The sequence below is a fragment of the Glycine soja genome, chromosome 20 (assembly GCF_004193775.1).
Source record: "Glycine soja cultivar W05 chromosome 20, ASM419377v2, whole genome shotgun sequence".
NCBI lineage: Eukaryota > Viridiplantae > Streptophyta > Magnoliopsida > Fabales > Fabaceae > Glycine > Glycine soja.
The window spans coordinates 1,856,087-1,977,982 of NC_041021.1; the positions used below are offsets into that span (position 1 = coordinate 1,856,087).

The 121,896-nt window shown below is 31.7% G+C and overlaps 9 protein-coding genes across 21 annotated transcripts in view; 7 read left to right on the top strand and 2 right to left on the bottom strand.

Moving 5' to 3' along the window:
• The window catches only part of LOC114402525 (protein C2-DOMAIN ABA-RELATED 7-like), a 1,542-nt gene extending 634 nt beyond the window's left edge, over positions 1–908 (bottom strand). The window contains exons 1-2 of one of the 2 annotated variants that reach the window (XM_028365132.1): positions 677–908; positions 116–181 (exon numbers count right to left, since the gene is read on the bottom strand). In XM_028365132.1, the coding sequence (XP_028220933.1) occupies positions 116–181; positions 677–787 (177 nt within the window). In that variant the 5' untranslated portion in view covers positions 788–908. Of the gene's footprint in view, positions 1–85; positions 182–676 lie in introns of both variants that reach the window. The other variant, XM_028365131.1, reaches the window with a different exon arrangement.
• Positions 909–33,784: 32,876 nt separating this feature from the next.
• Positions 33,785–36,564, top strand: LOC114402714 (glucan endo-1,3-beta-glucosidase 14-like). Of its 3 annotated transcripts, none has more exons than XM_028365371.1 (3): positions 33,785–34,029; positions 34,258–35,312; positions 35,847–36,564. In XM_028365371.1, the coding sequence occupies exons 1-3, from the start codon at positions 33,966–33,968 to the stop codon at positions 35,931–35,933; spliced, it is 1,206 nt and encodes a 401-aa protein (XP_028221172.1). In that variant the 5' UTR covers positions 33,785–33,965; the 3' UTR covers positions 35,934–36,564. The 3 variants fall into 3 exon arrangements, with proteins under 3 accessions (XP_028221172.1, XP_028221173.1, XP_028221174.1); XM_028365372.1 differs by having other exon boundaries at positions 35,850–36,564; XM_028365373.1 differs by having other exon boundaries at positions 36,072–36,564.
• A 3,931-nt stretch (positions 36,565–40,495) lies between these two features.
• LOC114403250 (succinate dehydrogenase subunit 6, mitochondrial) lies at positions 40,496–44,649 on the bottom strand. 4 transcript variants are annotated; one of them, XM_028366079.1, is made up of 4 exons: positions 44,484–44,649; positions 43,793–43,992; positions 41,189–41,291; positions 40,496–40,941 (listed from the first exon to the last, which is right to left on the bottom strand). In XM_028366079.1, the coding sequence occupies exons 2-4, from the start codon at positions 43,961–43,963 to the stop codon at positions 40,790–40,792; spliced, it is 426 nt and encodes a 141-aa protein (XP_028221880.1). In that variant the 5' UTR covers positions 43,964–43,992; positions 44,484–44,649; the 3' UTR covers positions 40,496–40,789. The 4 variants fall into 4 exon arrangements, with proteins under 4 accessions (XP_028221880.1, XP_028221881.1, XP_028221882.1 ...); XM_028366080.1 differs by having other exon boundaries at positions 44,489–44,642; XM_028366081.1 differs by having other exon boundaries at positions 43,793–44,035; positions 44,484–44,636.
• A 2,718-nt stretch (positions 44,650–47,367) lies between these two features.
• Positions 47,368–49,010, top strand: LOC114402772. Its single transcript, XM_028365435.1, has 5 exons — positions 47,368–47,490; positions 47,623–47,810; positions 47,903–48,065; positions 48,157–48,413; positions 48,555–49,010. The coding sequence occupies exons 1-4, from the start codon at positions 47,413–47,415 to the stop codon at positions 48,229–48,231; spliced, it is 504 nt and encodes a 167-aa protein (XP_028221236.1). The 5' UTR covers positions 47,368–47,412; the 3' UTR covers positions 48,232–48,413; positions 48,555–49,010.
• Positions 49,011–51,711: 2,701 nt separating this feature from the next.
• Positions 51,712–53,972, top strand: LOC114401309 (calcyclin-binding protein-like). The gene is made up of 5 exons (XM_028363800.1): positions 51,712–51,874; positions 51,982–52,113; positions 53,157–53,396; positions 53,498–53,557; positions 53,674–53,972. The coding sequence occupies exons 1-5, from the start codon at positions 51,764–51,766 to the stop codon at positions 53,776–53,778; spliced, it is 648 nt and encodes a 215-aa protein (XP_028219601.1). The 5' UTR covers positions 51,712–51,763; the 3' UTR covers positions 53,779–53,972.
• Positions 53,973–69,614: 15,642 nt separating this feature from the next.
• LOC114401335 (cytochrome P450 89A2-like) lies at positions 69,615–71,526 on the top strand. The gene has a single exon (XM_028363839.1). It carries the CDS (start codon positions 69,683–69,685, stop codon positions 71,183–71,185), a length of 1,503 nt encoding a protein of 500 aa, XP_028219640.1. The 5' UTR covers positions 69,615–69,682; the 3' UTR covers positions 71,186–71,526.
• Positions 71,527–79,421: 7,895 nt separating this feature from the next.
• LOC114403216 (V-type proton ATPase 16 kDa proteolipid subunit-like) lies at positions 79,422–93,321 on the top strand. 7 transcript variants are annotated; one of them, XM_028366031.1, is made up of 4 exons: positions 79,422–79,722; positions 80,715–80,822; positions 80,919–81,004; positions 92,962–93,321. In XM_028366031.1, the coding sequence occupies exons 1-4, from the start codon at positions 79,489–79,491 to the stop codon at positions 93,020–93,022; spliced, it is 489 nt and encodes a 162-aa protein (XP_028221832.1). In that variant the 5' UTR covers positions 79,422–79,488; the 3' UTR covers positions 93,023–93,321. The 7 variants fall into 7 exon arrangements, 3 of the variants coding, with proteins under 3 accessions (XP_028221832.1, XP_028221831.1, XP_028221833.1); XM_028366030.1 differs by having other exon boundaries at positions 79,430–79,722; positions 92,966–93,321; XR_003664623.1 differs by having other exon boundaries at positions 79,438–79,722; positions 80,715–80,835; positions 92,960–93,321.
• Positions 93,322–93,774: 453 nt separating this feature from the next.
• LOC114403215 (cytochrome P450 89A2-like) lies at positions 93,775–95,783 on the top strand. The gene has a single exon (XM_028366029.1). The coding sequence runs from the start codon at positions 93,811–93,813 to the stop codon at positions 95,347–95,349; it is 1,539 nt and encodes a 512-aa protein (XP_028221830.1). The 5' UTR covers positions 93,775–93,810; the 3' UTR covers positions 95,350–95,783.
• Positions 95,784–109,536: 13,753 nt separating this feature from the next.
• LOC114402860 (cytochrome P450 89A2-like) lies at positions 109,537–111,258 on the top strand. Its single transcript, XM_028365545.1, has one exon. It carries the CDS (start codon positions 109,607–109,609, stop codon positions 111,125–111,127), a length of 1,521 nt encoding a protein of 506 aa, XP_028221346.1. The 5' UTR covers positions 109,537–109,606; the 3' UTR covers positions 111,128–111,258.
• Positions 111,259–121,896: the final 10,638 nt, after the last annotated feature.

Sequence of the window (121,896 nt, forward strand, 5' to 3'; positions counted from 1 at the left end):
ATTAGGCTATTCTGGTAATGATATATAGCCTAGCAGGTAGCAACATTACTGATGCATGATATAGACTATTTCATTCAGTACTCACCAGATGTACGGGAATATTAACATTGCTTACATAAAGTGTCAATTCTTCATTCCACTCTGGATTAATGCTATCTTTCACAACACCAGTTTTCAGTTTCTGCATCAATATGAGATCAAGTCTTCAGACCAAGCAATTGAGATTTGAGAGCAACAAATAGCCGTGGCAAAAAGTGAATTTAATCATTGATTACCAATGAAAAATAAGGTTTTAGATTCAACTTGGCATCGTTAACATTTAATCTCTAATTGAATCGCTCCTTAAATTTAAAAAATGCAATAGTGATTTACTTAAAAATAAGAGATCAAAATAGATCATACAAAAATGGTATCCACTCCACTCCTTGAAATACATTAAAATGCACCGGTGCACACATTTTTTTTTTTATCAACAAATCTTAATGGTTAATTTGTTAGTTTTTGTTAGAGGAATTCGCACACAGATCTTGAAGACCTGGATGCGAAGAACTTAGGACCTTTGAAGCTCTTTTTCACTGCCTCTAGTCTCAATACAAATCCTATAATTAATCAAGGTGCAGAATAGAAAAATATAATTCATACCCAATAAGAAAGAGTATAATCTCAAGCTTCTAACCTGTTCGGCCATGGTGACAAAGACATATGGGTCACAGGTACGAGTATCACAAACTTTGAGATTAGTGCCTCTTTTGATACGAAGTTTGATGAGACCCAGAATGTTCTCCATGCCTTGTGATTGCGGAGTGGAAAAGAAATCACGCGAAGAAGAGAGTGGAAAAATAAAAGAGAAGCAACTAATGTCATTCGCAAAAAAAATACAAGCTTTGACGTGTTTGAACTAAAATCTAAGTTGGACAGTTAGCAACGTTTTTTAAGATGCAAACAAACCTAGTACCACAGAATTTTGGTCCACTAAAGGAATTTTACTCATTCAAAACCATAATGGACAAAAAATAAAATAAAAATAGAAGGTGAAAAATATAATTACAGGATCAATAATATCGTTGTTGGCAAGCCCTAGAATTTGTGAGTTTCATATGTCATGCTCTTTTCTCTACGACAAATTATTAGATTGTTTAGCACTATCCATCATTCACAGTTTGGATCAATAATCATATTATTCTTACATGTCTGTCTAATAAGGATTAACTAGATTATTTCTTAATTTAAAGAATTTCAATTAATTTAATATTTTAAATTATTTATGTGTCAAATAATTATTAGTCAAAATTATAAATAACATGATGATTTTAGATCACCTAATAATTTGTGATAGACAATACACCTCTATTGTCCTTATATAGTCATCTACAAAATTAAATTTCTATACCATCAATTAGGGGTGGATATATATATATATATATATATATATATAAGAATTTATTTAAAGAGAAAAAAATTATGTATTGATAATGAAATTTTTTTTACATAATCATCCAATCACAACTTTATCTTAAAATAATTCAAATGATAATTTGTGATTAAATAACGATAGAAGTACATAGACATTAAACTTTTATTTAAATGTGTTACTAATTTGATAAATTAAGTATAAATTATTTTTATTAAGTTTCTCAATGTTTATTCTCATGATGAGAAACAAGTATGTTGTTTTCCAATAACATGAGAATAATAGTTATATTCAAAAAATGCTTTTAAAAATATCAAATACATATTAAAAGTATTTTTATTTTACTAAAAAGTATTCCCGAAAAAGGTATTTTTATCTATCAGGAAATAATTATTGATTTGTATCCGTTATTGTCCTCAATTATTTTACTGTCAAAGTGAATCAACTCTAGTTAGCTTGGAAAAAAAAAAAAAAACTGTTTCACATTTTTTGCCCAATTAAATATTACCTACATTGGTCTGGACTCAAAATTAACGAACGTGACATGGACTGGCCCACAATGAGTCAGACCAATGTGTTCAACATATAATTATTATTCATACCTCCCTCTTTTGATAATATACCTCCCTTTTTTCTTTTTATTCCAAAAAACACCACTTTGTAATTTATACCTCTTGTAAGGGTGTTCATAAACCATCCTCAGCTTTCATCTATATATATTTTTAGACCTAGCTAATGCTTAATGTACCGTAAGGGACACACCAAGTACTCAATTAGGGCAAATCGACCACCCACGACGCATACACGTCCATAATGGACGATACTTGGTAGTTACCAATGGTCATTATAAAGAAGACGTCATAGGAGAAATGTAAGTTCTATTCAATACAGAAGATATTCATCTAAACACCTATTGACTTAAGCATCAGAGTCAATTTGCAGACATTCACATCTCACTTACAATAGGAAGATGATGCAGAGGACATATATCATATCATCCATCAGAAGCCACCACTAACAAGATCGGTCGAGGTAGAACTCGGTAAGAACACCTAATATATGATCATCAAGGCCCTTGTTTATTTTACATTCTCAAGGTCTATTTTCATTATGTGTACCCTCCAAGAGCACCGACTTAAACTACTCCTACAATGGGTTTTAAAGGTTACACCAATTTTCAAACCTAATAATCATATAAAATTTAAGATACTTGAAAAGAAGAATCTCTTTGTTCGAGCATATACATGTGCTGTCGAACTTCCTTTTTTCCGCGAGACATGCACACTCATATATACTCTTCACTGATGCTTCCTTTAACAAAAGCAAGTTTTTCACAAAAACCCCTTTATGAAATTTATCTCCCAGATTCATATCCCATTGGATACATAAAGGGGAAAAAAATATGGCATTGACTATCTAACAAAAGACTTCTAGAGTGGTCCTAATGATATATATATATATATATATATATATATATATATATATATATATATATATATATATATAATTTATTCATATTCATTTATAGTTTTTTAAATAATAAAGATTACGCAATAAAGAGTACTCATATTTTTCTTACATATTATATATAATTTATTTATATTGAATATAATTTAAATTTAAATATCTAAAACTTGTCAATGAAGTATCTAACACCAAACTATTTCGATTCAAAGAGCCTTTTGAAACGTAATCTTTTCTTCTTTTTTGTTTTAATATCTTTTTCAGTGAGATCACGTGCAAGGCTGGGGGAGATGCCATTTGGTAATTAGAGTTAAAGTGAAAAACTCTATTGCAACTTAAATATATTTGCTCCAGATCAAAGATTAAAAAGTGAACCCCATATTAAAGTACATGTGGCTGATTATACAAGTTGGGAGAAACGTACCACACATGTATATGGTGTCCAGTGCATTGACAAGACAAAAACAGCTTGATTCGATTAGATTTGCAACTTACAAAAAGTGATGTATTGATTCTAATTTATCTGTTTTGTCACAATGAGTTTAAAAGAAATTACATTTATAGCTAGTCACAATTTGAAGTTTAAATTTCCATCAAAGTCCTTCCTACTACGCGAACAAACATAATACTAGCAAAGTAGCGTTTGAACTTATAAAATAAAAGTACGAAGTATTTTAGACGATTCTTTTTTTTGAACTGCCAAAAATTTATGAAACAGAAGCAAGATCATGGTCACAAGTAGTGCCACCAATCAAGTCAAGCCAAATTACAAAATCCAAGTTTAACTTTAAAAGAAAGGAACATTATATCCCCATCCCATATAGCTACAAGCGCGACAACTAGAAAAATGCAATTTAGCAACCGAAATTAGTGATCGAAAATTTTCGGTCTCTGTTAGCGACCGAATTAGCAACTATACAGTTAACGTGGTAATTCGCGACTGAATTTGCAACAGAAATTGGTCATGATGTATAACTTGGGTCAGCGACTGAATTAGCGACCGAAATGAAAGGTCATTGAAAACTTTAATGGCTATTTCGATTGTTGAATATGTTAAAAAACAAAATTACTTTAGCCACCGAAGTAGCGACCGATATGTAGTTGAAGACAGCAATCGAAGATATTTCGATCGCTATATGAAGATTATAGCGACCGAAACGAATTCGGTCTCTATACATATTTCTGTTTTGAGATTAACGACCGAATTTGCGACTGAAATTTCTTTATTCTATATAAGTGAAGTATAAAAATATTGTATTTATTATAAATTGTAATAAATATATAATATACTTAAATATATTTTATAATAGAAAAATATTGAAATTAGTATATTAGTAATATTTTTCAATTAAGAAAGTAATATTTACATTATTTGATTAAGATAAATAAGGCATGCTTATCATTAGTCTTTTAATTTGTGTTTTATACAAAATAAATATTTAAAAATGATAATAAATACCCTTTATATTTTGAAAATATATGATAATAAAAATTTATAAAATTAGGTGATTCAAAATATAAGATATAAGTGTAACACGAGAATTATTCAATAAGTTTAAATATGACATAAGTAAAATTTATGCATTGATGAAGACCCAATTTGACTTTAGTACAACATATGCATTGAACAAGGTCCAATAAGATGTAATGCGTAACATATGCATTCACTAAAATTCCAAATTTACTTTGATTTAAGGCTTAATTGCAAAATATGTCCCCCTATTTTATCTATAATTTCACCAAATTAGTCCTTCTATTTTTTAATTCCCATTTGAGTCACTGATTTTAACTAGGGGTGGATAAACAGACTCAGGTTCATGAATCAGATAGCAGGGCCTATGGTTCGTTCAAGCCACAAACCATTTTTTTTTTTATAAAATCTATGGCTATGCAAGATTTTGGGTCCGTCCAACATAATCCGCAAGCTATGTGGGTTTGGACGACGGGGTTCATGGGTTGACCCGCAAACCCACAACTACTAACCAAGGCCAACTCAAACCAAATTAATCCTAAAAGTTTAATCCAAAATTTCTTTTGATTTGGTTGTGTTAAAATTTTTGTAATTGAGTATTTGCTAGAGATTTATTAAGATTTTTAAAAATATATATATAATTGAGTGTAATTGACTTTTTTAAAGAGAAAAAATTATATTTATTTTCAAATTTAAGTGTTTCTTTAAAAACTAGGCCTGCGAGGCGGGTGCAGACTAATGTATTAAGTTCATGTAAAAGTGCGGGACTGTTACCATTGTGGGCTTATGCCGGGCGAGACGGCCTGCTTACCTACACCTAATTTTAATCGTTGATGGTTAAATTTCAAACATTAATTATAAAAAAAAGTTGACTAACATTTTCTTAAAAAAAATAAAAACTTTAAAAATGCTTGAGGAAGGACAAGAACCATGATGTTTAGAATGAGAAACACACTCTTTTATGACAAAATCTAAGTGCTCATTTGATTATTTGATACAAAATATAATATTAATATAAATTTTATGCAAAAATAGTTCAAATTCAATTTTTGTATTTACTACATTTTTATAATCATATATATTATCTTTTAGAATATAACATATAAAATTAAATTCTATTTTCACATAAATTAAAATATGTATATTTATATAAGTTTTTTATTTATTTTATATATTACATTTATCTTTTAAAATAATATTTCTGATTACTGACAACATTTTTTATCTATATTAAGAAATTCATGTTATTTATTGTAATATAAATAAAAATAATGTCAATAAATTACATAAATCAATATTTTAAAAATAGAAAATATTATCATTTTATTTAAGTACATTTATTTACTATATAATTTAATTCTTTTACAAAATAACCACTTGATTACATAAAGTTAAATATAAATAAAAAATACTGTTGTAATAAATAATAAAAATAATTTAATCTTAATATATGTAAAAAATACTATTCACATAAATTAGAATAGGTATATTTATATAAGTTTTTTTATTTTATATATTATATTTATCTTTTAAAACAATATTTCTGATTTAGTGACAACATTTTTTATCTATATATAAAAATTCATGTTATTTATTGTAAGATACACAAAAATACTGTCAGTAAATTACATAAATAAATATTTTGAAAATAGAAAATATTCTCATTTTATTTAAGTACGTTTATTTACTATATAATTTAATTCTTTTAAAAAATAACCACTTCATAAAGTTAAATATAAATAAAAAATAATGTTCTAATAAATAATAAAAGTAATTTAATCTTAATATATGTAAAAAATACTATTCACATAAATTAGAATAGGTATATTTATATAAGTCTTTTATTTTATATGTTATATTTATCTTTTAAAATAATGTTTCTAATTTAGTGACAATATTTTTTATCTATATTAAGAAGTTCATGTTATTTATTGTATTATAGATAAAAATATTGCCAATAAATTACATAAATAAATATTTTAAAAATAGAAAATATTTTAATTTTATTTGAGTATATTTATTTATTATATAATTTAATTCTTTTAAAAAATGATCACTTGATTACATAAAGTTAAATATAAATAAAAAATATTATTCTAATAAATAATAAAAATAACTTACTCTTAATATATGTAAAAAGTACTATTTACATAAATTAGAATAGGTATATTTATATAAGTTTTTTATTTTATATATTATATTTATCTTTTAAAATAATGTTTCTGATTTAGTGACAATATTTTTTTATCTATATTAAGAAATTCATGTTATTTATTGTATTATAGATAAAAATAATGTCAACAAATTACATAAATAAATATTTTAACAATAGAAAATCTTTTCATTTTATTTGAGTACATTTATTTTTTATATAATTTAATTCTTTTAAAAAAAACCACTTGGTTACATAAAATTAAATATAAATAAAAAATACTATTCTAATAAATAATAAAAATAACTTAATCTTAATATATGTAAAAAATACTATTCACATAAATTAGAATAGGTATATTTATATAAGTTTTTTATTTTATATATTATATTTATCTTTTAAAATAATGTTTCTGATTTAGTGGCAATATTTTTTTTCCTATATTAAGAAATTCATGTTATTTATTGTAACATAGATAAAAATACTGTCAATAAATTAAATAAATAAATATTTTAAAAATAGAAAATATTCTCATTTTATTTAAGTACATTTATTTACTATATAATTTAATTCTTTTAAAAAATAACCACTTGATTACCTAAAGTTAAATATAAATAAAAAATACTATTCTAATAAATAATAAAAGTAACTTAATCTTAATATATGTAAAAATACTATTCACATAAATTAGAATAGGTATATTTATATAAGTTTTTTATTTTAAATATTTTATTTATCTTTTAAAATAATGTTTCTGATTTAGTGACAATATTTTGTTTATCTATATTAAGAAATTCATGTTTTTTATTATAACATAGATCGAAATATTGTCAATAAATTACATAAATAAATATTTTAAAAATAGAAAATTTTATCATTTTATTTAAGTATATTTATTTACTATATAATTTAATTCTTTAAAAAAATTAACCACTTGATTAAATAAAATTAAATATAAATAAAAAAATACTATTTTAATAAATAATAAAAATATCTTAATCTTAATATATGTAAAAAATAATATTCACATATATTGGAATATGTATATTTATATAATTTTTTTATTTTATATATTATATTTATCTTTTAAAACAATGCTTCTAATTTAGTGATAATATTTTTTATTTATATTAAGAAATTCATGTTATTTATTATAATATAGATAAAAATACTGTCAACAAATTACATAAATAAATATTTTAAAAATAGAAAATATTTGATGAAGAAAGGGAAAATGAAGCGCCAATGAAAGAAATATTTGGCAACCATGAATCAGATCCAACGCCTTCTATTCATCGTTCACCCCCCAAATCCAAACCCTATTTCTCTTTCTTCCCTGTTTGGTTCTAGCGAGCACAATGAGGAGAGGAGCTAAGAGAAAGAAGAAGCAGGCTCAAGAAGCCAAACACGACGCACCCGAAGATAACAAGCTCAAAGATCAGACTCGAGCTAAACGAGCCAAGACCTCCAAGCATCAATCCGAACCTGAGTACTTCGAAGACAAGCGCAACTTGGTTAGTTTAATTAACACTTCACCATCGTTGTTCAATTTTTTATTTCAATTTGAACCTTATAAAGAAAAAGGACATAAAAAATGATGAAAAGAAAAAAAATAAAAGAAAGAAAAGAAGAAAAAGGAAGGAAGAAAGAACACTAGAAGAAAAAGAAATAAAAAAGAAGCTAAACGTGAAAAAAAAAAATATAATAATAATAATAATAATAATAATAATAATAATAAAGAGAGAAGAAACAAAAGAAAAGAAAGAAAAAAAAACAGAGAAAATAAAAAAAAAAGGAAAATAAGGGACGTCAAAAATGATGAAAAGAAAAGGATAAAAGAAGAAAAAGGAAAGAAGAAAAAACACTAAAAGAAAAAGAACTAAAAAAGAAACTAAACGTGAAAAAAAAAGTTTAAATATAATAATAATAATATTATTAATAATAATAATAATAATAATAATAATAAAGAGAGAAGAAAAAAAAGGGGATAAAAAAAAAGAAAGAAAAAAAACAGAAAAAAAAGACCTCAAAAATGATGAAAAGAAAAAAAATAAAAGAAGAAAAAGAAATAAAAAAGAAGCTAAACATGAAAAAAAAACAACTTATCACTCTTAAAAAAAGAAAACAAAGAAAGAAACAAAAAAAAGAGAAGAAAAAGTTTAAATATAATAATAATAATAATAATAAAGAGAGAAGGAAAAAAACGCAGAAAAGAAAAGAAAAGAGAAAAAAAGAACATAAAAATGATGAAAAGAAAAAAAAAAGAAAAAGGAAAGAAGTAAGAACAGCAGAAGAAAAAGAACTAAAGAAAACTAAACGTGAAAAAAAAAGTTTAAATATAATAATAATAATAATAAAGAGAAAAGAAAAAAAGAGATAAAAAAGAAAAGAAAAAAAACCAGAGAAAACAAAAGAAAAGAAAAAGGAAAAGACGTCAAAAATGATGAAAAAAAAAATAAAAGAAAGAAAAAGGAAAGAAAATGTGAAAAAGAAAAAGAAAAAACAAAACAAAGAAACACGCAAAAAACACGAAAAGTAACGTGGAGTGCTTTTTGCAAGAAAGGGAGTAAAGGTATAGTGCTTTTTGAAAGAAAGACAAGAAAGAGTAAAGGTTACGGTGGTGCAATGCTTTTAGAAAGAAAGAAAAAAATGAGAGTAAATGTTATCAGTTCTTGCTCTTCCTAGGGTTTCATCTTTTAAATTTCATCTACATTGGAGTGCACGCTATACCTTCCTCTCTTCTGGTTTGGAGCTCTTACACAGTAAGTTATTTCATCTCTTTTTTTTGCTTATTCTGTTTTGGGTTTTGAGTTCCCTGTTTTTTCCAACACTTTTTCTCCGATTTGGATATAATTAGAACAATGTCTGCTAACTGAAATATTGTTGTTGTATGTTGAAATATATTTTTTTTTATGGAATTTCTTTGCTCTGAGTTTTGCGTTGCCAGACCTAGGTTTGTGGAACTTCAATTTTTTGTTTGCTGGTTGTGTCTTTTAAGTGCTTCGTAGTAGGGGTAAGTGATGAAGAACCCCTCAAATTGCCTCTATGAAACCATCTTTTAGAATTAGTCTTCCTTATCTCAGACAAACTCATGTTTGTGGTAGATGAAGTGCCAAGAACAGTCTTGTCCTTGATGATTGACACATTTCGGGCACTCAAAACACTTCACATGTTTTAGAATATGTCTAGTTCTGTGTTTGACTATGCAGTGTGCTAGTTTGGCATTCTGGAAGCACAAAGAAGGAATAAAAAAAACGAAAGGTAGAATTAATGGTATTGTAGGGTTAACACTTTCCGTGTTTTAAAATAGTATGATGTGGCTTTCTCTAAGAAAAAAATTCATTTATGAACCCCAGTTCAAGTTGCTTGAACACTAGGCCAATCCAAGACTACAAATAAAATTAGGATTATATAAATATAAATACATGTTAGAAAAAATTAGGATAATTGGCTAACAAAAAGAATAAATAGAAAGGTTTATCGATAGATAACATCAAGTATTATGATTTTCAATGAAAGTTTTATTGACAATGGTCTTAAGGGTAATATAATTAATAAAATTACTTGATGTTCAGAAATAATATCCTGACATAAGTTTGCATAAATCAATGTCTAGAGTGGGGAAAAGACTAAAAATACTAACATTTCCTTAATATTCAGAAATAATGGAGTATATGTTTGGTTTTGAAATGATATCAATTCATAATGTTCCTAATTGTTAGAGAAAACACCTTGAAAATAATTCTTTTAAATAGTTATTGATTATAATTTGTGGGTTGATATGTCCAAATACAATTTTTCATTCAAAATAAATGCAAAAATTTTAGACAAATTATTGTTGATAAATTTGAGTGCGATAATTAATAAAAGATTATCAAAAATTAATGAGTATCCAGGTTAATCACTGTCTAAGTTAAATAGAGTCTCCTAGTAAAAAGAAAAAGGAAGTATAACAGTCTAGCTCCATTAGTTGAGTAACATGTGAATTGTTGTAATTTTTTTCTATTTGTCTTCTATTCTTGTAATAAAAAAAAAGACTCTCAAACAATAAAATTTAAGTTCTTTATTTATTTACCTTATAATTAAAAGAATGTTTCGAGTGAATTTTTAACTACTAATATATTAAAAATATTAAGGGTGTTAATTTTTTTTGGTTGAAATAAGCACATTAATTCTAAACTGACGAATTAGAAACATAAAGAATGAAATTAAAATTTTTAAAGTATAAGAAATTAAACTGAATCTTTTTCATTCTACAATCAATCAAACTGATTCTAATTGAAAAGAAGGATTAAAGTATAATTTAACCTTTTACAAATTAAAATAATATTTTATAATATTTTTTATGGTAACATTTTATACTATGCTAAAAAATATTTTATATATACAATGCTAAAAAAGTGCAGTTTTCTATATTTTTGTGATTTTGTCTCACCGGGCGCTTTCTTTATTTTCATTTCACCATTCCTTTCAAGTTTCAAGGTAAAGAACTCCTCAAATATACATTTATTTATTTTTCCATTAACTTTACTTGTATTATTTCTTCTGGGTATTTCTCATCCTCATTGGCTAATTAATATATTCTCTTTTTCACCGACCAAAAAAAAATTGTCTACTTCGATCATGTGAGACAAATGGCATTTCTATTGTAGCCATCTGGTAGCCACCATCTATAAGACCCACGTCACATTGGGAACTAAATAGTGTCAATTTGAAATACTATGAAAAATTGAAGAAAAAACACTATTTTAGTCCTTTAAAATATATATATTATCACATTAATCTTTCAAAATAAGAAAATTTATATAAAAAAATCTCTCAAAGTACAACTATTAATTACTTTTGAGGAGAGATCAAAATAGTATAACTCTAAAAAAAATCATTTATTTACTTTCTTAAAATATAATAATTGTAATGAATAATCAATCTTAATTACTAGATTTTAAAAAATAATGATTAAGATGAAGAATAAATCTTTTAAAATTTTTCTGAAAATAACTCAACCCCTTCTGCTTACGTTTTAGTCCAAATAAAAAAAATCATATAACTTAAATGATAATATTAACATTTGTTTAATAATCTCTTTGACATGTTACATACTTAATTTAAATTTTACAGTTAATTTTTCAAAAAGTTAATTGAGTTTGGGTCATGTTCAAATTGATTACACCAAAATGGGCCTCGTAGTAATAATAGGTGTAAGAAAAAAAATGAAAGTTGTATATAGAGAATCTACTTTTACTTTTATTTATTACGGTGGAGAAATTGAAATAAGTAGAATAATTAATAATCATATTTGAGACGTAGGATTTCTCCGTATATATTTGGGACTCTTACACAGTAGTGCTAATTATTTAAGTGTTGTGTTTTTGAACTTTGAACAATTTTAGTGTAGGATGGTTTGATGTGTACATGGGATTGCAAACAACCGAGGAAATAGCACAGCAGAGGAACTAGCTACATTGGTCGACACATCTCATTGGACCCCTCTCTTGGTTTGTCTTTTTTGTTCATGTTTAAATTGTTGTCGTGTATGTTATAATATTGATACAATAAATTACTTAATTAAATATATTTAAATTTAAGTTAAAGATAATTCAATAGATAATTTAAAATTAATCATTCTTTTCTATTTTATATTTTTTTACGCTCACAATTTAATGTAAGCAAATTTATAATTACTTTATTTGAACTAAGCTCTGAACAATAGTTTTATTTTTCTCCACTAGTATAATACTAGTATAATTCATTAATTTCACGTATACTACAACACTTGCATATTCAGCCTATAATACCAGCTTCTAGTCTATCACCTACCATAGTAGATGGAACAGACCACCATATTAATGATGCTCAGGTTGATCGTCCTCATGACATGGAAAATGATCATTGACTCTAGTTATTGTTTACTTTACTTTGATTAGGCCACATTAGTTATGAATTTGAACTTTATTAACTTTTACGTTGCATTTGATTAAACTTTGAAAACTTTGAATTTGCACTTTATGAATCTTTAAAATAGAACTTTGTTATAAGATATATATTTACTCATTATGAATGTCTAATTTTATTTATAATTTTGATTATACAATTTAATTAAAATTTATGTTTATAGTTGATAATTATTAAGCATGTCAAAACGTAACTGGAATAACAAAACATACAACATAATTTTGCATTAAAAAATTAATATTAAATAGCGACCGAATTAGCAACCGATATCCATTAAATTCTGAAATAAATTATATGCTAGCGACAGAAATATATTTTATTGCAAATTCAGCCACCGAATTCGCGACCGAATGACTTTTTTTAAATTATCTATTAAAATTTATTATTCTATAGTGACCGAAATAGCGATCAAACTCCTTTTGAATTTAGTTTATATTTAAGTTTAATTATATGATAGCGACTGAAATAGCGATCGAATATTTTTTAATTTTATTTTAAATTTAAAATATAACTACATATTAGCGAAAACAATGTCAGTTACAGAACTGGTCCCAAGCAAAATAGCAACTAACTACACAGTGACCAAAATTATTATTTTAGTGCGTCGCTAGTTCGGTCGCTAAATAGCAGCCGAAAATAAATTCGGTTACAACAGACTTAGCGACTTGGATTTTTGCAACGTAAAGGATTCGATCGCTATTTCGGTTACTAATACTAATAGCGACCGAATTTAATGATTTAGCGACGGAATTTGTCGGTCACTAAAGTGCTATTTTTTAGTAATAAAGTTGAAAGGAGTGACATTATCATGGTCATTAGATAAAATATACTCTACCTAAAAAAAAAGCATATTGTGTGAATTATTGAATATACTTTATCAAATGCTTTTATTAAACGTACCTTGATAAATATTATTTTTCAATAAAAACTTTCAATTCTTTTTCATATGCTCATGAGTCATGAAGCACGTAAATATTATAAAACAATTACTATATAAATACTCATTGTTTATGCAACGTCGATTTTATTTTCTTTTAAGAAATCTATGACTTAATTGTATTTTTTATTCTCAACTTTTTAATTTTTGGTGAATTTATCCTAACTTTTTATGTTGAAACATTTTACTCTCAATTTTTAAGAAACTTGTGAATTTTATCTCAATCATGTTTTTATTAATAAACACAAAAATTGGAGGTAAAATTTGCCAAAAAATAAAAATTTGAATGTTAAATTTGCTAAAAACAATAAAAATATTGGGATAACAAGTACAATTATATTAGGAATAAAATGATAGAGGATAAAATTCATAAGTTTCTTAAAAGTTGAAAATAAAATATGTCAAATTAATTTGTTGAGGTAAAATTTATCAAAAATTAAAAAAAAATTGAGAATAAAAAGTTCAATTAAGAAAAAAAAAACAAAAAAAACTAAGTGATTTTATTAATAGAATAAAAGGTACAGCATAGCATCACAAGTTGTGCATGCTCTCAAAGCAGATTGTTTACGTATAGATTTAACTTATAAACTAAATAAATCAAGTCGTGCTTAAGTTTAGCTTTTTCATTATATTATAAGCTTATTTTTCAATTCCAATTTGATTTTTTTGTTTGATAAACTAAATTTATCTAACTATATAATTAACATATTGGTCAAGTTTTAAACAAAATTCAATTTTTTTTTTAATTCTTCCAAATCTAAATAAATTCTAATATATATCCACCTCTTTGCTTATGTTGCATGTATTGGTGCAACATCTATAAGTGAAATATTTCATTAATATATTAAGATAATAACTCTTTGTTTTGAGTGGTTTATAATAAGGATTAAAATGAGAGGAAGTGAAAAACAGATGAGGAAGTTAAGTTGTCTTGGTTGAAGGTGAAATAAAAGAGAGAAGAGAATTAATCTCCCTCCCACACATGCATGAATAATGCTAGATTAATTATTGCATGCATGCACTCTTTATGATATATCCTCTTGTGAGCAGGCTAGACGTACGGGCCGGGCCATTTAATTTTGTGGGCATTAATATAGTTCCTAACATGTTTTTTATTCAGTAAAAAAAACATGATTTTTTCGCCGTAAAAAAAAAAAAAGAATATAGTTCCTAAGATGCTTGATGGGAGTTTTATGGTCATGGCATTCTCTTCTGTGCTTACTCTCCGCTTTCATCTTCATCGTTTTTTGGCCCTAGGCCGCCTGATTTGCATAAATTGTTCACAGTAGATTTTTTTATTTTTTTTTTATCAAACTAGATGATTTCTAAAATTATATATCAATACAAGTGCCCCTCATGCCCTCACCCATGAGAGGCTATTGTGTGGGTATGGTGGACTAATGTTCATACTAAAATAAAAATTAAACATTTTTAGCCGTGCTTGATAAAGAAAAATCTTACTCAATTTAAATAATTTTTATGAATACTTATTAAGCATGTAGGTTTAATTATAAAAATTCTTAATAGTTTCATAACTGAGATGATATATGAAATTGAATTTTTTTTTTCCTAAACTTTTTTTGGGGTTATGCTTTTATGTTTTGTTTGGTTGTGAGGAGAGAAATAGAGTACATGAAAATAGAAGAAATATAATTAATTAGAGAAAAGAGAAATAGAGTAAAAAAATAGATTTTTTTTTAACAAATTAGGTGGTTTTGAAAATTTGTGAAAGTACCAAACTAGGTGCTGATGAAAACTATTTACAAGAGTTTAATAATTTTTACTTTTAACATCGGTTATAATTACAAGTGATGTTAAAAGTAAAAATCATTTTCTAGAAAGTCGTTCATCTCATAATTATTTCAAGTCAAACACATTTAACTATAAATTTTTTAAGTGATTGACTACTGAAAAGTAGATGTATCGTGGTGATATAAGTAATACCAATTAATTTCTTTACGTCATCCTCAACTACACAATCTCATACATATAAAGGTTCTGGATCTCTCTCATTCTGATGTGATTTAAGCGGACTGTTATAATTTTCGAAACCACCTAATTTGATGTATAATTTTAAGAAACCACTTAGTTTGATAAAAATAAGCCAATAGATAAAATGTTGAGTTGTTTGGTTTTAAAAAAATAGAATAAAAATAAAATGATAAAGTTGTAAAATAATAATATATCCTTACAATATGTAATATGCACTTCTCACATTTTTTCAAAGACTGAAATTTTAGATGTGGGGCCATCTTCACCAAATTAGATCCTTTACAAATCTAGTACACCAAATCAACTACAAAAACTCCATGGTCGTTGTTTCTTCCTTAACAAACAAGGCATTAGTCCATAATCTAAAATTTGATTGATCAAAATTTTTGGAATTTTTTTCACACCAATTTTGATTCAATGTTATTAAATTACAATGTTAATAGATGACCTAATAATAAAATTAGTAACTTAATAACTTGTCAAGAAGTCTAACAAAATATTTAGTCACATATATTTTTTTTATTAGTAAACTATTTTTATAATTCCTCATTAATTAACTAATTTATCATCACCAATTCTTCTAAACAAACGAGAGATTAAAAATACAATTTAAAAAAAATACATATAATTATCTTATTATAGACTTTTTGATAATGTGACAAGTAACTAAATTCTTTACTAACAACCATAGTAAAACAAAACTTAAAGACTTTGACAGATCAAAATTTATATTAAGAATTAAAAGCAAAATTCTGAAAAAGATTAATAGTTTTTTAATACATTTTATTTTGTTCAAAATAATGGTGGAATGACAATGTGATATTATAGGTAAATTAAGGTTTATCTTTTTTAAATAAAAAATAATTTTATTTAGAATTTGCTGCTTTCAACATTGGAGAAAAATTCATATATATTATTTAAGTTTTATTTTTCTAAGAAACTTCCATAATTATTATAAAAAAATTTAAATATTAATTTTGATTAAAAACATTTTTTAAAAGAAAATCACAAATAAACGGTACTTATATTTAAGTGGTTTATATTTATTTTATTTTTCTTAATTTCTTCATATTTACGTATCTTTTCTATTGTTTTGTATCATCAAAGATAAATATGTACTATTATATATATGAAAGGAGAAGTATTTCTTGAAATTTTCTATTCCAATAATTAATGTGGACTAATATTATAAAATAATTACATTAGCTATTTATCAATAGTGAATTTTATTTTATCTGATCAAATTAAGTGAGTTGGCTAGACTACTAAATTAGATGATATGAATTTAAACTTATTCTATCTTTGATAAAAAATTTCTCTATGAAAAATATGAATAGGAGTTTGAAGAAGGAGGGGAGTCCTTGACCCACAATAGATAGAGGGGGATTTTTTCAATCAGATCGTCTGGGCTCCTAAAATCTCCTAAAATATGACACCCTTGGGGTTTTCTATTTTATTATATTGAAAGGCCCAATGAATTGGGATTTCCCTATTGGGCCAGGTCATTTCGGAACAAGGGGATCATTTATGATGAAGAGGATGAGCTTCAAGAGAATGATTCAAAGTTCTTGTAGGGTGAAACCATGCAATACCAGACACGAGATAGATCTTTCAAAGAACATGACTTTTTTCGAATAAGCCAATTCATTTGGGACTCCGTGGATCTTCCCTTTTTCCTATTCAAAGATTAGCCTCTAGTCTCTATGTTTTCACATCAACAATTCTCAGTGTTGGCCCATTAGGAAATAATGAGAAATCTATTAGGAGTTAGCACACTATAAGAAGAGTGTGGTTTCCAATATATCGAGCCGTCACATATAATTTTTCTTCTCTCTATTTGAAGAGTTACGAAGGTTCTATTAAAAAATAAAGAAGTTCTGGTTGCGGAAGAATCATGAAGCCATTGATTACGCTGTTAGCCGGTTATTCGCTCCGTAACATATCCTTAGAAAAGTATAGATCAGAAATCACATACGGATTCATATTTCGCTGCGTTTGTTTGATCAATCATTATGGACTCATATATTACTAAGATTCTTTCTGATCATTTAACCTAATATATTCTTGGTGGTTATTGATATTTTATATTCTAAAAATAATTTTTTGAAAGTTATTTTTTCTCTTAAAATTATTTTTGAAGTAACTCGATTTCTTCCTGTATGAAACAAAGGGTAGAAGTAATGCCCAAACAGTTTACAACAACAGCACACCACGTTAATTAGTATACTTTCCCACCCAAAGGAAACTCATTGCTACATTGGTTAACATATATTGTGATCTTGTTACTTGTATAGTTTCAGATTAATCATAAAAATATGAATTTTCTTTTCATTCTAAATACGTACAAAGAAATAGTGGAATAAGAATGAGTTCTACACGAGTACTCAAATGATTAAATATTTATTTAGCCATTTAGGTAACTCAAATTCGTTCTCGTTAGATTTTTTTTTTTGTACGGCAATTCGTTCTCGTTAGATAAAACTCAGAATTGTGTGCATGCACCATAATATTCTACATCTGTTGTACAGAGAAAAAAAGAAAGAGATTATTCTTTAAAGTACTGTGAGTTTCACTATATCTATCTTTTGGTTAATTCACCAATAAAAAATATCTATCTTTTGGTTTACTTTTTTAATTCTTTCATTTTCATGAAATCGACGTCCGTTTGAACTTTGAAAAATCAACCATATCCACAACCGCAATATTGGAGACAATTGTAGCTTTTTGTTAGGGTGATTTACGTCGTCCTACTCAAACAATAATATTATTATTCTCGTTGAAGAGAAAATCAATCCTACTTGGTTTGGTTCCATTGACTTGGTATATATATATATATATATATATATATATATATATATATATATATATATATATATATATATATATATATATATATATATATATATGAGATTAAAATTTCCCACTGATCAACAATCACGTCAAAATAATGTATATAAATATTAGACAACTCTCGTTAAATATATAAATAATTTTATAGGATTCAATTAGATTTATAATCCACGTTTTAATGAATATATACCTTCACACAAAAACCTGATCAGCTAGCTGAAAAGCATTGAATTAGGATTAGAAGTGTCTGCCCGTGTCTGAGTTGGAAGGGATATTTTCTGGTTGACATGTCTTGTTAAGTTAGATTTGAATCAACACAAAAGTAGTGCGATACGTACGTGTCATTACTAAGAATTTCTTGTGTGGTTGGCTGCTTGCAGTGTCATAACTTTTCTGGGTTCATCCACAGTTGTCTGTATCATAATTAAGTGCTTAATTTCGGGTCAGAACCAGGGAGCTTCCTGCTTTAAGTTTTCTTTGAAGTCCTGTTTCTTTGGTAGGCTTTGGCTAAAATAAATAAATAAATATATATATATATATATATATATATATATATTATTTGAAAACAATTTCAATTCAGTCGATGTATATGAACGATACACTATAAAAAAGTTGTTGTTTACCAACAAACAAAATATTTTCTTCAATATCATAGCTTTTGTCTAATGAAAATTAAACTGTTAGCATAGATATTAAAGGTTTACACTAACAAAATAACGCATTAGATCATTTTCATTTTGTGTGAACCAGTATCCAGATGTATGGACTGAACTCATGCCACGTGATTAAAAGATAACATTATTTATCAATTATGATAAATCATGTTAATGAATTGATAATATATATCTAATATTAGTAATATTTAGTGGTGATAATATATTATATTGTTTGACAGTATATTATATTGTTAATATAAACTCATAATGTTTATACTAACAAATTAATTTTTATTAAATAATTTAATGTCTAATAGTAATATAAAAAAATAGGGAAGGTAAGCTCACCTTATTTGATACTCTATAATATAACAGAATAGAAGGAAATATATATATGTGTAATCAAATTCAGTAAATATGAAATTATTTTAGTACCCTTCATTGATTAATAAAATGGACATGTAGGTAAAATAAGCAAATTAAAAAATAATAAGAAAAATAGAAAAGTTTCTTTTTTGCTGAAAAGAAAATGGAAAAGTTCCCCTCTCTTAATTAATTCCTGCAAAATGAGGGGAAAGAATGATGTGAGACCAGAAATAATCCTTTTTCTTTTCAGCTTTAAGTTAATTAAACAGGATCAATCCTATTTAAACAGGATTATTCTTTTTCTAACCTAAAATGGCATGCCCGACAAAGTCTAGAGATGCAAGTTTGTTTGCCTGACTTGACTGTTATGGGTGTATTGAAAACTTACTAATAACTCGTTTTAAATGGGTCGCTGATATTATTAATTATTACACTCCAAATATTCTTTCAGCAGTAAGTTCTAGACCTTTCACTTTATATATTTTGAAAAAGAAAAAAATATATGTCAAACTAAAATATTGATGTGGCCGGGTTGAAGTGCCAAACTATTCTTAGTTAATTAGTTCTTTAAGTATCTTCCAAAAATGGTCTACTTTTATTTGTGTTATTCTTTTTTTTTTTGAGATCACATGTTGAATTATGATAAATGATAAAATTTTCTCTCTAAATATTTAATTCAATTATACTTAAAATTCAAACTTAAAATTATTATTTAAACTAAAATAAGTTTGTGTCAATTAATTCACTCATTTGACGGTATATTAAAATTTAAATGATAAGGATGGTTTGAGGATTTTGCATAGGAAACAATTCAAAAGAATAAAGGGAAATTTTATCATTGGTTTGTATTTTATAAATTAGCGGTATATATACCAATAACATTTTACTTTAGAGGTGGAATATTTTGATAGTACCTAGGATGTAATAAGTTATAACTTCACTGAGTCACAATTATTAGGGGTGAGAATAGGGCAGGTCAGGTCAGGCTTTGAAAGGCCTGAGCCTAGCCTACAATGAATCCTTGAGGTCTGAGTCTAACCTATATCCTATCAAAGACTTTTATTTTGACTCGGCCTCGCCTTTTTAAAAGTCTGGCCCAGCTTAATAGCCTTTTTAAAATTCTTCTTCACAATAAGTATTTAATATTTTATAGAATATGAACGTAATAGAAAAGTTAAAGAAAAAGAAAAATCAATAAAAATAATGAGGAATATAAAAGGGCACATGATTCATACCTAAATGATAATTAAAGTCCTTGAATATAGGAATAGAAGTTATCCAGCAGTAATGTGTAATGTTAAAAAATTAATTGTATCCAAAAAATAATATATATATATAGGTCGGCCTATCAGGCTTATAAGGCTTTTTAATAAGATTAAACCTAGTCTATTTAATTTAATAGACTTTTAAAAAAGTTTGAGCCTACCATTTTAATTAAATAGGTCAGTTCAGACCAGATTTTATGTAGACCAGGTCATAGGCCCCTGTAGGCCGGCTTGATCTATTCCCACCTCTAACCATTATGCACTAAAAGAATATCAATGAGGTTAGATTTAGTAAAAGAGGTTAGTTTATCACAATATGATAAAATTAAATTCTTAAGAAGTATTCACATTTAATTTTGATTGCATTTTAAATAAATTATATAAGAAGGAAGATATATGTGAGAAATTAAAAATAAATAAATAATAGTATATAAATTTCTTTTCAGTTCAGACGCATAATTGTGTCCAGTAAAAAAAAAAATCATTATTTATTAATAGAAAAAAATTGTCAAGTGTTAGATTGCTTATGCTAATTATGTAATACTAATATATTATTCTTTATATATATATATATATATATATATATATATATATATATATATTATACTAGTGAGATGTATTTGTCAGTATAATATATTTATTTTTAATATAACTCAATATATATCTCTACTAGTAATTTAATTCTTGTTAGAGAAAAACTACGCAAATTAATGAAAGTTAATCCAATGTTAAACAGTTAATTATTTTTTTCTGACATATAAATGTTTTTGTATGATCTGATTTGCTTTTTATCTTTTGAAAAAAATCAATAGTTAAGCTCAAAGGCAGCGCAAATCCTACGACGATCAAGTCTTAAATGAAAGTTTAATTCTTTTATTTTTATTGACAGACACAATGCCTAAGTCTAAACAAGATTCTATTGTGTTCAACCTTTCCAGTTTGTGTACAACATAAAGTTTATTAACAAAATTAAAGCAGAAGATATAAGATAAGAACACGCACATCTCATCACCATCACTTAATATATTTCTATTCCTTATCTATTCACCAAGCACAGCTTTTGGTGCCTGTCAATGGCCATATTACATAAGCATTATCTTTATTATCTTTGAATAGTTAGAAATAAATATTGCAAATGTAGCACATTTTGTTTGTCTTTTTCTCAAAAGTGCTCTAATAACTTTATTCTACTGGAGCTTATATTAATGGCTCCTTTTCTTTAATTTGCTACCCTTTTTCTTTCTGAAAAAAATAGCTATCATTATGATGGCAATTTACAAATACACCAACCTTGTGTGTTTCTGTCTTCTCTAAGAAATAAATTAGAAAAATATAGTCCTTAAAAAAAATAAGCTAAAAGTTTATTTTATACCATATATAGTCCCAAAAAATAAGCATTTGTTTTGAAGGAAAAACTCAAGCTGATTAAGCAGAGACTCAGGCTGAAGTAAAGTACATGTGGGGAATCTTGAGGAAAGAAACAATCTCGCCAAAGAAAAAGACTTATGCAATGAGATTTGAAATGTGATGGGTGATGTTAAGTTCTTAGCAAGTGATCTCAAGAAGGGATTGTTTAGCACAAATTTTCCGTTTATCAAGTATGAGATACAACTTTATTTGACAAAGGTCTAGACAACTTTGGTTGAAAAAGAGGGATGCAAATTTTAAGTTCTTTCATCGATATATTCAGAATAGGAGGCAGGCGAATGAAATATTAAACTTGGATATTCAAGGTGCTAGGGTGCAGGGGTGGAGCAACTAAAAAAATAGGGTAGTATGCCATTTTATGAAACACTTATAGAAAGACAATGAACACGAAATTTTTTTAGGGTTTGGTTTTTAAAATGATTGCTTCCGAAGATAGTAAGGCTTAATTATTCTTTTTATGGATGTGGAGATAACAGAGGTGGTTTGGGATAGTAAATGTGAGAGAAGTCTTCGATTATGATTTTTTTAGTATATATGTTGTGAATAGTTATTTTAGTTACAACTTATAAATCATGATGAATCTAACTTAGTTGAATAGTACGCATGAATTATTATAAATCTTTTAATATTTGAGTTCAATTTTTGCATATAAAAAACAAGTTACAAAAAGGTTGTCCTTTCAAAATAAAAGTGGTCAATTTCATAAATTTGGATTTTTTTTCCCATTTAAATCATATGTATTTTTCATTAGAAACAATCATGTTTGAACTAAATATAAACATTATGACTAACAAAGTTTTTCTTTCAAGTATTTAACATAACTAAATACACGGGACTTTGATTTAAAACCTCTAGTTAAGCTGAAAAAATTCTAAGTCAATTATCTAGGTGATGGTTTACAAACTTAAATATATGATTACATGATTGACTGAGATGTTTATAAAAAAATTAGCATGATTTATATAGACAATTGGTTTGTTTATTTATTCGTTATAATTGTATTTTGTTATCTTTGTTTATTTTACATTTTATTATTATTATTATTATTATTATTATTATTATTATTATTTATTTTGGGTGACTCAATCCATTTAACCTGCCGCTCATCAAAATGAGTCAAGTGAGTTGGATTGATGAATTGACTCTTTTTTTTAGAACCTCATGACTCTAATTAAAATGACATTATATATATATATATAAAAGAAGTATGAAAAATAAAGGACTACTTGGTCTTTAAAAATAAACAAAACAATCCACTCACCGGTGAACAATTTTTAGTAAATTTATTATCCGTGCATGTCTGGTTTAATGTTTAAATTAATTTTAGGTGTAGAATTGATTATAAATTAAAGTAATTTTAGATGATTTTTACATTAGATAAATTTTTTATATTAAGTATTACTAATAACATGTTTTTATAACAATAACATTCAAACACATAAATGGCATTTTTTAAAATTAATTTTATTTATGCTTATCCAAAACACGTGTTTCTCTTCAATAATCCTTCCTTCCATAATCCATCTAACCAAATATAATTATCGTTCGGATTCTTCTAAAGCGCCCATATTCTGTAACATTTTTTTTTATGTATTATTACTTGTTGAAGAAGATTTTCCTCTTTGAGGATTTTAACTTTTTTCATTTGCCATCTAACTCAACTATTGATGTATCCCCCAATTTTGCAATGCTGTTGCGTCTGGTTGATTGATGAATCATTAAAGTAAAAACGACAACAAAATGATGCATGAATATTCTGATACCTAGACTTGGAATCTAATCGTATCCACTATTGCTGGGCTCAATGTCGGGGATGATTGTATTCTGTTTTTTTTTTTATTATTATTTCTAAGATATTATTTTCTGACTCCTTAACAAATGTGGTTATATACGCACGTTGCATTAATTTAATTGAAAAGGAATTTATTCTTGAAATTTGAAAACCACGTCAGGAGGGGAAGAATTGGAGGAAAGAAAAAAAAAAAAAAGTGAAAATTACAAAACTAGTGTTGATTTCTGATTGCGTGACTTATTTGTTTAGACCTTTGCTCAAAATGACAAGGCATTTGACCAAAAGAAACAAGCATGTGTTTTGACATTAATGCACATTTCAACACTTTCAAACGAAACTCGAGAATGGTAAAGAGAATTTAACATAAGTTTCGTTAACAAGTAACTAATTGTTACCTTTTCATGTATATGTTTTGTTCAACAATAGCTTGAAGAATAAGGTGATTCTTTGTTGTCGCTTCATACATTTTTTGTTATGATATGCAAGAATTCTAATACTCAGGGAACGTTTATATCACATAATCTTATTAATTCAAAAATAAAAATATATACTCTGATATTTATTAGAAGATAATAAAAAAAATATTCATAGATATAATTCATTTTCACAAATTCATATTATATATACATGTTCTTATATCAGTTTATTTTCATGTAAACAGGTGAGAATCTTATATATTTCCACGTGAATATTTAAAATAATTTATCATTTATCTTTTATTCTATCTCATTTATTTAATATATTTTTAAACTAAAATAAATTTAAAGAGGTTGCTAAGGATAAGAATTGAATTTAACAAACAACTTTGATGAGAATAACATTCCTATGAATATTATTCCCAAAAATATAATCAAATGTTTCCATCAACTTTTTTTTGGGAAAAACGTAGGTTAATTAATAACAACAATAACAAAAGCCTTATTATTGCTTTATTTCAATAGATGAAAAAAAATTGAGAAACATATTTAGTAATTAGTAGCATTACTTGCTTTTGTATTAATTGTGTGCTCAATTGTTAAATGGTGGTGTCTTCCGGATCCTTACAACAACAACAAAAAATACTTCATTGCCGAACTTCTTAATTTTCAAAAATCATTATTTGATATTTTATGGGTTTTTCTTACTGACTTTTATGATTTTGTTATCATGGTTCATTATTTTGGAATAAAATAAATAAATTACTTCAATTCAATTCCTACTTCATTCTCTTAATATATTTAAAAATTAATTTATTTTTACTTTTGGTGTAGGAAAAATAAAACAAAATTCTTCTTATATAAACGTTATAGTTACCATGATTTGAGTTTTGGAATTACAAATTAATTATACTCATGAGTCTTTATTGTATCCTAAAAGAAATTCACCACCAACCTAAGTAATTACACTCAAATTATGATATTGATATAAGTGAACTAATTTAAAAATAATGTTTTTCATGAAAATATTATACATGTTTTCCTTCTTATCTCTTCTTTTTCTACTCTCCCAATATCCATTAATACCAACAAGATAAAATTCCAAAGTTCAAATCAAGATAAAATAGATTGTCTATAAAAATAATATATATAAAAAAGGTGTTTACTTGTTAAGGTTCAAAACAAGAAGAGCACCGACATCCACATCTATTCTGCAAAGCACTTTTTTTTATAAAAAAAAAGAGAGGATAAATATATTATATCATGAAGGATCAAAGAGTTAATACATGTAGTATTGTGATCAAAGAATTGTGGCCAAGCAAAGTAATTTTTATGATGCTTAAAAAATATTTCAATCTTCTTGTGAAAAAGAAATTCAATAAATTCAATTATTTATAAATTAATAAATAACATGTAATAGTAAGTCTCGTTTCATCCAAAAAACTAAATGTGTGTCTGAATTCAAGCACATGATCCATGACGCCAGCTTGCTTTTCCTAAAAATAATAGAAGTCATAAAAGTTGTTTCTAATAAACTTAATGATGGATACGTTTATTATTATTATTATTATTATTATTATTATTATTATTATTATTATTATTATTATTATTATTATTATATAATTGAAAAAATAAGTTAGACTAATCTTTTGTAAGAATTGATAAATAACATTTTAAAAAAATAATATGATCGTAATTTGTATATAATGGACTAAAATTTTCACATCATAAAAAAATAATATAGTCAAAATTTGAAAAAACTAAATATAAGAGCTTTCTGCAAGATGATAATATATAGTAGTACGTTTTACACGTATATATGAGTTAGCGCTGCGAAGAAAAGCCCCCATTACACATCACGGCTGAAAATTTTCTTAAGAAAAAGATCGCCAAAGTCAAAAAGGGTCAGTTCCGAGGGCCCTACACAAAAGCTCTATGTCTGCACACGGCTCTTCAGTGTATTTATTGTTGTAATTTTAATATTTATTTTAATTTTTTTTTAAAAAAAGATATAATTAAATGAAATAGAAAAGTTATGACATTTAAGAATTTAAAATTTAAGTCTCCCACCCTCAAGCAATCAGTTACATTTCCTAATAATTTCCTAATAATGTCAATAAAAATGGGAATCAAAAGGAGAAGAAGGATAATTATAGACTCATAATTAGTGATAAAAAAAGATTCTATTAAGCTTATGGTATTTGAACATGATTTTAAAAGGTAATGAGTCAATTGTTTTGTTCATTCTTTTTGCTTCTATTAAACTTTCTCTCTTTTTATTTTTGGGTCAATTATTTTTTTTTATGAGTTTTATAACCTTAACTCTGCTACGATGTTCCTATTGTATCCTGGGAGGTTTGTGTGGGACAACACGGATAAACCTTTTAGGTCAGTGACTTTCACACCTCAGAAAGTTTAATCGCATTCGTGATTTTCGATATCAACAACAACAATCTAAAATGTTTGTATCATGGTTAAAGTTGAAAAACCAGTCAACAATGTCGACGCTTCCAACCCCACGCCGCCGACTGCAACCTTTGCCAAGCTGCTATCTAATATCTCATAAATTGAGGTCTTCATTGGCCAAAATTTCTATCGTTGGCAAGAACGCGTTCATACTTTACTAGACATGCATGGAGTTGTCTTCGCTCTTTCCACTCCCAAACCTGATGTTGTTGATAATGGCAGTCAACTTTAACAATGAGTTCAAGCCAATAAGGTATGTCATCACACTTTGTTAAGTGTCTTGTCTAATGATCTTTTCGATGTCTACTGCTCCTACAAGGAATTCAAAGAGATATGATACTCTCTCATACTCAAATACACTGTTGAGGACGTGGTCAGATAGAGATTCATCATCACCAACTACTACTGTTTGACCATGAACGAAGAAAAAGACATCAAGGTACAAATCAATGAATACCACAAGCTGTTGGAAGACCTAAAGATTGAAAACATCTCTCTACTTGATGAGTTCATTTCTAAACTCCTAATTGAGAAGCTACCAGAGTCCTGGACAGACTATAAACAACAGTTAAAGCACAGACACAAACAGATGTCACTTCCAGATCTTATCACTCACATTATCATTGAAGATACGAATATGAAGGAAAGTGTTGCAGCAAGGACCAAAGCAATGTCTGCCAAGGAAAACACAGTACAAGACAAACCATTTCATAAGAGGTATGCCAACAAAACTGATCACAATAACAAAAATAAGTACAAATATAATAACCCACGTGTTGCTTCTTCTAATTCCATCCCACGTACTCCTGCTTCTAATCCTTCTTTCAAGAAAAAGGGAGCATGTTTTATTTGTGAGAAGCCAGGACATTTTGTTCCCCGGTGCAGGTACAAAGTTGTGAGAAATGACAATCCTCCTAAGCCTAAGGCTAACCTAGTTGAAGGAGATGACATTATTGATGCAGTCATTTCTCAAGTGAATGTTGTCACCAACGTGAATAAATGAGTGGTAGACTCTAGGGCTACCAGGCACATCTGTGCTAATAAGAGTATGTTTACCTCCTACGCTGCTGGGGGGATAGAGAAGAACAAGGTTGGGCTAACATTGTTGGGAAAGGTTGGGGTAAAGATATCCTTTGAGTTCGATAAGATAGTTATGACTAAGAATAATGTATTTGTGGGGAAGGGTTATTATGATCAGGGTTTCTTTGTACTTAATGTTTCTAAAGTGATTAATGAGAATGTATCTTCTTCTGCTTACTTGATTAATTCTTATGGTATATGGCATGCTAGATTAGGACATGTTAATCCAACGTATGTTATGAAATTGCAACGACTAGGTTTAATTAATATGCATGATAAACAAAGTAAGAAATATGAAATATGTGTTGAATCAAAAATTAACTAAGAAATCATGTCCTTTTGTACAACGTGAAACTGAACTGCTAGGCTTAATTTATTCTGATCTTATTGATTTTAAACAAACTGTGACAAGAGGAGGTAAAAGTTACTTTGTAACCTTTATAGATGATTACTCTAGATATACTAAAGTTTATCTAATTAGACACAAAGATGAAACATTTGATATGCTCTTATCTTATAAAGCCAAAGTTTAAAATCAATTGAATTGAAAAATCAAGAGGCTAAGATCTGATAGAGGTAGTGAGTACACTTTGTTTAATGACCTTTGTGAAAAAGAAGGTATAATTCATGAAGTAACCCCACCATATTCACCCGAGTCAAATGGAGTAGTTGAAAGGAAAAATAGAACCCTTAAGGAAATGATGAATGCTTTACTTGTTAGTTCCTTTGCTCCTAACAACCTTTGGGGAGAAGCCCTCTTGACTGCTTGTTTTTTACAAAATAGAATTCCACATAAGAAAATAGGTTTGAGCCCTTATGAGTTATGGAAAGGATATAAATCAAACCTCAGATATATGAGAGTGTGGGGGTGCCTAGCCAAAGTGATGTTACTTGAACCAAAGAAAAGGAAAATAGGATCTAAGACTTCTAATTGCCTATTTATTGGTTATACTGAACATAGTGCTTCCTATAGATTTCTAGTTCTTAAGAGTGATATGATTGAGTGCGACACCATCATGGAGACTAAGAATGTCGAATTCTTTGAGGACGTTTTTCCTTTGAGGTCTAGGGCTAGTTCCAATACCATTTCTAGTCTTGAACAACTAGTTGAAACCTATAGCAAACCTATAAGCGAGGATTTGAGGAGAAGTAAAAGACATAGGACAGAGAAATGTTTTGGAGATGACTTGTATACATATCTTATTAATGATGATCCCTTAAGTTTTTCAGAAGTTGTTAGTTCTTCAAATGCAAACCTTTGGGAGCAAGCCATTAGGACTGAAATTGACTCTATTGAAAAGAATAATACATGGATTTTAGTAGATCTACCTGAGGGTGCAAATCCTATTGGATGTAAATGGATCTTTAAGAGGAAGTATAATCGTGATGGATCTATAGATAAGTACAAGGAAAGGTTGGTTGCTAAAGGGTTTACTCATAAACTTAATATAGATTTTTTTTATACCTTTGAACCTGTTACAAGGATTTTGATAGCCTTAGCTGCAATCCATAAATTAGTGATTCATCAAATAGATGTTAAGACAATTTTCTTGAATGGTGATTTAAAGGAAGAGATATATATGACTCAACCTGAGGGGTGTGTGGTGGATGGTCAAGAGAATAAAGTGTGCAAACTTTTAAAATCCCTATATGGTTTAAAACAAGTACCTAAACAATGGCATGAAAAATTTAATGAGACTTTACTTGTTGATGGTTTTTCTAATAGTGATGCTGATATATGCGTATATAGAAAGCCTGTGAATGATGATCATGTTATTATATGCTTTTATGTGGATGACATGTTTATTTTTGATACATGCAATGATATAGTTTTTAAAACTAAATCTTTCTTAGCATCTGAATTTGATATGAAAGACATGGGTGAAGCAAGTATTATTTTGGGAGTTAAAATTATAAGGAAAGAAGATACTTATGATGCTAACTCTCAATTAAAGAAGAATAAAGGATAACCAATTGCTCAAACTTAATATGCCCAAATCATTGGGAGCTTACTGTATTTGATGAACTTTTTTAGACCTGATATTGCATATGCAGTAGGCAGATTGAGTAGATATACCCATAGTCCTAATTAGGACCATCAGGATGCACTTGTTAGACTCATTAGATATCTGAGAGCTACTATGGATTATGGTATTGAATACAATGGATTTCCCGCAGCACTTGAAGGGTATAGTGATGCTAATTGGATCTTTGATTTAGATGAGACAAAATCCACTAGTGATTATGTGTTTACTCTTAGTGGTGGTGCGATAGCTTGGAGATCAACCAGACAAACTATTATTGCTAGATTAATAATAGAGTTAAAGTTTGTTGCTCTAGAAATGGTTGGTAGTGAGGCTGAGTGGTTGAAAAACTTCTTAGCTAACATTCCTTTGGGAATGAAATTGACCCCATCAATATATATGCATTGTGATTCCCAGTCAGCATAGTGGTGGCTTAGAATAAAACATTCAATGGGAAAAATAAACATATACAACTGAAACATAATGTGGTTAAGCAACTGCTAAAAGATGGAACAATTTCCATAGATTATGTGAAGTCGGAAGGAAACATCGAGGGGAATGGGACTTAAGCCACTTGAAAGCAAACAAGTGACGGTAACTCAACCTTTGTGATTGGAGATCCCATGAAAAAGGTTTATATGGATAAAAACAAGTCACTTGTCAGTTCTGCTAACACTCAACATGATTTCTATCAATTTGCTTTTAGTCCTTTCCTATGGTATGAGAAAGTGTTAGAGCTGCATTAATGAGAGGATAAACTTTATAGTAAACTTTACATGTTTGAGAAAGCTTTACATCTTATAAAGTTTTTAATGATTCTCATATCCCTTATGGGTGGTGTATGATTTGTAGCATGCACTTGATGAAATCAGCTATATGAGTGTAAAGTGGGGCCACTTGCATGAGATCTTGGGGAGATCTCTAGAGCACTCATGAATATCAGGCACGCGCCTGGCCTAGTAACGCAATGTTAGTCGTCATTTACGACTAACTTTGTTATTGAATAGTTTCATGAAATTAGCATCTTTCCTCCAATTTATGGTTCTTTTTGTAGGAATTGTACATATTTCATGTTTAGTTTGATTTTACCTAATAGATATTCCCATTTTGTGAATTAATGTTGATATCACTTCAGTTTCAGGTCAAACGAAGAGAAGGTCTAGCAGTTGGTGTCTCGCTAAGCGAGGCCTATGCACTTAACGAGTGACATCCGCTAAGCGAGGCACTCAGCTCGCTTAGCGCATTGGGAAACCCTAAAAGAGGATCAGTCACAGATGCCCGCGCCCAATGTGCCACCAGCTCGCCCAGCGAGTCATTTGTCCCTTCTCGCGCTTAGCGCGCCTAGCTCGCTAAGCCAAATTTCACTAACTCGCGCTTAGCAAGCCTTTAGAATCTGAAAGGTCAATGAGCCTTTAAAACACTAAAGTGGGTGTAAAATCAAAGGGAAGAGTCGAAAAACAGAGCAATAGAAGAAGCTAGAATGACAGAGCCTCAGCCTCCAAGAGAGTTTAGGTTAAAGGAGTGATTTTAAGATTCTAGAGGTTGGAGGAGACATCCTCAACCATTTGTAGCCTTAGTTTTTCCTTAAAATCTATCCTTTGTGCTGAAAGTTGCTAACTTGTAATGGAAAGCTAAATCTCTTGTTGGGGAGTTCTGTTGAACCTTTGATGTAATATTCTCTTACTATCTATTTAAAGTTGTTTTTATGTGTTCATTGCTTCTATTTATGCTTATTTCTGTATGCTTGTGGCTTGATCACCCATTTGTATGCATAGTTAGGATTTTTAGTACTGGGAAGTGCTTTAAAATCTTAGAACTTGATAGAGCAAGCTAGAAAACTGTATGTCTGGGGACAGAGTGCACCAATCTAGTCCTTATTATGTTGTAATCGTAATGCAATTCTTATAGACTAAGTTTGTTGAGGGATCAAGGACGAGCTTTAAATAAAGTTAGGCCCATTCACTCGAGGGATCTTGGTTTGGGTAGTTTTTTAGCATAAGAACACTAAAACAATGTTAAATAGAGAAAAACATTTAGCAACATCAAAGTAAGTTCAGTAGAATGACCCAACGCTTGTTACTTGACTGTTTTACTTCTCAACTTTTAGATATTTTAATTTGTAGTTATTTAGACTTTTAGATAAAACCATTTTCAACATTTACTTGCTTCATACAAATGTTTGCTCATTGAACATATATTTTCTTAATGAAACAAGTTCCATGTGATTCGATACTTGGTTCTTACCGTTTTATATTACTTGTGCGACTCAATACACTTGCTGATTAGCATTGCAGAATATTATCGAACAAGTTTTGCTGCGAAACACGTAACACAATGATAACAACAAAGACTGTGGGGGTGTCTTATGATTGATAGACCGCTATCACGCGCCAAGTGTTTTTGGTTCATATAACTTGCTACACCAACTACACATGTGTTAAGTCCTATTATTTTAGGTCTGGTTCATATAGCTTGCTATACCAAGTTCGATGCATTACACCTCATGTTGACCCAGGAATTTTCTTTTATTTATTAAATGTAGTTTATTATTTTGAAATATGTAGGGGATGGTTGTAATTTTAATGTTTATTTCAAAAGAATTTTTTTAAAAAAGATTTAATTAAATAGACAAGGAAAGTTATGACATTTAAATTCAAGAATTTGAAATTCAAATCTCCTACCATTAATCAATCAGTTACATTTCCTATTAATGTCAATAAAAGTGGGAATCAAGAGAGGAACAATGACAATTACATGCTCATAATTATTGGTGATAAAAAAGGTTGATTGATGGTATTTGAAAATGATTTTAAAAGGTGATGAACCAACTGTTTTGTTCCTCCTATTTGCTTCTATTAAGCTTTCTCCAATAAAAATATACTACGTACATAAATGAAGATATATTTGACTCCAATCAAAGAATAATCTATATGTAATTTTAGTTGTTTTTTCTTGAAAAAATTAGTAATTGATAGTGTTTGAATATAACTTTGATATGTGAAGGGGTTATGTATGTGTACGTAATATTATTGATAGTTTTGCTCTCATTAATGATTGATTAAAGTAAATGTTTACCTGGATTTTGTTATCATATAGCTGGATACAGTAGTATTTATGATTTTGTAATATTATTGATAGTTTTGATCTCATTGATGGTTGATTAAAGTAAATGTTTACCTGTTTTTTGTTATCATATAGCAACATAGTATTTACGATTATGTGAATGACCGATTTTTTTGTAGAAAACTTAGCTGGACTATGTTAAGTGAGATCTCCTTTTTTAAGTATTTTTTTATATTCATAAAATTCAAACTCAAAATTTAGAGTGGTGAACCGATGATGCACATAGTTTGTCAGAAAATTTTGTTTCTAGGACAATAAGTCTACCAGGTAGGTACAGTTCTTAAGATAAATCTGCCCGTCTCTGAATGCCATATCAAACGAGAAAAAAATCATAAGTATTTTGTGTTTGAAACTGTGCGTCTAAATACAGAATGGATGAGAGTTTATATTGAGTTACTGAATTAATTAGGCATAAATAAAAGATATTCAATTTTCTCTGAATCAAATATTATATGAATAGTAAATTACATTTATTACAATAAATTCGGAATATCATATTTATATATTTATTTTTTTAAGAAATCTTAATTCAATTCTTTTCGGGTTAACATAAATATATTTTTAATGATTTGATTATAATTAGTTGACATGCACATAGACATCTATTTAACATTTATACTAATTCATTCAAGACAAGCATTCGTTAAATTTAAGGTGATGTATTTCAGGAAGATGCACGGAAGCATGATTAGTGATACGGAATCACAATAATGGTCAACTAACTTTCACCTAACCTCAATTTTTTTATCTTGTGGCGATGACTAGCTAGCTAGCTAGCCTCTAGTATTTTACCAAGTTGTGTGGAGTTCCTCTTTGCTTTTGAATGGTATTTTAGAGAATGCGCATCTTTGGAAGTTGGCGTGGGTTGGAAAGAGACAACCTGTCCAAAACAATATAAATATAAGGACAAACGGTGCCAATTAAAAAGCCCTTACCACTAAGGAACCATACATAAATCCTCTCTTTTTTTTTCCTTGTATTCTGCCTCCAAAATTTTTCAAACAAGGAAATACAGGAATTCCCTTGCTGAAGATAGCTCTATAAGACTATTATCTATATCATATCTGAGTAATTTTGAAACTCTTCAATCTCATTGTGTCACCCTCAGTCTCAAGTCACAATGGCAACATTTATCCGAAGAATAGCAATCAGCTATATTCTCGTGACATTGTTTTTCTCTTCAGGTGTCTTGCTTGTTTTGTTTTGTTTCTTTTTTTTTTCTGTTCATTATGCATGTTTTTGTTGTTGCATTTTTGCTTTACTTTTTCCCCTGGAGGCAATCCTGTTTGAGCTGACATTTTTGTTTTACTAACTTGATACCATTGATATGGAAAAAAAGTAGAATAATAAGTTTGGTTCCCTTGAAACTTTTTTAAGTACTAACGAATTTTCACTGATTTTGCAAACCACAGATATTGGATTTTTTGGACGTGTTGCATCATTTGGAATCAACTATGGCCAAGTAGCTAACAATTTGCCCCCTCCAGACAAAGTCCTTGAACTCTTCAGCAACTTAAAGGTCACAAAAACAAGAATTTATGACACCAACCCTCAGATTTTGACAGCTTTTGCTAAATCAAACGTTGAGGTCATTGTTACGGTTGAAAACAACATGCTAAGCCAGTTAAATGATCCACAACAAGCCCTTCAATGGGTGAGTGGCCATATCAAACCATACCTCCCAGACACAAAGATCACAGGAATTCAAGTAGGGAATGAGTTATACACAAATGGTGACAAAACTCTAATTCAGTATCTTGTTCCAGCAGTGGTGAACATCCACAATGCTCTAGTTCAGCTAGGCCTAGACTCCAACATCCACGTTTCGACGCCGAGTTCCTTAGAAGTGCTTCAGGAATCATACCCTCCTTCAGCTGGTAGTTTCAAGAGTGAGATCTCAGGGATCATGTCCCAGTTTTTGAACTTCTTGGCCACCACTAAGGCACCCTTTTGGATCAATGCATACCCTTACTTTGCATACAAGGATGACCCTAATAGGATTCCATTGGACTATGTTTTATTCAATCCTAATGAAGGAATGGTTGACCCTTACACCAACCTACACTATGATAACATGCTCTATGCTCAGGTGGATGCAGTCTCATTTGCCATTGCTAAATTGGGTTTTAGTGGGATTGAGGTTAGGGTATCTGAGACTGGTTGGCCATCCCAAGGAGACCCTAATGAGATTGGTGCGTCAGTGCAGAATGCTCAAACTTATAACAGGAATTTGCTGAGAAGGCAAATGGCTAATGAAGGGACACCTTTTAGTCCTAGAATGAGGTTGGAAGCATACATTTTTGCATTGTTCAATGAGGACATGAAGAGTGGAGCAACCTCGGAAAGGAACTATGGTCTCTTTCAACCTGATGAAACTATGGCTTACAATGTAGGGTTGGCTGCTTTTGCAGACTCATCCACTTCATCCACTTCAATTTCTCTTACCTCCTCTGCCACTAAAATAAAGGTAAAAATAAAAACCAGTCTTTTATTTCCCACCCCAACTCTACAAAAGTTATTTAGCTTATAGCAAAACTTATGACAGAACCAACATGATGTGGTAAATAACCTTGTCTTTTTTAAGCATATGGTCATGGGTTAGATCCATGTCTCGTGCATATGAAAAAATATCTGCTGGAAGAGGTTAACCTCTTAAATGAATCTCAATATCTTGAGAGATTAGTCATTGGCTTTTGGTCGAGATACCTTGGTTCACACAAAAAATAAAATTGTATGACAAAAAAAAAATGTAATCTAAACAATTGGGAGAAGAAGTTTATCAATTTAAAAGGGGTTTGTATTTGTATGTAATGTAATTTACAGATAGTCAAATTCATAATTATATATTTTAGCAAAATACTTTCAAGTTTCAAGTATGCTATCTTGGTATTTTTAAGTAGGTAGTTAGTAGTTGGTGCATTCTCAGCAGTGTCAATCTAATTATCTTCTGTTATCTTTCTTTTTTTTTCTTCTTATTTTTAAATCAAATTTTACTTTGAAGCAGGCAGCATCAAATGGATTTCAAAGCTTGTTCTTCTTCTGGATGTTTGTGTGTTTGCTGACTTCAGCCCTTTGTGGCTTTGTTTGAGAAGAATATTATTATATTCTTGTGGAGTGAATCATGTGTATATGTATCAAAATAACGAAAATTTGGGATAATACATCCTTCAAGTTGCAAAATGGAGTATCTCTAGTATGATCTATATTAAAGGTACCTATTTTGCAGAAATCAGGACCAACACACACACTTTCTAAATGATGAGGGCAACAAACAAAATCTACAATACGGCGAAGAGGCAAGGCAATTCAATTCAATTCAATTCATTTGGAAGATCAACTTTCACAGAGTGGCTACACTTTCATTCACTTACCCCGCCATTAGTCACATTCCAGCATCAACCATGTGGCAATGACGTTAGATTGAGCTTATTTTAGGAAGATAAGATCCAAAAAGCCACTTCATTCATTTATTAGCTGAATTGTCAAATAGGAAATATGTTTGTATATTGCTGATTTTTGTAGAATTGATTTCATTCATCAGAAGAAGAGAAAAATATATGTTTCTGATTGAGGAAAAGGTTTTAAGGCTAGGCTTGTCTTCCTTATGCCTCACCTTATTGGATGCTAAGAAAAGCCCCTTATTATGGGACGTGGAATCCACAACTGTTCTCTTTGTATATAAATAATTATAAAAGTACATTCTGGTATTAGTAATACCATTCTTTGATCTGTCATTTGCCCCTTTTATCAACTTGTGTATTTTTTTTTTACAATAACTTTAAAACTGTGGAGGGAAGCTTCACAGTCCTGAAGGATGGAGCGATATGGGTATTCTCCCTCTTGAAGGGGATATTTTTTGCAGGATTCAAGCTAGAGACCTTCTTGTGGAGTATTCCTGTACATATTTTCAAGCCTTAATGCGCTTCCATTGGGCCAAACTACTTTGGGTATCAACTTGTGTATTTTATCATAGTACAAAGTTCAAAAAAATATGATATTAATGAAAATCTAATTAAAGTGCTCAAAGTTAAGGCTTTGTTTGCCTCTTTTATTATCCTCAAGCAGACAATAGGACGGTTCTGCTTTATTCCCTGGCCAAATAACCGTCAGCATAGGGTCATTGCTGACCCCTTTAGCAAAGGTGCCTTTATAAAAAAAAAAAATCTATTTTATTTCTATTTTGAAGTGGACAATCAAATTTCAGCCTTATCAGAAGATGATGGGGATTGATCTAGCTCTTTGACATCAATGAAGGTGGTTGTGGTTGTGCACATGTACTCCTCAAATCCTCAAGCTGACCAACCCTGAAAAAATAGAAAGAAGAAGAAAACAATTCTTTTTCTTTAGGGGGCATAACATAATACAAAGGCAATTTGCAAACAAATCCCACTAAGTGTTTTTGCATCGTCATCATCTTGAGGAACTGAACATTCTGATTTAAAATTGCTTCCTGCATACAACTGTTAATATGACAACATTTTGGCCTTTTTAAAACTTTGATTACAAGTTTAACGTGACACATTCTCAAGTAGGGACCATCCCATAATAATCTCAACAAGTGCTTGACTAAGATAGAATTGGAAAGATTGTTGTCCTTGTATTCTAAGATGCCATTGCATATTCTTTTATAATGCGTTTGGATGAGAATTTTAACTGAGGGAAAAAATTTATTAGAGAATTTAATTTTTTTTATCTAAAATTTATTGTTTGGATTTTTTTTATAAAGAATTTAAATTTTTGAAATTTTAAAACAGAATTTTAGTGAAATTTTAATTTCTTTTTAAAAGGTAAGAAATTGAAATTATCTTCTTGACAGAAGAATTTTCTAAAAGCGTTTGCGTTTTCCCTTGATTTTCTCTTTCACTTGAAAGTTTTCGAAATCTCATTTTTAAACTCGCAACTCTTACGCCGATCTTCAAGAAACACTGTCTGAGCTCGCAAAGCATCGATCAGGTGTGGGCGTAGGGGGACACGTAGAACTGCACCCGCCAGTCAGGAGAGCAGTCGTAGCTGCCCATCACGCGGCGGAGGTACTCGCCAACACGGAGGGCCTGGGTCATGCCTTGCCTTGTTGACTAAATATTGTAGTCGGATGTGATGGTGTATACCGTTGTGTTCTGATTTCCTGCGACCCCCCATGCCCCATCAATATTCTTTTCTTTTAAAGCACACAATCATATCTTCTCTTCCCTTTGCATTCATTTTCTTTGATCTCATAATTTTAATTTTTTTTATCCAAATATAAAATTTTAAAAATAAAAAAATTTCAATTGAAATATTTAAAATTCTTAAAATTTAAATTTTTTATAATTTTAAATTCCCTCATCCAAACACGATCTTATGTCATTTACTACGTTGAATTATAATGTTGTATCCTAAGTAAAATTGTCAATTTCTTATTGTTTGTGTTGTCTCTCTTGAACTGTAGTAAGAGCATTAAGTCAGAATCTATCGCTCGGCACGAACTTCTACATGGCCCTGCTGAATTTTAGGGGGCAATGGCGAAAAAAAATGCCCTGATAATTAAAAGGTTGCGTATAGAATTACTTTAAAACTAGTATGATTCAACTGCTGCATAAGTTGTGGCATTTTTCTTTCTTTTTCTTATCTTGGAATGCAAACATGTTTTCAATATTTCAATACGTTTCTCTTAGGTGGCTCACCAGGGGGTCTCCACGTGTCAAATTTGCCTTAACTTTGGCATTATCATCTGAAACCTTAGACAAACACCAAAAGCCTCGAATGTAGTTTGGAACCAGACAACCCCAAGTAACGGCTTATTGTTCCTACATCATATGTAGAGCTCTATAGCTACTCCACTTCTTTTATTCCTTCATCATAATCATACTTTTTATATGCTATACTATTGTTCACATTCCCTAGAACCATAATAATACATTAAAATACTATAAGAAAATCACGTAACGGCTGATTGTCTCCTCTTTTTGGTTGGTAATGAAGCAGTAGCCACCAAAAAGAATACATGCAAATGAAAATCTCGCAATCACTCAATATATTCCAAATAATGCTTAAAACAATAGTGACAAATAGTTGAGCAGCACTACAACCATCGATATTAGGAGAGCACAATCTCAATTGTTTCTCCTATATTAAAAAAATGTTCACCGGCTCTGGCTAATCACAGTGCAATTCTACCTGTCGAAATGGCAATTAAAATAGTCAAAAGAAACACTAGTCTGAATAATTTATCGAATTAACTTTTGAAACAAATTACAATCCCATAATGACCTCCTGAAGATTTAAAGAGAAATGAAGCTTGAAGAGAATGTCAAAACTTTAGCCCTGACCTCCATGATCTTCTCAATTAAAATCTGAATTGCAGCAAAAAGATTGAGGAAACAATTACCTTACAGATTACTTACACATAGAATCGCTTGATGAATATATATTCATATTTTGGAGATAAGCAAAGAGCAGATGGGAGTACATATTTTGACTTCAGTAGCCTCACCCATGAACATAAAAAGAAAAAACAGAAATGAGGCACCGATTTAAGGTGACACTGTTATGGGAAACCTCTTTTGGAGGACGTGCTTTACTTCGAATGTGTACATAGATTGCTCTAGACTTGGTTGTATATACTTGAATTTAATTCCCATAATGTAAAAATCAAGGTTATACTCGTGAGAGTTTCATAGACTCGAGTCTACTTCATATAAAAATAATAATAAAATATTTATAAATAACATACTAATTAAACATTTCAATAATAAGATAAAGCAAAACAAAACAATAAATCATAAAGTTCAGGATACTTAAATAACAAGTCTAGTAATAATAAATCACTAGTAGATAGAGATAATAATAGTGGTAAATCATTCTCATCCAGGGTTTGATGTTATTAAAGAACAAAAGTTTGATATTATTAAAGGTGAGAATTTTATATTTAAAAATAACATGCTAAATGAAGATATGTTGAATATTAAACACATATAAAACAATAAAAAATGACTTACATTTTGATCTAATTTTTTTAACTTACTCGTTGACTCGGTGGTAAACTCGAGAGTCTATCGAGTTTACTTAAAAATTACCCGAAGTCTCTAAAAAAAGAGTTTACTCAAGAGTCAACTACTGGTAAACTCATAAGAGTTAGCGAGTTAACTCAAGAGTTTGATAATAGTGAAAATCACATTTTTATATATACTTGAATTTAATTCCCATAATGTGAAAACCACATTTTTTGTTCATTCTAAATTTAATAAAATCTCATTTTTATGTATATACAAAAAGATTATTTTCATTTGACAAAATATTCCTATTATATCTTCCCTAAAATTGTATATCCCAAAGCATTTTGCATCAACACTATCTAAACATTTACCATGCAAAAAATCACTTCCCTCCAATAATTTCCAAACATAAACCAATTCACTCAAATTCATTTTTGCTAAAATCAAAATTTTACTCCGACTAGCGTGTATGAAAACTCTAATCCAAAGTGACGCTTAACAAACACGTACTTCTGAATAAGTCGTGATAGGAAATGAGAAGATAACGAAAAAACCAATGAGGAAACAGTACGAATCTTATGTGAAACTTGGTTTTTACTCTGACTAGCGTGTATAATTTTTAGTGTCCTGATTAGTCAAAAAAAAATTACTCGTATTTTTACTTATGACTAATGCAAGCAGAAAAAGTATGTTGTCTCGATTGTATTAGCGGTGGAACAATATGAAAATGCCAGCACTTATGACCTCTCTCAACCATTGGTCCCAGACTAATAAACAACAGCACAACAATACAGAGAAAAAATGGCACAAGTCACCATTTGTTTTGCGATGATGCATTAGTTTTAAAACATAACCTAATTCACAACATACTTATTCAGTGAGCATAAATCGCACTGCCAACACCAAAAATTATTCTTCATTTTTCAGAAACGATAACAAATGTAGCATTAATTCCCATAAGCCAACAGTTTTAATACCCTCCAGTCTTCTTATTCCACCAGTCCAGAAACTTGGTCTCAGCAGCCAATGTGTCTACCCTGTAAAGTTGAAGTGTGTGATTTGCGATTTCATGCCCAAAAGTCCACCCAAATATACCTCCAGCTAAAAATGACAGTCCAGCGCCTGTTTAATACGGTAGGGAAAAGTAAAAGATTAACAATGTATATTAATCAGTTTTTCATACTACTTTTATGACAACACTATATACAAAATATTATAAAACCAATTTAGAGTCTAAAACATCTTCAAGAGTCAAAAGGAGCAAGAATGATGTCTGTTTTTGCTTACTATATGATAATCAACTTGAGAGCTATCAAAAAGCACAGTGCTGTAGAAAAAGATTTCAGTAGTATGAGAAGTGGTAGATTACCATGTAAACTCTTTGAATATTTCCAGGCATAGCCTGCAGTAAATAATGCTCCCAAAGCACTTCCTGTGAGGCCAAATTGCACTGCTTCTCTAGCACTTTTCAGCTGAAATGGGAAAAGGGAAATTACCCACACAGCACTTCAGATCATAGTATTTTGATGGAAAACTTCAATATAAATTTAATATTCCAGCAGGTGAAATACAGAAAATGATAACAGCCACAAACAGTTAGTGATATAGGATGTAGTTGGCAACATAGATTTTCTGTCATTTGCCACTTATTAAGAGAATGAGCTAAAACATAAACAATACCATATGAAACAGAAAAACATAATTTGTCCATTATATTTTTGTTTCATACAACATCTATTTTTCCTCTTTTGGAGGCAGTCACGGGATGATTCAAGGTAATCACCTTTGAGTCCTTTGGATTATAAACATCACAACCACCAAATTGTAGATAAAATGTTGTCATGTCTAGTGAGTGATGACATTATGACAACAATGCATATTGGCAAAATCATGAATGATGAGAAGTGATAAGCACCATAATGATGTTGAAAGGGCATTCACTTGATGGACAAACTCTATTATGTTGAAAGGACAAAACTTTTGAAAAAGACATAGTTAATACCCAGCTCAAGATTGAATACACTAGAATGGAGCATCCTAATAACTTCAAGGGAAATAAGATTTCCTTAACTTTGCTCCATACAATAGAAACTATTAAATCTGTGTATGCCTAAAAGTGCCACTGCCATTGATTGTAAGTGATTCCACTTAACAAGTCATCAAAGATTATTTGTCTAAGCTGGTGACTTTAAGCAATTAGATAGTTGTGCAAAAAACTACTGAAGATTGCAAAGTGAATTATGCAGTGGCGGCACAGCCAACCTGACATAACATGGCTGAGAATGCAAAATAGACAGGTATTGGTGCAATAGCACCTTGTTGTAGTTTGTTTCAAGGAGATCACCTCACCAGAGGTGTTGGAAACATGCTCAGTTTTTTTTATCTCTTCAGACTATAAGAATCACAACCACTCATATAGAGACAAATGTTATGTCTAGTGTGTAATGACATTATAAAAATAATGCATATTAGCAAAACCAATGAATGATGGAAAGAGTTCAAAGAGATAAGAACCATAGTTCAAAGAAAAAGAGTCCCAAGGATGTTCTATTTACGGAAGAGCTCTATTATGTTGAAAGGACAAAACTTTTGAAAACACATGGTTAATGCCTAACTCAAGATTGAGTATATTACAAATGGAGTATCCTAATAACTTAAAGGAAATGAAAAAAAATATTTTTTTCAGTTTCCAAATAAGTGATTATTTCCTCAAAGTAAGCCAAACCAAACAGGCAAACACACACTAACTTAGCTTCATACAGTATAACAGTATTAAATCTGTCAACGCCTAATAGTCAGTGCTACTATCATTGATTGTGAGCTGGGTTTTGAATTCCTCCAAAACGGCAATTGCAGCCACATTATAACTGTATGGGAAGCATCTGCAACCACATCACAAACACAATTTTAATATCCACAGATGCAATTTAAAACCATGACTGTGAGGGATTCCACGTAATAAGTCATCTAACGTTATTTGTCTAAATCAGTGACTTTAAATGCTTAAAATTCACAAAAAAGTACTAGAGATTACAGAGTGATTAATGCAAGACCAACAGAAGAGGTATGCAGACATGCAGTGAGGCCAACCTGGCATAACAGGGCCAGGAATTGAAAATATACAGATATATGGTTGGTTCCACATTTGAGTTACTGGCACAATAGCACCTTGTTTTAGGTGAGTCCAATGGTCTATTCCATCTGGATCAGGTGGAACACTGCCCGAGAAACAACGCTTTCCATTTCTTAATGTGGCTGCAATCTTAGTGTAAACAAACTAAAAAAATGCACCAACATTTGGAATGAACCAGGAATAATGAATGGAAAACAATGCAGAAATTTCCAACTAATTGTGCAAAGTGCAAACATGTATCATAAACTACTTAATGCTTTAGTGCCTTAACAAGTCTCACTAATTTTTTTGTCAAAGTCTTATGCCATGTTTATACTAGATAAATAGATTAAAAGCTTTTACATTTTTACATTTAACAAGTTTTCTTTATCAATGAAAGGCCTAGTACTGCAAAATCTACACCACCTTCTCATGGACTTTCATATACAAGTAAAGGACAACCTGTGTCTTCTACTTCTGTCTTGGTGAGCAAAGAAGGAGTCCATTGGCAGATGTAATCTCCACAAACAGTTTGTAAAATAACAGTCTTCGAAGTCCAAATAAATTTCCGTAGAGGAAATACCAACTACCATTTTACGGAAACAGACAATACCCAACCGAACATCAAGAAATATAACATAAGGAACCAGATTTAAACATGCAGAGCACCGGATAGTAAAATTCCAAAATAAAACTAACGAAGCACACTTGAGAGAAAACACGCAAACAACAATAATAATAGCAATAGCAAGCTCAGGATACAATGTAATCATTCAAAAAAACAAGGCAAAGAGCATCAATAAATAAGCTTAAACAACATCATCAAAGGCATAAATGTAGATAAAGTGAGAGAATTATTACGACGGGTCCATGAACAGGATCAGAAGCAATGAACTCCTCGACATCAGAGCTTGACCAGGAAGGGATGGGTTTATCACGGTTGATGAACCTCGAATAGTTGCTCAAAAAGGAAAACCTCTCTGACCAAAACGCTTTGTAGCCTTCCCAGTAAGACTGTGTGTTGTCTGCCATCAGTCCCTTTCCCTCTCAATTGAATCCCTCTGCAGTAACCAGCCAAATTCAATCACCCACAAAGATTAATCACTGAATCAAGTAAAATTTCAGTGCATGTTAGAATTAAAGCAGGGAAAGCCTAAAAACTAAAGCAACAATTTCTTCCTTCTTCATTTGGTGCATTAGAATTCATTATTATGCATTGAAATCCGTAAAAGTACTCTCCAAACTTTAATCATTAATCATTCAATCTAAAACGCTGGATTTCTTCATAAAAACTCATTCGCGTGAAAGTCAAAATCCTGATCGAAATCGAAATTAATCTATCCATTTTCATATTTGTCAAAAAAAATGGAATCTGAATCATCCAGCTAACATATAGAAAAATATCTTCCTTCAAATTAAAGAAACAAATGGTAATGATTTGGATGAAATCGTTCAGATTCATGGATCAGAGGTTCAATTAAGCAAACACAGAATCCAAGTACCAATTTGAAGAAGAAGAAGAAGAAGAAGAAGAAGAAGAAGCGTGTGTTACCGTACGAGGTGGAAAAGTAACGTTGACGAAGATTAAAGGGTGGCTAGAAGCTAGGCGCAGTCGTTTTCTGAAGGCAGTGATGTATTTATTTAGGTTTTACGATTTGAAAACTCTCGAGTCTCGACACTCAGACAACAATGCCCATTTAAGACTTCCGAAAAACAAAAAACAAAGCCCATTTAATTTATGCTTTCAGATCCATCATTTGGGTCATGGATTTTCTTTTTGGCATATATGCTATGAATTAACCAGCTATTTTCTAGTTTTACTTTTACTATTTAATTATTTTTAAAAAAAGATATTTAATTATAAATTTAATTCTACTGTAATATTTCAAGCAGTGCTTTAGCCACCGCTAAGTACATGTCCAAATTTTCTTTGAAAAAAAAATATCTGAAGTTTGATGAGTTATATATGTTACTAAGATTTTATTTGGATATCTAGGAGTAATGAAGCGGAGCAAAATAATATAAAGTGAAACAGAATATATTAATATGAAATATAATAAAAATATCATTTTCTTACTTAGATATTTTAGTTAATAGCAATAAATGTTTTTTTAAACTGTCATTATATTTAATATTTTATTTCTTTCTTCTGATCATTTGCGATTATAATTTCTTATTTAATTAGAAATATTTTAGCCTAAAAATAAAAAAAAATGCATTTGAATCATATAAAGGATGAAGCATCACTTTTAATTTCAACCTTATAAACAAGGAGTATTTTACCCATTACGTGGGGTAAGTAATACTCATTAAATTAAGCTTTTTAACATATGTATACCTTTTCTTAAAATAAAATATATACACCTGGCAAGAGTTGGTGGAACTCAGCTGCATGAAATAGCAAGAGTTCTACAGTGCTTGTTAGACAACTTAATTCTAATGTACATATATCTCAATTGTTTATGGAGAGTATATAAGTCATTATAATTTTTTTAGTATTTATTTTTAATTTTTTGGATAAAAAAAAGATAAACTAATTATATTGCTCCTTCAATTCCAAAATTATTGGTTTTTATTTTTTTTTATTTAAAAAACATTGATGTTTCATCTTAAGTATTAATAATATTTTTTTGCACATATATTCTTATTTAAAATAATTATAATTAACTTTCATATGAACACTATATTTGTAGCCTATTTAAAAATACTTTAATCAACAACAAATCACATTTATAACTTATATTAAATAAAGATATTTTAGACTAAATACGTTACTATATAATACTTATTAAAAGTTCATGGGTATACTCTAATCTTAAATATCTACAATTTTGAAACTGTTAATCCATCTCATTTCAGATAATCAGTTCAAACAAAGCCTAATAATAATGTATTTAGTTTGAAGAATGTTAGGAAATTGGTAATGGGACAGAAGAGAGGAAATTAAAAAAAAAAAAGTCACCTTATTTAGTTCACAGAAGCATGATAGAGACAATATGAATAATATATTATTATATCCTTATAAATAGTAATAGAAGAGATGACAAATAAAATAAAATAAAATTTGAAGACAATTTAATATTTGTAATTAAAAAAACATACTTTTTTCTTTCCCTTCCAAATTTTCCTATTATTGAAAAAGAGGTAAATGTAGAAGAGGAATTTTTTTCCCTTCATTTCTCTTCTACTTCTCTCTAATTCTTTTAAAGAATCTAAGGTAAAACTAAAAAAAATCCCTCCCTTTCACCTTTTTTCAAACTAAACACACCATAAAATATACTCCTACAATATTATATATTTTTAATTCAAATAAATACATAAATTTAATTACAATTTATGTGTCCAAAGTTTGACTTTGTTATAAATTTTACACCCACTTATTTTTTTACATTGCTTCCAAATTTAAAAATGTGGCGAATTTGACCTTTTTTCAATTGTCTACTAAATTTGTTTATTTTGTTCTCATATTTTAATGATGTTGCATATTTTGTCCCATATTTTTAGGGTCAACTAACAAAATTAATAGACAATTGAAGGAAAATACAAATTTATCACTTTTCAAAATTTTGGGGCAAAATTTGTGGGGAAAAAATATGTGAGAGCAAAATTCGTAACAAAATCAAACTTTAGGGTGAGAAATGTGACTAAGCCAAATATATAATCTTAGACAAAATGACATTCAACGAATAGAAGGGTGATGATTTTTTTTTTTTTGAGAGGGTAGAAGGGTGATAATTTACTAGTTAGGAAAATAATATTTCGCTACATTTCTAGTATTGTATTGTAAATGTTTATGTTTTTAGTTTTAAGTATCTTTATTTAGTTTGGATTTCTACCTTATTAAATAATATGTAATTATTCCTCATGATTAAGAAAAAGATGAGAAATGTCACAAAATAGTAGAAGGGTGTTAGACTATTTTTTTTTGTTGGTAATTCCACTGCGAGCTTATCAGACGTAAGGATCATCATGTTTCTTTAAAATTGGTTTCACCAAAAAAAAGAAAAAAGTAAAAGCACATTTTCTAATGATAATAGTATTATGTTGTTCCATTACATTTTGTTGAAGAAATTTAAATCCCTTCAATTGGGTCACATATAACATCAAACTAGTCCATTTATTTCTTTAAAAATAAGAGCACATATCATACTTCCTCCATTCCTTTTATCACATCCTTTATTTATCTATAATCACCTCTTATTTTCAATTAATTTCTCTCTTTTTTGTTCATGTAATACTCCTTCCACTATTACAATCAATGTTATACCAAGATTGAAAAAAATCATTTCAAAGTTCTAAAATAACATATAAGCATTCTTTTTTTTTTAATCTAAAACGATAAATTAAAAGAAATGAAAAGAGTAATTATTTTTTTCTTTAAATTTGCCATTACTCGTTTTCCTCTAATAATAATAATAATTCCCCCTAAATAAGCAATAAGATTTCGTTGTATTCATTTCTTCGTCACCAGTGCAGCAGCAATGGCGCTTTCCTCCGCATTCCACGAACGGCTCCACCACATGGACCGCACGCGAATTCAACGTCTCTCTCTTCTCCAGGTTCAATTCAAATTCAATTAACCTACCAAACAATTCAACATTTCAATTTTTCCAAACGACATTAAATTCCGAGCTTGCAAGATCAAGATCCGTATTCCGAACCCTAATTTTCTCTATGTCACAACTTTGCAGGCAGAGAAAGAGTTGCAAGGGAACAAGTACCGCGTTTTGGCTTCAATGCTCGCAAACATCAGAGCCACGGAACAGAGGTGCTCGTGGCTCGATCAGAAAATCGCGTCGCAGCATTTCAAGCTTCTTGCTCTCAAGTCTCAAATCGAGAACCTCGAAGCCAATCACGAATCGCTTTCACTAGAACTGAGGTATAAGTATAGCCACGTGCGTGCGTGTTGAACTTGAATTGAATTTCTCTGTTATTCAGTGAAATTAGTTGATTAATTTGGCTCAAATTTAGGTCGATGCAGAACGAGGTGGAGGAGCTTGAGGAATTGCGCGTGAAAAGAGATTGCTTTTACGATGCAAAATGGATCGAAATGAAGGAGTTCAAGGAAATCGCGGATAGGTTTGTGGTGAAATGTAAAGTGGAAGTTCAGAGTTTGAGGAATAGAGTCAACGAGGTAACAATGTCATAATTGAAAGTAAAACAGTTTCACTTGCTATCAATGGTTGAACAGAATACCTGAAGTTGTTGTAAATCACTCGTTCAAGGTTTTAAATATCGGTCACGGACAGATGCGGTCCCACTTCCGGTTGTTGGTAGCATTGCGGTTTGCGGACAGTTAAAATATCTTGATATTGCGGATCTACGAAGCACCGACATGGACACCGGACACAACATGAACGCAGACACGTGAACACCTAAAATGTTCAAAATATAGAATGTAGTACAGGTGTCGTGTCGGTGTCAGATACTGACACGCTGCGTGTCGGATACTGAGATGGACGCGTGTCGGACATCGGACACGGTAAGGGACTGGGGTGTCCGTGCTTCTTAGTTGTGGATCCCTTATTAAAACCTTGCACTTGTTATGTGTTTTCAATTCTGACATAAAATGTAATTTTGGTGTTGTTAAGGTTTTGAATTGAAATGTGGTTTTGGTTTTCAGCTGAGGTCCTCTTTTGTGGAACTTAGAAGCAGCAGTGGTGACTCTTGCAATTTGGAGATAGCTGCTGCTGAAATGAGAAGGTTGGAACTCCTGGCTGAAAAGGAGAGTGTGTGTAGAAACATTGATTATAACCAACAAGTAAAAGCACAGTTGCAAAAGCAGCTTCGGAGTATTCTGATTACGCAAACGCAAGATAAGGGATTGGAGGTGAAGAGTAATGGCTAACTATTCTTGAACTTGAATTTGTTCCTTAGAGGCTTAGCCCTTTGTTTATATTGACCAAAAAGAAAAGGACTATTCTGATGACACATGATCAAAACTCAAGAGAGAAGCAATAAGTCGAGTAACTAAACTTTGATCAAGGATTGCTAAGATTGTTAATTGTACCAAAATATTTAGAAATAGATAATTCCTTCTTAACCCGTGAGAGGTACATAATATAGTTTGTTAGAGATCTATGTCAGACTTAGGCATACCTCTTAATGATTTGCAATTAACAAGAACAAATTAATCACTCCTTTTCAAATCATATGGATAACATATGACAATGAAGTTTTTGCAGACCTTATTTTTAAGAGGAAGGATTAAGTTACACCAAGAGTAATTTTAAGAAAGTTATTCTTCATTCTCATGATCCTAGACATTACATAAAAAAAAACAAAAACTTATAGGAAACTAATTATAGACAAATATGCTCTCGAGGCATTACAAACAAAATTCAGAACTATATAAAAAATGTGGAAAAAAAATTCATTAATTTGCAACTCATACTAGTGTTTGGTCCAACTTTTATAGAAGCTCTTAAAAAATCATTGAGGAGAAGCTAAGCCAAATATCTTCTTATTAAGGCTCTTAAAAAAAATAAAAGAGCTTATTTTAAAGAAAGAAAACAACAAAAACGAGTTTAAAGAAAAGCTTCCTTGGATAGCTTTTCTCCAGCTATTTGGTGACTTATTAACATAGACACCTCTTCAAGTCTCACATTGGGCAATGATTACCTTAAGCTATAACTTTTTTTTTTCTTTACCTTATGCTTTTAGTCGTGCCTGAAATATATAAAAGAGGTTAGATAACGCTTCATAGTATTTTTAATCAAGCTACTAAAACCTTTACTTGTACCATGACAATTTCAAACGATTACATTCATATGAACTTTCAGAAAATATTGGAAACTTACTGCGACTTGAGTCCTTGGCCAAAAATGCCTCCATACCTCCACTAGTTGATTTTATATGAATTTGCTATAATGCACATGTCACTAGTTTTCCTAACTATCTCATATTACTAACCTAAAGAAATCTCCTTATTTTTAACAACTAGACCTACCTCAATCATACCAGAATTATCCTCTTTAAGTGGAATCTTTTCAAAGATTACTCTTCCTGAAATTGGCTCCAATGAATGAGTCGAATTAGTTTCTTGATTTAAAATCACAAATCATGTCCTTTAATTTTATTACCATTTGTTACCATAATCTTTGAAACCTTCTTTCCAGCATCCAATACAACATCTTCTATAATATTTTCGTTATTACCTTTTTTCTTCCTGACATTATGATGTGCTATCATGCATGGATCATAACAACTATCATCGCCTTTAGCAGTTTGATTGGTTTTCTAAATTGAATCATGGTTTTTGATTTGTAGGACTTACGTAAGCCCTAACTACATTCATCGAAGTTTCAATTCAATCATCATCTTTTCACTATTGCCAACTTGCTTCACCTCCTGCACATTCCCTACGCCACCTAAAAACTCCATTCATTGTTCCTTATGTTCAAATTGATCATATCTAGAGCAAATAGCATGTAAACCTTCATATTCAAGGTTAAGCAAAAAACCTCGAACCATAATGAGTTTGCAAAGGTTTCTCTAAATCCAATTTACCACAGATACGTACAAATTTTTCTCGAGAGTGAATAGATGATAAGTGATCAACTTTAAGGAATGTGCCGAACTAGTATCATACACACGTCCTCGATCATAAACATAAAAATCAATAGGAAGAAACTTAATTTAGATCCGTAGTGCAACTTTGTGTGACTCTTTAGCATGCATCAAGAAAAAAAAACTTCCAATGTTGCACTATAAGATAGTGATCAATCACCATCGATGGCCCTTCAAACAATAATGCAAACTTGTTGTAATCCTCTTCCCTACTAAACACCACTTGGTAATAGTTGTCTTGCAAATTAATGATTTGAATCTTGCCATTCAGTCCAACTTCTTTGGAGTTTCGCCTTCAAGATTATAAAATCAACCTTCTTCATTCCCTAATACATTTAACACATTTTTTAGGAACCACTGGCCATCAAGATTCTTTAAACCTCAATTAAAGACATTTTTTAGGAATGCCATCAAGCAGACCATCATCCACATCCATCATCAAATCTCTAGACACAACCCTACTGCCCCAACAGGTTTCAAAAGCTTCTCCTTATACACACTCGTGACACCCACTTAAATATCTCTAAACTTATTTTTTGGGCTACGAAGAAGCATATCTTTTTCTTGAATAGAAAAGTTCCTACTTGCCTCCTTCCTCTTCTCTAAAACCCTACTTGCCAACCTATTTTTATTACAATTTTTATGTTAGTCTTATCAAATTGTAGGATAACACACTTTAAAGAATAACTCGTAAGGATAGTAGCTATCAGTCAAAGGAATTACTAAACATTGTTACACAAGTAACAAATTATGTAATAATTAGTATTTCTCTAATTTCCTGGATTTAAATTTTCTAAAATTACGGTTCATATATTGAGAATCAACTATTCGACTCCTTTAAAACAAAAAATCTATGCAAAAGTTAGAATCTGTCATTCAAGTAGTCCTAAATACTTTATTCTTAATGGATACAGAAATGTAAGTAGGTAAATATTTTTCTTACCTTCTGGAAAGTACAAAAAGAGAGTGCAGGAAGCAATAACCATTTTTCAATATACGAAACAAGCCCAATGTAAAATGAGGCCCAGCGTAGATCTCTCGAAAACTAAAGCCAGGTCTGCAGGATCCTAGTTTTCTCTAGAATCTTCCTTGCTAAGTGGGAAAGTAATAACCCTAATGAAAACAATTTAGGACAACCCCAAATTGCCCCTAATACAATGTTTTTCTTAGTATTCTAGCATTTTCCAAACCTCAATATAAAACAACAAACTTGTAAGAAACTAAGAATAGTTATTTATTATCTGAAGTTGCGAGAGTGAAGAAATGGCGCAAGACTTGGCATTGGATTTGGAGGAGCTTCGCCGCCTCCACAGCATCGCCAAAAGACCTCGAACCCTCTCTCTTCTCTCCTCCGAAATTCGTAACCTCGAAAAGGTTCTCATTTATAGCAAACTTACAAATTTCTTCGCATTTTTGTTAATTATTTCCGTTTATCGCTTCCTGATTCCTTCGTGTGAAAAAATTGTGCGACGATTTTGCAGTTATCGTCAGAGGAAGCTTCTGCGCAGATTCCGGCGCCGATTTCGACCGGAACTAAAGTGGCGCCTTCACCTGCGCTGAAGTATGCGGCACTCGCGTCGTTCAGTTGGGACCAGGATAGTGACAAAGTTAAGGTAAAGAGTCTTATAATTTGTGGATATAATTGGCATCATGATTTGAAAGTATACATCTGAATGTTAATCAATTGAATGAGAAATTATTACATGGTCTGAGACCACCATGTGTTTAAGAATGTTGTTAAATAACCTGTTATAGCGCCGCAATAAGGCAATTTGTGAAGGTAGGCCTGCTATGGCAGTGCCATAGGCCACAATGGCGTGTTTATATGGCGGAATTTTGGCCTTCTGCCATCCGTCATTGATAAACTCGTCTTAGTTAATCCTACATGACACCTAGTAGAGGTGTGCTAATTCTTTTTCATAAAGTGAAAATCTTGATTGCATAAGGATCATGGATACATGGTGGCCTGAGATTGCCTAATAATTTCTTGTTAATGGATAGGGATGCATTTTCCGTTGAATAATTATCTAACTGAATTGCTTGTTTATTTACTTACAAATGATCATAAGTTTAACTTTTCTTTTGTCAATATGATGTAATGATGTAATTAATCACCTGTAGAATGAACTAATTTCGCATATTACATCATTTGGGGGTGTTCTGTGATGGTATGGTAGAGTTTCCCTTGTGTTTGAGACAAATGGAATGCAGTAGAATTGAGTAGTTGAATGAAATAAAATTAACATACAATTTGGAATTTTGCCATGGACAAGATTTTATTTTTATTGTTTGAGAAGTGAAAGGAATGGAAAATATATTAGGAGATAAGTAAATTATAAGTTCATTTTATTTTGTAATTCCAAAAATTAGAGGAAGAATAATACAGGTGTTGAACAAAATTGGATGAAGTGTATTTATCAAGTTCCATTTTAGTCTAAAAGAATAGCTTAATAGCATGTCTGGATACACATTTTCTCCCCTTGTGCATGTGTTAGATAGAGGCAAGAACCCACTGCTTCTGCGTCTTTTTATGAAACTGAAGTAGTTTACACATTAATAGTATGCCCAAACACACTGTAAGTTAACAGTAACATTATTGGTCAACAGTATCAAATTCCTCCCGATGATTATGCTTCTTGTATTCGTTCTTTGACAGATATATGTGTTAATGGAGGGAATCGATGAGAATAAGGTTGAATCCGAGTTTAAGTCGATGTCATTCGATGTTAAGTTCCATGATGTTCAAGGGAAGAACTACCGATGTGCAATATCAAAATTGCACAATGAGATAGTACCAGAGAAATGCAAGGTTGTGGTCAAGCCTAAAAGGGCAATCATCACATTGGTGAAGGCTTCCAAAGGAAACTGGCTAGATTTGCACTTCAAAGAAGACAAGGTAGTACTATGCGAAGATTAAAATGACATCCCCCCCCCCCCCCCCCCCCAACCCTTGTTAATCAGCGTGATAAAGTAGTAACTTTTGTGTTGGTGTTACAGCTTAAGCCAAATCTGGACAAAGAGAAAGACCCAATGGCGGGAATTATGGACATGATGAAGGTCAGATTCTTTTTTTTCTTTAGTTGGCTGAAGCTACTTTGTTTTAATTTTATGCATGTAACTATGTACCCTTGGGAACATTCAACTTGACTTTTACTATGCATGTAATATTGCAGAATATGTATGAGGATGGGGACGATGAGATGAAGAAAACCATTGCAAAAGCATGGACTGATGCTAGAACTGGGAAAACTGCTGACCCTTTAAGTAGCTACCGTTGAGCGACCAAAAGAGGTTCAGATGCTTAGTTCCTGTTTCTAGAGAATGATTTGCTCTATTTAATTACATTATCTTGTTTTAAAATGAATGTTTGGCCTGTGTTCATGGTACTTGTAGAAGATTAGATGTGCAGTTATTGTTACCAAAGTTATACTTTGATATAATGATGCGATTTTCGTCTGTGGTTGCTCGAATATTTGCCTTGTGTGACTCGCCCTTGTTGCATGGTTTTTCATTGTTGCTTTGAATTGAATTTATGTAGCAGATCCGCACTAGGCTAAATAAGTCAGGACATTACAAATAATTATTAAACAGAAATATGGGGTCGATGCTAACATTCCCCATGATGTGAACCGACTAATTTGTTAAGTTTCTTGTATAATGTTTTGGTAAGAAATCTAATACCAAAAAAGTGAATGTCTCTGTTCTGATGCTCCAAGGATTTGGACTCATCTTACATCTTAGATAGACTTTAAATTCATGAAGATTTATTTCTCTCACTCGTGTTAGAGATCTGTAAATTATCTCTAAACAGTCGACAAACAAAAAAAAATAACCCTCTCGCCTTTTAGACCTTCTCTGTCTTAGGAGAAGTCTCCATCAGACTACAATCATCCAAAAAGCCTTTATTGTAATTTGTAAATCATGAACCAAGAAAGAAGCATTAAGTGCGTATCATTTAAGTGATTCACAAAAGATAATCATATGCTGGTGTGTTTGGATTTTTGGTGGAAAGATTTAAAAGTATGTTTAAGAGTAAAATTAGTTCAAGATCATGTTTGGAAAGTTTTCAAAAGAATGTTTGAGTGTAAAATTTTGTTCGAAAATTAAGTTTTAGAGAATGAAGACTTGAGATATTTTTGTAAATTTTAATTCAAACATGTCTTAAATGAGATGTAAGCGTGTTGAGTTCAGCAGATGATTAAGTTTAGGTTTGGCTTGTAAAAATATTGAAGTTTAGTTCATTTATGTGAGCGAAAGTTTGAGATTGAGTGTGTTTGGTTTATTGATTTCATGACTTTTAAAGCATGTTTTCAATAATTGAACTCAACCGACGTTTGAAGTGTCAAAACAAACACATCCTAATTTGTTAAAAAAAAAATTGAGTATGGTTTATGGAGTTTATTACTCCAGGTTGTCAAAAAAAATTATCAACTTTTTTTTTTTACAATTTAGTACGTAAAAAATGTCTTTGCTTTTATAAATTTGGAAAAGGGATAAATTTGGCATATTACATTATTTGGAACTTAGGGATTAAAAAGGATAAATTTGAAAATGATAAGAATTAAATGGATAATTAAATCTATAAATTTTTATTAAAATTTCTTTTTATCAATTCAGTATCTAATAATTATTTTAACTATTCAGATAGGCATATACACTTAAATTGTAATACGTAGAACTAAAACTATATAATTTTAGTTAATAAAAAAATCATCACAGTTTTTTATTAATATAGATTATGACTGAAAGACCATATAGGCAAGTATTTTCTTGAATTGTGAGTTTATGTAATTTTAATTATTTTGTATTTAACGTATTAAATAATTGAGCTTAATGTACCTGAATTCATTTATTTGAGTATGTAATAAATCGGATTTTGTTTGATTTATTATAATATTAATGTGAAATATTGATGTTGATAATTAATTTTTGCTAAGAAATTTAATCGATCATTTTTAATAGAATTTTTTCTTTCAATTATATTTTCATTTAAAATGTTCGAACCCTTTATCTTACTTAAAATGGTGGAGCTCAATTCATACTAACAACTTATTTGTTGAGTATATAACAAATTAGATTTGAACAAATTTACATATGGCTCAATTTATTTAAGCTGTAGTTAAAGTTAGTAAACCTCACATACAAACTAGCCTTTTAATATGGTACTTAATTAGTTATCTTAATGGTTATTTAGACTTGATCAAATTAACATAATCAATCGTATTGGCACTTTACAATCTGATTCAAATTCCAGATATTTCAAACCACACAATCCATTAACCACTTAAGAGCTCCCCTTCTAACACTACCAGACAAGGCTGATCCCAATCTCACGTAGCCAACGCTCGTCTCTGAAGCCCCAACTCGTGACATTTGCCGGGCTATGAAACACAATTGGATTAGTCACGGTCGTGAATGAGGTTTCAAATAAATTTTATGAGATTTTTTTTTTTATTTTAAATAAAAATTTATATATTAATTGTTTTTTGTTAAAATATATGACATTTTTGTTAATACATGTGATATTTTTTTATATAAAAATAAATAAAAAATATTATTTTTTTTGTGAACTTAAAACTTAAGTTTTACTTGTTTTATTTTTGGTTTAGTTTTGACGCAACGTCTAAGTAGAGATGCACATACAAGTCACAAGATAAATTTTTATACTTAAATATGTTTAATAATTATGTACTGAACATTAGTGTCGCCTCCATAAAATAATTTTTTAAAATGAACTATGTAAAAAGTTCTAACAGATAAAATAAAAAATAAATTAATTCTAATATTATCACTTATGTTTTTAATTTTTTCTATAGTATTAAAAATGAAAAATCATACAACATTTTTAAAATAGAAACATACAGAGAAGTCAATTGCAACAAGTAGAAGGTTAAATATTATTAGTTTTTTAATTATAGCATTATGTATTTTGTAAAAATTTATGATATTTGTTATAAATATATTATATCTTTTTTGTCCCATTAAAAAAAAAATTCTGGTTGCGTGGCTCCATGTAATTTACATTTCACACAGGCCTTCCACACAAAATATTGATCATGCTAAATAAATTGTAGAGAGGAGTTTTCAGAATCTCATTGGCTAATTGGTCCTCCATAAGCATTTGAATCAGATTTCTGTTCCACGCCTTTTCTCCTGCGTTTATAAGATCTTTCATGGTGAGATGGTTGCTGCCAGTAATTATATTAGTTAAGGTGTGAGGCTCATTATCCAACTGCAAGCATATATATCTTTATTAGACAGTTCATAAAATTATTCTTGGTTGAGTTGGTCCGATTGGTCGAACCAATTAGTCCAGTCCAATTTTTAAAACTGTGGTTTTAAAACAACTATATTATAATAAATAAGTTGAAGTTTCAATAATATACATTAATATTTACTAATGATATAAAGTCTAGATTTATAATAAAGGAAGACAACATTGTTGGATAAAAAATGTAATTTATTACTTGTGACTTCAAATAAAATAATTGTTTTAAAGGAATAAAAGTTAGGCAGATTACATCATTAAAAAGGAGGATAAAAACTCAAATATTACAATGGATAATTTTGTCTTCTTCATAAAATAAACTTACATTGATAAAGGCACTATGCTTTGATAATATAGTTGTTCATTCTCTCTCTCAATATGTATATAGGGAGATATCAACTTACTCTACCTCATAATTCATTTTGTTTTTGTTGTAGATGATAAGTGGGATAATAATTGACGTTAATTCTAGAAAGAGTTGAACGAAGGCTATTGATTTGAACGAATGCTAATAAGACATTTCTTTCATTGAATATGAGACACTATCGTTTAATCATAAATCACTATAACCTTAATATGAATTTTAAGATATTTATTATAGAAGTCAATAAAATTATCATATATAATATATTGTGATTGAATAATAATATAAAATTATTTTACATTAATGCATAATTCTTTTTCTCATTAAAAAATGACCATTACTACTTGTAGCTTCAAATGGGGGAATTGGTTTAGTGGAATAAAAGTTAGGCATATTACATTAATAACAATTATCAACAAGATAGAAAGTCAAACATTATATGTAATGGATAATTTTTTAATTTAAATAAACTAAAATTAAATTAATAACAAGTTATCAACTCTTTCTGGAATTTGTTGAATGTTCCTCACGGTTTTTTTTTTTTTTATCAAAATTGAGTTTTTAGTCTAATTCAATCCTTTAAAATTAACTTATAAAGTAAAAAATATTTTTTATTTATATAATTTATTTTGACATTATCTTTTAGTCAATGTAAGACATAAATATGTCTTTCTTTTATCTATGACTATCCATTATGTGAACTTTCAACACATCCCTATGTCAAGGGATAATTATAATTTAGGTGATTTTTTCTAACAATATAATTTTGATAGACATTTAATTAGATATATTTGTATGATTTTTAAGATATTATGGTAAAAGTCATCCAATTTGTTATATATAGTGATTTATAATTGAATAACGACATAACATTATTTTATTTTTAGGTTGTGTTTGACAAAACTAGCTGAAAACTAGTAAGTTAAATGAAAGTTAGAAAGCTATCTAGAAGTTGAAAGATTAGTTGAAAGTTGAAAACTGATAACTGATTGATAAAAAATTAACTTATTAAATTATAAACATTTGATAAAACTAGTTGTTGAATTAACTTAAAAGTATAAAATAACGGAAAAAAATAAAATAATTATTTATTTAAAAAAAGATAAACAAAAAAATTGATAAAGATATTAAGGATAAAAAAATACATAAAAGTTAGAAGTTAAAAATTAAAGTTTTTTTAACGTTATTTTATATAGTGTTTAAAAAAAATACTAGAAATTATTAAAAAAATTATTTACAAAATACTGAATGATTTCATTTAATTGAAATGTCTTGTCGAAGATAGTCTTAATTTTTCTTTATATATTCCAATCCAAGATCATTCTCAACTTTCTTCTTTTCTAACTCTGATATGAATTACTGATCCACAAAACAAAGCAAGTTGAGGGTGCATCAGAAATACTGAGCCATTACTGAACCAACCAAAAGAAACAAATATCACCAAAAAAGGAAAACAAGAGTTCAATATACAAGAGAACAAAGAGAATAGTATCAATTGAATTAAAGCTCTTTGTAGATACCTGAATTTCAAGTTCAAGTGATGTTATTGTTTCTACAAGCAGAGTACTCGCAATAGTACACTTCATGGCGGGATCAATGTCATTACAGCTACGTGAAAACTAGGTGATTTTACTCCTATCAAACGGAGCATGGAACTGAAATAGATGAAGTTGATACCTTAGATCAGTTTTTTTATGTCTACCCAGCATTGGGTCGTAGAGGTTCCTCTTAGCAGAGTCCCTCCAAAAGGAAGCATCAAAACTGAATAAAGTGAATGATAATATGACAATCTTAATATTAACAAAATAATTAAATGTTTTAGATAGTCCAACTTGAAATAATAAAAAGATTGTGCTCAAAGATGATTTTGTCAAGTAGTGGTAACATGATTCAATCCTTTAAATTTAATTAAATATGACTACTTGACAGTTTTAATATTGTATAGTAGTCACTCTTATAATTAGTTTCTTGTTGAATTATCAAATTATTACAAGGAATGCATGCCAACAAAGTGGCGGACATTTTTATTTCTTTTGAAAACAAGAGACTTAGAGAATTTCATTCAAGATAATGGGAGCAATATATGAAGGAATCAAATCAAAAGTGTGGAAACTAGCATAAGATCTTGACGCTCTAGCTAAAGTGTTAACAATAAGATTTGCTTGTCTCCGAGTGAAACTGATCCTATAGTTGTTGTGTGTTTGAGGTAATCTCTACATTTTGTGATGATGTTTCCAAACTCAGTCTGCTGACTAGAGTCACTGTGAATGGAATCTAAAACCTATTGACTGTCTAGTTCAATAATCACATACCAATCCCAAAACAACCTTGCTGGTTGAAAAGAGCAGCGTCAATATTACATTAATTCAGAAGGGTTTGCTTTGGCTGACATGTTGTTGGTTGCCACTTTTTTGTACAGTATATTTGATGTTGATGTATAGAGGGGGTTGGCAGGGGCCCAAGGAATCCAAAATTGAATCTGCAGTATGGAAGGACACCTCCAAATGAGGTCCTTGTTGAGGAGTTGTGCAGGAATTATATTGCATGTCCTGGCCTAGCCTTTAGCTTTTTAGTTCTTTTTGTTTTGCTTTTCATTTCACTCATGTTAATGTACCAAAATAATCAAATTATCTTTCAATAGTCTTCGAACTTATTGATTGCAAAGCAATAATTGAATCCTCTGCAAGTCCGCAAAACCATCATTATTTTTTTTATCAATAAATATTAATTTTTTTAAGTAAACAAAACCATCACCACCTTAGCCTAAACAGAGAAAGTAAACTCCAATTTTGCATGCGATGAAGTCAAAACGCACATCATGATCAACCATTGTCTTGCCCCACTCCTTCATCCCAAACATTTGTATAAATATCTAGGAGTAGAACTGAAAAGACTAAACTGGTGAGCTGACTGGACACCTATCTTAGCCAAAAAATCAGCTTATTAATTTAGGTTTATATGAGTGATCATATCAAAGAAAGGAGCTTAAGTTTCAGATTTTAATTTTCATGAATTTTACTACCGGTATAAAAGATTCTATAAATGTAAATCAATCGATTTATATAAAAAAAAAATGTAAATTAATGAGAGAAGTGCTCCCTTTAATGCATAAATATGCTTCTATGTATCATTCAAGCAACAAAGGACAAACTGAAGCTCAATTGGAACTTGTTTCTGACTCATACTCAGAGGGGAAGGAAATCAATGTGTTAACTTCGCTAAGTTACATGCAGGTGTCCTTTTTAAGGACGTGATTTTCCCTTTACACTTCACGTGCCAAAAAAAGAAATGTAAATTAATCAGACATTACTTTTGAGATATATTAATTACTATTATAGATTGGGCTTTATGGCTGAGATGCATGCATGACCCACCATTCTTTCTTCCTTATTATTAGGTTGCATGTCAAATCATATTACCTATAAATTATCATTCTCTTATTTTTATCTTTTTTTCATCAAAATATCTTTTCAACGTGTATCACCAGTTTGTATGTTAGTTTTTTATTTTTTATTAATTATTTAACCAAGTTTTTTGGATTAGTTGTTTTATCTTATGTTATGCTAGTGGTTTGTTATTATTTAGGAAGTGAATTATTATTGTTTCTTTCTATTACAATAAATTTGTATTTAAATAGATGATCATTCAATAAAAAGTGTGTATTCATCTCCCTTAATTTTGTGAGTTACGCTTATTTTACACTAGATTGGTATCTAGAGCCTTCTTCTTAAGAAGGACATGTGAGTGAATTGAGTGAAACTCATCACAAAAAAAGCCAAAACACCTTGCTTCAATTCATCCGATAAAAAAGAATTTGAGACTACTATTACATCCTTGGAGAATACTAAAGATCTGTCAAAGCTTACCTTGGTAGAACTTGTAAATGCTTTACAAGCCCAAGAGCAAAGAAGAAAAATAAGGGCTGAGGGTTTTGTGGAAGGAACATTGCAAGCTAAATTGAAAACTAACCAAGGAGAAAAAAACAAGTGGAAGAAATACAAGAAGAATAATTTCAGCACCCAAGAAGCAACGACTAACACTAGAACAATAATGGAGATAACAAAGAATTTCCTCCTTGCAAGCACTATGGCAGAATGGGTCATCCTCTTCACAAATGTTGGAGAAGACCTGATGTTAAGTGTGAAAAGTGCAACAAGTTGGGGCATCATGTGAGAATTTGCATAAGCAATTTTTAACAAAAGAATGTGGCTCAAGTTGCAGATCAACAAGAAAAAAAGCAATTGTTTATAGCAATATGTTTTACAAGCAGCAGCTCAAGTGAATGTTGGCTAGTGGATAGTGGTTGTACCAACCACATGCCCCACGATTAAAAGTTTTCAGATAATTGGACAAATCACAGGTATCAAAAGTTAGAATTAGCAATGGTGATCTTATCATTGTTGAAGGAAAGGGAACTGTAGCTATTGAAAGTTGTGCAAGAACAAAATTAATTTATGATGTTTTTTATGTATCTGAGATTCATCAAAACTTGCTAAGTGTGGCACAATTGATTGAGAAGGGGTTTAAAGTCATCTTTAAAAATAAGCATTGTTTGATTAAAGATGTCAATAACAAGAAAATTTTCAATATCAAAAGGAGAGGCAAAAGTTTCTCATTTGATCCATTGAAGGAGGAGCAAGCAGCTTATTCAGTTACTGTAAACAATACAGAAGTCTGGCACAAAAGATTAGGTCATTTTCATCATGCAGCTGTTGAGGAACAATGCGCGATCTCACTCAACCATTATGCATTTAAATAATGCAGATTCTACCATGAAGAGAGCATCGTCAGTGTATTCAAAAGAAATGGACCAATGACTTTCATCCTTTGAAGCCTTGGAGGTTAAAAAGATGGAGTTGGAGATTGAATCACAATTTATGAATGAATCTCGTTTAGAATTAAATAATACTATTGAACATTCAATCTAGAATGACAAAAAAGAAAAAGAGATCCTTTGTAAAAGAAAGGATGTATTAATGGGTGAATTGAAACAACTTCTTGCTTTAGTTAAACAGAAAGAAATGGAGATAGCAGACAATGACTCTAATTTTGAAGCTGTAGAAAATAAGATAAATAAAGTTGCCTTTAGATTTAAAGAGATGCAATCAAGCATTCAACAAGGTATAGCATCCTTCAAGCAAATGATTATTTTCATAGATAAAAGAGTCTCAAAACTAGACAAAGAAGCTACATGAATAGCTATTGAAGCAAAGTCACGGTGTGTTGAAAAAGAGAGCATTCAGATAGACAAGGATACAACTACATTAAATCTTGAGCTACTGAGAGAGAAACTTGAACTTGTCAACCACTGATACAAGGAGGAGTGTTGAACGTGTATCAGCAGTTACATGTTAATTTGTTATTTTCTATTAATTGTTTAACCAAGTTTTTAGGATTAGTTGTTTTATTTTTTGTTATCTTAGTGGTTTTTTATTATTTAGGGAGTTGGTTATTAGTGCTTCTTTCTGTTACAATAAATCTGTATTTAAACAAATGATCCTTCAATAAAAAAAGTGTGCATTCATCTCCCTTAATTTTGTGAGTTACGCTTATTTTACAATAATATCATATCCTTATGGCTGAGATTGTGCATGGTTAATTTCATCGTGGTAGGTTCTCATTTGACACTCACACCTTAATTATCATCAACGACACTGTGCCTCACTCTCACTCTTTGTATTGGCACTCAATGCATCATATTCATCACCAGTCACTACCTTGCCCCTTGCCCACCAAGCCCTAATCCAACACGCTCCCTTCTTCTCTGACCGCCCCAAGACCGCGTCTCCCTCAAAATCCTAAGCAGCAACCAACACAACATCAAATCCGCCTCCTACGGTGCCATGTGGCACACCCTCCGCTGCAACATCGCCTCTATTGGAAAGGAGAAAGTTATAGGAAGTATTTGAGAAAAATGTAGGAGGAGAGAATATTTGAAAGAAGACTAGTTTTTATGACTTGAAAAATGCTTTAGTTTTGGTTTCTTGGCTTTGTTTGGTTCTTTGCAAATGGCAATCTCTCCCCTTTTTATAGACTTTAAGAGAGAGTTCCAGATGTATTAAGAAAGATTTCACATACTTTAAGGAGAGTTCTACACACTTCTCTCAATTACTTAGTTCTACACATTTCTTTCAATTAAATATTACTTTTATTTATTTCTACACTTTTTTAGGATTTTCTTTGGAGTATCAACACAAACTTAATGGGTCTAACACTTGATTTTAATGGGCTAAATCAAGTTTATATTATTCAAATGCCTCTAAGATGCTCCACTCCTCCTGCGTATAGTTCTTCTCAGGAACCCGCAAGTGGGTCCTCAACACCCTACTCATGAGTCTAAAATCAGATTTTGAATACGCCATGTTCTGCTTACTCGTGTTCATGTGCTTCACTGAAAGACTCGACGACGAGAAAGTTAGAGACATCGAGCGCGTGCTGCTCTAGCGTTCCACAAAAACAAACATTAGTCTTTGATCGCCCGTATCTAGGGAACATGCAATCAAAAGACTTAGTCTACTGGCAGCCACAAGGCCTTCAATCTCTAGAGCAGGCCTCTCGAACTTAGTCATCTTCCTTCCATGGGAAGATAGCTTCAGCTTAGGACGTTCCTGCAAACAATGACATCGATCATGTAATAAAAAAATAATAAGTTGTAAACTACGTGCTTTATTTTTTTTAAGAATTACATACCTCTCCATTCCAGACTCTCAAAGCAATGCGGTTTTTAAAATATCTCAAAACTGATGTGTCATGGGGTTCGCCTGGAAAACCCTCAATATCAGTAACACCTTCTTCAACAGGTGGTTGTTGTTGCTCTTCGTTCAATTCCTTCGTGGCTGTCGGAGGATCCTCAACAACACGCACTTGTTGTCGTTGCCTACAGGCAAATGCGGTAGGCCTTTGCTGTTGGGGGTATCATTATCATCGTCACTAGCCTATTTCCTCCTAGGACTTTTCCTATTGCTCGGCCTAAAGTCTGACCAAGACCTCTAGTTTTAACCATTATCTGCATAATATTTTTTAAAACATTTTGAATTTTTGTTTCAATCATTTTTTAAAACTAACTAACAATGTTAACCTATTTTGAATTTTTGTTTCAATCATTTTTTAAAACTAACAATAAAATATTTTAAAACTAAGTAATAATTTTAACATATTTTCAATTTTGGTTTCAATCATTTAAAAAAACAATTTTAACATATTTTCAATTTCGGTTTCAATCATTTTTTAAAGCTAACTAATAATTTTAATATAATTTAAATTTTGATTTTAATCATTTTTTAATCCATATGGATCATACGGATTGTTAATTCGTATGACTTTTTTCACAAAAAACGGCCTCAGATTACCAACAATGCATAGGCAATACAATACCATCACAAACATCACGAACGAAGGAGCAATGAAAGTAATACCAATTTCACATGTCATGATGTCAACTCGATTGGGCCAGCACATCATGACCAATCCATTCTCATCCCACACCTTCATCATAAACATTTGGATAAATATTGTTGGATACCCAAATGTTCTGCTACATCAAGTGATTGAGAGAAAAAAAAAGATACGGTGATATAATAAAAAAAAATAGAAAGAGCAAATAAATAAAAGATGGTAGTGAAATGCATAAAAATAGTGAAGTATTGAAATATCATCTCTCTAAACATTTTTATAAACTGCTTGGGGCATCCAACATTTTTGCTAGGACATTCAGCAATGTTTGAAAATGGCAAAAATACTCTTATGGGTATTTTTGGTTATAAATAGTAGGTTTCATTTTTTATTTTTACAACACTTTTTTCGTAAAATCTCAGTCCCTTAGTATAAGTTGCTTCTGTTAGCCTCCTTTTCTGACCGTTTTTTTTGTCTCTAGTGGTGTGCGTGCGTTGTTCATGAATATACGATGAAATTGGATGGTTATTCATTACAGGAGAAGAAGAGGTACGTAATTTTTTTTAAAAAAACATACGTATGGTTCGTACAATCCGTATAATCCGTATGAACATATGGATCAACAATCCGTATGAGCCATACGGATTGCCAATCCATATGGATCATACGGATTGTTGATCCATATGAACCATACGGTATGGCTCAAACAGATTGCTAATTCGTAGGCTATTTTTTTAAATTGTAAATAATTTTTTTTCTGATTTATTTATTTAATTTGTTTTGTAGTGTAATTTTTTTTGTAATAGTTTTAGCAATTTTAGAAATATTAATTTGGTGATATTAATTTATAGTGGTATAAAAACAATAAAAAAATGTAGTTAGTAATTAGATTGGTAAAAAAATCATAATATATATAAACTTTTAAAAATTTCTAAAACTAACATTAGATTGCTTAAAAATTAATTTAGTAATTAATTGAAAATAATTTAGTAATTAGATTGGTAAAAGTAACATTAGATTGTTAAAACAATTTTTTGTATACATTTAAAATATTTACTAAAGTTGATAATTAAACAATTTTGATATTTAACTGAATTATGTATTCATATGTTTATTACAGTGATTGAAAATTAAACAAATATGATATTTAAGTGAATGATGTATTTACATGTTTATTACAACAATTGATAATTAAATAAATTTGATATTTTATTGAATTATGTATTTATTAGAATTTATATAATATTTATTGAATGATGTATTTGTTAGAATTTATATGATATTTTAATGAAGATATGTAGTGAAAATGTAGTTTGTGGTTATATGATGTACAATACATTTTTTTAAAAATTTTGTATAGAACTATATTTTTGTAGACAACAAATGAGGTGATTGTATAATTTTTTTAAGTTGTATTTTGTTTATCATTGAATTTATTAAATGTTTTTAGTATGATGGACGAAGAACAGTGAATGTATGATAGTATTATGTCTTATGAATGTTGAAAATGAGGAAGATGTTGACATAAAAGTAGAACACGTTGATTGAGAGAAAAAAAATATTTGACTACAAAGATAGTTATTAAATCATTAGCGCTCCATAAAAACATTCCTCCTAGAGTAGTTGTTATTAATATGATGCCTTTAATACTTCTCACATATTTGACTACACATGTATTTAGTATTTTATTTAATAAAAAATTTAGTTTATAAAAAATATTAAATTGTAAAGAATAACAAATAAATCTATTTTTTTTACTCATTAACCCAATCCAAATCGTTAACAAATGGGTTGGTTAGGGTTAGATTTTATTTTATTTTATAAAAAAGACCAAAATTAACTCTTGAAATTTGATTATGTTCGAGAGAAAAAAATAGATATGGTGATATAATAAAAAAATAGAGAGAGAGAGAGAAAATAAAAGATGTTAGTGAAATGTAGAAAATAGTGAAGTATTGAAATATCATTTCTCTAAACATTTTTATAAATATTTTTTTAAGGGTGTATAAATATCTATTAATTTAGGATTATATAGGCAAGGTGATCATATGAAAGAAAGGAGCTTAAGTGTTTCATGAATTACTACCGTATAAAAAAAAAGTTTGCCTAATTGATCCAAGGTAAAAAAAAATAAGATTAAATATATAATCTCATCTTTAATTACTAATGAAATTTAGATAATATTAAGGGAGTCTAACTCAATTGGTTGAACATAAGTGTGTGCGTGTTATAAATTTGTTACTATTGTGTTTAATTTCTATTGATAAAAAAATAAAATTTAAATAATTATTTATTTTAAATTATACCATTAGTGTAATTACTACCATATTTAAGCTTCAATATTCTTTCACTCTCATGAAACAAAAATTTCATATATACATATAACATATCATACATTTTTCTTTTCATACACTCTTTTGTTATTTTTATTTTATTCATTTGTGACATACAAGTATAATATTTTCAAAAAAATTATAGCATTTTGATTATTATTTTTAATTAAAAATTTAATAATTAGAATTATACTAAATTTCATAAATATATGTAATAAAATATAAAAATATTAAATATCAAAAATTAGTTTTTAATTAATTATAAAAATCTTTACTCTTTATTCACTTTAGATAAATAGTTTTCATTTATTTTAAAATTAGAAAAATTAATTTAATTTGTTACTCTAAATTAAATATGTAAAATTAACTTAAAAAAAATATAATGTCTCACAATTTCGAGGACCAAACTAATAGTTTACTCACCAATAATTCTTAAAGATACTCGCAATTTCAAAGTCTCACATCATTTAGAATATGCATTTAGATATAAAAAAATTATACATAATTCATAATAAAGTTATACACATTAAATATAAATATGTAATGGTCTCTTAACATAAAAAAACTAATGATTATAAAAAAAATCATCCCAATTAATTTGTTCTAGTATAAATTACCTATGTGATAAATGAATATAAATATGGGTTGAGGAAAAATATAAAACATTAAAAAATAATTTTGTAGACTTTTAAATTAAAAAAAATGAAGGATATTTTGATATAAATTGAAATTTAAACATCATTCATATTATAAAAGGTGTATATGCTAAAATTAAATATAAATATCTAAGAGTCTTTTGATATAAAAAAATGAATAATGGTAAAAAAGTTTATCTAAATATATTTACCTTAGTATGGATACTCAGTGTGAAATAAATATGAACATGAATTAGAACAACACAAATATAATATGACATTTTGATTTCAAAATAAATTTAAATGTTATTCATATAAAATTTATATAAATTAAATTTAAATAAAATATTAAGAGTCTCTTGAAATAAAATAAAAAAATGATTATATAAAAAAATTACCCAAATAAATTTTCACTATCATAGAGACCCTTGCTACAAATTGACATAAATATGGATTAGTTCATCTTAAATAGAATCTATAAGTGCTTAAAAAAAATATAACTTTTGATACTTTCAAATTAAAAAAATAAAGGATGTTTTGATATAAAAAAGAAATTCAAACACCATTTATATAATAATTGAATAAATTAAATTTAAATATAGACGAGTAAGAGTCTCTTGACATCCAAAAATAATGATTATAAAAAAATACCAAAATGAATCTTTCCTAGTATACATACTTGTGCAACGGATGAAAATAAGTATGGATTAGCACAACATAAATAAAATATATAATTGTTTAAAAAACATATTATTTTAATACTTTCAAATTAAAAAAGAAGGATATTTTGAACATCATTCATGTAAAAGTTGTATACATTAAATTTAAATATAAATATTTAAGAATCTTTTAACATAAAAAATCCTATGTTTATAAAAAATCATCCAAATGTATTTTCTCTAGCATAATTACATGTGTGACAGATAAATATAAATATAGATTAGCGCAACATAAATAGAATATATATTAGTTTTAAAAAAATACAATTTATATACTTTAAAAAAAGAAACATAAACAATATTCGTATATAAGTTGTATATAATTTTAATATTTTCAATAAAAAATTATAGTTACCCTTTTATCCTTAAAAAATAGGAAAAGTTAAAATTACTATTTTAGCGTTAAAATTATGAATGAGAAAATACTTTCGTTTTAGGATGAAATAAAAAAAATGATTATATAAAAAAATTACCCAAATAAATTTTCACTATCATAGAGACCCTTGCTACAAATTGACATAAATATGGATTAGTTCATCTTAAATAGAATCTATAAGTGCTTAAAAAAATATAACTTTTGATACTTTCAAATTAAAAAAATAAAGGATGTTTTGATATAAAAAAAGAAATTCAAACACCATTTATATAATAATTGCATACATTAAATTTAAATATAGACAAGTAAGAGTCTCTTGACATCAAAAAACAATGATTATAAAAAAAAAACACCAAATGAATATTTCCTAGTATACATACTTGTGCAACGGATGAAAATAAGTAAGGACTAACACAACATAAATAAAATATATAATTATTTTAAAAAAAATATAATTTTCATACTTTCAAATTAAAAAAGAAGGATATTTTAAACATCATTCATTTAAAAATTGTATACATTAAATTTAAATATAAATATTTAAGAATTTTTTAACATAAAAATTCTATGTTCATAAAAAATCATCCAAATGTATTTTTCCTAGTATAATTACATATATGACAGATAGATATAAATATAGATTAATGCAAAATAAATAGAATATATATTAGTTTTAAAAAAAATATAATTTATATACTTTCCAATAAGAAATGAAGAATGTATTGATAAAAAAAAAGAAACATAATCAATATTCATATATAATTTGTATATAATTTTAATATTTTCAATAAAAAAAATTAAATTTACACTTTTATCCTTAAAAATGGAAAAGGTTAAAATTACTGTTTTAGGTTAAAATTATGAATGAGAAAATACTTTCATTTTAGGATGAAAACTACATAAAAATATAATTTAGCCTTAAATTGAATGGAAAAAAATGACATAATTTTTGCAATCCATATCCTTTTAGCCAATAGGGCATGGTGTATCAGCTGGCTATTTGATTCTGACATCGCACACTACATATACAAGACTACAACACTCACTCTCTCTCTCTGGAGGAAAGGTGAAGTGAACAATCCAGCACAACACATAATGGAAGCCTGGTTCATCGTCATCGTCTCTCTCTGTGTCTGCGTTCTCATCAGAGCCATCTTCTCCCTTTTTCACAACAAAACCATAACCACCCCACCAGGCCCTCCCAACATCCCTGTCATCACAAGCTTCCTATGGCTCCGAAAAACCTTCTCCGAACTCGAGCCAATCCTCCGAAACCTCCACACCAAATACGGCCCCATCGTAACTCTCCCAATCGGTTCCCACCGCGTCATCTTCATTGCCGACAGAACCCTGGCCCACCAAGCCCTAATCCAAAACGGTTCCCTCTTCTCCGACCGCCCCAAGGCCCTCGCCATCGGCAAAATCTTATCTTGCAACCAGCACAACATCAACTCCGCCTCCTACGGCCCCACGTGGCGCACCCTCCGCCGCAACCTCGCCTCCGAGATGCTCCACCCCTCACGCGCCAAGTCCTTCTCCGAAATCCGCAAGTGGGTCCTACACACCCTCCTCACGCGCCTCAAATCAGATTCACAGTCCAACGACTCAATAAAAATCATTGACCACTTCCAATACGCCATGTTTTGCTTGCTCGTGTTCATGTGCTTCGGTGAAAGACTCGACGATGGGAAAGTCAGAGACATCGAGCGAGTGCTGCGCCAACTGCTTCTGGGCATGAACAGGTTCAACATCCTCAATTTCTGGAACCCAGTCATGCGGGTTTTGTTCCGCAATCGTTGGGAGGAGTTGATGAGGTTTCGCAAGGAGAAAGATGACGTGTTTGTTCCGCTTATAAGAGCCAGGAAGCAAAAGCGAGCCAAGGACGATGTCGTAGTCTCATACGTTGACACGTTGTTGGATTTGGAACTACCTGAGGAGAAACGCAAGCTCAGCGAAATGGAAATGGTGACGCTTTGTAGCGAGTTTATGAACGCGGGTACGGACACTACTTCGACGGCATTGCAGTGGATAATGGCGAATTTGGTGAAGTACCCTCACGTGCAAGAAAAGGTAGTGGATGAGATTAGAAGCGTGTTGGGTGAAAGAGTGAGAGAAGAGAATGAAGTGAAAGAAGAAGATTTGCAGAAACTGCCTTATCTGAAAGCTGTGATTTTGGAAGGGTTGAGGCGTCACCCACCTGGCCACTTTGTTTTGCCGCATGCTGTCACCGAGGACGTGGTTTTTAATGATTATTTGGTGCCTAAGAATGGGACGGTTAATTTCATGGTGGCGGAGATGGGGTGGGACCCTAAGGTGTGGGAGGATCCAATGGCGTTTAAGCCAGAGAGATTTATGAACGAAGAAGGGTTTGATATAACTGGGAGTAAAGAGATTAAGATGATGCCGTTTGGTGCTGGGAGAAGGATATGCCCTGGATATAACTTGGCTTTGCTTCATTTGGAGTACTTTGCGGCTAATTTGGTTTGGAATTTTGAGTGGAAGGTTCCTGAGGGAGGGAATGTGGATTTGTCGGAGAAACAAGAATTCACTGTTGTGATGAAAAATGCATTGCTGGTTCATATTTCTCCTAGGATCTAGACTTTGTACCCATCTCATTGTATAATAATAATAATAATAATAATAATAATAATAATAATAAAGTGTTTATCTATGAGAGGTTGGGAATGGTATATAATTGGAATGGATAGATACTTTTTTCCCGTTAATGTAAGTGTGGTTTATTGGTTTTTTTTTTGTGTCTTGAGTTTTACATGAACCATCCAAGAAGATTCTCTCCTGCCATTGGCATATCACAACAGGGGAACATTGTGGCATAGCACAACGTGAGATTTATGTTTTGTATTTACTTATGAGAAGTTCTATTTTGCACTTAGTAAGTTGATGAGTAGTTTCTTATAAGATTTTCAATGTGGAATCCATCATCCATGACTTTGATTCCAAGTGTAGGTATATAGTTCGTAAAGTTAGAAGTATATATAATATGTACGTAGTTACTGGTTAGCCAAATGAAATGAAAAATAGTTTGAAAGAGGAATTTTGTTTGTCCAAATCAAACGAATGGAACATAAAAAAATGGTTGCAAAAATTTATGATTTTGATTTATGATGGTCCTGCAAAATATTTTCTAGAAAAGTTACACCCTTGAACAAAAAAGAATGAATACAGTTAGCTGGTTATTTCTCTTATTCCTTCGTATATCATTCAAAAATCAAGGTCAAATATTAATTTAATCCAACAAGAACGCGAAACATCACAACTATTTCCACTTAAGTGTTTCACTCATTACTCAATGCTTAAGGTATTGAGTAAGGACAATTTGAGGCACAGAAATATTCAGGTTAATGGTGATAATAGCATAATCTGCCCTTTCTGCAAGCTTAGTGTGGAAACATTGGAACACGTTTTGTTTACATGCATTAAGGCCTACCATATATCTTTGGAATTTGACTTACTCTTTGGTTGGGGATGCCTACTGTTTCAGTGTTTTGCCTAAGGAACCTGTCAACCATTTTCTGCCGCATCCATTTAATAGAAGGAAAAAAAAAACTGATGTAGGGAAATGGGAAGTAGTATGGTGCGGTGTGTTGTGGTGATTAAGTTTTTTTTTTTTGGACCATAATCGAAAACAGATTTAAAAATTTACAATAACTCAAGTGTTGTGTTCATTACGGAGGAAGAAAAACAATTGCATTTTTATGCGTAGCTTTTTCCTTCGTTCACGTATTATTTTGTTAAGTGGCAAGTAGATCCTGGCAGTTGCTTAGATCAAATTTAGCAACATGGAAACATTTTTTTTTATCTATAAAAATTGAACGCAATACTAATGTTTACTGCAACACTCACACACGGGAGCATATTGGTTGAAGTAAAAATTTATGACATCTTTTGGGCAAAGTAGACGCAGGACAATTGTTAGGGCATCTCCACCATCGCAATATTACTATTTGGTTTTTTAATTGGATCTCACAATTACATATTAGTATATTACTCAATTTTACTCTTTCTAATACAAAAGCTTCAACCGTACTTATTCTCTCCAATCTAATATCTCTAAGAGTTTTTAATTGGGTCCACAAAAAACTCATATCTTTACATTCTAATTTTTTAAAACTATAAAGATTAACATGGCCCCACCATTTTTAATTTGAGAACCGGTAACTTGAGAAACTCCAAACACAACCAATACCTCGGCATTTAATGGGTATACTTTTCTGGTCTGATTTTTGGAGGTATGCATCAAAGTTCGGATATGCTTATTTGGAGGCGCACGAAACATGCTGGGATGGTCCAGGGAACGTGAGGGATGATATGGTTTTAGCATTTAGTGCTATGCTTTTGTGGGCTGATTTTTCATTTAGCTTTTCAGGAGGGAATGATGCCATATTGGGGGTAGAGGACTAATATAATTTACTAGGTAGTTACAGGTGATGTTGTTTTATAAGGGTGGGTACCTTGTATCTTGATCCTCAATTTTTAATGAATTTTTTTCCTGATAAAATAAATAAGATATATATGGATCACTCAAAAGTTAGATAGTTACTTATAATTAATTGTTGGACAAGTAGCCTCAATAGCTTAAGAGGAGGAATGAATTAAGTTTCAAAATTTTTCACTAACAAATTTTAAACTTTTAAATGATAGGCTCATAATACAGAAGAAAAAGTAAAAATCAATTTAATAATATTCTTTAAACAAGTAAGACAAAATTGATTGCAATAATATAAATCAGATAAGGAAAGAGACAAATGCAAACTCGATTTATATTGATTTGACCACTTTCCGTGTCTACGTCCAGTCCTCAAACAACTCACTTGAAATTTTCCACTATCTCTCTAAATTCTTTACAGACTTTGAACACACCTTGGGATCCCTCACCCTTGTGTTCAAAGATTCTCCAAGAGACAATCCCGTCTCTTGATTACAATTCTCACAATTAAAGAGACAACTAGTCTCTTGATTACAACTGACTTTCTGAGATGAACAGAAAGATTTCTCTCCTTTAGAGTAGATGATACAAATTGAAGTTCCTAGAGGAATTTCTCTCTTTTTGAGATGATAATACAATTTGAAGTTCCTGGATTAATTCTCAATAAATTTGTAAGTGTTTGCCCAAGAGTTGTTGAGAGAGCATTTGACAATTAAGTTATCTTAGAATATGTCTCTCTTGCTTTTCAAAATCAAACACACATATATATAGGCCCTTCGTGCCTTTTCTAAATGGTTTGAAGATGTGTCTTTTCAAAAAGTTTTTTCCAAAATTCTCACTGACAATTAATTACAGATTTCTAGTAATTGATTACACAGTTATATTTTGAAGGGTCATGACTTTTCAAAGTGTTTTCTGAAGTGTCGTGGCTGGTAATCAATTACAAACATCTGATAATCGATTACATGATTAAAAATTCAAATTTAAAACCTTTTTTAAAAGCTGTTTTTCAAAATTGTCTTTTGGTAATTGATTACACTGCCTCGTAATCGATTACCAGAGCCTTAATCTCTTGGAAACACTTGTTTTGTGGCAAAAGTTTGATCTTGAATTAATCTTGAAAGCAACCTTGTTTGATTATTCTTTGGCATCATCAAAATCATGTATTCATACATTCACATTCTCCCCCTTTTTTATGATGACAATCATTATCAAGTGAATTCTTTTCAGCATCATCAAAACCTGCATGATTCACATTCTCTTCCTTTTTTGATGATGACAATCATCTATAGGTTAGGAGTAAAAGCAAAAGAATATATATCTGTATAGTTTATTCCCCCTTGATTTTGCAATAATTGCTTATATGAAACAGTTAAAGATTGCATATATTTCATATATAAAAAGCTGTCTCATAAACCCTTACTATCTTATCTTTTATCTATCTTTCCCCCTTTATCAACATCAAAAACAAATCATGAAGAGAGAGGAGAAAAGCATTCAGTAATTTATAATGAATTAAAATAGTAGAGAATGTTACCACTTGTTGAAATATATGAGAATCAAATGATATCAAAATGTCTTTTTCACATAATTGATAAATACTTAATAAATTATGCTTAAGACCATCAATAAGTAAAACATTTTCTGTGGAGGTAGAGGGATTCGTACCAATTTTTTCAACTCCAACAATTTTACCTTTGTTGTTGTCTCCATAGATCACATGTTCACTATTTTTGGAAGAAATATGAATAACTTTGATGCATCTCCCGTCATGTGTTTGGAGCAGCTCTTCTCCATTTTCATAGTCTTTGGCCATGAGACCCAGATTTATGATTTCATTTTCTGAATCACTTGAAGAATCCATGTCATTATCTTTCCAAGTGATGTATGCTTTCCTTTCTTTCTTTTCTTTGAAATTTCTCTTGTCGGATTTTTCTATTCTTCTTTTAAGGGCAGGACAATCAAATCTTAAGTGCCCAGGTTGATTGCATTCATAGCATTTTGGGGCTAAGGAGGAATCTTCTCCTTTCTTCTTTGGATTGATATCTCATTTGTTTCTTAGAAATTTATTGAATCTCTTCACAAAAAATCTGAAATCATCATCTTCTTCTATTTCATTCAAGTCCTCTTTGTCACTTTCTTCTTGAATAGAAGATGATGAGACTCTGAGTGCTATTCCTTTCCTTTTTTTTATCATTCTCTTCATGTTGATGGAGTCTCAAAATTTCCATTTCAAGTTCTTGAAGTTTTCCAAAGAGAGTGACAATAGACATATTAATGAGATCTCTTGATTCTGTAATTGCTATTACTTTTTGTTGCCTGAGTGCTATTCCTTTCCTTTTTTTTTTATCATTCTCTTCATGTTGATGGAGTCTCATAAGTTCCATTTCAAGTTCTTGAAGTTTTCCAAAGAGAGTGACAATAGACATATTAATGAGATCTCTTGATTCTATAATTGCTATTACTTTTTGTTGCCATTGCCTACTTAAACATCTCAGCACTTTGTTAATGAGATCTTCATTAGGAAGTATTTTTCCCAATGATGTAGGATGAATAACTATATGAGTAAATCTTTTTTACATATATTGTATGGTCTCATATTGATTCATTCTAAACAGTTCATATTCATATGTGAGAGTGTTTATTCTAAATCTCTTGACATCAGTTGTGCCTTCATGGGTACTTGTAATGTATCCCACATTTCTTTTGCATTTTTATAATTTGAGACTCTAAAATATTCATTCATGCCTAATGCAGAAGTGATTATATTTTTTGCCTTTAAATTGTATTGAACCTTTCTTTTTTCATCATTATTTCATTCTTCTCTAGGTTTTTCTATACTTGCATTTCCCACTACCATTGTAGGAATGAAGGGACCAATTCCAGTGGCTTCCTATATATTTAAATCTATGGCTTCTATAAAGATCTGCATTCAAGTTTTCTAATAGTGATAACCCTCGCCATTGAAAACAAGAGGCCTATTAATAAAAATTTTCTCAGAAAATGGAAAGTTAGATGAGACCATAATTATTCTTGAAGTTTTTAAACTTTAAACAAGAATCCTACTCCGATACCGCTTGTTGGACAAGTAACCTCAATAACTTAAGAGAAAGGGTGAATTAAGTTTCAAAATTTCTCACTAACAAACTTTTAACCCCCTTCTAAATGATAGACTCAGAATGCAAAAGAAGAAGCAGTAATCAATTTAATAATTTTCTTTAAACATGCAAGACAAAATTGATTACAATAACATAAATGAGATAAGGGAAGAGAGAAATGTAAACTTGATTTATATTGGTTTGGTCACTTCTCGTGCCTATGTCCAATCCTCAAGCAACCCACTTGGGATTTTTTACTATCTTTGTAAATCCTTTACAGACTTTGAATACAACTTGAGATCCCTCACCCTTGTGTTCAAAGATTCTCCAAGAGACAACTCGTCTCTTGATTACAATTCTCACAATCCAAGAGACAACCAGTCTCTTGATTACAACTGACTTTCTGAGATGAACAGAAAGATTTCTCTCCTTTAGAGTGAATGATACAAATTGAAGTTCCTAGAGAAATTTCTCTCTTTTAGAGATAATAATACAAATTGAAGTTTCTGTATGAATTCTTAATAGATTTGCAAGTGTTTGCCCAAAAGTTGTTGAAAGAACATTTGATAATTAAACTCTCTTAGAATATCTCTCTCTTGCTTTTCGAAGTCAAACACACATATATATAGACCCTTCGTACCTTTTCAAAATGGTTTAAACAAATATGTCTTTTCAAATTTTTTTTTTTTAAATTCTCACTGATAATCAATTTGTAATCGATTACACATTTGGATTTTCAAAGGTCATGATTTTTTAAAGTGTTTTCTTAAGTACCGTTGCTGATAATTGATTACAAACATCATGTAATCAATTACATGATTTAAAATAGGGGGCTTACAAAAATTAAAATACCAATAATAAACAATTTTTTTTAGAAAGGGGCCTAAAATAAAGGGCTCGCCCAACTTTTGTTTGGACCTGCAATTATGCATGTTGACTTAATTATGATTAACTGTTTACAAAAAATATGTTTGTTTTAACATCATTATTAGTTATAGTTATCAAATTAGGTATCACCCAAAGGTGAACTAAATCAATTAAACAATCTAAAGTTAGCCATTGCTTGTTTCGATTCATATTTATCCAAAGCAATATCAGATTGTGTAATGTTAACAACTTGCGCTAATTTATTCACTTTAGGGTATGGGTTGGTCTAATGGCAAATACTAATTTAATAAAATACTTTTATATAATTATATTTTTACTTTTTAATTATTTTTTATAATAATTAAATTTTATATAAACATGGACCCTTAATTTAATAAAAACATTAATTATTATAGATTAAGTAAATTTTTAATAATATATTTTTTTATTTTTCAATGTAATAGTAATATTATAATAATTAATTTATATATAATATTACTATTCGGCAAAATGTTTCCTTTTTCCATACTAGAACTCATCCTAATTTACTAGTTTTAAAAAATTGTAAAATATAATTAATAATTGTAAACTTTTAAACTAACTTATTAAATCATAATTTACTATGTTCGGTAAAACTAATTAAAAACTTGTACTTGTAAACTTTTAATTATAAGCTAACTTATTAAATTATAAACATTTCATAAAACTAATTATTGAAGTAATTGAAAAAAATGTAAAATAACATATTTTAAAAAAGTAATAAGAAAATTGAATAATATTTTAAGGTTAAAATGAAAAAAAATTTAAAAGTTAATGTTTAAAAAAACATCACTTCAAATAGAGTTTAAACAAAACTAAAAGCTATTAAAAAAATTTAGAAGCTACTTTAAAAAGTTTATTTATTGAACAAACAAATAACATTTTTAACACACACACGCACACACACACAACTCAACTGAGCCAACTCGATCTCGATCATCAGGTCAATCAAGGCCAAACCAAATCAAATGTATTTTGAATCCTTTATCTTAACCAAACTATCCAAGACATTGGCTCTGATCAACCGGTTCAGTTTGATTTTTATAACTAAGTTTGAATAGTAAAAAAAAATACTTTGAATGGTAAAAAAAACATTACACTTTAAAGATCAAAAACAAAAACATATTTTATAAAAACTAAAATATATATATATATATATATATTGCAAAGACATTTTTAAAAAAACTAAATTACTGATATCAAAATATATTTAACCTATTTCCTAGAGGATAGAAACGATTCCTTCCCATTCCAAGGCTTTGAGATGAAACTGAATGACTTGCAGTGAATAATTTATACTTACTAATAAAAAGAAATACCCTCGTTTGTTATACATATTTTACTAAATTATTATTTTTATTTTTAAATTTTTCTTACTTAATAATTACCTGCTACTCTCATTTTTAATTTTTTTAACTTTAATTTATTTTTATTTTTAATTAAAATAAATAGAAACACAAAATATCTTCACTGGTGAGAAATAACAATGATAAAGTTAAAATAACTTGAAAAGATAAGGAAACATTCAATGCTATTAAACATTTACCCTTCGTTTGGTTCTGTCGAAATAGCCAAGAAAGAAATATAAGAGCGTGAAAGTGTGATGAAATATCGTGCATCGATGGTTTGGTACGCAAGAATTACCAGGTAATTAAAAAAAATAAAGAGTAAATAAGTATTTTAGTCCATCACTTTTGATCCCTTTTATAAATTAGTCCCTATCAAAAAATAATCTTTATCTTTTCATTGTAAAATAGTCATTGACTTAAATTTAGAAGTGTTAGTGAGGTAAATTGTTGACAATTTTAGTGTCACACAGACTATCCAACGTGACAAATTATCTCAAATTATGATACGTAGACTGGACTTTGATATAAAATTTAAAAAGTTATCAAATATTTTTTTCTTCACTTACTTCTTCTTCCGCAAATTAGGGTTTTTAAAGCTTCTCTAATCTGACGGTAACAGAGATCGGAACATGGAACTCTCTATGCGGAAACCGGAATATCTCACTTCTCAGATCAGATCTATCCGACGTCGTTGCAGTTATAATGGCTCCATTCAGCGGCGATGAGATGACACCGTTTTTTGGCTTCCTTGGAGCCGTAGCTGCCCTCGTCTTCTCCTGTAATTCAATCCCTAATTTCTCAATTAGATCTATCCTCGTATTTTCTTGATCTCTTAAATTTCACTTTATCAGGAAATTTTAATGTTTGATGCGCAATTTGATCGCTGCTTGTAAAAGAAAGGTAAATTTATTGTAGGGGTGTCCCCTTTACAAATTATTTACGTAAAGGGGTCCCTTCTTTAACATTTAACGAAGGGGGTCTCTTCTTGGGGTGGTGCCACCAGCGAAATTAGCGGCATAGGCGTGCCGCCACTAACAGAAGCGAAAGCTGCTCCTGAACCCGCCAACAGAAATGGCGAGATACTCCTCCACGTAGGCAGCAATGCCGCCAGTGGCGAGACAGGTTAGGAGGTATCGCCATTTCTTCCAGCGGGATACTCCTCTCTGTAAATATTCTCTTTTTTATTTTTTTCCTTTTCTTTCCCTGGTCTTCTATGAATACCACAGCCAACTCTTTCTTTCTTCCTCTCCCCCTCTCATTGCTCCCTTGATTCATTCACCCAGTTTTTTTTTTCTGTCCTCTTTTCCTCTCAGAGGAGCCTCTGAGTCTGCTCAGGTACTTTCTCTCTCTAATATAACGCAAACTTTTGAAAGCTTCTGTCTTTGCTGAGATTTGAAATCTGACCTTAGGGTGTTTGGGTTTATTCCTGTGTGTGCAAGGTCTCAAATTTAAAGGCTTTTAACAAAAGGGTCTCTGTATTTGGTTATAACTCCCTAAATTCTTAGCTTTTGTGGGTTTCTTCAAATTCAAGGGAAAAAAGAAAACTTGGAATAAAGGGGTTTCTCTATTTGTATTGGTTAATGATTTTGTTATATTTGGTTTAATTTTGTTCAGATTTGCTAGCAACCTGGGGAAAAATAATGTATGAATATTGGATCTTTTGAGACAATTATAGATCCTGAGAGGCAATTCTAATTGGTCAATAAAAATGGATTTCAATGCTATTTCGTTTTTCTTTTTCCTTTGCTGAACCTATATCGCTGGAAGCAATGACAGAATACTCCCTGCTAGCCTGTCTCGCAGGCACCACTGGCGGCATTGCTGCCTACGTGGAGGAGTATCCCGCCATTTCTGTTGGCGGGTTCAGGAGCTCTCGCTTTTGTTCATGGGGGCACGCCTATGTTGCTAATTCCGCTGGCGACACCAACCCTAGAAGAGACCCCCTCCGTAAAATGTTAAAGAAGAGACCCCTTTACGTAAATAATTTGTAAAGGGGACCCCTTAAAGTAAATTTGCCTAAAAGAAACATATGTTATGATTGATGATTCAGTGGTTTTTTTGGAGCAATGGTTTTGTTGGATTCAATTAAGCTACTGCAAATCGTAGACTTAGTTTTACATATAAACTCAGGTTTTGTCTCATAGATCAATAGTCATTTCTCCCAATTATTGTTAGAATCTTCGTTGTTTCAATTCTTGAAATTGATTGGTAGAAGAACTATTGAATAGTTATGTATATAAAGAAAGAAAATGAAATTCTGAGCTTCTTCGATAATTTTTCATTTTCTGTAGATTTATCTTTAATATGAATTGTTTGAACTGATGAAGGAAGGTATGGGAGCTACCTATGGCACAACGAAGAGTGGCGTGGGCGTGGCTTCAATAGGTGTGATGAGATCGGAGTTGGTGATGAAGTCTATTGTCCCTGTTGTTATGGTCGGAGTTTTGGGTATTTATGGCCTTATTATTGTTGTTATTATCACTATTGGCATTAATTCCAAGGCCAAATCTTATTACCTCTTTGATGGTTAGGCGCAACTCTCCTCTGGTCTTGCTTGTGGGCTGGTTGGTCTTTCTGCTGGCATGGCTATTGGTATTGTTGGTGATGCTGGTGTTAGGTATAATTCTTCTGCCTTAGTATCTTATCTATGATTAAACTCGGTACTGATTTGATCTTATTCTGAAGTCTATAGATTTCACGGTGATACTTAATGCGATTGCTATGCTTTCAATCAATGAACATGTGAATCCTTGATGGAGTGTGTATTTTGTTGATAGTCTATGTGGCATTAGAATGGTCAACAATACATCTCATTAACGACGTTACTGTTACTTTTAAATTTAATGGTAAAAATTATTTTGCAAAACTTATGTAAAGATAGGAACTATTTTTTACATTCCTAACACATAGAGACTAATTTGCAAAATGAGTCAAAAATAAGAACCAAAATACCTATTTACTCAAAAATAAAACATAGCTCCCTCTAAAAAACAATTTCATATTAGATGAGCTGATTTACTTGTTCTCTCTCCTCTGCTTCAAGTCATTTGCACCCTAATAATAATAAAAAAAAATAAAAAAATATTTTATTTTTATTTTTTACTTATCAAGTCACTTTAATTTAAATATTTTTATTTTATTTTATTCTTCTTCAATCATATAATTTTATTTTTACTCTATTTTCACCTATTTTTCTTGTTTTTTTTATCTATTCACTTTCATTTTCTTTTTTTTTCTTTGCTATCAAATACACATTTACGAGAGAGAAAAATATAAATAATATAAGATTTATGATATTATAAGAAAAAAGAAATAAAAACAAATAAAAAACTTGGTAGAGTGTCCAAATGAAAAGGTATTAATTTAAGTATAGACTATAATTAGACATGAATCTACATTTAACCTTGTATAGTTCCCACTAACTTTTTTGTTTTTTTCTTATTTATGTAATACATATGTATAATTATTAATTATCTTTTTAATTTAAAATATAATAAAATAAGTCAATCTATTCATAATATAAATATTTTCCCCACAAATTTATTTCTAGTCTCACTTTTTTTATTCCATCAATTAAACATTTATATTATTATTTCTGTCGTTTTTAGATGTAAATTTTACATACTATATTTGTAACTAATAAAAAAAATTCTGTCATTCATTTTAAATTACCTTTCTTTTATCTTTTCACACATTTTAAATTTTATTAATTGTCTATTATTTTCAATCTACTTTTTTTCATCTTCATCTTCCAATTAAATTTTAAGAATTTTTTTCAATATAAATCATCAATAATTAAAAATAAGTTTAAATCATAATTGAATTATATATTTTTTATTATCATATTGATATAAAATATTTATTTACATTGTCGATAATTATTAAGAAAAGAATTTAACTAATTAGCTTTGATGAGTTCTTTCATTTAAAAAAAAAAAAAAGTTATCGGGAAGAGTCTCTACAGCTCTCTCTCCAATCTCTTTATTCGGCAAATTTCCCTAGAAGGGGTGCCTTTACAAAGTATTTCCCCAAAAGGGGTCGTTTTCAAAAATTTAACGTGGGGGGGTTGTTTTATACGTAATCTGCATGGGCTCTTTAGCAAACCGCCACATGCAATGGCGAGTTTGCTCCGTGAAAGCCACGTGGCCTGCAAACCGCCAGTGGTGATGGCAACTCAGGCGCAGTGCAAATCGCCAGTTTGTCTGGCGAGTCCGGTCACAGGTAAGTAAACCGCCAGTTTGACTGGCGGTTTTGCTTCTGCAGGTTTCCAGTTTCACTTTTCAGAGGGAGGTACATGGTTGCAGCTTTTCCGGAAGGCACGTTTTTCAGGTAAGGGAGTTGCAATTCCCACCAGCGAGTTAGGGCACAAGAATTAGCCACTCCTGGTGGCGATTTAGGGCCTATATATACCCTGAATTCATCTCAACGTTGCTGCGTGCCCAGATCTCAGTTTTTAAAATTGTGATTGTTTAGGAATTGCGCTTATTTGCTTCTTCAACGTTGCTGTGTACTTAAATTTAAGGGTTTTATATACGTGAAATTCATCTCAAGGTTGCTATGTACTGAGAATTTAGTTTTTAAAATTGTGAGTGTTTAGGAATTCTGTATAAAATTTTGTATTTGCTTGTTTAATTTTAAATATTTGAATGAGGCTATAATTTGTGTTATAATTTTTTTTCCAAAACTATGAGTGTTTGGGGATTTATGTGCATAAGGTTTGATATTTGAGGCTTAAAGATAAATCCTTTGTTTGAAATTTGGAGATGCCCTTGTTTTATTTTGCGCTCAACTTGACACAGTTACTATTCATGTTTGGTTTGCATTATTTTAAAATTTTCATAATAAATTCATTTATTGTGTTATTCACAAGGAGGAAAAAAGAAAACAATAATACTTACCATACAACAAATTTTAGTATTATTAATATAGGTTATGTCTGACTAGAATAAAAACGTGCATTTTGAAATTATGTTAAATTTAAACATACTACTTTATTTATAGGTTACTAAAGTTTTTTTAATAAAATAAATATGAAAACATGATCGGTGTAAATTATTTATATTATTAGTTAAAAAATAATACGTTCCATTTTTGAAAGTAAAAATGACATGTTCTTATATATATATATATACAAAAAATTATAATTGATAATACGTTCATTTTTTGGAAGTCAAAATAATATGTTTCATTTTCGAAATTAATAATTTGTGTTATAATTTTATGTAAGTAATTATTTATAGCAGTTTGAATGTATAGTTTTTATTAATTTTATAATTAAATTAGATTTATATTTTATTTTGTAGTTTTTATTAAGTAATCTTTAATTAGAAGTAGATTTTTGCTTTAAAGAAATTTTTTTAAGTTATTTATTTTATTTTTTAGTTTGCAGTAAAATAATTTGTATCATAATTTTTTTTATTAATTTTTAATTAAAACTAGATTTCAGCTTTCAAGTTATTTTTTTAAGTAATTTTTTTTATTTCTTAGTTTCAAGTAAAATAATTTGTATGATAATTTTTTTGAAGTAATTTTTAACTAAAAGTAAATTTCAGCTTTCAAGTAATTTTTTTAAGTAACTTTTTTTATTTCTTAGTTTCCAGTAAAATAATGTGCATGATAATTTTTTTAAGTAATTTTTAATTAAAAGTAGATTTCAGCTTTAAAGTAATTTTTTTGAAGATTTTTTTTTTATTTCTTAGTTTGCAGTAAAATAATTTGTATCGTAATTTTTTTAAGTAATTTTTAATTAAAAGTAGATTTCAACTTTAAAGTAATTTTTTTGAAGAATTTTTTTTATTTCTTAGTTTGCAGTAAAATAATTTGTATCGTAATTTTTTTAAGTAATTTTTAATTAAAACTAGATTTCAGCTTTCAAGTAATTTTTTTTAAGTAATTTTTTTTATTTGTTAGTTTGCAGTAAAATAATTTGTATTATAATTTTTTAAAGTAATTTTTAATTAAAACTAGATTTCAGCTTTGAATAATTTTTTTTAAGTAATTTTTCTTTATTTATTAGTTTGTAGTAAAATATATAGTATTATAAATTTTTTTATTTCTTATATTTATATTTTACTATTTTGAATTTATTATGAATAATTAATTAAAATATTGTTTTTGTAGGTACACGATGAATTCGGTTATAACCGTGTTGTATTTCAATGGAAGGGTATATGAAGATAATGATGATGTAATATTTGAAGGCAGTAAAAAAGCGATTCAGATTAAACGTGGAATTAGTTTCAATGCTTTGAAGAAAAAAATTGGAGACAAGGTAAAGTTAGAAAATAATGAAATTATTTCTGCTATTAGTTGTAGATTTTTAGTGTCAGGAAAATATATTGCCTTGCAAATTTGCGATGACGAAGACGTTGAAATGATGCTGGAAAGTTTTAAACAACAACAAGAAATGTCAGTTCTAGAATTGTACATAGAAAAGGATGTGGCTGGTGGTTCAATGTTTCATTCTGCAAATTCTCTTACATCATGTGGAAATTATGTATCTAATGATGACACACAACCGCCAACAAATATTAGCAATTTAAATCTTGACGAAGATGATGATCATGATGATGATGATTATCTTGTGTCTAACTCATACGTTGAAGATTCGTTAGACGAAGATGACAGTGTTGACGGTATATCAGATACAGACAATGAAGTCCCCGAGATGATTCCACCAGTAAGAATTGTTCACCCAGCAGAAGGTATGATTTTGTCTTAAAAAATACTTCAGTCAATATATTTATTATTTCACGACAATTGTATTTAATGCCAAATAAGTATGATTTGAATTTTTTTTGGACTATAAGGTGTACAAGGAATTCAGAATCCATTTTGGAATGATGCTTTGCATTATAATAATATCAACTGGAGCCATCCTGATGAGGAGGACATTTGTGGTTTGGAGATGCCATCCACTTTTAATGTTGGCCAAGAATTATATGTTGGCATGGAATTTGATAGTAAAGATGCGGTGAAGAATGCGGTCAAACAATATGTTATGAGGGTGCATCAAAGTTTCAAAGTGGTTGAAACCAAATGGGACAAGTATGTGGTTTGTTGCTTGAATAGAAATGCAGATTGTCCTTGCCCTTTCTACATGAGGGCAATTCTATCTAAAAAGACTGATTCATGGAAAGTCACTCAATGGGGTGGACCACACACATGTCTCAATATGACCATGACCCAAGATCACGAGAAACTTGATTCAGATTTAATTGCCACTTGTGTAGTAGGTACGTATTTTATGTTCATATTATGTTATTGTTTAGCCTTAATTGTCATTTAAATTTTGTTATTCTATTGACAGGCATGATCAGAGAAGATCCATCGATAAAAATTTCATTGATTCAAGAGAGGATTAACAGTCAATTTGCGTACAAGGTGTCGTACAAAAAAGCTTGGTTGGCGAAACAGAAAGCCATTGCTATTGAATATGGCGATTGGGATGAGTCATATGCGAAACTTTCGTCGTGGCTAACACACATGCAAAATCATTCTCCAGGATCGTATTTTCAAATATTACATGACGATTTTATCATTGGAAATACGGTTAGTCGCGAACACCGCCAATTTCATAGAGTTTTCTGGACTTTTGGCCAATGTAAAGAGGCTTTCAAGTACTGTAAGCCAATCATACAAGTTGACGGCACACATTTGTATGGCAAATACCGTGGGACCCTCTTAATGGCCACATCACAAGATGGAAATGGGGGTGTCCTTCCTCTAGCATTCGCCGTGGTCGAAGGTGAGACGTTGACAGCGTGGTCATGGTTTTTGGCACACTTGCGTGAACATGTCACAGATAAAAATGGTATTTGTCTTATATCTGATCGACACGCGAGTATAAAGTCCGCTGTCGCTAACGAAGCACTTGGCTGGCAACCTCCCCACGGTTACCATGTCTACTGCGTGCGACACATAGCAAGCAACTTCAATCGAAAATTCAATAATGCCAAACAAAAAGACATGTTGAAGAAATTGGGTAAGATTTCATATTTGATGGTCACATTTATTTTACTTTCATTTATACTTAAAATTGTTATTCATAACTAATTTTATGCAGCCTACACTCCTTGCAAGCACATTTTTGATCAAAATTTAGAAAAATTTCGTGAACTGAGTCCAGCCATAGCAACATGGATTGATCGCATCTCAAAGGAAAAATGGACGATGGCTTACGATAGAGAAGGACGTCGATATGGCCACATGACAACAAACCTCTCAGAATGTATCAATAAGGTTTTAAAGGATTGTCGCAACATTCCCATAACAGCATTGGTGAAATCAACGTACAGTAGGTGTCGAAAGTACTTTGTTGAGCGTGGCCGCCAAGCCCAAAGACAGTTAAATGAAGGCCAAGTATATTGTTCAAAGCTTGTTAAAGAACTGAGGAAAAATCAAGAACAAGCTTGTACGCACATCGTTCGCGTATATGATATCCACTCCACAAGGTTTGAAGTAGAGGAGAGCTTCAACCCTATAACGCAACGTGGCGGACAAAAGTGGGCAGTAAACTTGAATGGTCGTCATTGTCAATGCGGAAGGTATTCTGCGCTTCACTATCCATGTTCACACATTATTGCAGCTTGTGGTTATGTGAGCATGAACTACTACCAATACATAGATGTTGTTTATACAAACGAGCACATCTCAAAAGCTTACTCCGCACAATGGTGGCCTCTTGGGAATGAAGCGGCTATTCCTCCTTCTGATGACGCATGGACACTTATCCCTGACCCAACAACAATTCGTGCGAAAGGTCGGCCAAAATCAACAAGGATAAGAAATGAGATGGATTGGGTCGAACCATCTGAGCACCGAACAAAATGCAGTAGATGTGGAGCCGAAGGGCATAACAGGCGTCGCTGTCCAATGCAATCTGAGCGTGGGAGTTGTTCAAATCCTTGATTTATGTATGTTAGTCTCGTGACTTGTATTTGTTTCCTTTTTGTTCAATGTATTTTATTTTTGGGGTTCAATGAATTCAGTAGTTAAAAACATTTTGCCTTTTGTACATGAGTTATTTGTGGGGTTCAATGAATTCGTTAGTTATAACCATAAGCATACATGACTTATTTTGTGGGGTTCAATGAATTCGTTAGTTAAAACCATAAGCATACATGACTTATTTTGTGGGGTTCAATGAATTCGTTAGTTAAAACCATAAGCATACATGACTTATTTTGTGGGGTTCAATGAATTCGTTAGTTAAAATCATAAGCATACATGACTTATTTTGTGGGGTTCAATGAATTCGTTAGTTAAAACCATAAGCATACATGACTTATTTTGATTTATCTACTTTAATTTTTCTTTATGATTTTATTTATTATTCTAGTTTGATGCGCGACAAAAAAATAGTCATTATGATTACTTAACCCATAACCCTTAAACCTAACTCACAAACCCTAAATCCTAAAACTAACATATAATCCCTGAACCCCACTCATAAACCCTAACTCCTAAAACTAACCCATAACCCCTGAACCCCACTCATAAACCCTAACTCATAAATCTAACCCATAACCCCTAAACCCCACTCATAAACCCTAAGTCCTAAAACTAACCCATAACCCCTGAACCCCACTCATAAACCCTAACTCATAAATCTAACCCATAACCCCTAAACCCCACTCATAAACCCTAACTCATAAAACAAACCCATAACCCCTAAACCCCACTCATAAAACTAACCCATAACCCCTGAACCCCACTCATAAACCCTAACTCATAAAACTAACCCATAACCCATGAACCCCACTCACAAACCCTAAGTCCTAAAACTAACCCACAACCCCTAAACCCCACTCATAAACCCTAACTCATAAAACTAACCCATAACCCCTGAACCCCACTCATAAACCCTAAGTCATAAAACTAACCCATAACCCCTGAACCCCACTCATAAACCCTAACTCATAAAACTAACCCATAACCCCTGAACCCCACTCATAAACCCTAAGTCATAGAACTAACCCATAACCCCTGAACCCCACTCATAAACCCTAAGTCCTAAACCTAACTCATAACCCCTAAACCCCACTCACAAACCCTAAGTCCTAACCCTAAACCTAACTCACAAACCCTAAGTCCTAAACTAACTAATAAACACTAACCCTAAACCTACCTCATAAACCATAAGTACTAAAACTAACTCATAAACCCTAAACATATCTCATAACCGCTAAACCCTAAGTCCTAAACTAACTAATAAACCCTACCCCTAAACCATACCCCTAACACCAACTCATAAAACTAAACCCTAAACTCTAACCCTAACTCATAAACCTTAACACTAACTCATAACACTAAACCCTAAGTCCTTAGACTAACTCATAACCCTAAAACTAACTCATAACCCTAAACCCTACGTGCTAAGACTAACTCATAACCCTAACCAATAACTCATCAACCCTAACCCTAACTCATAACTCCTAAACAGTAAACTTACTTTAATTTTTCATTTAGAAGTTGAAAATGGTGTTTGTCGTTAGTTAGTACCATTACTTATTTTCATTTGTCTACTTTAATTTTTCTTTACGAGTTTATTTATTATTCTAGTTTGATGCGCAACATAAAAATAGTCATTATGGTGTCCGCGATCGTGATTCCATAACAAATAGTCATTAAAAACGAAATTCCATAACACATTCCATAACAAGTACTATGAGATACCATAAATTAAGTTTGAAATTCAAATTACAAAGATACAACACAAATTTTAAATAGAGACATAAAAATCAGTCATTATGGTGTCCGTGATGGCGTGAGCCTGTGCCACATGGTCGATCCCACCTTCGGGCTTCACGATCAGGATTTCTTCTTGCCCGCTGTCGCCGCCCTTGTTGCTCAGCCTCAGCAGAAAACTCGTGACGCAAATCAACACCTAATAAATCACCCATATCAGGTATTGCTCCGGGTACATTCCATTGCGGAGCTAATGGGGCATTAGGTGTTGCCATTGGGGCATCATGTTGCTGCGAAGGGGTCATGGTCGGCCATGAAAAATGAGGGTGTGTTTCCGCAACACCACCATACGAATGTGAGCTTGCAGACATATCAGTATCATGACCTTCAAAAGGATACTGATACATCTGCGAAGGATACTGAGAAAATGTTGGTGGCGTGTAGTACATTCCATGGCCACGCTGCTCCATTTGTTGGGAAAAATCTTCCGCTTGAACAATCTCCCTTCGTCTGTCAAAACCTCGAGTTTCCACACTGGATGGAAGCATGTCAAACTGTTGTGGCGGAAAGCGACGCTCTGATGCTGGACCATGTGCCACAGGCTCAGTGATCCTCTCTTGCTCTTCGGATAAAATCGTCAGCTTCTCCACATAAGGCACGAGATCATCCACTGTCCATGTGTTACGCCCTTGTGGTGACACCATATACTGCAAAGTCTCCGCAACTTCACCCTGCAATTATTAGGGTCAGCAAATTAATGTCGATGCTTTAAAAAAAATTGAAGTTAAATATTTAAAAATAAATAAATACCAATGTAGCTGTCTTTGCATTGTTTTGGTCGACAAACATCTTTGTTTTTCGCCTATACCAGACCATGTAATCTGAGTTAAAACTCAATAGGCCCTCCTGTCGAGGATAAACGTCGACCTTAAACTCAGATCGATTATGCCACTGACTGATAAATGGGGCCAACAGCTGGAACCAATTTTCATCCATTTTGCCTTTCAGCGTTAGCCCATGGATACTTTGTGGTTGCAAAGGAGGCTCCGGAATAGGTTGTTGCATTCCAAATTGTCGCAACACTCTATCGGGTTGGTGCCACTCTACAACATGGAAATAAATGAGTGGCACCACTGCGCACCACGCCACAGTACCAACCAAACAAATGGGAGGCAACATCGACAAAACAGTTGCTGTGTAAGGCTCCCACAAAAACTGCATACAATAAGACAATTGTTAGTTTTGACTTAAACATGACATTTTATTTATTATTTAACGAATACATAATGATCTTCTTACCTCATGTCGTTTCATGATATCCAATTTGCGACGGAAAACTATTAGATCATCATTGCCAATATGTTGGTTTCCACGTCGCAGCCACCTACAAAAAAATGAAATAATTACTGCCGACGCGTTACATTATTGATTATTTTCAAATGAATTTTTTTTTAAACAACTAACCTGTGCCCCAGTGGTTTATTTTCTAGTACAGGAGGAGTCCTCTTTGGGGCCAAAGTCGTGCAGCGTTCCCATGCCCATATTTGGATTAAGATGCACATACCTCCGATTGATTTAATTTTGTAATCGGTGGCGCTGCACATCTCTCTATATAAATAAGCAAGCACGGCAGGTCCCCATGCATACGTGCGGCACTGTTCAAAGTCCCGTAAAAATTGAAGGTACCTTAGGGAAACTTTACTGCTGCTTTTATCAACAAATAGAACACCTCCTATGAATCTGAGGATCCATGCACGGGTAAATCTTTGTAGATATTCTATGTTACCATCATGGATATTTATTTCTGAGAAATGGTGAGCGAGCCAACTTAATTTTACCACACTGCCTTGTAGTTCACCCTCCTGTGGTCTGACGCCCAACAATTCTTCACACAATTCGCCCCAATCAAGATTAGTCTGACCAATTAATGGTGCCCCATCAACAGGCAGACCTAATAATACAGAGACGTCTTGAAGAGTAATCGTACACTTTCCGCATCTCATGTGAAATGTATGGGTCTCGGGCCTCCATCTTTCAATTAAGGCAATAATTAATGACGAATTTATTTTGAGGTAGCCCATCTTCATTATCCAGTAAAAGCTAGATTGTCGAAGCAGAGGAATAATTTCCTCTGGTATCTCTTCTTGACCTTGATAAATGGGGACCGCTCGTCGAATATGCAATTTTCTGTCTGGTTCTCCATTCCAAACATGTTCTGAAACATGTTTGGGTTGCATCCATAGAACGTCTCCTTCTATTGGACCAGACTTAATTTGTATGCCTGATGAAGACGACGATGAAGATGCCATCGATACTGTAAAAAAAATATATTAAAAAAAATTGACAACAAAAATTTAACAACAAAAAAATTTATTTGACTTACAACAAATTAATTAAAATGTCACTAAATAACAAAATACATAAATTTGAATAACAAAATACAATACAAAATTAAAAATCTTTAAACTGAATAACATTAACATTCTAAAAAAATTATAAATTAAATTACATAAAAATAATTAAATACTAACTAAAATACTATACAAATAAAAAAATTAAAAATTTAAATAATACATAAATTTAAATAAATTACCAATTTATTTTCCGATTAATAAAATTAAAATTAAATTACATATATTAGACAAATAAATTTAAAAAATTCCAAAAAATACAATGGAAACAAAACTTTAAACAATATAAATATATATATATATATATATATATATATATATATATATATATATATATATATATTATTAACAACGTATCATATATTCCAAGAAAAATTAAAAAATATAAACCTAAATAATATCATACACATATATAAGACAAATAATACCATACTAATTTATAAAATCTAAACAAAATAATATCATCAAAAACTAACCTAAAGCACAATTAATACTAACTTAACATATGTATATTAACCTAACTAATATTCTTAAATTAATATTTATAAATTAACTAAAACTAACCTTATATATATATATATATATATATAACACAACTAATAACTTACAACTTACAAAAATCTAACCTAAATGACATTAATATCTCAACTACAATTAATTGAACATATATGTATATAACATAAAAGTATATACAAAACAACATAAAAATAAATTAACTTACCTCAAATACGTATTATGACAAGCAACCAAAAAGTGTAGGCCAAACAAGAACAAAAACTTCACCTACAATATACAAAAAATTTATCAATTATACTTAAACATATATCACAAAAAAAAAAAAAATTTCAGTTAAAACCATACTTACTAATAATACAAACGTAGCAACAGAAAAATAATATGGTTCACTGGAAGCAAAGAACAATGGCAACAGAAGCAAGAAGCAATGCAGTGCAGTGAAGAAAAACGAAGGATGGAAGCACCTGCTCCTGCATTGCTTTATAAAAAAAATTTTGAACAGCCAAATCGCCACCATTACTTGCGATTTGGCCTTCTGCGCATCCTGCACCACCCTGCAGCACCGTAGCTGCACCGCTACCCTAAGCTAGGTCTGAACCCAACCCGCTAGTCAAACTAGCGGTTTCCCAAAGCAACCACGGACTCGCCAAAGATACTGGCGATTTGCACTGCACACCTGAATTGCCAATACCACTGGCGGTTTGCAGGCCACGTGGGAGCAAACTCGCCATTGCATGTGGCGGTTTGCTAAAGAGCCCATGCAGATTACGTATAAAACAACCCCTCACGTTAAATTTTTGAAAACGACCCCTTTTGGGGAAATACTTTGTAAAGGCACCCCTTTTGGGAAAATTTGCCCTCTTTATTCTCTCTACTTTCTATTTCCTTTTCCATAATTTATTTTTCTCTCTACATTCTTTGTATGCTTCTGATTTTATTTTTTTTTTGTGCTGGAGAGGCAGGATGGGCAGAAGAGAATCCAAACACGTCTATCATCACTCAAACTTGTGGTGTTGTGAGGACAAAGTACCAACCAACAAAGGATGGCCCAATCTAATTGTAACATACCTATGACATTTTGTTGGCATGTTTCATCATCACCTCAGCATAAAAAAACAAAGAAAGTAAACCCCACCTTCGCATGCGATGACGTCATAAATTAATGGATTTATTTGGGCTAGTAATAATGACCAACCTATCTCTACATCCTAAACAACTGTAAGGCTATATAAGCTATTGCATGGTCTCAAATTACCATAACTCTAATCGATGCCCATATAACACATAAATAACAAATCATTTACTTTTTTCCATAAAATAATCGATTAGTCGAAATTATTAGCAAGTTGCAGACTTGCAGTGTCCCACTAATATGTTAACTTCTCAATCGTAAAGTCAGCTTGTGGCTTGTGGTCATGTGGTGTATTATTATCAAAGAGTGTAAAAAAGAGGGATATGTATGTCGGCCATAAATTAAACAACAACTAATTAAAAAAAAAAAAGTTGCTCTGGCGACAATATATTCTTAAAAACGAAAAAGAAAAACATCCATTTACTCTCCATTTCATAGAGACATAAGAGAATAAATTAAAAATGAATAAAATAAATAGTAAAATTTTATAAAAAAAAAAGTTATATTTTTACTATTTATTTTAATTTAAAAATTTTGTCTCGTCATTTTTTTTTCCTTTTTTCACTTTACCAAACATATTAGATATTTAGTTACATTATGGTTACTATATATTGGTTTGTTGTCTAGTGGTGGGTTTAACAAACTACAACACTCACTCATTGAGGCTCACACATAATGGAAGAAGCCTGGTTCATAATCCTAGTCTCTCTCTGTGTCTGCGTTCTCATAAGAGTCATATTATTATTCTTCCTTCACAAAAAAACCCTAGCCACCCCACCAGGCCCTCCTCACATCCCAATCATCACAAGCTTTCTATGGCTCAAAAAATCCTTCATAGAACTCGAGCCATTCCTCCGAACCCTCGCCGCCAAACACGGTCCTATCTTCACTCTCCGCATAGGATCACGCCCCGTCATATTCATCGCCAACAGAGCCCTGGCCCACCAAGCCCTAATCCAAAACGGTTCCATTTTCTCCGATCGCCCCAAGGCCCTCCCCGCCGCCAAAATCGTCAGCAGCAACCAACACAACATCAACTCCGCCCCCTACGGCGCCACCTGGCGCGCCCTACGCCGCAACCTCGCCTCCGAGATGCTCCACCCCTCACGCGTCATGTCCTTCTCCGGTACCCGCAAGTGGGTCCTACACACCCTCCTCACGCGCCTCAAATCAGATTCACAATCCAACGATTCAATAAAAGTCATTAACCACTTCCAATACTCCATGTTCTGCTTGCTTGTGTTTATGTGCTTCGGGGAAAGACTCGACGATGGGAAAGTCAGAGACATCGAGCGCGTGCAGCGACAAATGCTCCTGCGGTTTAGAAGGTTCAATGTCCTCAATTTCTGGCCCAGAGTCACGCGCGTTTTGTTCTTCAAACTATGGGAGGAGTTGCTGAGGGTTAGGAAGGAGCAAGAGGACGTGTTGGTTCCGCTTATCAGAGCCAGGAAGCAAAGGCGAGGCACTGAAGGTGGCGGATTAAGAGACGATGATGGCTTCGTTGTTTCCTATGTTGACACGTTGTTGGATTTGGAATTGCCTGAGGAGAAACGGAAGCTGAATGAAGAGGAACTCGTGACGTTGTGTAGCGAGTTTTTGAATGCGGGTACGGACACGACTTCGACGGCGTTGCAGTGGATAATGGCTAATTTGGTGAAGTACCCGCACGTGCAAGAGAGGGTGGTGGAGGAGATTAAGGAGGTGGTTGGTGAGAGAGTGAGAGAAGAGAGGGAGGTGAAAGAAGAAGATTTGCAGAAACTACCTTATCTGAAAGCTGTGATTTTGGAAGGGTTGAGGCGTCACCCACCTGGCCACTTTGTTTTGCCGCATGCTGTCACCGAGGACGTGGTTTTTAATGATTATTTGGTTCCTAAGAATGGGACAGTGAATTTCATGGTGGCGGAGATAGGGTGGGACCCTAAGGTTTGGGAAGATCCAATGGCGTTTAAGCCAGAGAGGTTTATGAATGATGAAGGGTTTGATTTTGATATAACTGGGAGTAAAGAGATTAAGATGATGCCCTTTGGTGCAGGGAGAAGAATTTGCCCTGGCTATAACTTGGCTTTGCTTCATTTGGAATACTTCGTGGCTAATTTGGTTTGGAATTTTGAGTGGAAGGTTCCTGAGGGAGGGGATGTGGATTTTTCGGAGAAACAGGAGTTTACTACTGTCATGAAAAATGCATTGCAGGTTCAGCTTTCTCCTAGGATATGATCTAGACTCTGTACCCCCATTTCATTTGTCTAATAACTTGCCTTCAATGATAGGTTGAAAAATCATTTTCTTTAAAATTATTATTATAAGATTTTCTTTAATGAGGACCTAGTAGGCTATATAGTACGTACACATCACGTGGTATTGAGAGAATTTGTGGCTCTTATCCAGTAAGACTTTACCACTGAGATATCACGACAGAGGAAGGTTGTGTATAGCAATAGCATAGTGTGAGATTTGTGCTTAGTGTTTACTGTTTGAGAAGTTATGTTTTGCATTGGTAAGTTGAGTTTCTTATAAGAATTTCACTGTGAAATCCATCTCAATCTCATTGCTTGCTTCCAAGCATGGGTAGATAGATCGTACAGTTAAAAAAGTATGACTCCACAGGATTAAAGAGTTGAACAAGGAGAACTCAAACGCTTTGCCCCTGTTGCAATGGTGTGTTTGATTTGGCATGATCATCCAAAATGAGGTTAAGTCTAAGGCTATTTTCTTCTTGCTTTTCTCTTGAAAGTAGAATGTTTCAAATATAAATCAAATTAAATATGCTTTTAACTAAACTTAAGTTTATAAAATTGACTTCAATGAAATTATACTTATAATTTTTAATGTAATCTAAACACATACAATATATTGTGAACGAGCGAATAAACTATTAAAAGAACGCACATGTTACACTCTTCGAACCATTGTTTTTAAATTTGGAGTGGTAAAACCATTAAAACACTAATTCCTGATTCAATGGTGGTTGTCAAACTGGGATTAATAAAAAATTAAATATTTTTTCAGATTCAAATGTAAACAACATTTACTTTGGCATTAATTAAAAGTTAGTTAATATCAGTGATTTTTCTAATCACATTTGAATTTTTTTCTGTCTTTAGAGTGCCATTTGTTATTTTTAAGGAGAGAGTGTCATTTGTTAAACTTATTTTTTTATTATTATTATCGTTGAACTTTACGTTAAAAATAAAATAATATTTTTGGAATAATATCATTAAATAGAATAAAAATAGTTAAAATTGAAACTAAAAATGCTATTAATTGAAACAAAAGGGCTGGATTAGTAAGGAAAAAATAACATAGCAGATGCATTGTGAAACTCTATTAGACCAACGTATAAGAGGCAATATACAAATATATAGTTTGATTAAAAAAAATACAAGATGGGTTTTGAAGACAAGCAACGAAACACAACTCACAAGCTTTTAGAAATCTAGTTACAATATTTGCAATGTCTACAAAGCAAACATAATTTTTGGTGGCCTGGTTTAGACAGGTTTTCACCGATTTTTCATCAGTTCACTGGCTTTTGTACTGATTCTTTAACACACCAGTTCCCTGATTTAGATTGACCAAACATAAGATTGTTTCACCACTTTCCTGGTTGAACTTGTCTGTCTAGTCTGGGTTTTAGAACACAACTTCAAACAACAAAGAGTTCCTCCATTTTCTCAAAATAGCACTACACAAAACAACTTGGATTGATCTTTAAAATTTATTATACCCAATTCTAGAATACTCCACGCTATGCAAGGTATGAGGGAGCGTCATCCATTGAAATAGTACGCTTGCCTAGGGAAACAAGTTGGTTTTGGATTTGAACCATGATCAACCTGTCACCAAGGCACAATAGTATCATTGTGCTGCTGTTAGGGCTCCCCCTCACAACTTGTACTGGACTTTCATTAATGAAAAATACATAAGTCAAATCGAGAAGCAATCACACCTTCCCAAATTCCACAATAAAGAATATGATGATTTCATCAGTTTTAATAAGGTTCAAACCCAAAAGGTTTCTTATACTGAAAAATCTAATATTTGTGCTACAATAAGATAATTGTTCAATTTTTCTCATAATTTTGATACTCAATTGTTATATTTGTTAAAACTTTAAATTAGTGGAATAACGTTGGAAAATATCTTCATAATTTAAAATTTGAAAAATTAAAGCAAAAGCATGTTGTAACCAATCATATCTTCTGAATTTAATTTACTCTTTGTGCTTGCTTGCTTTTATTACATTTCTTCTCCTTTTTTCAAAAATACTTTTGTTGTCTTATGCTGGTGTTTTGTTGTATTTTGCATTTTTTTTCTAATACAACATGATGAGAGCATTCCATAAAAAAAAGTTAAATTACTCATTTGGCCCATATAGTTTCATGATTCTTATCTTTTTAGTTTCTATAATTTGAAAGTGATTTTTTTTGTCTCTATAGTTTACATTTTAATTCTCTTTTAGTCCCATGTAGTTTAAAAGTCACTACTAAAAAAAGGACCATCTATACATCGGTTAAAAACCATTTTCTACGCCGGGCCATATACCGTCTTTGAATAAGGTGTCGTTGAATGTCGACAACAACTACGACGGTCATAACAGACCCATCTTTGTATGTTGATGAGACAACGTCAGTGTTGTTACACTAACCGTCGTAATATAAAACCATTCAACAACGGAGTTTAGCGTTATACCCGTCGTTGTTTGACTTTATTTCAACGTCGATGTCTATTTAACACCCATCGTTGTATGTGGGTCATTTGAAGTCGGTGAGTATATGTAGCTCGACCTAATAGAGCTACATACGACGACGGTGCATCAAAACAGCCGTCGTAGAATGCGACAATATAAAGACGGTGAACGTAATCACCATCGTAGTATGGCTGACATTCAAAGACGGGTATTCATATTGGCCGTCGTTGAATGATATTCCCTGTGACAAAAATTGGGTTAAACCATTCAAGCAAAAATCATAAATAACGAAATTTTTACCACAATAGCATGCGAATTCAAATGAACTACTTCCCAAATGCATGAACCACTATAAGCTTATAAAAAGAAATTAAAGAAATATAAATAACATGATTATATATATATATATATATATATATATATATATATATATATATATATAGTAACCTTCCATTTTGAACAACAAGCTGCCACCGAAACCTAATTTGTATGATGAAGTGTTGAGCAATCTAAACCTGTATGAGTCAGAGGTTAAAAACTGTGGCAGATGAGACTAACCAAAACATGCAAGTCTAAATGAAGCTAACACATAATATGAAGGTAAAATTACACTCAAAACATGCAAGTCTATTGTACCAAAAAAAGCTTTGTCCTTCACAGACACAAACACATATGTGCATGTATTACACCGAAAAGGAACGCAAAAGATTGGTAGTTTATCCAAACAACACATAGAAAAAAACATGACATCTTTTTAAATCATAGGAATCACAGATGAAACGGCAAGAGAGGAAAAGGGAAAGGTCATGATGTAGCCATACCAAAACCAAAACCATATGTAGCCATCAATGCCTTATTGACAAGAATTATTCCCACACACACACATAGAGAGAGATACATAGACATACACAGACACACACAAAGATATATATACACACACACACACACACACACAGATACACAGACACACACACTCAGTGTAAACTCAAAAAAATCTATAATCTAAGCATAAGACAAGTTTTTCCCAGGGAATTCCCACACAAGTCAATTAGGTTATAAACAATATGAAAATAATCAAATAAACGATGTAGTAGTAGTTAATGACCCATGCTATTTAGTACTGAATGACAATCTGCATTATCATTCCTTGAATTGGGTAAAGCACTAATGCTTGATGAAATTATAAACTATGTTCAGTCATTGCAGCGCCAAGTTGAGGTAAACCACTATTGGCCAATAACCATCTCAAATCATGGCCATAATGATAAGATTTTAGATTTGTTGCTCATTAAAAATTCCTTTTTGGTAGTTGCAGTTTCTGTGTATGAAGTTGGCTTTTGTTAACAACAGGCTGGATTGTAGTGTTGAGAGTCTAATGTCAAAAGATGTAAGCTTCAGGGCTCTAGACAATGGGTTTTCTTTTTGAACTAAAAAAGGAAACTAAAAATTATTGGTTTTTTTTCCTGAGTTGGGATTTGATGGCTTTTTGGTGATTTCAGATATTGCAATCAATTAATTCTTTGGCACACCCAATATTCCCGATAGATTCCTCAGCACCACCCTTTAATGGGCAACACCCTCACCCAAACCCAACAGTCCACAATAACATTCCTAATGGAACTATGACCCACAACTCAATGGACCCATTAGATAAAGGTTTGTGCCAAAACCTTGGCATGCATTTACCACACCTAAATGGTTTTAATGAAGGGGGTTCTCAGGTAATCAATTCCTCCTAGTTGTTTGTTTCTCTTATAAAAAACAGTGAAACAAAAAAAGGTGCCTTGTTTTTTTTTTAAAGTTACATGCACTTTTTCTAATTCTTCGTTTATCAAATGATTTTCAGTATGCAATACCAACAACAACCTATAAGAAAATTTTATAATTTTAATAATTTCTAAACGCACAATCAAAATTCATAACCAAAAAGTACCTTGTGACAACAATAGATTCAGGAGGTGGTTCAGTCCTTATGGTCTTCGATTTAGCCTTGTTGAGTAACTCTTCCAATTGATCTAAGTTCCTCTAAAAAATGTAACAAAATTAATTCAAACCCAGAGATAACTTTGCTCACTGCAATTTCAAATTTCTCAGTTCTGGAACCATCTATATTCATCATTTATTACTCTTTTGATCATATCCCCAATCATATAACAATATTTAATCCTTTGTTGTTAAGCACATTACTATTTATTTTCTTTAAATTTTTGAAGCTACAAAGTATAACATTTTTATGATGATATGTTAAAAATAAATTATGAGTCACTATATCAAAACAAAAAGAATGGTATCAAGTGAATAATAACTACAATTAATGACTCTAATTTGTTAGGACAAAGCTCAGAGATATTTCTTTCTTCATGCTGGTCTTCAAGCTGGAACCAGATATTATTACAAATGTGGGAATAGTTCTGTTCTAGCCTTAAGCCAAGAGCATTTGTTTTAGACTTTTCCAAAACCTAGTCCAAATAATTATCCAACTCAAATAGCAGCTCTTGGACTCTTATTTTCAGTTGAAGCTTAACCATAAGTCTCATACTATTCATCAAACCAAAAAAGTACACAACGCAAATAAAAAATACATTATTGAACAGTGTCATTGATGTATCAAGAAATAGTTTAGATGGGGCAAGACCAAAATTGTATCCAACCACTTGTGCATTTTTATAATTATAAGAATAACCCTTAATCAGTGTGAAGAAGAAAACTAGTACAGTAACAGATTTCTTTAGTCATTTGAATCCAACAGGTTATGCATATCTAATAATGGAGGAAAATAATCCAAACCACAAATGCATATCTAATAAATCCAACAAGTTATGCTAATCCTACACCAATCCAGATACCAAAAAGGTGAAACCAAAACAACCAAGAACATAAACTTCCTTAGTACTCTGACTATGAGAAAACATCTAAGACACTTGCAAATAAACTGGTGGGTAGCGTACGGGATAGAAATAACTGGTATACAGATTCTTGTCAAATGACTAAAGAAATAGTTCAGATGGGGCAAGACCAAAATTGTATCCAACCACTTGTGCATTTTTATAATTATAAGAATAACCCTTAATCAGTGTGAAGAAGAAAACTAGTACAGTAACATAAACAATGTGTGGAAAGGGAGCTTCATGTTATTCATGTGCATTAGAGCATGTTTGGAAACTAATTGGGATACCAATTGGGAAAGAGGATTTTTAGTTTATGTAATATTTAAAGGTACAACCACAAGCAATTCAAATACTAACAATTAAAAACAAAAGGGCATGATTTTCACTTATTTTGCTTCAAATCCTTTTCGCATATTCAAAGATGACATTGTCAGGGCAAGTCGATAATCACATTTTAACACTCTTACTTAAGTAAACCCTTAATACTATAACATATTCAAGCATTACCAAAGAAGAACTCAAAAACATCGACATCCTTACCTTCACGAACACTCGCAAGGTGGCGACACCACTCAAAAGGGCAGGACTTTGGCTACATGGCAGTGGTGGGAACAACAACTAGGGAGTCGACTTCGGCTTCCTTTTGCGGAGGTCAGGGAAACACAATGTGAGGGTGGTGGGACGGAGTCAACGGCGGGATGAGTTCAGGCAACAACTAGGTTTTTGGAGGGTACGAGGGTGTTCAATTACCACACAACAGGAGTATATAAAGTACAACATTAACGATAGTGTATGAATAACACCGTCTTTGTAGCTGACTATTTCTACGACGGTGTCTATAAATGCACCGTCTTAGATAAGTTCCACCAAAGCTACAAAGACGGGGTTACGACGAAATGCACCACATAAAAAACTTATATATTTATGTAAATGCCACCGCGTACACTACTACGTCGGGTTATATACGACCGACGTAGAATGTGCGTCGTAAAATACGATTTTTTTAGTAGAGTGTTCTTTTTAGTCCTGATAATTTGTATTTTAATTCTCTTTTAGTCCCTATAGTTTGAAAGTGATATTTTTAGTCCCTATAATTTGTATTTTAATTACCTTTTAATCCTTACTACAAAAAAATATATAAAAATAATTAGTTACAAATTAGTTATAAATTATCAATTATTTTTTATTACAAATTATCTTACTATAAAGTAGTTACGAATTACTTGTTAGTATTTTTGTAGTTAATTGTAATTGATAATATTACTCATATTTTAATGATAAGGACTAAAATGAAATTAAAATATAAAGTATAGGGATTAAAAATATCACTTTCAAGCTATAGGGACTAAAAGAGAATTAAAATACAAATTATAAGGACTAAAAAAACCACTTTCAAAATTATAGGAACTAAAAGAGAATTAAAATATAAATTATATGAACTAAAAAAATCACTTTCAAATTATAGGGATAAAAAAGATAAGAATCGTGAAACAAGATCAAATGAATAATTTAAAAATAAAAAAAAGGGGAAAGAGTAACCTGAGAACAAGTCGTAAGGCATGCCCTGACTTGGTAAAGTCATCACGCCATGCATGCTCTGTTTCTCCCTATAGGCGTTTTCGCAAACTCAATGAAGAGGGTGCCTAGATGTTGTCAAACTCGTGCCAACTGCTCCGGTGAACACAAACGTTACTGAATCATCGCACACGCACACACAACAAACAAAAGGATAAGTTTACATAATATTAGCACACAAAAATACATGCATAATGATGTACATCAAAACAGACAAAAATGATAATCACAACATATAATACGAAATAAAATAGCAACCAAAAAGTATTTTCAAACAAGATGCCATGTTACATCATAAAATCATCCGCAACAATATACACACATGATACGATGCAACATGTTTAACAATAATGCATCTGACAAACTCGATTGCTTGAAGATTTTTAGTCATCGAGTGATCAATTAGTAATGTTCCTTAACAAGGAGTAATATAAGACCGATCATTTGGTGAATAACCAGATATTATCACTAAGTGACTGTGACATTGTCTAAATATTCGTACGAGTGTGGTTACAACCATGACACGAACGTAGATTTGTGTGTTCATATATCATCAAGGTCCTATCTAAGTAGCCGCCAGTAGCCTTTTTGCACTTGTCTGAGACTAAGTACTTGCTCATTTACAGAATGCATATTCATCATGCCCAGAAGAATGCATTAAAACCAAAAATTACACACACAAGTGTGTATATATAAGAGATCAAATTATCTCGTGTAATTTTGATAATTATTATATTATTTTATAATTTTCAACGTGATAATATTTTCATAAAATTCATATTTGAATTAATTTCTTTTACATAATTTACATATGTAAAATTTAATATTAATCTAAAATTATTTGTTACCTCATTTATATAGATTAAATCGACATTATATAATTTCAAAATATATTAAAATATAAATCATTTGATCATCTTGTTGTTGTTCAATTTTAAAAAAAATTGATATAAATAATTTTGATAATATATAAATATAATTTAATGGTTGAATTAAAAAAAACACATTTTATATCGTTGTAAAAATGAATAATTATCAAAGTTACACCTATGTAATTTGATCCTCCTTTTATATATATATATATATATATCACCACTTAGACCTTCACATGGAGAACAAACATCATCAATACACTTGAGTCTTTAAACATCAAGCTACAGCTAGAATTTGGTCACTAAGGGTCTTAACATCGTGGCTACATCATGTGTAGCTCTAAGTACAAATAAACCATAAATTGGGACTTGGTAAATCTTCAATCTCTTGTGATTTCTTTATTTTGCATTTTAAACTTACGCAATTGAATTGCCATGTTTCACTTGAAAGTCTTAAATGAGTTTTAACAAATCTAATTAACTCCAAATTTATATTAGTGTGTTACTATTCTAAAATTAATTCTATTTAAAGTATAACATATTATATTAGAAGTAAATATTTTAAAATATTATTTTAATATTATAATTATATAATAAAATTATAATGATTAAATATTATATATAATAATAATTGTAATGAATATTATTAAGTAAAGAGAAAAAAGTGTATGAATGTAAACAAAATTATGAATCAATTACCAGATAAAACATAGGCTTTTTTAATATGTAAGAAGGAAAGAAAAGTACATACACAAGAATACAATAACTTACACATATATGTGGAAGCAATGTCTTCCAAGATTATTTTGATGATGCCAAAGAATCAAGATTTAAGCAAATTCCAAAGATTCAAGAATCAAGTTTTAAGAATCAAGATTCAAGAACCAAGTTTCAAGAATAATCAAGATCAAGATTCAAGAATCAAGAGAAGACTCAATCATGATAAGTACTAAAAAAGTTTTTCAAAACATTGAGTAGCACAAGAAGTTTTCACAAAATCATTACCAAAGAGCTTTTTTCTCTGGTAATCGATTACTAGAAGGTAGTAATCGATTACCAGTGTTTTAAAACGTTAAAATTTCAAATTTCAAGAGTCACAACTTGTGTTTAAACATTTTCAAATCATTTTAAACTTGTGTAATCGATCACACAATACTTGTAATTGATTACCAGAGCTTCTAAACGTTTTAATTTTCAAAATTTAAAATGAAAAGTCACATATGTTGATGTGTAATCGATTACCAGTGATTGATTTCGAAAAATACATTTCTGAAAGTCACAATTCTTTAAGTGACTTGTTTCTGAAGATTCTTTCAAAAGTCATAACTTTTTAAGTGACTAGTTTTAAAGAAATTGCCAAGAGTCACAAGCTTTGACTTGAGTCATCAAGATATTATAAATATGTGGCCATGGCATGAGTTTCAATCATCAATCATCAATCATCTTTGAATCGTCTATCTTTCAATCTTTACAACATCATCTCTCAACATCTTTCAATATCTTTCTACAGAATTTTCTGATTCATTTCTCTTCATCTTTCTAAAAGTTTTTTATCAACACTTTCTCTTCCAAGAAAAGTTCTTTATTCAAAAACTTGTGTTATTCATCTTTTTCATTCTCTTCTCCCTTTGCCAAAAGAACGAAGGACTAATCGCTTGAATTCTTTTGTGTCTCTCTTCTCCCTTACAAAAGATTCAAAGGACTAACCGCCTGAGAATTCTTTTGATTATTCTCTTCCCCTTAAGCAAAAGATTTCAAAGGACTAACCGCCTGAGATATCTTTTGTTTCCCCTTAGAAAGATTCAAAGGACTAACCGCCTGAGAATTCTTTGTCCCGACACATTGGAGGGTACATCCTTTGTGGTACAAGTAGAGGGTACATCTACTTGGGGATTGTTATACTGAGAACAAGAGAGGGTACATCTCTTGTGGATCAGTTCAAGTGGAGGATACATCCACTTGGTTTATCAAAAAGAACAAGGGAGGGTACATCCCTTGTGGATCTTTGGCTTGTAAAGGATTTTACAAGGTTGAAAGAAATCTCAAGAACTGTAGGTTGCTTGGGGACTGGATGTAGACACGGTTTGTGGCCGAACCAGTATAAATCTTGTGTTTGTCTTCTTCTTCCCTACACTCTTTAATTTCCGTTGTGTACTTTTAATTATCGCTTTTACTTTTGGTTAAGTTTCTATTTTTGTTCTTTACTTTCTTAACTTAGTAGTAAAAGCCTAATTGAATCTAGTAGCATTAAGAATGATATTTTTTAATTAGTCAAGACACGTTAATAATTAATTCAACCCCCTCTTCTTAATTATTCCGAGGCCACTTGATCCAACAATATCATGTTTAATCACCAATGAAGTTAAATCTCCTTAGTATATAAAACTTGGTTTATATATAATGCATAGATGGTGCAATCCGGTTACTTGTATTTTTCAAGTACAATCTATAGAATCAGTCAAAACTTGTTAAGAAAAGTGTCTACGCTACCAATAAAACTACAAGCAAGATTACTTAAATTTCCTCCTTCCTTTATTTCATTGAAATGGTGTATTTATAGTGATATACATTGATGATCTGACACTTATGGCCATAATAGAAAGGGACAATGATAACAGAAAGGAATAATAGAATAACAACTAGTATAATTGCTAGTAACAAAATGGATAATGTTTGTCGGTAAGGGTCTCTCCAAAAGGGTGCAATCAAATGTAATCCTGCAAGTATGTTGGTCTCTTGTGTGTTCGTGTGGGCCTGGTGTTATCTGGGTTATTGTTGCTATCAATACCCTCCTCTAGAAGAACAACCTTGTCCCCAAGGTTGTAGGAGGTGCAAAGAGAATTCCAATCCTCCCAAGAGGTGTCCTCAGGAGCTAGGCCTGCCCACTGAACCAAAGCCTTCCGAACTGGGGGGTCGTGGTTGTGGTCCCACTTCCAATCCAAAATGGAAAGTGGTTCGGCCACGGGATGATTGTTTGGCTGAAGTGGAGGTAGAGGATTTAGTGTTGTGGGCGTGGGTCCCTTGTAAGGTGTCAAGAGTGAGACATGAAATACCAGATGATTTTTGGAGATCGTGGGAAGTTGGAGACGATAAGCTATAGCACCAATGTGTTCCTGAATGCAAAAAGGACCATAGAAACGCTTGGAGTAGTGGGGTTGGAGAGATGTCTGACGATAAGGGCGGAGTCGCACAAAAACCCAATCGCCGATGTTAAAATGCATGTCCCGGCGGTGGGAGTCAACGCTTTTCTTCATTGTAGCTTGTGCTTTGGCAAGGCGACTTTGAAGTAATGAATGAAGTTAGGTCTTGGTTGTCAAGAGGGAGTCCACGACCTCAATGTGTGAATCACCTTCTAAGTATCTGGGAATTGAATGAGGGGCTTTACCATAAGTGGCTTCAAAAGGGGAGATGCCAATAGCCGAATGGATAGTGGTGTTATAACACCACTCTGTGAGGGAGAGGAACGACAACCACTGTGATGGTTTATCGTGAATGAAAGCCTAAAGGTACTGTTCGAGTAGCCTGTTGAGCACTTCGGTTTGGCCGTCTGTCTTGGGGTGGTAAGTGATGCTCAGGCGTAGCTTGGTGCCGGAGAGACAAAATAACTCGTTCCAAAATCTACTAATGAATATGGGATCGCAATTAGACATGATGCTTCTCGGAAAACCATGGAGTTTACAAACAATGTCAATGAACAATAAAGCAACCTTGTGAGTGGTATAAAATGGGGGTAAAGTGTCAAAATGAGCCCCTTTAGTAAAACGGTCAACCACAACGAGGATAACAGAGAATCCATGGGACAGCGGAAGGCCAATGATGAAATCCATTGATAAGTCTTCCCAAATAGTTGAGGGAATGGGAAGAAGATGAAGAAGGCCAGCTGGACTTGATGGCCCAACCACGCGAAGGTCATGATCCGGGAGGTGTAATCAGTAACAGTAGGCCCCAACTCCTGTAGCCATTGGACGCCTAATACAATATCCACCCCACTGAGGCCCAAAACAAAAAGGTCTGGGCTAAAGACATGACCCTAGATCGTGAGTGTAGTGTTAGGGAAAACCTTTTGGCAGATGAGTGTGCCACTATCGCCTACCATGACTCGGGGCGGGTCAATAGCGGTGGTGGGCAGGGAAAGGAATTAGGCAACGCGAAAGGTGGCAGGGGCAGGCATTCCCGATACACGCGAAAGGTGGCAGGGGTAGGCATTCCCGATAGCGCATTAAGACTCAACTGCGAAGTGTCTGGTAGCGGAAGAAGTTGTACCTCGCAATCGGGGTCTTATGGTGTGATCGTCGATGAGGTTGAGTTCTCGTCCGCGATGAGGAGCTGCAGGCGGAGTTTACAATGGTGGCCCACCACCCATTTGTCATCGTAATGATAACAGAGGTCGTGGTCTCTACAAGAGGCTAACTCCTCAAGGGAGAGGCGTTTCACCGATAGTTTGGACTGTGGCGGAGCACTCGTGGTTGGTGGTGGTTGTGACGGTATTTGCAGCAGTGTGGACAAAAATCATGGAAGACATCAGCAATCCTGGAGTTTGGCTAGGGCGATGGCTTGCGGCAACGACAATGGCTGCAACACCTGTACCTCGCAACGGAGTTCAAGGATGAGACCAGAAATGAAACAGCTCAGAAGAAAGGGGTAAGCAAGCCCGACCGTTCGATTAGCCAATCGCTCAAATTCAAAAAGGTAATCGTTGATGGTGCCCTTCTGTTGGAGCTTGAATAAGGCGTCGTGGGGGTCATCATAGAAGGACGGAGCAAATCGAGCTTTGAGGGCCTGGAGCATTGCAGGCCATGAGGTCAGAAGATCATTGCGGTTCATCCACTGATACCAGCACAGAGTTAGGCCATCCATGTAGAAGGATGCTATTGTCAAACGCTCATTATCAGGTATACATTGGTAGTCGAAGAACTGGATGATTTTAAAAATCCACCCCAGGGGATCTTGACCGTCAAATTGGGGAACATCCAACTTCATGTACGGGCGGGGAAGTGGAGACAAGGTGGTGAGGATTTGGGTGAAATGGGAGGAGGGAGGGTGAGGTGTGCGAGACCCTCGAGAATGGAGTCGATCTTGGAATCCATGGTCGATTGGATTTGGGCTAAAGATGCATGGTTCTGAGCGAGGGACTGGTGACTCTGGGTAAGGCAGAGCACAACCTCCTCGAGTCACTTTGTGGTAGCTTGCCTGGTATTGTGTTTAGGGATGGAAGAGGCGACAGGGCAGGTCGGACCAAAATTGTTAGGAAAAGTGTCTACGCTACCAATAAAACTACATGTAATATTACTTAAATTTCCTCCTTTATTTCATTGAAATGGTGTATTTATAGTGATATATACTAATGATCTGACACTTATGGCCATAACAGAAATGGACACTGATAACAGAAAGGAATAACAGTTAATATAATGACTAGTAATAGAATGGATAATGCTTGTGGACAAGGGTCTCTCCGAAAGGGTGCAATCAAATATAATCCTGTAGGTATGTTGGTCTCTTGTGTGTTCTTGTGGGCCTGGTGTTATCTGGGCTGTTGTTGCTATCAAAACTTTAGAAGCCTAGCATATACTCAATTTGTATATTTGCTTGGAGGTTAGAAACGTAATTCCAGCGCATTGGAATCAAACTGAATGCAGTGAACGGCAAATAACCAAGATAAGGTGAAAACAACTTACGTGAGGTCCAAGTAACAAGAAGGATGACCCGCTACCATTGTTAATTAACAATACTCATGAATCATGATTGATATTTTGTTGGAGTCGAGTTTCTCCCACATTAATCTCAAATCCACAACAAATTAATGGAAATCTAAATTGTTGGTGTAATACTCTCATAGTCTCGTATATGAATCTGTAGGAATTATATATATATATATATATATATATATATATATATATATATATATATATATATATATATATATACTGAATTTATATTATTTTTTGTTACTGCATGTATTTTATGAACGTAGATCTGTCCACTACATAAGTCCACAATACCACCATCACCACGTAAGCCTAAAAACAAAAGGAAGAAAACACGAATTTTATGTTATGACTTCAACTCGGGCCGGCAAATCATAATTAACTAATCCATTCCTTCATCCTAATTAAACATTCGTATAGATACTACTATCATTTAATTTAGGTTTGTATGGGTAATAATCATATGAATGAGAGGATCTTATATATAACTGCTCATATATAAGTGCTCATATATAACTGCTCAAGAGTTCCTAATGTGCCACGTGTCCTTGAAACTGTCACCTTCTCGTATTGCGGAGAAAGATACCTTGTCAAACAAGAAAAAAAAAACCATTTATTTCTCTTATTTTTCATTCCATATATATTTCAATTTTTCAACCCATGATCCATCCCCCTTTTGTCTCATATCGTTTCATCTGTTTGACTTTCGGATTATCAACAAACACGTACTGAACCTCACTCATGGAATCCTGGTTCATCATCCTCGTCTCTCTGAGTGTCTGCGTGTTCATAAGAACCATATTTTTCTCTCTTCACAACAAAACCATCACCACCCCTCCTGGCCCCACCCACATCCCAATCATCTCAAACATCCTATGGCTCCGAAAAACCTTAAAACTCGAACCGATCCTCCGAACCCTCCACGCCAAATACGGTCCCATGGTAACTCTCCGCATTGGATCACGCCCCGCCATATTTATCGCCGACAGAACCCTGGCCCACCAAGCCCTAATCCAAAACGGTTCCTTTTTCTCCGACCGCCCCAAAGGCCTCGCCACCGGTAAAATCCTCAACAGCAACCAACACAGCATCAGCTCCGCCTCCTACGGCCCCACGTGGCGCGCCCTCCGCCGCAATCTCGCCTCTGAGATGCTCCACCCCTCACGCGCCAGGTCCTTCTCCGGAATCCGCAAGTGGGTCCTACACACCCTCCTCACGCGCCTCAAATCAGATTCACAATCCAACTATTCAGTAAAAGTCGTTAACCATTTTCAATACGCCATGTTCTGCTTGCTTGTGTTCATGTGCTTCGGTGAAAGGCTTGACGATGGGATAGTCAGAGACATCGAGCGCGTGCAGCGACAAATGCTTCTGCGGCTCAGTAGGTTCAACGTGCTGAATTTCTGGCCAAGGGTCACGCGCGTTTTGTGCCGCAAACGTTGGGAGGAGTTGCTGAGGTTTCGCAAGGAGCAAGAGGACGTGTTGGTTCCACTAATAAGAGCCAAGAAGGAAAAGCGAGACAAAGACAATGAAGGTTCATTAAACGACGACGTAGTTGTTTCCTATGTTGACACTTTGTTGGATTTGCAATTACCTGAAGAGAAACGCAAGCTGAATGAAGGGGAACTTGTTACGCTCTGTAACGAGTTTTTGAATGCGGGTACAGATACAACTTCCACAGCGTTGCAGTGGATAATGGCGAATTTGGTGAAGTACCCTCACGTGCAAGAAAAGGTGGTGGATGAGATTAGAGAAGTAGTTGGTGAGAGAGAAGAGAGGGAAGTGAAAGAAGAAGACTTGCAGAAACTACCTTATCTGAAAGCTGTGATTTTGGAAGGGTTAAGGCGACACCCACCAGGGCACTTTGTTTTGCCTCATGCCGTGACTGAAGACGTGATTTTGAAGGATTATTTGGTGCCTAAGAATGGGACAGTGAATTTCATGGTGGCGGAGATAGGGTTAGACCCTAAGGTATGGGAGGATCCAATGGCGTTTAAGCCAGAGAGGTTTATGAATGATGAAGGGTTTGATTTTGATATAACTGGGAGTAAAGAGATTAAGATGATGCCGTTTGGTGCTGGGAGAAGGATATGCCCTGGATATAACTTGGCTTTGCTTCATTTGGAGTACTTTGTGGCTAATTTGGTTTGGAATTTTGAGTGGAAGGTTCCTGAGGGAGGGGATGTGGATTTTTCGGAGAAACAGGAATTTACTACTGTCATGAAAAATGCATTGCAGCTTCATCTTTCTCCTAGGGTCTAGACTGATCTGTACTGATTGTACACATCTCATTATGCAATAAGGAAAATGTCTATCAATATTCAATGATAGGTTGGAAAATAATTTCATGATGTATAATTGGGAACTGTTATCAATTTCCTTTTTTTGTTCTATTTCCTGCTATGCTTGAGTTTGATCCTATGGCAGACCCAATCGTTGTTGATCTAATAGCTCTGTCTCTTATTTCGTGTGCTTTGGCCGGCTTAATGTTTTGTTTTTGCTTCTGAGTTCGTTTGTTTGGATCATTGTTTAATGTTGAATGATGGGCCAATTATACTTTGGGATGCTATGTATTCTTTGGATACTGGTGTGTGGTCTTGGGGCATTAATTGGTGCAGAAGACTAATTGGAATTTTATTCGATGATTCATCATCGTCTACCAATGTGCACTAACGCTAGGACACATGTTGTTCATTTTTCTCATTATTATTGTACCATATATTTTTGCTGAGTTGCAAATTAATTTAACGGCAAGTGTCTAAAAAATAATAATTTAATGGCAGACCATGGGATCCCATTTAGATGCTTGAGTTAGGCCACGTGTATTTGAGGGCATTAATTTGAATTCTGGTGATTTAGTTCATCTGATCAATTTAGATTAGCTAGGTTTCCGTATGTATGGAGTTATCATTTGAAATTGAGCTAATTACATTTTTTGATTTTCTTTTATTAGTTTTTTTTTGTGGGGAATATTAGCATATATTGGACCTGAAATGCACTTTTAATTTTTGTTAATTTGGATTTAATTTTGGTTTGGGTTTAAATATATTTTTTGTTTATCCAATTTAAAGTTTTTTTAAAATTTTTCATTTTTTAGATTTTTTTACAAGGACAAAAATTAAAAAAAAATACTATCATTTATAAGGATTAAAATAAAAAATGATATATTTACAAAGATAAAAAATTTAAGTTTATAATTAATAGGGATGAGTATACGGACCGGGTCTAACCCGTTTAAGGCTCAGCATGTGAAGTCTGCATTTTATAAAGACTAGAAAAGTTTGATTCTAAAAATATACTATTTTTAAGTCCATTTCGACCCACAAAATCCATTGAACCAATGCCGTATGCCTTATCATGGCGTTACTCTACCGCCGAGTTAAAGGAGTCTTGTTTGATTCAATTCCTATATAAGGAACTAGCCAATATTACTAGTACATCTATTTTTTACTGCATATACTTATTATATAAATGGAATTATTATATATGTACATCAATATATAATTTGCATAATGACTTAGTAAAATAATAATAATGTTTTAATATTGGATTTGACCAATATTAATGGAATACATTATTTCAAAATTGAGTCTCCAAGTCATTCTAATCATAACACCAAATTCATTTCATTGATACATTAACGTACTCATTAACGTACTTATTAATTCAAATATTTCATTGAATCATTGATAAATGGATTCTATTTGTCCTAGTTTGCAGGCCTAAATTATTTTAAAAAAAATATATAAAATTAGAGCAATTTTTTTCTTTTATTTTTTAGGCTAAAATATAAGTTTTTTTATCAGCTAAAGAAATATATTAAAAATGAGAATACAAGTAATCTTAACTTAAAGTTCAAACAAATAGTCTTAAATATAATATAAAATATCATGAAGTTTACAACTTATCCAATAAATGCCAAAGTCCAAGCATCACATAGATACAAAAACTAAATATTAATTCTTAAAGTCTTAACAACAGTCAAGATAGTTGAAATACAAACCAAATAAACATCCTTAGAGTCTTAACCATTAAAATATTCAAATACACACAACTAAATCAAACATAAAACATTCTTAAATCAAATACACCAAACAAATGTAATCAAGATTCAAGCATTTACAATCACAACATTTGACTCCATGTTTGATGTAACTTCATTATCTTTCCCAATCTCCACACTTTCACCTTTTCCTACAATTTATCACAACATCATAAGTATAAAGTATGTTACTTAAAAAGACAAATAATAAATAATTTAATGTAACATCTAAGAAAGTAATATAGCATTTACCATCAAATCCTAATCTCCAATTTCTAATACATATCAAGGCTTGTACATTTTTAAGAAGAAGTGCAGTTCAGTATTTATTAAGCACCCTAGAACCAACACTAAATGATAATTTGGAAGCTAGAGTTGTAATTTGAATGCTTAAAATGTCACAAGCCATCGATGCAAGTTTTAGAAACCTAGCTATATTCTCCTTCCAATATTACAAAAGATCTAAATTTGGATGATATTGAGAAGAAAGATTTTGCTCTTCCAAATATGCGTCCAAATGAGATTTATTCACATCCGACAAATTTTCATTTTCATATTGTATAAACTCCTATGTTATTTAAAAAAAATCGTAAGTAAAGGTGAAAAAAAAGAGTAAAGTAAACAAAATAAAAAGACTAAAAGAGTAAACAAAAACATGAACTTACATTCACAATAAGCCACTGTGATGTTGATGACTTTCCACTAGCAAAAGTACTAACAGACGAAGTCCCTTGTGATGAACATTGACTTGAAGCAACATTGCAAGTTGTTTGTTTTTTCGAATACAACTTAACATACTCATTATATAAAGTATACAACTTGTGCTTCACAATTTTCAACTTTGCTTCAACAGCCATTGAATCAAGACCAAGCTTTGAATAACAGAATCTCAAAAATCCAAACTTGAAACGATGATCTAGAATGCACCTAAAGGATAGACTTGTGCTATAATCACTCTAATATTTATCAATTTTTTTCATTTAAGTTGTCATGGCTCTAATTGTCTCATATTCATTAATAAAATTTTTAATCAATAAGCATTCAATTTTCGTCACTTGCATGAAATACAAATTGGATGTAGGATAAGAAGAACCAAATATCAACTCAATAATTTGATAGAATGGATGCAAAAATTCACACATTTTTTCACCTCTATCCCATTCTTCATTAGCAAGACAATTCACATAGCCTATATCTTCAAATTTAAGACTACTAAAAGCACGTCGGTACAAAAGTGCACTCTCAAGCATCAAAAAAGTATAATTTCACCTAGTCACAACATCTAAATGCAAACTCATCTTGGTATTAATACCACCTACTTTAGCAACACAATCTTAGAAAGCCTTCATTCTTCCCTCCAACCCCTTAACATACTTGATGTTTTCTCTAATTTTGTGAATACTACTACTAGTAACTTTCAACCCCTCTTGAACAATAAAATTTAAAATGTGAGCAACACATCATATATGAAAATAATCACCACCACACAATAAAACCATTAGAATGCAAAAAGAAGTTTATCCTTCAAATAGTCTTGCATCTTATTATTAGAATATGCATTATCTAGAGTTAATGAAAAAAATTTGTTTACTCCCCCAATCTTTCAAGAAACTATAAATTATTTTGGTCATTTCACGCCCAAAATGTGGAGTAGGAAAATGGAAAAAATTCAGTATTTTGTTTTGCAACTTCCAATTTTGATCAACATAATGTGTAGTTGATGCAATATAATCCTCTGAAGTACAAGAAGTCCACACATCTGCAATCAAGTTTATTCTACTAGGCAGTTTAGACAAAACATGTTTCAACTTTAGCTTATCATTGTCGTACAATTTGTTCACATTCAAAGTGGCAACACGCCTAAAGGGTAACTTAGCTTCAGGAAACAAATACAATATCAACTCCCTAAACCTCTTATATTCAACAAAAGAGAATGCAACATCATGGTCAATTATCATCATAGAAATCTTCTCATCTAACACCTTTTGATAAATTATTGTACTTCTTCCAGTATGATCAAGCACAAGTTTCCCGACATTAGACTCTGCAATTGAATGTGGCTTTTTCTGACATCTATTCATATGAAAAATTAAAGTTGAAGTTCCACTCAAACTCCCATCGCCCACAAGGTCCCTCTTAAGATACTTACACTTGGCCCTCAATTTTCCATCAGGATGTTTAACAGGTTTTTCAAAATAATTCCACACACCAAATGAAAGATTCTTAGCCCTTTTATTTGCCCTTTCACACTCATTAAGTTCATCTTCTTTAATTTCATTAGGTGAAATAGTATTTTCATCTACTTCAACCTCATCTTCAACATTTTCATACAACAAAGCCTCAAAAGAATCGATAGTTGAATAATTAAAGTTGAAATAATTAAACAAAAAATTTCCTATTAGGCTACTACAAATTAGTTAAGAATTTACAAATAGAACACCCACAAACATTACAAAGCACATATGTTGCAATGATTAGTTCAATCCCGAGTACAATTAATTAAGAATTTACAAATAGAACACCCAAAACATTATAGAACAAGAACATGTTGTAATTTTATTAATAAACCTTATCAAATACCAAATGAGCACCAAATCACATTACATCAGATTATCAAGAGGTTTTAAAGAATACCTGGATCCATAGAGCTTGATCAACACACAGCGGAATCTTACAGCGATCATGAACAATTGGTTTAATGACCTTCCTCAACCGAATCGCCTTCTTCCTTATGGAACCTTCGTTTTCTCTTCAAATGGGGAGAAGAGAAACTGTTTCTTGATTTGGTGTGTTGGGGACCATAACCATGCCTTAGGTTTTAACCTATTAGGATTCTCATTATCCCCTAATGGGCCAAACTGATTTTCACTCATTAAGCTCATATCAATCTTCTGTTGGAAATCTAATGGGCTCATTGAATTAGATCACTTTATATTAAACCAATCTAAATGTAAATAACTAATATAAATGTTATAATATAATATGTAGCCCAAATTAATTAATTAGGAATTATAAAATTCCTAACAATCTTCCACTTGGGCTTCATAATAACCTTAGACATTTATATCACAAAATTATTTAGGCATGCAACCGTATGTTATTTACTTTTAGACTCCTTTTATACAATATGGTCCATTTCATATAGCAACAGGAAACCAGTGCAATTTTTATCACAATTCAGCGTGACTAAGCCACAACGATCACCGTTGTTACTCATACTCGATGACATAGATCAAATATGGATAAGAGGCATGGAAATTACATACAATGTGATCTTAATCATGTTTATTTACAACTAGTCCAAAATTTATTCTTTATAGAGATCAATCCAAAGTGTAATACAAATATTGCACACAAAACAATCTTATAATAGAATGATAAACATCAACTTTATTTCTGTAGAAAATCCAAACAATACAAATATCTGGAAAACATAAGATATAAAACATAAATGGGACTCCCACTAAACTAAGGTACTGTTAGGAATTACACCCATATGAGCAGTGTGCTCATGAAAAACCCTAGGTACCAAACCTTTAGTGAGTGGGTCAGCTAGTATGAAATCAGTCCCTATATGTTTTATGGAAATCTACCTATTCTGAACTCTTTCCTTCACAACCAGAAACTTGATGTCAATGAATTTTGACTTGGTTGTACTCTTATTGTTGTTGGAGTAAAGAACTGCAAAGTTGTTGTCAAAATAAATTTTCAATGGTCTTTCAATGCCATCGACCACACGCAAACTAGTGACAAAGTTTCGTAGTCATATCCCATGATTAGATGCCTCAAAACAAGCAATGAACTCCACAATCATGATTGAAGAAGCTACAAGAGTCTGTTTAGAAGACTTCCAAGAGATAGCTCCTCCAGTCAACATATATACATGTATCCAGAAGTGGAGCGCTTGCTGTCTTGACATCCAGCAAAATCAGAGTCTAAATACCTGATGATCTCTAAATTGTCAGACTTCTGATAAGTGAGCATGTAGCCTTTTGTTCTCTTCAAGTAACACATTACGTGTTTCACTGTCTTCCAATGTTGCAATCCAGGATTACTCAAGTATCTTCCTAGAACTCCTACGACAAATGCTATGTCGGGACGAGTACAAACTTGAGTATACATCAGACTTCCTATTGTTGACGCATAGGGAATCTTTTGCATCTCAATTCTTTCAAGGTCATTATTGGGACATTGATTGAGACTGAATTTGTCTCCTTTAGCTATTGGGGTATCTTCTGATTTACTATCTTTCATGTCGAATCTATCAAGTACTTTATCGATATAGCTCTCTTGTGACAACCTTAGGATACCTTGAGAGCAATCTCGTAGTATCTTAATACCTAACACAAAAGAAGCTTCCCCGAGATCTTTCATTTCGAAATTTTTTGTTAGAAATCTCTTGGTCTCCTGTAAGAAGCCTATATCTCTGCTAGCAAGCAGTATATCATCGACATATAATACCAAGAATATGTATTTACTCCCACTAAACTTATGATATACATAATCATCAACTACATTTGCCTCGAAACCATATGAGGTAATGACTTGATGGAACTTGTAATACCATTGACGGGAAGCCTGTTTGAGACCATAGATGGATCTCTTTAGTTTGTATACCATGGACTTTGAGTCACCTAACATAAAGTTTTCTGGTTGCATCATATAAATCGTTTCTTCAATGTCACCATTTAGAAACGCAGTCTTAACATCCATCTGATGTAGCTCTAAGTCAAAATGAGCTACCAGTGCCATTATAGTTCTAAAAGAATCCTTTGAAGATACTGGAGAAGAGTTTTCTTTATAGTCAATGTCTTCCATCTGAGTAAAGCCTTTAGCAACTAGACAAGCCTTATATCTCTCGATATTACCCTTTGAATCCTTCTTGGTTTTAAATATCCATTTACAACCAATAGGTTTCACACTTTCAGGAAATTCGACTAGATCCCAAACTTCATTGTCTTTTATAGACTTAATCTCATCCTTCATGGCGTCAATCCATTTTTTAGAGTTATAATTGCGCATAGCTTGACAGAAGTTGATTGGATCATCTTCTGTTAAACCAATGCCATCCTCATGTTCTTGGAGAAATATAATATAATCATTTGAGATTGCACTTCTCCTCTCTCTAATGGATCTCCTTAATGGCACTTCTTGAGGTTTTTGAGGTTTCTCTAAAGGTATTTGAGGGAGAACCTCATTGTTGTCTTGTTCTGGAACAATGTCAATAGTTTGAACATTGTCTTCTATTACTAGAGTTGTGTCTTGAACAGTAATAGGTACGAGGACTTGATCACTGTAAATAACAGGTTCTTCCTCAAAGACAACATTTCTTATGTTCTTATATGTATAAAACAAAATATCAACGTCGGACACATACAAAATACCAACTTTGTACAAGAAATTATGTTCTCTTCCTTCCGAAACTCAACTTCCTCAAGAAATCTCGCATTTCCCGTCTCGAAAAAAGGATCTTAAGGTGGGATTATAAGATTTATAGCTCCGAGAACGTTCAGCATAGCCAACAAAATAGCAGCTAATTGTTCTTGAGTCCATCTTTCTTTCATGTGGCCTATAAGGTCGTGCCTCAGCCGGACAACCCCAAATGTGTCAATGTTTAATGCTTGGCCTTTTACCAGTCCAAAGTTCATAAGGGGTTTTGTTAACTGCTTTACTTGGCACCCTATTAAGGATGTAAACTGCGGTCTTTAAGGCTTCTCCCCAAAGTGACTATGGCAAAGAAGAATGACTAATCATACTTCTCACCATATCCTTAAGAGTTCAATTTCTTCATTCTGCTACACCATTCATGCTAGGTTTTCCCGACATAGTGTATTGCAGAACAATTCCACACCCTTTGAGGAAAAGTGCAAAAGGTCTTGGACGTTGTTCTCCCGATCCATCATATTTGCCATAGTACTCACCACCACGGTCAGATTTGACAGCCTTAACTTTCTTTCCAAGTTGAAGTTCAACCTCAGTCTTGAAAGTCTTAAAAACGTCTAGGGATTGGGACTTCTCATGTATCAAATATAGGTAACCATATCTAGAGTAGTCATCTATGAATGTAATGAAATATTGTTGTCCATTCCAAGAAGTTGTAGGAAAAGGACCACAAATGTCTGTATGCACTAGTTCTAAGACGTCTTTAGCTCTTTCGGCACCTAATTTCCTTATGTTTGTTCATTTTCCCTTTATGCATTCAACATAGATCTCTGGATTCTCTATTTAGAGATATGGCCTAAACGCTTATGCCATAAAGTGGTAGAATTCTCATTCAACTTTCGTTTTGTACCACGCGAACTTATTTGTAGTATTTCATTATAGGAACTAACAACATCAAGCATGTAAAGATTATCAATTAAAGAACCAGAACCAACCATATTTGAATTTTGGTAGAGACTTACTTTATTATTTCCAAATGAACAAGAAAATCCAAATTTGTCCAAACTAGAGATAGAAATCAAATTTCGTCTAAAAGATGGTACAACGAAAGTCTCAAATAAATCCAAATAAAATCCAGTTTTTAACTGTAATCTAAAAGTTCCAATAGCTTCCACTGCAACCTTCTTGCCATCACTCATAAAGATGAGCCTTTCATCATCACTTGGAAATCGGCTCCACAGGCAACCCTGCATAGTCATACTTATGTGAGTAGTAGCACCAGAATCTACCCATCAAGTATCTTTAGATACAAAAGCCAAATTAACTTCAGAACAAACTAGAGTATGAAATTTATCTTTCTTCACACGTCATGCGGCATACTTGGGACACCCTTTCTTCATGTGTCCCGACTTCTTGCAGAAGTAACAGGTAAATTCCTCATCCTTCTTTTGTTTCTTTTGCTGAGAAGTCCCTTCCGCAGCATCCTTAGTCATCTTCCTTTTCTTATTCTGAGAGGTCAAAGTCAAGTGAGCACTTTCAGTCCTATCTCTCTGCAGCTTCTCCTCCTCTTGCACATAGTGAGATATAAGCTCATTGAGGGACCATTTGTCCTTCTGAGTGTTATAGCTCACTTTGAATTGCCCAAAGTGTGCAGGAAGCAAGATCAAAACCAAGTGCACGAGCAGGTCTTCACCAAACTCTAACTTAAGTGACTTGAGTTTTGATATGAGATTGGACATCTCCATAATGTACTCCCTTATGTTCCCTTTACCTTTATACTTCATGGAGATGAGTTTAGCCAAAAGGTTACTTATCTCCGCTTTTTCATTTTTGGCAAAGTATTGCTCAATTTCCTCAAGGAATTTCTTTGCACTTTGAACCTCAGAAATAGAGCCCTGAAATGCCTCTGGAATAGAGCGTTTCATGATCATAAGGCACATTCGGTTGGACCGATCCCACTTCTCAATTTTTACCTCATTAGAGGTTTTCAGAGTGGAAATAGGTCGTTCTGTCCTCAGTGCCAAGTCCAAATCCATACAGCCAAGAACAATTTTTACGACTTCCTTCCAGACCTTAAAATTTGTCTCATTTAGCATTGGGATAGAATTCACTTGGGTAGTAACATTTGTAGCACTAACAATATTAACTAAAAAGAGAATAAAAACTAATAACATGTTCACAAATAATCAAGCAAGTCATATAAAGTATATATAACAAGACATGCAAATATTTTTCAAAACAGATCCATCACAAGATACTCAGCACAACATTAATTCTAGTCTTTGGACAGAGAAATTAATTTGTAATTGGTACTCTCAACGCAATGATCAAATATTGACAATTAGTTTTGTCAAATAATAGTCTTTCTTTGGATCGACTATTGTTCACATGAAAAAAAAACTTTACAATTGTCACATTTATCATCGCAGGTATGTTATTATTTGGCCAAATTGTGTCTTCCTTTAGGCCGAGTGTTGGATCAAGTGGCCTCGGAATAATTAAGAAGGGGAGGTTGAATTAATTATTAATGAACCTTTACTAATTAAAAACCTATCCTTCTTAATGTTACTAGATTCAATTAGGCTTTTACTATAATGTTAAGAAAGTAAAGAAAAAAAATAGAAACTTAACCAAAAGTAAAAGCGATAATTAAAGTGCACAATGGAAATTAAAGAGTGTAGCGAAGAAGAAGATAAACACAAGAGTTTTATACTGGTTCGGCAACAACCCGTGCCTACATCCAGTCCCCAAGCGACCTGCGATCCTTGAGATTTCTTTTCAACCTTGTAAAAACCTTTACCAGCAAAGATCCACAAGGGATGTACCCTCCCTTGTTCTCTTTGAACAACCAAGTGGATGTACCCTCCACTTGAACCGATCCACAAGAGATGTACCCTCTCTTGTTCTCAGTTACAACAACCCAAATAGATGTACCCTCTACTTGTACCACAAAGGATGTACCCTCCAATGTGTTAAGACAAAGTTCTCAAGCATTTAGTCCTTTGAAACTTTGTGAAGGGGAAACAAAAGATATCTCAGGAGGTTAGTCCTTTGAAATCTTTTGTTTAAGGGAAAGGGAAGAATCAAAAGAATTCTCAAACTATGTCATTTTGAATTCTTTGAAAAGGGAGAAGGGAGACACAAAAGAATTCAGGCGATTAGTCCTTTGTTCTTTTGGAAAAGGGAGAAGAGAGACACAAAAAGAATTCAGGCGGTTAGTCCTTGGCGAATTCTTTTTGGCAAAGGGAGAAGAGAGACACAAAAAGAATTCAGGCGGTTAGTCCTTGGCAAATTCTTTTTGGCAAAGGGAGAAGAGAATGAAAGAGATGAATAACAAACTTTTGTTTTCTGTGAAAGAACAAAGTTTGGAAACCAGAAAACTCAGAAAGCTTTTTGGCAAAGGAAGAAGAAGAAGTTCAAGAAGATGTTCAAAGACATTCAAAGGTTGTAAAAGAATATATGAAAAAGTTGTAAGTAATTGTTTTAAATGCAAGTCAAGGTCTTGCTTTTATAGACTCTTCATGTCTGGTCAAGAAAACCATTAGAAGAGTTATAATCTTTAAGAAAAACCTGAAAACCATTGGAAGAGTTATATCTCTTGATTTTT

Coding starts and splice junctions, on each gene's coding strand:
- LOC114401309 (XM_028363800.1), top strand. CDS start 51,764: ATGGCGCAAGACTTGGCATTGGATTTGGAGGAGCTTCGCCGCCTCCAC. Junction 51,875..51,981: donor AAATTCGTAACCTCGAAAAG/GTTCTCATTTAT, acceptor ACGATTTTGCAG/TTATCGTCAGAGGAAGCTTC. Junction 52,114..53,156: donor AGGATAGTGACAAAGTTAAG/GTAAAGAGTCTT, acceptor GTTCTTTGACAG/ATATATGTGTTAATGGAGGG.
- LOC114403216 (XM_028366030.1), top strand. CDS start 79,489: ATGCCGCCAGTGGCGAGACAGGTTAGGAGGTATCGCCATTTCTTCCAG. Junction 80,823..80,918: donor CTATTGTCCCTGTTGTTATG/GTCGGAGTTTTG, acceptor TTTGATGGTTAG/GCGCAACTCTCCTCTGGTCT. Junction 81,005..92,965: donor GTTGGTGATGCTGGTGTTAG/GTATAATTCTTC, acceptor CTGGAGAGGCAG/GATGGGCAGAAGAGAATCCA.
- LOC114402772 (XM_028365435.1), top strand. CDS start 47,413: ATGGCGCTTTCCTCCGCATTCCACGAACGGCTCCACCACATGGACCGC. Junction 47,491..47,622: donor AACGTCTCTCTCTTCTCCAG/GTTCAATTCAAA, acceptor ACAACTTTGCAG/GCAGAGAAAGAGTTGCAAGG. Junction 48,066..48,156: donor TGAGGAATAGAGTCAACGAG/GTAACAATGTCA, acceptor CACTCGTTCAAG/GTTTTAAATATCGGTCACGG.
- LOC114403250 (XM_028366079.1), bottom strand. CDS start 43,963: ATGGCAGACAACACACAGTCTTACTGGGAAGGCTACAAAGCGTTTTGG. Junction 41,292..43,792: donor ATCCTGTTCATGGACCCGTC/GTAATAATTCTC, acceptor TTCCCATTTCAG/CTGAAAAGTGCTAGAGAAGC. Junction 40,942..41,188: donor ATATTCAAAGAGTTTACATG/GTAATCTACCAC, acceptor CGTATTAAACAG/GCGCTGGACTGTCATTTTTA.
- LOC114402860 (XM_028365545.1), top strand. CDS start 109,607: ATGGAATCCTGGTTCATCATCCTCGTCTCTCTGAGTGTCTGCGTGTTC.
- LOC114403215 (XM_028366029.1), top strand. CDS start 93,811: ATGGAAGAAGCCTGGTTCATAATCCTAGTCTCTCTCTGTGTCTGCGTT.
- LOC114401335 (XM_028363839.1), top strand. CDS start 69,683: ATGGAAGCCTGGTTCATCGTCATCGTCTCTCTCTGTGTCTGCGTTCTC.
- LOC114402714 (XM_028365371.1), top strand. CDS start 33,966: ATGGCAACATTTATCCGAAGAATAGCAATCAGCTATATTCTCGTGACA. Junction 34,030..34,257: donor GACATTGTTTTTCTCTTCAG/GTGTCTTGCTTG, acceptor TGCAAACCACAG/ATATTGGATTTTTTGGACGT. Junction 35,313..35,846: donor CCTCTGCCACTAAAATAAAG/GTAAAAATAAAA, acceptor TTTACTTTGAAG/CAGGCAGCATCAAATGGATT.